Below are 111537 nucleotides of genomic sequence, written 5' to 3'. Positions count from 1 at the left end.
TTTCTTTACTCCAAGAATCCCATTTGTCACAATGGGTGATTTGGCTGTTTCTATACCAGAAAGAAAAGTTTTCTTATTTATGTGCAGTTTAAGCAAAAAGTTATTATCAGTTGTTTATTGGTACAGAACATTAATACTGATGAAAAGACAAGTTGCCAAAGCTTTTTATATTGCACCTGTCAGGATAACCACAATAATGCTAAATTTCAAATGTCACAATTTTATCCTATGTAGAGAGAAAATTGCTGATGGCAAGTTCATTCTGATTGGCTGAGGCATTCCGATTGAAAAGGCAATTGATTTATCACATTTGGGGTAATTCAAGAAAAAGGTGAATGGCTTTTGGAAGAATGCATATGATTCTTCTAGCAAGCAGTGTTCTATTCATGCAAAAACAGTTTGTGTCATTATTGCATAGTTGCAGCATAAAAGGCTTCAGTAATATTTAAATTATGCTACATTTAAATATTAATATTAAATTAGAGCTATTTTGAATAGTATTATTATTAAAATTATGTGCATTTCCCCCCTTAGTTTGTTAAGCGGATGCTCTCCAAGCTTGCTGAAGAAGGGCTTATGCCCGAAACGTCGATTCTCCTGTTCCTTGGATGCTGCCTGACCTGCTGTGCTTTTCCAGCAACACATTTTCAGCTCTCCAACCTTTACCAATCAATTCAATGAAGGATATGAATTGTATAGAGAGCTTCATACTGTTTACTCAACAGAAAGAAAGCAAGTTGCACAGAAAACTTCAAACTTAGTGATTTTCAACAATTTTTATTATGAGTAGCATGTTTGAGAATTCTGTTTTGAGGAAAACAAACATGGACAAGGTAAAGGCTCACTTCAAACAAGCCAAGGTACCTGGATATAGAAATAAGATTCAATACTCCAGCTTGAGTAATGACATCTGAAATCTATTCATTGTTGAGCAAGTGAATGTTGAGTCAGCACTACAGAAATTTTGTTTGAAAATCCTTTTCATGATCCAAGGTTTGGACTCAAGAATTTTCAAAGCATTCCAAATTGCTTAGTGTGGAAATATACATTATCTCAACATGCTTTAATTGTGCTATGCCTGATGATTTTGAAGACAAGCTATGCAGTTAACAATATAAGACTGGAAAAAGCAACACCATTATAGATCTAAAACTAATTTGCACGTCCTTCACATTTGACATTTTGCCACTTTAGTTTGAATTGTCAATCAGAAGAATTGTTTGACCATCTTGCTCATGAACATATGAGGAATGACAAAAGATGCAATTGTTCGCTTAGTATTTGAAGATAATAGACAAAGAACATGATATTGCCTCAACTTTGATCTTGAAAAGGCTTGAGTGAACATTTTAACAAGGCTTGTGAGTAATGTGTAGTGTAAAAGCTGTAGGCAAATATAATGTAGGCCTTTATTCTGAGGGGACTGTATTGGACTTGGGTAACACTGCAGTTAGGATATAGTGCAGTTTTGGTCTCCTGACATGAGTGATATTGTTGCTTTGGAAGTAGTTCATGAGGGTTCTGAGGGCAAATTCTTAAAAAAAAAAAGGGTTGCCATTATGAAAAAGGATGGAGCATGTTGGACCTAAAAAGTGATCTTAGCAAAATGTAAGACACTGAGAAGCTTGACAGGTAGATGCTGAGAGAGTGCCTCCCTTTGAGGGGGAAATCTATAACCAGGGACAGATTTTAAAAATAGGGCAGGAATAAATCATTTGCCCTCAAGCCTGCTGCACCATTTATAGTGGTTAGGCTGGTAATCAACTTTGTGATTTATTTTCTACGCTCGTCCCATATGCCTTTAGTCATTGGTATTTAGCAATCCATCAAACTCTAGTTAAAATGAATCTCATGACAGCCTCTACAGATCTCTTGATTACAGAATTCCAAAGATTTACAGCCCTCGTAAATTATAACTTTCTCTGTTTCTGTTCTCAGTGGCTTCGTCCTTGCTTCCAGACTCCTCAATCAGGAGAAGAATCTTGCCTGCATCTACCCTTTCTATCCTTTTAATTATTTTTGTTGGATTTTAATGAGATCACCTCTTATTCTTCAAAACTAAGAGAATACAGGCCCAATTTACAAAGCTATGTTCATATTTGACAAAGTATGGCATCAAAGACCCCTAGAAAAACTCGAGTCAGTGGGAATCAGCAGACATCTCTCCATTGATTAGAGTCCAACTTGGCACAAAGGATGATGGTTGTAATTGTTGAAGGTCAGTCAGATCTCAGCTCCAGCACATTTCTGTAGGACTTCTGCAAGGTAGTCCTTGTGGAAAAATGATAAGACACAGTCAAGCCATGCTAGTTCCAGGCAATAACTATCTGCACTAGGAGACAATCTAATCAGTGTCCCTTGGCATTCGATAGGGTTAACAATCACTGAATCCCTCATTATCAACAGCCAGGGGGTGACCAAGCTCAAGAAACTGATTAGACTACATAAAAATACAAGGGTAGATCAAATGGGTACGAGTCTTGCAGTGAGTAACTCAACTCCTGATTCCCCAAAGGCTGTCCACCATTTACGAGATACAGTTCTGGAATATGAATTTTCCAGGATAAGTGAAGCTCCAACAACACTGAAGAAGCTTGATACCATCCAGGACAAAGCCTGCTTGCTTAGCATCACATCAATGTGACGTCCACTCCCTCCACCACTATCGCTTCCATCTCAAAGGACTACAGCTGATAAATGCTTGTTACTTGTATTTGTTACTTGTATTTATTACCTGTAAATTCTCCTTCAAGCCTTTCAACGTCCTGACTTGGAAATATATCACCATTCCTTCAGTGCTGCGTCAAAATCCTGAAATTCTCATCATTATGGTATTGTGACTACTTATGACACATGGACTGTGGTGATTCAAGAAGGTAGCTCACCATCGCCTTGAGTGCAACTAGGGAAAGGCAATAAATAGTGACTATCAATAAAAAGAAAAGACAATCCTGCCATCCTGTGAACTTATGTTCCATTCAGTGAAGCAAACATATCCTTTCTAATTTAAAGAAACCAAAAAGGCTAATCAGCATGTCTACAATGACTCTTACCAAGTTTTATTGATGCATCTTAGAAAGCATCCTAACCAGATCCATGACAACTTAGTATGGCAACTGCACTACCCAGACCCCAAGAAATTAGAGAATTGTGAATACGTCACAATCCATCACACAAACCAGCCTTCCATCCATTGACCCTATCTATATTTCCTGCTGCCTCAGAAAAACAGCCAACATAATCAAAATTTGGAGATGCCGGTGTTGGACTGGGGTGTACAAAGTTAAAAATCACACAACACCAGGTTATAGTCCAACAGGTTTAATCGGAAGCACACTAGCTTTCGGAGCGTCGCTCCTTCAGGTGGTAGTGGAGGGCTCAATCCTAACACACTGAATTTATAGCAAATGTTTACAGTGTGATGTAACTGAAATTATACATTGAAAAATTGATTGTAAAGCCTTTCATCTGTTAGAATACCATGACAGTTTCACTTCTTTCACCCCCAACCCAGACAAACAAACACACAGACAGACAAAGACCCACATGCACACATATATTTTGTGGGGTGAATTTGAGCTTGCAGGGTTACATTGTACTTTGCTCAAAAGCTGCATGAATTCATGTAAAACTCTGTTATCTGACTTTTTAGATTAGAATCAATCTAAACATCATGGCATAGACAGAGAACACGGGGCTAACACCTTCAAAATATTGTCTAGCTATCACAATTGTTAACAGCTAACCTGAGAATGCAACTTTAAAAAAAAAGGTTTTGTGATTGACACATGAAAGAAGTGAAACTGTCATGGTATTCTAACAGATGAAAGGCTTAACAGACAAATAAGTTTTTCGATGTATAATTTCAGTTACATCACACTGTAAATTTTTGCTATAAATTCTGTGTGTTAAGATTAAGCCCTCCACTGCCACCTGATGAAGGAGCATAGCTCTGAAAGCTAGAGTGCTTCCAATTAAACCTGCTGGACTATAACCTGGTGTTGTGTGATTTTTAACATAACCCGGGTGGGAGAGGTCTTTGATTATGCCCTCTTTCATCAGGCAGATGATACAAAAGTTTGAAAACATGTACTTACAAATTCAAGAACCCGGACCAACCAACCCAACCACCCTGTAGCTCAACATTTCAATTCCCCCTCCCACTCCACCAAGGATATGCAGGTCTTTGGACTCCTCCATCGTCAGACCACAACAAAATGACGGTTGGAGGAAGAACGCCTCATCTTCCGCCTAGGAACCCTCCAACCACAAGGGATGAACTCGGATTTCACCAGTTTCCTCATTTCCCCTCCCCCCACCCTGTCTCAGTCAAATCCATCGAATTCAGCACCGCCTTCCTAACCTGCAATCTTCTTCCCGACCTCTCCGCCCCCACCCAGTCTGACCTATCACCCTCACCTTGACCTCTTTCCACCTATCACATTTCCGACGCCCCCTCCCCCAAGTCCCTCCTCCCTACCTTTTATCTTAGCCTGCTGGACAAACTTTCCCCATTCCTGAAGAAGGGCTTATGCCCGAAACGTCGATTCTCCTGCCTCATCTGTAAGCCTTTAATGACTTATTGATGAGGACACTCATGTCCCTTACATCTACAATTTCTAGGTTCAAAACATTTAAGAAATTTTCTGCACATCTGTTCTCCTGACCAAAGTGTATAACCTTTAATTTTTCTGGCATTACCATCCATCTATAATGATATTGTTCACTCACTAAGTCTGTTGAAATCATCTTGAAGCCACTTTGCATCTTCCTCATAGCACATATTCTTCCCCAGTTTTATGTCATTGGCTAATGTGTAAATCTTACATTTTGCCTCTTCATCAAAATTATTGATATATATATAAGCCACTGCTGGACATGCACATGAATAGCAGTGAGTTGAGGGATGCGTAGGTTAAGTTACTATACATTAGGATTTAGTCTCGGCACAACATCGTGGGCCTAAGGGCGTGTTCTGTGCTGTGCTTTTCTATGTTCTAACTGGGGCCCAAGTATTGATCCTTGCAATACACCACTAGTCAGTTTGCCAATGTGAGAATGACCGATGTTCTCTTCCTATGTTTTATGCCTGTTAGCCAATATTTCATCCATGCTGGTATATACCTCGCATCCCATGTGTTTTAGTTTAATTTAACCTCTTAAGGAGGACTTTATCAAAACTCTTCTGAATATCCAAGTTTTATAACATCGTCTTAATTAATTTTGTTGATAACATACTCAAATTTCTAATCGGCTTGTCAAACACAACTTCCTGTTCACCTGACCCATGCTGATTAGGGTCACTCAGATGGTTACTATGTAAGTGTCGCTTCACATTATTTGTAAAATATTGTCACATTTCCCGACTACTAATGTAAGATTAACAGCTCTGCAGTTTCCTTTTTCTCTGTCTCCTGGACCTCAGAACATTAGGTTGGGATTCTAAATTACTATTCATGTGATATTATGACTACACCACTACTTCCCTATAATTTGATATTAATTTACACAAAGGAAACAGATGACATAGAAAATATTTTATCATTGAATGCTGTGCATCAGGGCTATTCAAGATATCCCTGATGCATAATAAAGACAGATCTTGTCTTTATTCTGAGGACATGATAGGCCAAGTGAAAATAATGTATATCAGCTGTAACTAACTATTTAAACAACCAACCGATGAAAAGTGATGTGAGTGGCTCAACTCTGGGATATAAGAATTTACACCATCAAGATTAGATTAGATTAGATTACTTTACAGTGTGGAAACAGGCCCTTCGGCCCAACAAGTCCACACCGACCCGCCGAAGCGCAAACCACCTATACCACTACATTTTACCCCTTACCTAACATTACGGACAATTTAACATGGCCAATTCACCTAACCTGCACATCTTTGTGACTGTGGGAGGAAACCGGAGCTCCCGGAGGAAACCCACGCAGACACAGGGAGAATGTGCAAACTCCACACAGTCAGTCGCCTGAGGCGGGAATTGAATCCGGGTCTCTGGCGCTGCGAGGCAGCAGTGCTAACCACTGTGCCACCGTGCCGCCCACAAGCAATCTTAAAAAAAACAGATCTTTTGCTCAACACTCAGTGGATTAAATAAACCATGCATCCTCATTGATCCATTTCTGATTCCAAGTGGTTTTAAGAACTGTTCACTCACAAATGTCCCATGGATGATTCAGAAGACGATGACATCTGGGATGATGATGCAACTGAATTTGATAAGATATCTGATGATACCATCCATGGAAATGATGAGTGAGATGATGATGCAACTGCAGTACTGTGTATACTATTTAAGGACAGCAAATACAGTACAGTATTTCAAGGTTTATATACATATAAGTGTAAAATAATCTCAAGACTTACCAGTAGTTTCATGATTGTTTTCAATTGTAAGGTTTATAAATAAATCGGATGCACAAAAATTGTTTTGTTGAATATGTAAAATGTGATCTAATGGGTAGGTACAATTTTAAGAAAACAATATTTGGAAAGTAGTTTTTAAGCAAATTTGGTTTAATGCAAAGTCAGCCAGTGTCTGAAGTGCATTAACCTTTGGTACTTGAAATGTACAGCATCCTACAGTGACATCTAGTGACAAAAATGCCTATATGACATACATTTGGAATACTGATACTGAATTTAAGTGATGTAAGAAAATTAAAGTCCTTTTACTCCCTCAACAGTTTCCCCTATGTTGTTTTTCACCAATAAACTTGCATTTAATGATGCTGTTAATGTAGTAAAATATCATGAAGTGTGTCACCAGAAAGGAACCAGACAAAAATTGACATTGAGCTCAATGTACATATTTTTAACTATGTGATTAAATACGATTACATTTTAGAAACATCTTTAAAAAGTAAAAGATGGAAAGTTTTAGGGAAGGAATTGCAGGGTTTAAGGCTTATGTGGCTAAAGTAAAAAGCCTCAAATGATGCAGAAAAGGAAATGGGAGTTGCACAAGAGCTTTGACTTGGAAGAATGTAGAGTTGCAGATCTTCTGGTTATACATAGACAGTCATAGAGTCACAGAAATGTACAGCATGGAAACAGACCCTTCGGTCCAACCCGTCCATGCCGACCAGATATCCCAACCCAATCTAGTCCCACCTGCCAGCACCCGTCCCATATCCCTCCAAACCCTTCCTATTCGTATACCCATCCAAATGCCTCTTAAATGTTGCAATTGTACCAGCCTCCACCACATCCTCTGGCAGCTCATTCCATACACGTACCACCCTCTGCGTGAAATAGTTGCCCCTGAGGTCTCTTTTATATCTTTCCCCTCTCACACTAAACCTATGCCCTCTAGTTCGGGACTCCCCGACCCCAGGGAAAAGACTTTGTCTATTTATCCTATTCATGCCCCTCATAATTTTGTAAACCTCTATAAGGTCACCCCTCAGCCTCCGACGCTTCAGGGAAAACAGCCCCAGCCTGTTCAGCCTCTCCCTGTAGCTCAGATCCTCCAACCCTGGCAATATCCTTGTAAATCTTTTCTGAACCCGTACAAGTTTCACAACATCTTTCCGATAGGAAGGAGACCAGAATTGCACGCAATATTCCAACAGTGGCCTAACCAATGTCCTGTACAGCCACAACATGACCTCTCAACTCCTGTACTCAATACACTGACGAATAAAGGAAAGCATACCAAACGCCTTCTTCACTATCCTATTTACCTGCGACTCCACTTTCAAGGAGCTATGAACCTGCACTCCAAGGTCTCTTTGTTCAGCAACACCCCCTAGGACCTTACCATTAAGTGTATAAGTCCTACTAAGATTTGCTTTCCCAAAATGCAGCACCTCGCATTTATCTGAATTAAACCTCCATCTGCCACTTCTCAGCCCATTGGCCCATCTGATCCAGATCCTGTTGTAATCTGAGGTAGCCCTCTTCGCTGTTCACTACACCTCCAATTTTGGTGTCATCTGCAAATGTACTAACTGGACCTCTTATGCTCGCATCCAAATCACTTATGTAAATGACAAAAAGTAGAGGGCCCAGCACCGATCCTTGTGGCACTCCACTGGTCACAGGCCTCCCATCTGAAAAACAACCCTCCACCACCACCCTCTGTCTTCTACCTTTGAGCCAGTTCTGTATCCAAATGGCTAGTTCTCCCTGTATTCCATGAGATCTAACCTTGCTAATCAGTCTCCCATGGGGAACCTTGTCGAACGCCTTACTGAAGTCCATATATATCACATCTACTGCTCTGCCCTAATCAATCTTGTTTGTTACTTCTTCAAAAAACTCAATCAAGTTTGTGAGACATGATTTCCCATACACACAAAGCCATGTTGACTATCCCGAATCAGTCCTTGCCTTTCCAAATACACGTACATCCTGTCCCTCAGGATTCCCTTCAACAACTTTGCCCACCACCAAGGTCAGGCTCACCGGTCTATAGTTCCCTGGCTTGTCTTTACCGCCCTTCCTAAACAGTGGCACCACGTTTGCCAACCTCCAGTCTTCCAGCACCTCACCTGTGACTATCGATGATACAAATATCTCAGCAAGAGGCCCAGCAGTCACTTCCCTAGCTTCCCACAGAGTTCTTGGGTACACCTGATCAGGTCCTGGGGATTTATCCACCTTTAACCGTTTCAAGACATCTAGCACTTCCTCCTCTGTAATCTGGACATTTTGCAAGATGTCACCATCTATTCTCCTACAGTCTATATCTTCCATATCCTTTTCCACAGTAAATACTGATGCAAAATATTCATTTAGTATCTCCTCCATTTTCTGAGGCTCCACACAAAGGCCGCCTTGCTGATCTTTGAGGTGCCCTATTCTCTCCCCAGTTTCCCCTTTGTCCTTAATATATTTGTAAAAACCCTTTGGATTCTAATTAATTCTATTTGCAAAGCTATCTCATGTCTCCGTTTTGCCCTCCTGATTTCCCTCTTAAGTATACTCCTACTTTCTTTATACTCTTCTAAGGATTCACTCGATCTCTCCTGTCTATATCTTACATATGCTTTCTTCTTTTTCTTAACCAAACCCTCAATTTCTTTAGTCATCCAGCATTCCCTATACCTACCAGCCTTACCTTTCACCCTGACAGGAATATACTTTCTCTGGATTCTTGTTATCTCTATACTGAAGGTTTCCCATTGTCCAGCCGTCCCTTTACCTGCGAACATCTGCCTCCAATCAGCTTTCAAAAGTTCTTGCCTAATACCATCAAAATTGGCCTTTCTCCAATTTAGAATTTCAACTTTTAGATCTGGTCTATCCTTTTCCATCACTATTTTAAAACGAATAGAATTCTGGTCGCTGGCCCCAAAGTGCTCCCCCATTGACACCTCAGTCACCTGCCCTGCCTTATTTCCCAAGAGTCGGTCAAGTTTTGCACCCTCTCTAGTAGTCGATATTGTGGGGAGTATTTTGAATACAATTCTAAGATTGAGGTTGGGTACACTGGAGTTGTATAAAGTTCACAAGATTGACATTACTTGATGGTCAGATTCATGATGCAGATAATATATTAACAAAAAGATCATAGTATGGTAGTCGGTGAAGAAGGTTATATAAGAATACAAAGAGATCTTGATCGATTGGGCTAATGGGATAAACTCTCTTGCTTAATTTAAAACCAGCAACACAGAAAAGATTTATCCCATGCAGTAATCTGTAAAGGGTTGAGTGGCCAAGAACAATTTAAAGTAAAAATTAACAACTTTATTTCTTAAAGTATAACAGAGAATAATTAACTGACAACTATGTACAAGTCCTTAGTCTAACCTATCTTTTACCTTCCCTTGTATAATACTAGCCTGATCAAACTCCAATTAAGATTTACAAAACAACAGTTCTTATCTCAAAACCAGGCAACTTTCAGTTCTTCTATTTGAATCTTCCTGTGTCTTCTTCTTAGGGATTCTGCTTCACAGGTTACTGATCGAAAAAGGTACTTTTAAGAGAGCTATTTTTCAAGCAGTCTTTTATCCACTGGGACTTGGCAATTTTCCCTGCTCTTATACGCCAAAGCATTGAATTGTGTCATTGGCTTTTAAGATTGTCAATATACTCAAATCAAACTTGATTGGAAATTGGTATTTTTGGGGGAAATAATTTAAACTGATTAGCCTAATTCAAATCTGGTTTTGACATTTCCAGGCGACCAGCTATTCCAGTAGCTGGAGCACATGTTACGTTGTGTCTTATTGAGAACACTTGGTGCTGTCACTGCTAGCTTTTAACTCTTAAAAGATATAGTTCACCAGCAAATGGAATTAATTTAGGTCAATGTGAGATTTTGCATTTTGGTATAATGAACAAGGGCTGGACTTACGCAGTTAATGGTAGGGCCGAAAGTGTGGTGCTGGAAAAGCACAGCAGGCCAGGGCAGCATCCGAGGAGCAGGAGAATCAATGTTTCGGGCAGAAGCCCTTCATCAGGAATTGGTATGGCCCTCGGCAGTGTTGTCAAACAGAGAGACCTAGGGGTTCAGGTTATTTATTCCTTGAAACTTGTGTAACAGATGGACAGTGGTTAAGAAGGTGGATGGCATGCTTGCCTTAATTGCTCAGACCAATGAGTATATGAGTTGGGATATCATGTTGCGCTTGTACAGGACAACATGACATTGGTCAGGTCACTTTTGAAGTAATGTGTACAGTTCCGGTCACTCTGTTATTGGAAGGATATTATTAAATTGGAAAGGGTGCAGAAAAGATTTACAAGGGTATTTCTAGGACTGGAGAATTTGAGTTATAAGGAGAGGCTGGATATGCTGGGATCTTTTTACTGGAGTGTAGGAAGTTGAGGAGTGACCTTATAGAGATTTATAAAATCGTGAGGGGCATAGTTAAGGTGAATAGCAAAGGCCTTTTCCCCACAGGAGAGAAGTTCAAAACTAGAATGACTCCTCCTCCCCTCTCGCCTGAGGCATAGTGACCCTCAGCTTAAACTACCCCCAGTCATCATTCTTTAATGTGATAGCACCCCAATGGTCTGGTAAAATCATGGTTACTCTATCATTATATTTTTCCAAAAATGGTACATATTCAGTGAAGTATTTTGTGAAGTGTGGCTACTACAATAAGCTGCTAAATTATAAACAGCAAGGTCTGATAGAGTTTTCATTTAAAAGGTAAACTATTTACAGATGTAGTTTACAATGCCCCTCAAATCAAGTTACTGAAACCATAATCAATTGTGGTTAAGTTACTGCAACATTATTAATGGTAATTGAATCTAATTTTAATTGAGGTAACTGACACTTTGTGAGGTCATATATAATTTAATGCTAACATAAATAATTGACCAAGTCTGTCCAATTGGGTAGTGCAAACTTAAAAATAGAAAATTATTTTGGTGCTTCTTTTGAATTAAAAAAAGTACTTTGATAGGCTTAAGAGATTTTTATGAGAACCATGTAGATTTGTTGATCTTATAATGTTTAGTAGGCAGTGACAAAGAAAAGCATACTGATTCATTTGACTGTCAAATCGTTTCAAAGGTGTTATGAAACTAGACATGTTCGGATCACTTTTTAAAGAACGAACTTACTGCTTCTTGCCAGCTTGACGCTGTGCCACTGTTACTCAGAACTAGGTCCTAATGGAAAACACCTGGGAGGACAGCAGAAGCCCTGTAGGAATGTTCTCAAAGCATCTCTGCAGAAGTCAATCATCTCCACCCACTCATGGGAGTCCCTAGTCTGTGACCAACCAAAATGAATAAGATTAATTTGGAAAGGCACTGGATACAGCAAGCAACTTCGATGGAAACTCACAAAGGCAAAGTGGAGACATTAGAAAGTGTATATAAATCTCAAAATAACTCATAAGCTGTCTACCAACTGTTCAAGGATCGCATGTACTACATGTGGCAAACTTTGCAGACTGCACACTGGACTTATTAGCCATCTCAGAACCAATTGAACTGGAGTTAAAACAAATCATTGATCCTAAGGGACTGACTAAGAGAGGAAAGACTGCCACCATGTAATTGTGATTTGGAGATGCCAGTGTTGGACTGGGGTGTACAAAGTTAAAAATCACACAACACCAGGTTATAGTCCAACAGGTTTAATTGGAAGCACTAGCTTTCGGAGCGCCGCTCCTTCATCAGGTGATTGTGGAGGACACAATTGTAAGGCACAGAATTTATAGCAAATATTTACAGTGTGATGAAACTGAAATTATACATTGAAAAATACCTTGATCATCTGTTGAGTCTTTCATCTGTTTGAATACCATGATAGTTTCACTTCTTTCATGTGTAAATCACAAAACCTTTTTTTAAAAGTTGCATTCTCATGTTTACTGTAACAATTGATGTTAGCTAGACAATATGTTGAAGGTGTTAGCCCCATGTTCTCTGTCTATGCCTTGATGTTTAGATTGATTCTAATATAAAAAGTGAGAATACAGAGTTTTACATGAATTCATGCAGTTTTTGAGCAAAGTACAATGTAACTCTGCAAGTACAAATTCACCCCACAAAATATATGTGCGCATGTGGGTCTTTGTGTCTGTCTGTGTGTTTGTCTGTCTGGGTTGGGGGTTGTGAGTGTGAGAGAGAGTGTATATGTGTGTGTAGTGAGTGTAGAGTGTCTTAAGTCTGCGAGGGGGTGCTATAGTCTTTTTAAAAGACTATAGCAGAGAGGTATCAGGAAGTATTTTAACTCAAACCTGTACAAAGTAATAAAGTAATTAACTAAGCAGAGATGGCTGGTCAGGTGGTGTGCTTTAATATGTATGATGTGGGAGCTGGCTGATCCCATTGTGAACGGCAGTGACCACATCTGCAGCAAGTGTTGGTTGCTGGAAGAACTCCAGATCAGAGTTGATGATCTGGAATCTGAGCTTCAAACACTGCGGCGCATCCGGGAGGGGGAGAGTTACCTGGATACTTTGTTTCAGGAGGCAGTCCCACCTGGGAGATTAAGTAATTCACATCCAGTTAGTGATCAGGGACATCAGAGTGTGACTGTAAGTGAGCAGGTAGGGGGAACCTGAGTTCAGGAGTGTAGGAGCCTCAGCCCTTGACCTTGTCCAACAGGTATGAGATTCTTGCTCCCTGTACGGATGAGGAAAAGGGTTCTGGACAGGATGAGCCAGCTGACCACGGCACCATGGTGCAGAAGGCCATTCAAGAGGGGGGAGCAAAAAGACAAGTAGTTGTTATAGGGGAATCTATAATTAGGGGGACAGATAGTATCCTTTGCAAGACGGATCAGGAGTCTCGCATGGTGTGTTGCCTACCCGGTGCCAGGGTTCGGGACATCTCTGACCGGCTTGAAAGGATATTGGAGCGGGAGGGGGAGGATCCAGTTGTTGTGGTCCACGTTGGGACTAACAACATAGGCAAAGCTAGGGTAGAGGACCTGTTTGGGGATTATCGAGCACTAGGAAGGAAATTGAAGTACTGGTCCTCAAGGGTCATAATCTCCGGATTACTGCCCGAGCCACGTGCCAATTGGAATAGGGATAAGAAAATTAGGGAATTAAACATGTGGCTAAGGGATTGGTGTGGGAAAGAGGGATTCCACTTCATGGGGCATTGGCATCAGTTTTGGAACCGGGGGGATCTGTACCATTGGGACGGTCTCCACCTGAACCGATCAGGTACCAATGTTCTAGCGAAGAGGATAAATAGGGTGGTCAGTAGGACTTTAAACTTCTGAGTTGGGGGGAAGGGAAAGTGAAAGCGACAGGGAGTATGGAGTTAAATGGAAAGATAAGCGGCAGGATAGCATATGTGCAGGCAGATTTAAACTTGAGACAGACTGGGAATGCAGTTATCCTGGGAAGGATAACTTAGGACATCTTATGACTTCCAATATTTCTAATGATAAGAAAGTTAACATTAAGGCACTTTACCTGAATGCTCGTAGCATTCATAACAAAGCAGACGAACTAATGGCACAGATCATCGTGAATGATTATGACGTGGTAGGCATCACAGAGACGTGGTTACAGGGGGGTCAGGACTGGCAGTTAAACATCCAAGGGTTTTCAACTTATCGAAAAGACAGGGAGGTGGGCAGAGGGGGCGGGGTTGCCTTGTTAGTTAAGAACAAAATTAAATCTATGGTGCTGAATGACATAGCGTCGGATGAAGTGGAGTCTGTGTGGGTGGAATTGAGGAACCACAAAGGCAAAAAAACCATAGTGGGAGTTATGTACAGACCTCCTAACAGTGGTCAGGACCAGGGGGGCAACATGTACCGGTAAATAGAGAAGGCATGTCAGAAAGGCAAGGTCACAGTGATCATGGGAGACTTCAATATGCAGGTGGACTGGGTAAATAATGTTGCCAGTGGATCCAAAGAAAGGGAATTCATGGAATGCTTACAGGATGGCTTTTGGAACAGCTTGTCATGGAGCCCACAAGGGAGCAGGCTATTCTGGACCTAGTGCTATGTAATGAACCAGACTTTATAAAAACTCTTAAAGTAAGGGAACACTTAGGAAGCAGCGATCATAATATGGTAGAGTTCAGTCTGCAGTTTGAAAGAGAGAAGGCAAAATCGGATGTAATGGTGTTACAGTTAAATAAAGATAATTATGAGGGCATGAGAGAGGAACTGACGAAAATAGACTGGAAACAGAGCCTAGCAGGGAAGACAGTAGAGCAAAAATGGCAGGAGTTTGTGGGTAAAATTGAGGACACTGTACAGAGGTTCATCCCCAAGAAGAGAAAGATTATCCGGGGAGGGATTAGACAGCCATGGCTGACAAAGGAAGTCAGGAAATCTATCAAAGAAAAAGAGAGATCCTATAAAGTGGCCAAGAGCACTGGGAAATCAGAAGATTGGGAAGGCTACAAAAATAAACAGAGGATAACAAAGAGAGAAATAAGGAAGGAGAGGATCAAATATGAAGATAGGCTAGCCAGTAATATTAGAAATGATAGTAAAAGTTTCTTTCAATACATAAGAAACAAACGACAGGCAAGTGTAGACATTGGGCCACTTCAAACTGATGCTGGAAGCCTAGAGGTGGGAGATAAGGAAATAGCAGGAGAACTTAATAAGTACTTTGCGTCAGTCTTCACAGTGGAAGACATGAGTATTATCCCAACAATTAAAGGGAGTCAGGGGGCTGAGTTGAGTATGGTTGCCATTACAAAAAAGAAAGTGCTAGAAAAGCTAAAAGGTCTTAAAATTGATAAATCTTCTGGCCCTGATGGGTTACATCCTAGAGTTCTGAGGGAGGTGGCTGAGGAAATAGCGGAGGCGTTGGTTGAGATCTTTCAAAAGTCACTGGAGTCAGGGAAAGTCCCGGAAGATCGCTGTTGTAACCCCCTTGTTCAAGAAAGGATCAAGGCAAAAGATGGAAAATTATAGGCCAATTAGCCTAACCTCGGTTGTTGGTAAAATTCTAGAATCCATCATTAAGGATGAGGTTTCTAAATTCTTGGAAGAGCAGGGTCGGATTAGAACAAGTCAACATGGATTTAGTAAGGGGAGTTCGTGCCTGACAAACCTGTTGGAGTTCTTTGAAGAGGTGACAAGTACGTTAGACCGGGGAAACCCAGTGGATGTGGTCTACCTAGACTTCCAAAAGGCCTTTGATAAGGTGCCACACGGGAGGCTGCTGAGCAAGGTGAGGGCCCATGGTGTTCAAGGTGAGCTACTGGTATGGATTGAGGATTGGCTGTCTGACAGAAGGCAGAGAGTTGGGATAAAAGGTTCTTTTTCGGAATGGCAGCCGGTGACAACCCCGCAGGGTTCAGTGTTGGGGCCGCAGCTGTTCACATTATATATTAATGATCTGGATGAAGGGACTGGGGGCATTCTAGCGAAGTTTGCCGATGATACAAAGTTAGGTGGACAGGCAGGTAGTACTGAGGAAGTGGGGAGGCTGCAGAAGGATCTAGACAGTTTGGAGGAGTCGTCCAGGAAATGGTTGATGGAATTCAATGTGAGCAAATGCGAGGTCTTGCACTTTGGGAAAAAGAATAGAAGCATGGATTACTTTCTAAACGGTGAGAAAATTCGTAAAGCCAAAGTACAGAGGGATCTGGGAGTGCTAGTTGAGGATTCTCTAAAGGTAAACGTGCAGGTTGAGTCCGTGATTAAGAAAGCGAATGCAATGTTGTCAATTATCTCAAGGGGGTTGGAATATAAAAGCACTGTGTGCTACTGAGACTTTATGAAGCTCTGGTTAGGCCCCATTTGGAGTACTGTGTCCAGTTTTGGTCCCCACACCTCAGGAAGGACATACTGGCACTGGAGCGTGTCCAGTGGAGATTCACACGGATGATCCCTGGAATGGTAGGTCTAACATATGAGGAATGGCTGAGGATCCTGGGATTGTATTCATTGGAGTTTAGAAGATTAAGGGGAGATCTAATAGAAACTTACAAGATAATACATGGCTTGGAAAGGGTGAACGCTAGGAAATTGTTTCCGTTAGGCGAGGAGACTAGGACCCATGGACACAGAATTAGAGGGGGTAAATTCAGAACAGAAATGCGGAGACATTTCTTCAGTCAGAGAGTGGTGGGCCTGTGGAATTCATTGCCACAGAGTGCAGTGGAGGCTGGGACGCTAATTGTCTTCAAGGCAGAAATTGATAAATTCTTGATGTCACAAGGAATTAAGGGCTACGGGGAGAATGCGGGTAAGTGGAGTTGAAATGCCCATCAGCCATGATTGAATGGTGGAGTGGACTCGATGGACCAAATGGCCTTACTTCCACTACTATGTCTTATGGTCTTATGTGGGAGTGTGTGTGTGTGTGTCTGTCTGTCTGTCTGGGGTGGGGGGTTGTGAGTGTCTGTGAGAGAGAGTGTATATGTGTGTGCATGAGTGTAGAGTGTAGAGCGGTCCAGGACATTCGACACATGTACACAGACACACACACACCCTTACAGACACACACTCCCATACTCACACATGCATTTTCTCAGAAACTTAGACCACTCTAAGAATGCCAGGAAGGGAGGGTGGGTTGTTGGGGGGGGGGGCGTGGACCTGACCAGGTAGTCACAGAGGGAACGGTCTTTGCGGAAAGCGGAAATGGGTGGGGAGGGAAATATATCCCTGGTGGTGGGGTCTGTTTGGAGGTGGCAGAAATGTCGTCGGATGATGTGGTTTATACGAAGGTTGGTAGGGTGGAAGGTGAGCACCAGGGGTGTTCTGTCCTTGTTAAGGTTGGAGGGTGGGGTCTGAGGGCGGAGGTGCGGGATGTGGATGAGATGCGTTGGAAGGCATCTTTAACCATGTGGGAAGGGAAATTGTGGTCTCGAAAGGAGAAGGTCATCTAGTGTGTTCTGTGGTGGAACTGGTCCTCCTGGTCCTCTACCACCACAGGAATTGCAAATCTTGCGCCCACACCTCCTCCCTCACCTCCATCCAAGACCCCAAAGGAGCCTTCCACATCCATCAAAGTTTTACCTGCACATCCACCAATATAATTTATTGTATCCGTTGCTCCCAATGTGGTCTCCTCTACATTGGAGAGACTGGACGCCTCCTAGCAGAGCACTTTTGAGAACATCTCCGGGACACCCGCACCAATCAACCCCACTGCCCTGTGGCCCAACATTTCAACTCCCCCTCCCACTCTGCCAAGGAAATGCAGGTCCTGGGCCTCCTCCACCACCGCTCCCTCACCACCTGACACCTGGAGAAAGAACGCTTCATCTTCTGCCTCAGAACACTTCAACCCCAGGGCATTAATGTGGATTTTACCAGTTTCCTCATTTCCCCTTCCCCCCATCTCACCCCAGCTCCCATCTTCCAGCTCAGCACCCCCCTCATGACCTGTCCTACCTGCCTATCTTCCTTTCCACCTATCCACTCCACCCTCCTGTCTGACCTATCACCTTCATCCCCACCCCTATTCACCTATTGTACTCTATGCTATTTTCTCCCCACCCCCACCCCCCTCTCATTTATCTCTCCACTCTGCAAGCACCCTGCCTCTATTCCTGATGAAGGGCTTTTGCCCGAAACGTCGATTTTCGGGCAAATTTGCTCCTCGGATGCTGCCTGACCTGCTGCGCTTTTCCAGCACCACTCTGATCTAGACAAAGACCCACATGCGCACATACATTTTGTGGGGTGAATTTGTACTTGCAGAGTTACATTGTACTTTGCTCAAAAACTGCATGAATTCATGTAAAACTCTGTTATCTCAATTTTTAGATTAGAATCAATCTAAACATCAAAGCATAGACAGAGAACACAGGGGGCTAACACCTTCAACATATTGTCTAGCTAACATCAATTGTTACAGTTAACCTGAGAATGCAACTTTAAAAAAAAAGGTTTTGTGATTTACATATGAAAGAAGTGAAACTATCATGGTATTCGAACAGATGAAGACTCAACAGACAATCAAGGTATTTATTCAATGTATAATTTCAGTTATATCACACTGTAAATTTTTGCTGTAAATTCTGTGCCTTACAATTGTGTGCTGCACAACCACCTGATGAAGGAGCGGTGCTCTGAAAGCTAGTGTGCTTCCAATTAAACCAGTTGGACTATAACTGGTGTTGTGTGATTTTTAACCATGTAATTGTTATCATGTCTGTCAGTAGCTTTCTACCTGCTTCATGTACAATGATAGAGTAGGGTAGGGAAACATGTTAGCAAAGTCCTGCAATTAGCAAATTGTACAATTGACCACCAGTTTTTTTTTGCAGAAATAAAACTGGAAATACTCAACAGGTTTGACAGCATCTGTGAAGGAGGAAACAGGGTTAACAGTTCTGATGATGACCTTTCGTTGAAACTGATATGACAATGCTGCTCCTTTAACAACGTTATGTTGTCCTTGGTTTTTTCAGAGGGTTAGTAAAGGCAGAGGTTCCGATATGCCTGGGTTTATCTACTTGAAGAAGCTTTTAAGTGTTTTTTAAAACACTTGTACAAGGAAGGGGGTGTGGCCAGTTATCCCAGGGTTTGATTTGGTTTGTTTTGAGGCTGCAGGTCAAGGAAACAGTGCCATGCTGATCCTGGAGAAGGGCTTGTGCCCGAAACGTCGATTCTCCTGTTCCCTGGATGCTGCCTGACCTGCTGCACTTTTCCAGCAACACATTTTCAGCTCTGATCTCCAGCATCTGCAGTCCTCACTTTCTCTCTCTGACATCTCTACTGTAAGAACCTGTGTTTGAATTTACCTTTTTAACAAGGGGGTGTTTATAGGGATGTTGCAAGTATTTGGCATAGCATCATTAAGTTGCGATAGAATCGATTGGGTTTTCAGATAGGTTATGTTATTCCATTTTGTTCATATATGAATAAATTGTTTTATTTAAAGCCGAGTGGTTGGGCCAGCTGCATCACTCCTGGAGTATCCACTATTCACCTTCTTAAAACAACTAGAAAAGTTAGGGTCTATGCTACATTCATTAAATATTTTGAGGGCGTTTGGCCTGGTCCATAACACTGGAGAACAGAGATAGTGAAAAAAACGTCTTGCAATTCTGAAGAGATTTCTTTCTCTATTAATGCTGTTAGACGTGCTGAGTATTTCCAGCAGTTTTCTTTTTTTACATTTCAGTGTTATATCTTGTATTAATTCTAGTTGTGTTGTTTGAAGAGTATTGGTCCTGATCAAAGAAAGAGGCCATTCAGCCCATCAAGACTGCAACGACCCTGCAAAGGTCATCCGACCCAGACCCATCTCATCCCCATAGCCCCACATTTACCATGCTAATCCACCCAGTCTGCACACCACTGATCACTAAAGGGCAAATTAGCAGGGCCAATCCACCTAATCTGCACAATTTTGGACTTTGGGAGGAAACCAAAGCACCCAGCAGAAATCCATATAGACGCAGGGAGAATGTGTAAACTTCAGACAGTCACCAAGGCTGGAAATGAACCCAGGTCTCTGGCACTGTGAGTCAGCGGTGCTAACCACTGAGCCATCCACAATATCAGCAAAGTTAGGCCTTATTTAAATTTAATTTAAAAATACATGTTTGACATAGTATTACTTTCTCGACATTATATTTCTACAATACATTTGTGACTACACTTCAAAACTACTTAATTTAAAGCAGAATCCTTTGGACATCATGAGGTCTTGAAAGATGTTTCTGAAATGCAAATTCTTCAAGACCTACTTGACAGGTCACTGACATTCTGCAATCAAAATCCCATTTCAGTTAAGTAATGTTTAGGGTTTATCTTATCTATATTGTTTCCTATCTCCATCAAAAAAACCCATGCTTCATCTATAACCCTCTCAGCTGGAACCCCAACTCCAATCTCCCCTTTCTTCTCAGGTCCTTAAAAGTGTTCTTGCTTTCCAAACCTTGCTTATTGATCCCACAATATTCCAAATGTTTGAACATTCTTAATCATGCCTCTATCCAAATAAAATTGAAAGGGTCCCAACCAAAGTCACAGATAAGAAATAAGGGCACGAGTAGACCATTCAGCCCCTTTAGCATGCTCTGTCATTCCATATGATCACGGATGATCTGATTGTGGACTTTACTCCACTCTTCTGCAAACTTTTCATATCCTTCAAATTTCTGAAATCAAATTTACTCTTGATAACATCTCTGAAATGACTGCCAGACTACTCAGACCTCTTGGCATCATGGTGGCCACCAACACACTAAAACAGCAGCTAATGAACTTGAAAGACCCTATACAGATAACAAGCAAAACTTATGTCATTTACCAAATACCGTACAAGGACTGCACGAAACACTACGTTGGACAAACAGGCAGAAAACTAGCCACCAGGATACATGAACATAAAATAGCCACAAGACGACATGACCATTCCTCACTAGTATCCTTACATAATTAAGGAAGGACACCACTTCGACTGGGACAACACATCCATATTAGGACAAGCTAAACAGAGACATGTACGGGAATTCCTGGAAGCATGGCATTCCATTCGAAACTCTATCAACAAACACATCGAGGTAGACCCCATCTACCAACCGCTGAGAAAAGAAGAAATGACATAACCAACCCAAAGAAACCCAAACATAGAAATAGAAAGCAGGAATCAGCAGCGGTGCTTCGTCTGGAGGCCCACTGAAGATGTTACCTCAAAGGGTGATGAAAAATCTTCAAATGAACTTCCAGCTCAGCGAGCAAACCTACATCCACTTCAAGCATCCGCAGTTCTTTGCCTTTTTAAAAAATCAGAACACATTTATTCTGATCGCCTTCTGTTACTCATCTTACACCTATTGGCAACTTTATTTCCCTGTCCTTCTCCCTCTCTCTGCGAAAGCAGACAAACCCAACATCTTGCACTCTAATCACATGGCACCCTTTGAAATATGACACCTCCAAGATGTTTCAGATAGAGGTTCAAACGTATTGTTCAACTGATTTTATTTATTCACAACAATGGCCTTAGTTTTCCCAGAGACAAAAAAACTGTAGTTGCTGGAATCCAAAAAAGACAAGCATGAGGCTGGAAGAACACAGCAGGCCAAGCAGCATCACGTGGAGAAACTGACGTTTCGGGTGTAATCCTTCTTCAGGACTTGAAGAAATGTCAACTTCTCCACCTCCTGATGCTGCCTGGCCTGCTGTGTTCTTCCAGCTTCCTGCCCGTCTATCTTAGTTTACCCAAACTGGCATTATTGCTGCATTGGTGTTTAAATTATTGTTCTTCAAGATATTAAAATAAACTCCAGTTGATTTTGACAGGATGTAGTTGTATGCTTGACCTTCTTTACTCACTGCGCTTCAAACTTCTTGGTACAATATGTGATGCGGTTAGGAAGTCTTTGGGAGACATGGTACTATGTGTGAGTTATTCTTTTAATGATTGGACAAAGAGGAATACAACGTGAAAGGCAAAGTTAGTATACAAGAAGATCCTCTACTACATAGTTGAAGCTTTTTTCTCTCTTCCAGGCTACCATATTTGTTGAGCAAAATCTGAATTTCAATCCTCCATTGTTACAATTTCTACAAAGTTCAAAATTGCACATTTTTTCACAGAAATGTTCATGTCTTTTAGTTACCAATATTAATTTATGTATATGATATATTTCAAACACGTCAATGTCAATTTTATGTTCGGTTTTACACTGCCTAATTGGACGTTTCGATTATTATAGTCAGATTGAAGGGCCTTTTTATAAAATATCCCTCTTCTCATCTGTCATAAGATTACCCTACATTTCTTGAATATTAAAACTTTCAAACAGAATGCACTATCTTTAATGACCATATAGCTTAGCTTGCAAAATTCTGTGGATAAATGAATTCATGACTAATAGGAATCCCTGAAAACTGCCACTGGAAAACGTCGGGATGTGTTCAGTTTCAAAGGTGTTCAATTCCAAAGGCCTGTTGACGGTGCAACCACCGTTCTAAAACTAATCAAACATTAAAATAAAGTTTGTTTGTTATATAGAGATAGCCTGTGATATCGTAGCAGGTTTCGCCCCATGACATAATTACAAATTTAACTATACCCATGACTTCACAATTTAGAATTATTCCTTTAGTTCCGCTACTGCAGAGGGAGACAAACACCACTTTCAAGATGGTCTTGCATTTCAGAAACTCACACATAATGATGCCATATATTAACAATCAGTAACCGTATAACAACCATGACTAACTTGGGGAGCGTCATGTAATCTGTACTGTACAAACAGGCATGCTTCAAATGGTCGCGAGCCGGCCGGCTCAAGATTCCAATTGTAACGGGTTGACTTCCGGTTCCCTGGGCACCTACAATCGTCTAACCCACAGGTGGGGGAATAACATAAAGAAATATTAAAGCACGAAAGCATAAATAAGACAGCAGCACAATAATGCAATAATTAAATAAATAATATTTAGTAATTAATCTTTGCTGTGTCTGCCAGTATGATAAGTAGTTAAATTGCCTCGACTTTATTTGGGTAATGGCCTGAGAAACCCCCTCCCCTGAGTTGTTGGATGGTAGGTGCGGCGCAGCGCGGCGCGGGCCGGTCAGGCTGTTGGTCACAGTCAGTGAGAGCCGAGCGGCGGAGGCGGCAGCAGCAGAGTCGGAGACTGTTGGAGCTGAGTCGGAGAAGGACCGGCTGAACAGAGAGCAGTCGAGCCGGTGAAAAGAGGGACCGAGCGGGCGGCTGTTTGTGTGCGCGTGTCCCGGGCCGGATGGGAGCGGCGGCTCCATGGCGCAGCCGGGCTGTGTGAGGTCGAGAGGCCGAGTGTCGGCGGAGAAGCTGCGCTCCTGGTGGGAAGTGCCGGCCATCGCTCACTTCTGCTCCCTGTTCCGGGCTGCCTTCTCGTTGCCCGACTTCGAGATCGAGGTAAATCTTTGAACCGAGGCCGAGGTGTGGGGGGTGGGGGTGAGAGGGATGATGGGCCGTCGTCCTGGCCTCCCTTCCGCCCGCACTGAGACACTGCCTTCACTCGGAGAGCGGCCGGTAACGAGAAGGATTTGACGCCGCGTTCTGTTTCGGAATCGGGCGGACCGGCTCTACCCCGGCAATACTGCCGCCTGAATTTCCAAGGCCTAGCCTCTCCCCTTGACCCCTACCCCGACCTCGGCTTCAGATCTACCATTGGGATTGGGAACCGGGGAATTCCACCCTTTTCCTGCGGCCTTCGTTTTAGGGCTTGTGTTTAATCGATGCTTCTTCCACCTCGGCTTCAACTAGTATTCCTTGTTTGTTGCCAACCTTTTGTGTTTAGTTATTGTTTTGCCTGTTCCAGCTTTAGGGTTGGGTTTTAATTGGCTGCTTTCACACGGGGTTCGGTTTAATTGTTTTCTGCTTTGAGGTTTACTTATCATCCTGCTCGATCTTTAGGTTTGTTTGTCCCAAACACATTCCATTGCTAGATTTACTATTTCTTTTAGTGTCATCTTGAGTATGTTACTATAAAATCCAGTTAGTTTGAATAATCCGTGATTTAAGAGGATTAAAATCCTTAAACTATTCCTGTTCATACATTTGTTTATAATACAGTATTGATTCAGGAAAAAAAAACTTCTTTTTATATATATATATATATATATACATGTCGTTTTTACGACCACCGGATGTCTCAACGTTCTTCATTTCTGCCAAAGCACTTTTTGAAGTGTAGTCATTGTTGTAATATAGGAAACGCAACAGCCAATTTGCACACGACAGTGTGATAATGATCAGATTATTTGTTTTTGTGATGTTAGCTGGGTGATAAATATTGGGCCAGGATACCACTGATACTTTCCCTGCTCCTCTTCAAAATTAATAGCGTGGAATCTTGTAGATTCGTTAGGTGCGGGATGGTGACGGGTGCAGACAGCGCCTCAGATTAACGTCTCATCTGAAATACACCCATTCTGACACTGCACTCCCTTGTTATTGCAGTGTTGTGTAGTGCTTGAGTTTTGTGCACAAGCCCTACAGTGGGACAGAAGTGAGTTACTACCAGCTGAGTTACGGTTGGTACTGATTCTATTTAGTGTCACGTCTGTACAATGAATTATGATGATCATGCTGCGTGTCTGTGTAAAAAAACTCACTATTTAATTGTGGCAATGTTGCAAATGTTCCTTTTCATTATTTTTGTTTGACTATTGAGGCTTAGTGACTCATCTGTAATTTAAAGCATGACGTTATTCTTTTTGTAATGCATCTGTGTAGGCGAGCTGTGGGAAATGGTGAAAACTACCTTGAGTCAGCAGAGGCAGTGACGTTGTAATGTTTCCTTTTAAGCAAGGTGTTGATGAAGAGTCTCACAGGCTTATGTGGCTGTAAAACTTATTATTTCATGAGCCGTGACCGAGAACAGCTTATTTTATTGCTAATGTGTTGCATTCGGTAAAACAGTAATTTCCAAAATTAAAGCAAGCGAAAGCGGAGTACTTAAACCAACCAGGAGAAGAGAACTTAACCCTCACATGCTATTTAATTTTTTTTAGTTAAGTTTCTAGACAACTTAGTGTCTACTCTTGGATTATAAGTTGTTTTCATTCAATATGAAATTAACCCTTGTTGTATCCACGAAGGGAGGTATCACAGCACAGAATATAAATTATTTCCTTCTGCTGCTGTCAGATTTAATCTGCTATCTATCTGATTGTGGTCTCCTACACACTTTGTGTGCATGAGCAATCATGTTAGTTATACTGCTGTTGTTGCTTTTTTTTAATAGAAATAAATATTTTGAATACATGTAGCAACTTTCAATACCTTGGGTTGACTCGAAGCACTTTACAAAGCTAATTAAGTACTTATTAAAGTCATAGAGATGTACAGCACGGAAACAGACCCTTCAGTCCAACTTGTCCATGCTGACCAGATATCCCAACCCAATCTAGTCTCATCTGGCCCATATCCCTTCAAGTCCTTCCTATTCATGTACCCATCCAGATGCCTTTTAAATGTTGCAATTGTACGAGCCTCCAACACCTCCTCAGGCAGCTTATTCCATACATGTACTACTCTCTGCATGAAAATGTTGCCTCTTAGGTGTCTTTTATATCTTTCCCCTCTCACCCTAAACCTCTGCCCTCTATTCTGGACTCCCCCATCCCAGGGAAAAGACTTTGTATATTTATCCTATCTGTGCCCCTCATGATTTTATAAATCTCTAGAAGGTCACCTCTCAGCCTCTGACACTCCAGGGCAAACAGCTCTAGCCTATTCAACCTCTCCCGATAACTCAATAAAGGAATCCATACCAAACATCGCCTTCACAAGTCTATCTACCTGCGACTCCAATTCTAAGGAACTGTGAACCTGCACTCCAAGGTCTCTTTGTTCAGCTACGCTCCCTAGGACCTTACCATTAAGTGTATAAGACCTGCCACGATTTGCATTCCCAAACTGCAGCACCTCATACTTATCTGAATTAAACTCCATCTACCACTTCTCAGCCCATTGGCCCAGCTGATCAAGATCCTGTTGGTAATCTGAGGTAACCTCGGCTGTCCACTACACCTCCAATTTTGGTGTCATCTGCAAACTTACTAACTATACCTCTTATGCTCCCATCCAAATCGTTGAGATAGATGACGAAAATTAGTGGACCCAGCACCAATCCTGGTGGCACTCCACTGGTCACAGGCCTCCAGTCTGAAAAACAACCTTCCATCATCACCCTCTGTCTTCTACCTTTTAAATCAGTTCTGTATCCAAATGGCTAGTTCTCCCTGTATTCCATGAGATCTAACCTCGCTCACTAGTCTCCCATGGGGAACCTTATCAAATGCCTTACTGAAGTCCAAATAGATCACATCTACCGCCCTACCCTCATCAATCCTCTTTGTTACTTCTTCAAAGAACTCAATCAATGTGAGCCATGATTTCCCACGCACAAAGCCAAGTTGACTATCCCTAATCAGTCCTGGCCTTTCCAAATACACGTACATCCTGTCCCTCAGGATTCCCTCCAACATCTTGCCCACCACTGACATCAGGCTCACTGGTCTATAGTTACCTGACTTGTCTTTACCACCTTTCTTAAACAGTGGCACCACGTTAGCCAACCTCCAGTCTTCCGGCACCTCACCTCTGACTATCAATGATACAAATATCTCAGTAAGAGGCCCTGCAATCACTTACCTAGCTTCCCACAGAGTTCTAAGGTACACCTGATCAGATCTTGCGGATTTATCCACTTTTGTGCATTTCAAGACATCCAGCATTTCCTCCTCTGTAATATGGACATTTTTTCAAATGTCGCCATCTATTTCCCTACATTGTATATCTTCCATGTCCTTTTCCAATGTAAATACTGATGCAAAATACTCATTTTCTATCTGCCTCGTCTCCTGCAGCTCCACACAAAGGCCGCCTTGTTGATCTTTGAGGGGCCCTATTCTCTTCATAGGTACCCTTTTGTCCTTAATGTATTTGTAAAAACCCTTTGGATTCTCCTTAACTCTATTTGACAAAGCTATCTCATGTCCCCTTTTTGCCCTCCTGATACTCCTACTGCCTTTATACTATTCTAAGGATTCACTCAATCCATTCTGTCTATACCTGACATATGCTTCCTTCTTTTTCTTAACTAAACCCTCAATTTCTTTAGTCATCCAGCATTCCCTGTACCTACCAGCCTTTCACCGTAACAGGAATATACTTTCTCTGGATTCTGGTTATTTCATTTCTGAAGGCATCCCATTTCCAGCCGTCCCTTTACCTGCAGATATCTGTGCCCAAACAGCTTTTGAAAGTTGTTACCTAATACTGTCAAAATTGGCCTTCCTCCAATTTAGAACTACAACTTTAGGTCTGGCCTATCCTTTTCCATTACTATTTTAAAACTAATAGAATTATGGTTGCTTGCCTTAAAGTGCTTCCACACTGACACCTCAGTCATCTTCCCTGCCTGATTTCCCAAGAGTAGGTCAAGTTTTGTAACTTCTCTAGTGGGTATATCCACATACTGAATCAGAAGCTGATGGCCATACGTGGCTACAAACAGCAATTTGTTAATGACTGGTAATCTGTATTTTAGTTGCATTTTATTGAATGGGACATCAGCATTTGGGAAGAAACCCTCTTGTTTAAAAAAAACCTATTTCATATCCATCTAAGAGGGCATCTGGGACCTCAGTTTAAAAACTCATCTGAAAGATGCTGCCTCAAATGGTCCTGCACAATTTTCTGTCTCGGTCTGTGGAGTGAGGCTTGAATCTATGGTTTTCTGATTTGGAGTTAATCAAGATTTGGTTCTTCCAGCTCATTGCTACCTTGTAGTCCAATACAGCCAAACTTCTCCATGACTCTCATTGCTGATTCACTCTCTTGCTGACTCATTTCTATACAGCAATTGAATTTCTCAGCAAATTGAGAAATTTTCATGATTATCTTTAAAAAGGACATTGCGTAATGCAAGCAGTTCCCTTTAGCATTAATACTTTAAGGAAGCACTTTTGAATATTGACTGAACATTCAATGTTTGCAGTAATATACTTTCATTAAGGTATTTTAATCAAAAAAAGACAAATAATAGCAATGTGGATTAAAGAACTTTAACGTCTGGAACTTTAACCTCTGGAATTAGAAGACACCTCTTTGTTGGCAGGAAATTTGTTACAGTCATCCAGTAGTGAATGATCTACATGAATTCAGTTTGTCATGCATAATTCCATACTTTTAGTGGAACTGCAATGTTAAGTCTGTATGATGCCAATTTTTACCTCAAAGGACCATTGATATGAAAAAGTAATAGTGATCCAGTAGGGACTTCTCCTTTCATGATGAGATTTAAGGTGAATTATAATGTAGATCCAGATAATCCATGCTGTACTCAAGGGACTTGATGCATTGTATGAAAATAAAAGCATATAGAGAAGCAGTGTTTAACTGGTTCATCAAGATTGCCTCTGACAGTCACAATACATTAAGTGTGATTTAAAACACCCACATCCACCAGCATCATGTAATCTCCTGAAAGAAGCACAAATCATTGCGTTCCATGGTGTGGGTGTTGGTGTCTGGAAAATTCCTCTGCATGATCAAAATTAGCTCAAGAAATCATTGACCATAAGTTACATTGATTAAATAAGGCACAATGTCTTAAAGCACCAAGCACGTTAGAGGAACACATTCAAACTCAATTGGACATTGCTACACAAAAACTTTAGGGCAAATAAGCAAAAGATTGGGTGAAAAATAAAATTGGTTAAGAAACACTGATTTTGGGAGAGAATCCCAGATTTTGGGACCTTGGTATTCAGATGTCAATCAGTAGTGAACTAATTAAAATCTAGGCTGCTCAAGAGGACAGAATTGGACGAGTACAGATAGCGTAAAAGATTGTAAGTCGGAGAAGATTATGTATAGGATGGATTAAAGTTACAAAATGAATTGGAAACAAAAATGAGAGCAATCAAGTCAAGATATCTCTTAACTTGGTCATTTTGGGTCAATGGATCCAGGTTTGATGGTGGGCAGGGACTTGATATGAGTTAGGACTGTGTGGCAGCTTGGATGATCTCAGGTTTAAGGTGACTTTGTGAGATGCCTTTCAAACCTTTGTTGAAATAGTCAAGCCTACATCAAAGGTGGGAGGTACCTGGAACATGGTGCCAGCTGAGGTGGTGGAAGCAGATACGATAATGTTTAAGAGGCATTTAGACAGACACATGAGCAGGCAGAAAATAAAGACAAAATTTTATTTAAATGGTGATGCATTGGGAAATGTAAATGTTCAAAGGGATCTGGGTGTCCTTGAACACCAGCCAATGAAAATAAACTGGAAGTGCAGCAAGTAATTAGGAAGACAAATGTTTTGGCCTTCATTGCAAGAGCATTTAATTCAGAAGTAAGGCACATCTTACTGCAGCTGTGCTGTCATCCCGTTTCTCCCCTCAGTCAAAGCAAAACGCTCAGTGACAGTATATACCTCCTTCATCTTTATTCCAAGCCCTGGAGGGAGAGAGAACAATACCCATGTACACAGGGACATGAGTTCACAGTCTTCTCTGGAATAGCAATTTCTTAATGAACTATATAGTCATTTTACAGGGAGGAACATCTAGATAAGGCAACATACATATTGATTAGGTGACCATTACAATCAGCAAGTGTCACTAGCAAAGATTAAGCCATCTGGTGTTACACAATGAATGTTCTTACCTTAACTGGCTTCACATAATGAATACTTTTCACCTTGTTAAACTCCACCCTTCAGGCACTCTGATGAAGGGCTTTTGCCCGAAACGTCGATTTTCCTGCTCCTTGGATGCTGCCTGAACTGCTGTGCTTTTCCAGCACTACTCTAATCCAGAACCTTATTAAACTAACCTTACATACTGAATGCTTCTAACTTTGTTAAATGGCTATACATAGTGAATGCTTTTCCACCTTCTTAACACATTACCCTTGCTTCCAACACTCCATTGTTAACTGCAAGTTCTTATCTGATCTGAGTCATGTTCAGCTGTGCCTCGTGTTTCACAAAACTTACAACTTAACTCTTTTCCTACCTGCTTATACCCTACACAGAGGGACCTCAATTATCCAAAGCCGATGGGCAGTCAGGTTTTTGATCGGATAATTGATTTGACCTTAAAGGAAGCTGCACTGCACATAATTGCATTAAAAGCATGTTTACAGAGTTTTGATTTCATTCAATCGCTAAAATTTGTATAAACACTGGATATCGCTTTAAAAATCATGACATTTTTTAAAATCAAATCACTTTTTGTGTGCCTGTACAGTAAATAAAATTCATTGGAGTGGAGGTCAGTTATTATTTTCAAAGAAAATATCCAGCCGCTGTTGCTTGAGGTACTCCTGTCTTTTTTTGCGAAGATTCATCAACTTAACAATATCGACTTCATCTTGTGCTTCGTACCACTCCATGAAAAGTCGCAAACTGTCAATAGCTTCATTAAAGAGGACTAGAGGAGGTGTTGGTATCAGATTTTCCTTACCATCTATGCCATCTGTACTTTCCTGCTGTTCTTCTGTGACTATGTTGAATATCTGATCATTGCTGAGTGTCTCTGTTCCAATGTCGTTGTCACAGTTCACCCAAGCATCGATCTCAGTCTCTCCAAAGTCTCCTAAACCCAGCTGTCTGCAAATTTTGGTGATGTCAGTGGTTAGCCTTTATTCTGGATGGGTGACCTCTTCACTGGCAAGGCTCCCAACACTCCATGATTGACGATGGCTTAATGCAGTCCCAAGATTCAGCAATCACGTCTTTGACTGTGAATGCCTTCATAATTTCCTGAAGTCCTTTCTCTGCATTGTCTTCACCCAGGACAGCACGCAGCATGTTACGGTGATAATATTTTCCATTATTGCGATGATTCCCTAATCAAGCGGCTGTAACCTTGAAGTGGTGTTGGGTGGGAAAACACTTGATAGCTCCGTCTGTTGATTCTAACTGGCTGCCTTTCACAGTGTGTGCCCCCGCATTGTCAACATGCAAGTTGCTCGAGTCCAGCACTTGCCAAATGTGATCTGACAGTAGGTACAAAATCTTCATGGAACCAGGATGAAAAAAGTGGATATATCATCCATGCCTTATTTTGTGCTTTGTACTTCATGGGAAACGTGCTCTTGTCACAGCTCTTGAAACAATGTGGATTAGCATATTGCCTGGTGCAGACGAGCAGTAATTTGAGTTCTGTGGTGTTGACACAAGGGAAAATCGTGATGCGATCCTTCTCCACTTTGTCCTGACGCCTGCTTTTTGGCGGTGGATGCAAGTGTTTTATCCAGCAGTGCACGCCAAAATAATCCACTTTCATTGTACATTTGCTCAGGTTCATACTTTACTTCATGAATGATGGATTGCAGTTCCTGCCTTCCACGATGATTGTCATCCACAGATATCTGCTCTCCAAGAACTGAGTTGCCTAATGCCATGATAATGTTTGAAGTGCTGTAACCAGCCCAATGATACGCTGTGATCAGACTCACTGGTGTGGAGTTGTTCATGGAAACTGGCAGCTTTTTCCAGTATCATCGGGCCAGATACAGGAATTCCCTTTTCTCGCTGCTGTGAAAACCACAAAAATACAGCTTGGTTGAGTTGTTCATCCTTTGCCGACGTCATGGATTTTCTTTTTAGAGCATTTGCAGTGTCACTTTGGCTAATGAATTTCTCAATCGGCAGTCTTGCTTTCCTGATGTCAGACACTGTCGCTATTCCAATGTTGTATTCCTGTGCAACCTTTTTTGCCTTTTCCCCGTGATCCAGATGCTGTAAAATCTCGCTTTTCTGTTCAATTGTCACGGTGGTCTGCTTTCTCTTCACAGACAAGGTACGTAACTACAACAAACTCCCATCAATTGGACTAGATACGAACTCGGAAAAAAGTCGTAGAGGGAGTGAAGACACCACTGATTTTTGTCATGCATTTTAAATCCTTCAGCATGTCAGTCATTTTTGTGTGAAAATTCTTTCAACACTGTGACAATTGACTAAGATTGTTGCACCAGTGTCATTAACATCTCTTTGATGCAACATTTGCACACCTTTAGTGCAGGTGACCCTCATTTACGTACTGTTAATAAAAGACGCGATTACTGCACCATTGTTGGTAACACCACTGTTGTAAGGGTTTCACGGGACCTTCAGATCCTGTTCGGATAATCTGATTTTCAGATAATTGGTGTTCGGGTAATCGAGGCTCCTCTGTGCACATTCTCAGTACAGGACCTTGGTAGGACCACACCTGGAGTATTGTGTTTGGCGTTGGTCTCTTTCAAGAGAATATGGTTACAATATGAGTGCAACGAAGGTTCATTGGGCTAAAACTAGGGATGACAGGACTGTTGTATGGGTAAAGATTGGTTATACTAGGCCAGAATTCACTAAAGTTTAGAAGGATAAGGAGGGATCAGGTCAAAATGTGTAAATGTCTAACTGGACGAGATAGATTAAATGTAGGGCAGATGTATTCCTTGATCGAAGAATCTAGAACCAGGATCACAATGTCAGTATATGAGGGTAGACCATTTCAGACTGAGATGAGGAAATATTTCTTTACCCAGACCACGGTCACTCTGGAATTTGCTACTTCAGAAGGCTGGTGGTTGGGTTTTAGCCCAGTGAACCTCCGCCACTAGCTGTCCTTAGTATAACTGGAAATAATTGTTAGCTTAAACACAATTTAATGCTTTCGTCATTTTCAAAGTCTAAAATGTAACACAGGGACTTTTAATATCTGTGCAGCAAAGGATGTCATTCTGGTTGCCCTTCTCTGTCTGAACCGTTTCCAAAGTATCAATATCACCAGCATGGTAATGTTTTAGTCTCTAGCAGGGTTAAAAATAAAAAGGCCAATTACAGTGCCACTGAAGCTTCATAAACTGCTTCAGGTACAATAAATTGAAAGAGGAACAGTTGTTATAAACATTTAACAATGTTTATGAGGAGAAACCTCTTCAGTCAGAATGTATGGAATTCATTACCACAGACGACTGTGGAGGCAAAGTCATTGAGAATATTTAAGATTTGGAGGTGCTGGTTTTGAACTGGGGTGTACAAAGTTTAAAAACCTCACAACACCAGGTTATCGTCCAACAGGTTTATTTGAAAACTAGTGAGAATATTTTAGACCGGTTCTTGACTGTTATGGGATCAAAGGTTACAGGGAGCAGGTGGGAGAATGGGGTTGAGAAACTTATCAGTCATGATTGAATGGCCTAATTTCTACTCCTATGGTTTACTTCTGCACAACGTCAGCATCCCACCGGAGTCCAGTGCAGGGCTGTGAAAATAGATGCAGTTTTCAGTTTTTAAATTGACTGCATTAATTTAAGTCAGTATTATAATGTTGTATGGTTATTCTACAAAGAGAGCGTATTGGCATCAGGCTCTTCATTTGCAGAAAACATTTCAGGTCTTCCTACTGTCTTTCACTGTCACATGTCTGGTCAGAATTCAGTAATGCACTGTGGAAGAATCAGATCTGGCACAGTCCAGAATCAAAAAACACTGCAGTCCAGTAAAGATACTATAGAACTTCTGAATGATGACTAGCTTCAGAAATATGCTCAGCCCCATCAACAAGAGTTTTTGTTTTAGTAGATTTTAGTGGAGAATAAGGAGAAATTTATTTTAAAAGTATAATATTAATTTTGCAGGTCAATTGCATTCTTTAAATAAGCAAGCATCCGATGACCTGAGTGACTTTAAGTTGGCTAATAAATTAATCAAGTATATTAAGAAAGAGGAAAAAAAATCTACAGTTGTTGTGCAATTAAGGTTGCGAATGTTGCACACATATATTGAGAAGGCGGTCACAGATACAAAAAAGGACTTAAAACTAGTTGCAACTGTATTAGCAATTACTTTGAAACAATGTTTTGAACTCGTGGGAAAGATTTGCACCCCTAAGATGTATGTTGAGTTGAAACCCTGAATAAGCATGAAATAATTAACATGTATTAAATAATTGTGATGTAAGTATTGCAGCAATGAGAGCCATTAGGTCTCATAAAATTGCAAAGACTTAAGTGATAATAATGGCATTATTTTAAGTACAATTAATCAGGCAATAGTGTGTGCCTTGGTGACAGATTTGTGTGGCATTAATGTTTACTCTGAGGATGTAGGTCTGCTGTCAAGTATGAGTGTACCTACCTGTCTGCCCTGAAGCCTGGGTTCAAGTCCAACCTCATCCAGAGGTTTGTCATAACACATCTGCACTCGATTAAAAAAAGTCTACTGAGAGCATGTAATTACTCAATGCCTGACTGGTTTGGAAATTAGCTTTAATATGGTGCTCATTTTCCAAAAAATGTGGCACGTAATCAATTGTGCTTTCTGTTTTGAAGTTGTGGTAATTACTAACTAATCATTCATATTTGTTTAGATGTTGCCTGACTAACTTTTTGTCTTTTTTTTGAGGAAGTGGCATCTGGGTGTACTTTGAAAAGCCCTGTAATATGCCTAGACAGACAAAATGCATTTGACTGTCTGCTACACATTGACCTTAAATCAAGAGACTATTCAAGTTCAAAATTGAACAATTTTTTTTGAAGAATTGGTCAAAGCATTAGAAACAGATTGTGTTTTGTTGAAGGTAGGTCAGAGTAGGAAAAATTGCAATGGGTGTCCCACAGATCAATGTTGAAACATCTTTTGTTTCTGTATTGCATTAATGATGTGGAAATTAGAGTAGCTTGTAAATTATGCAAAACTACAAGTTAGGGCTAATTCCAATGAGGCTGCTATGGAACTATAAAGTGAGTTGGACCAAACACACAAGTGGGCAGAGTAATCGCAGATTGCCTTGATGACAAATCTGAAGTATGTCATATAGGAAACAAAAATAAATGTCATAAATACAGAATTACAGCCTAAATGGTGTCAAAATAGCTGAGGATGCAACTTTTGAAAGAAAGACCAGGTGTTCCTAATCTGTGTGCCCAAGTATTGTACATCTATTTACTACAATCAAAATTAATAAGATTTGGAACTGTGTAGGCAAAGCACTGAGCTGCAAATCAGAGGAGCTTGTGTTCATGATACATAGTGCTCTGACCTAACTACACTTCAAGTACAGCAGCTATCACTTACATTGTTATTGCAGAGGATAAAGAGAAGCAGCTATTTTTAATCAGTGTTTGGATGTATAATAACAGTTCCAGGGCAGGTGAGACTGCTGGAACCATTTGCAGCAATGCAACCATGTGTGTTGCAAGACCCTATGAGGAGCAGTCTATATTGGGCAACTGGTGCTGGTTTCGACTGTGCCAACAAAAATGTTTGCACCAGTTTGGCTATTTCAGGCAGTTCAAGTGGCTATATTCACCCCAAGATTGCCATTCATTAAGTTACTGCTTACAAGTTGGGGTTTCCCATTGAGCATTGTTCAATTATTTTCCCCCTCATAAAAAGATTTGTTGAGGTTCAACAAGGAGATTGCCACTCCCCAGTGTGCATTTTATCAGTCATAGAGTCATACAGCACAGAAACGGACCCTTCGGTCCAACATGTCCATCAGTAACATAATGTAAGTGATAGCTGCTGAACTTGAAGTGTAGTTAGGTCAGAGTACTATGTATCATGAACACAAGCTCCTCTGATTTGCAGCCCAGTGCTTTACCTACATAGTTCCAAATCTTATTAATTTTGATATCTTAAATTAATGTAGTCCCATTTGCCAGCATTTGGCCCATATCCCTCTAAACCCTTCCTCTTCATATACCCATCCAGCTGCTTTTAAATATTGAAATTGTACCAGCCTCCATAATTTCCTCTGGCAGCTCATTCCATACACACACCACTCTGCATGAAAAGGTTGTCCCTGAGGTCCGTTTTAAATCTTTACCCTCTCCCCTTAGACCGATGACACATACTTTTGGACTCCCCCGCCCTAACTGAGGTTGCCACTTTCTAGCTCCATTTAAAATTAAATACAAAATTTATAAATAGTCAATGAATATTAAGTATTAAAACTGAATGTTTGCACAATTGTCCAAATATGTGACTTGCCACTGTGTATTTTCAGCTGTTTAATTTACATTTGATCGTATGCAGATAGTTGAAGGAAAGCTGGACTATTAGTCATAGAGTCGTAGAGATATACAGCATGGAAACAGACCTTTCGGTCCGACCCATCCATGCCGACCAGATATCCCAACCCAATCTAGTCCCACCTGCCAGCACCCGGCCCATATCCCTCCAAACCCTTCCTGTTCATATACCCATCCAAATGCCTCTTAAATGTTGCAATTGTACCAGCCTCCACCACATCCTCTTGCAGCTCATTCCACACACTTACCACCCTCTGCGTGAAAACGTTGCCCCTGTGGTCTCTTTTATATCTTTCCCCTCTCACCCTAAACCTATGCCCTCTAGTTCTGGACTCCCCGACCCCAGGGAAAAGACTTTGTCTATTTATCCTATACATGCCCCTCATAATTTTGTAAACCTCTATAAGGTCACCCCTCAGCCTCCGTCGCTCCAGGGAAAACAGCCCCAGCCTGTTCAGCCTCTCCCTGTAGCTCAGATCCTCCAACCCTGGCAACATCCTTGTAAATCTTTTCTGAATCCTTTCAAGTTTCACAACATCTTTCCGATAGGAAGGAGACCAGAATTGCATGCAATATTCCAACAGTGGCCTAACCAATGTCCTGTACAGCTGCAACATGACCTCCCAACTCCTGTACTCAATACTCTGACTTTCTTCACTATCCTAGCACTTTGCATTTATTTGAATTAAACTCCATCTGCCACTTCTCAGCCTACTGGCCCATCTGATCAAGATCCTGTTGTAATCTGAGGTCCATTACACCTCCAATTTTGGTGTCATCTGCAAACTTACTAACTGTACCTCTTATGCTCCTATCCAAATCATTTACGTAAATGATGAAAAGTAGTGGACCCAGCACTGATCCTTGTGGCACTCCACTGGTCACAGGCCTCCAGTCTGAAAAACAACCCTCCTCCACAACCCTCTGTCTTCTACCTTTGAGCCAATTCTGTATCCAAATGCTAGGTCTCCCTGTATTCCGTGAGATCTAACCTTGCTATCCAGTCTCCCATGGGAATCTTATCGAGCGCCTTACTGAAGTCCATATAGATCACACATTGCATTCCGATAAACGCACTAGTTTTAAGCAGTGGGAACTGTACTGTTGTCAGTCTCATTACTGAGATACAAGGTGGATGCTCAGGAATAAAAACAAAGTGCTGTAGCAAGGCAGCACGTCCAGCAGCATCTGTGGGGAGAGAAACAAAATTAGCAGTTTGTCCAGAATAACTCCTCTCCTGGTTCTGGAGAGGGAGTTCCAAAAGAGCCAAAAAACAAATTCATCATCATGCCAGGGGATGAAGATCATAAAGTTCAGCCCTTTAATGAAGGGTTCATTTTGTAGATAAGACAAAAGAAAGATAGATTCTTTAAAAAAACTTGAAACTAAATCAGGAATGTTTGGGCAAGAAACCACAGAGTAAAGCTAATGTGAATCAAATTTAGGTGATTGTGATGAAATAGAGCAATAGAATCATTAAAACTTGAAATGAACTCCTGATGGATTAGTGGAAGTAAATCACTAGAGAAATACAGAAAGCAAACAAAGAACTGAAGATCTGAAACAAAAACAAATTGTGGTAGAAACTGGGCTGGTCTAGCAGCAACTGTGGAGAGAAATCAGAGTTAACATTTTAGGTCCACATGATGCCAAACCTGCTGAGTTTCTCCAGCAATTGCTGTGCTGGAGAAACAACTGGCTGGCATAATGGGAGAATGTGAGGCTTTCCAAAAGCTTAAAAAATAAGTTGGGCCTAATGACTTCCCTTCATGCATTTACTTTGCTAGGCATAGGGAGAGCTTTGTGTTCAGACTAGTGGTTGAAACAAAAATTGCTATTTATAGGGTTGTTAAAGTGACAGTCATTTTTAGACAAATTTAATTACAAAACAATTAAGTACAGCACAGGAACGGGCCCATCAGCCCACCAAGCATATGCATATTCTTAATCCTTATTTAGACCTACTACGTACTGTCCATGTGCAATTTCTATCCCTCTGTTCACCTCCCATTCATGTCTGTCAAGATACACCATAAACATTGCTAATGTGCCTGTTTCCACAACCTCCACTGGTAGTGCATTCCAGGCATCCACTAGCCTGCATTTCTCTTCTAAACGTTCCCTGTCTCAACTTGAAGCTGAGCCCTCTTGTAGTTGAACCTTCTACCCTAGGGAAAAAGCCTCTGACTGTCCACCCTGGCAGTGCCTCTCATAATTTTGTAGATCTCTATCAGGTCACTTCTCAGCCTCTGTCTTTCCAGGGAAATCAAGCAGAGTTTATCCAACCTCTCCTCATAACTGAAACCCTCCAGACCAGGCAACATCCCGGTAAACCTTCTCTGCACCCTCTCCAAAGCATCGATGTCCTTTTGGCAGCATGGTGACCAGATGTACATGCAATATTCCAAATATGAGCTAACTAAAGTTTTGTACACCTATAACATAACTTCCCAACTTGTATATTTTGATGCCCTGGCTGATTGAAGGCAAGTATGCTGTATGCCTTCTTGAAGAGAAACAATTCAGAAGAAAAGTGGAAATCTTTGAATATTCTTGTGCCATGAATGGGAAGAAAAAGGTATTATCAATAAGATGAAGCTCCCAGTAAACCTTCAAGATTGATGCAAAACTTAAGCAAAGCTATAAAACATCAGTGATTTATTGGCCATGTTAGCAACTGAAGATTTCATGTCATGATTTATGATGTCATGTGGATCCCTTGTTTATGTCACAGCCTTAAGCATACAATCAGGAACTTTCTTTTTCTATTTCAGTTCCTTGATTTGTGGACCATTCTGGAGCTTTTAAGTACATAGAGCCATTGCTTGTGCAACATCATATTTGTTTTGCTGTAGCACTGCAGTTTGAAACCCAAATATCTGCCATTCTGGTCAACTTTTCAATAGATTTTTAACTAAGTCAGATGATGCATGTAAGGGGTAAGCAAGAAATGTTGGACTTGCTCTCTCAGAACTTAACAGCCAGGAGCAAGAGGAAGCAATTCAGCCTCTTGAGCCTGCTCCACCTTAGAATATGATCATGGCTGATTTTATCTCTTCCTCAACTCTACTTTTCCTGGACAATACCCATAATCCTTTAAACTGTTACTATTTTAAAATCTGTCCATTTCCTCTTTACATTTACTCAATGTCTCACACTCTCGGGTGGGAAGTTCCACTGTGCTGGACAACTGGAGCATTGATTAAAATGTACTGTGAACAAAAATAAATCTTAGGCCAGACTACTTAGGGTGGACGGACTCCATTATTTACTTGGGTTTATAATGATAATCACCTAACTTTCACTTCATAAAAAGTTGATGGGCAAGAAATGATCACAATGATGCAACTAAACGTGACCTCTATCACTCGCGACTCCCCTTATCTCTTGGAAGAGTCCAATTTTCCTGAAGTATTTTGCCCTGTTTTCACACTTTTTTTTTTAGATTAGATTAGATTACATTAGATTACATTACAGTGTGGAAACAGGCCCTTCAGCCCAACAAGTCCACACCGACCCGCCAAAGCGCAACCCACCCATACCCCTACATTTACCCCTTACCTAACACTACGGGCAATTTAGCATGGCCAATTCACCTGACCTGCACATCTTTGGACTGTGGGAGGAAACCGGAGCACCTGGAGGAAACCCACGCAGACACTGGGAGAATGTGCAAACTCCACACAGTCGGTCGCCTGAGGCGGGAATTGAACCCGGGTCTCAGGCGCTGTGAGGCAACAGTGCTAACCGTGCCGCCCACTGTAGGGATTCTATGATTCTTTTGGTAAGTTCATGAAAAATTCTTCTCCCAACTTGTGAAAATAATTAAAGTGTGATGAACTCCTTTTATCACATGAAATACAGCTGCACAGCTATCTACCTTTTGTATATTATGTAACATTTGCAACCAGGAAACTTAACAGCTTTGTTTGGCAGGCTGTGTTGTGAATCCACATTTACTGCATTAGATTGCAGTTTTGTACAAAATTGATTTATCTCTGCGAAAAAACAAAACTTGTTTCCTTGTTGCTTATTCACGTCTTGTAGGAGCAGTGCACAGTATACCTATTAGATTAGATCACTGACAGTGTGGAAACAGGCCCTTCGGCCCAACAAGTCCACACCCTCCCTCCGAAGCACGACCCACCCAGACCCAACACTATGGGCAATTTCGCATGGCCAATTCACCTCACCTGCACATTTTTGGACTGTGGGAGGAAACCGGAGCACCCGGAGGAAACCAACGCAGACATGGAGAATGTGCAAACTCCATACAGACGGTTGCCTGAGGCGGGAATTGAACTCGGGTCTCTGGCCCTGTGAGGCAGCAGTGCGAAACACTGTTCCACCGTGCCACCCTAGTTAGTCATTCACGTGTATTTATAATCTATTTGTATAACATCTGGCAAATGTTGGCACCCAGTTCTGTCACATTTGAATTGGATGAAAGTCTTATCCTATCATCTAAAGTCCTAGTAGTTGCATAAATCCTTGTCTCTTTTGTGAACTGACTCATGCCCTTTATCATGAAGAAACTGTATCTTGAAATATTTTACTGTGTTAAAAGGGCTATAGGGATTCCTGAAGAAGGGCTCATGCCCGAGGCGTCGATTCTCCTGCTCCTTGGATGCTGACTGACCTGCTGCACTTTTCCAGCAACATATTTTCTGCTCTGATCTCCAGCATCTGCAGTCCTCACTTTCTCCTAAAGGGGCTATACAAATGTAGGCAGTTGTTGAAATGTTGGAGACTCTGGTCAAATAGCATTTAGAATGAGAAAGATCATGTTTTTAGTTTTTGCCTTTTTCTGACTCTTCAGTACCACTTGGGCCACCAGTAAGTCTATTGAAAATATCTCACATCAAAGTGAGATGAACCCTGCTCCCATTTCTTTAAATACCCATTAGTGAATGCAGCCAAAATCAAGCAAATAGTTTTGGTCCCTTTTATCTAAGGAAAGATATAGTGGCATTAGAAACAGTACAGCAAAGATTCATCCCAGGTACTTTAGATTAGATTCTCTACAGTATGGAAACAGGCCCTTTGGCCCAACAAGTTCACATCAACTCTCCACCCAGACGCATTCCCCTACCCTACATTTACCCCTGATTAATGCACCTGGGCAATTTTGCATGGCCACTTCACCTGATCTGCATATCTTTGGATTGTGAAAGGAAACCAGAGCACCTGTACGAACCCACGCAGACATGGAGAATATGGAAACTCCACACAGACCGTCACCGAGGTGGGAATCAAACCCGGGTCCCTGGTGCTGTGAGGCAGCAGTGCTAACCACTGAGCCAAACTTAGGAGAAGAGATTGAATAGTTTAGGCTTATAATCTGTGGAGTTTAGAAAAATGAGAGGAGACAGAGGATTCTTCAGAGGCTTAATAGAGTAGATGTGGATAGGTTGATTCCACTCTGGGAGAGTCTATGTCTAGAGGGCATAATTTCAATAAGGGATCAGTCATTTAGGTGAGGATTTCTTTTTTGAGGGTAGTGCATCTGTTCACTGATTATTGAGGCTAGGTGATTACATGTATTCAAGGGTGAGACTTTTAATCAGGGGAATCAAGGGTTGTAGAGATTGGCAAGTAAGTGGAGGATTATCAGATCAGCCATTATTTTATTGAATGGCGGAGCAAATGGTACTATGGACAAACGGCCTGTTTCTGCCCCTGTATTGCTTAGTCTTTTGAGTCTGATCTGTTTGCAAAAACCTAACTGTTTCCACTTAAATCTTCAAATAGCATTGCCTTAATAATATTTGACCAATGTCAACAGAACTGACGATTGATGCCAAGCAATCATTTAGAACCTTCTGCTATATCTTGAAAGTACCAGAATCTATCCTGAGGATTCTAAGAAAGACACTATGCAATCTTTAATGGTCCTGATTCCTAATGTAGCTAAAATATATTTTGTATATGGTGACCACATTCATCAACATCTTGCATATACAACTTCTTTCAAATTTAGAAAAATGATCCAAATGATGAATGCTGTAAGACAAAAGTTGACTGATTCAAAACAGACAGTATTAGAATGGGAAGTGTGAGCAGTATGGTGCAATTTAAATGAGATTTCAAGAGCAGAGGGACCTGCTGGTGAAAATGCATGTATGTCTTTGGTGATATGACAGGTTGAGAAGCAGTTGAAGTATAAGGAATCATTGGTTTTACTAATGTAGCTGTATAGTTAAGGAATGGTGTACTGCATATTTATAATTCATTTTAGGCCACGGCTGGAGTAGTTGTTCAGTTCTGGGCACCAAACTGTAAGAAAGATGCCAAGGTTGCAGACAGTGTTCAAAGAGATTTGCTAGAGTCATATAAGAGATAAAGGACTTCCGTTGTCTTTGGGCAAGCTAAAGTTGTTTAGCTTGGAGCAAGCAAAGTTACAAGGACATTTGAGTTTCACAATTTATGAATGGGTTTTGCTAGAGTAAGTAAGGAGATTGTTTTCAATGAAAGAAGAAGAGTATTTGGCCTAAAAGCCAGAAGCAATATGAAAACCATTTGGGAGCGTTAGGCTGTTGTGATCAGAGTACACTGTCTCAAATGGTGAGGAAGATCTTATGGCTCTGAACGGAGTGTGACAAAGGTTTAGGCTGGCAGGGCTTGTGTTTGAAGAGGAACTGGATCAGTTAGGACTCTATTCATTGGAGTTTATAAGAATGAGCAAGGAATCTCTAAAAGCTGTGACAATCCTAAAAGGACTAGACAGGGTAGATGCAGGAAAGATGTTCCCAATTAGTGGTCACAATTTAAGGGTAGACTTTTTGGAACAGACATGAAAAATTTCTTCACCCTGTGGATAGTTCTGTTATGTTTGTGTTCTCCCACTTGAATGACTCGTTTGAGTTCTCTGCCATCTTTGCAAATGTAACTTTCAAGATCTGGAATTGGCATAGCATTTTCACAAACTTTAGTTTGGCTGTTGAGCATGTACCCATCATTGATGACATGGATTTTGTATAAATTGCAACGAGGCTATAATTGGAAATCTAAGTCCAATTTCAGTCATACTTAAATGTGGAAATCAGAATCTCCTGTCCAATTTGCCTTTCTCCACCAACTTTTCTATCCTGGTATCTTGCTGAAATATTCATCATTCAAATGTATGAAGGCTATTAAGTGCTAGAGCTTGTTCATGCAAGTGTAAGCCAGTTTTTAATGGCATGATAATTCTTCATTATGACCAAACAATATGTCAGGCATACTCTTCTTATTGTACTTAGAAGTGATTTAGATGGGTAACCTTGTGATTTCTGGTTTTCTGTGACAGTGGTTTGCAGGTCAGTTGTCCTTGGGTTTAACAGGCGTGTACTTTTTTCCAGATTAAAAAAATACTGTAAAATTGAAGTTTGTTCAACAAAGTTCAGTTGGTAGTGGCTATGAAATCTGCTGTAAGATCACTCTGATTTACATTTTTTTTAACAATGTCACTCTTTAACTTATCCAGCACACTTTGTTAGGTGACTGAATTAGCATAATCTCCACAATTTCAATTACAGAATGAAAAATATGGTATATGCACATAGATAAAACAGTTGCACGTGGTCCATATCTTTTTATTCCCTGCATGTACACAATGACTTTATAAGAGTTTTGAAGATTTTGCTGAATTTTAAATAATAACTAGAAGTCAGAGGCTAGATGGTTGTTGAAGAGAGAAGTCAGAATGGGTGTTAGTCTAAAGCTTTCTTTCCTAGATGTGTGATAACACCACCGTCCACTGGAATATTCAGAGGGCGATGTTTGAATTATGCTGCAGATTCAGGTACAGATAGCATTGTTCTTTGACCATTTGTCCTTGGAGAGTGTGCGAAAAGGATCTACCGGAATGACATGCAAGATGTGGAATTTCAGTCCTCTGAAAATACTAGAGGACATGGACTACTTTTCTTGGAGCAGAAAAGGCTTAGGGAAGATATAACAGCAGGGTCAAAACTTGCATTGACTGAGTGAGATGGAGTTTGGGCCAAGAAAGCAGTTGTGAATTTATTTAATATCTTCATAACCTCAGTATGTCCTAAGGTACTTTTGAGCCAATTAAATACTTGAAGTGTAGTCACTGGAGCAATTGTGCCTATTGGAAAGTGTAAATAAAGAGAAACCGGTTTCTCTGGCAGGTGGATTGAGAAATTTAAGATCATTGACATTATCTGCAAGAGTGTAGGATTCAATAAAACTTGTCAAAAGAGATATAAAAAGAGATATGGATAGAAATTTGGAAAAGCATTCTAAGCCTGTTTCCACACTATAAGTAATCTAATCTAAGTAATCTAATCTAATCTAAAAAATAAGTCTATTGGGAACGAACAGCAGAGTTGGACAAATTAGATTGGTCTTTTATAGACCTGACGGAAAGAATGCCTCCTTGATATATGTTGGACAAAACAGTCTCCTGTAGGATTTTGAGAATTTAAAAATCGTCATTAGTAATGGGATTAATAAAAACTCTTTAAATGTTGTTCAAGCTGCATAATTTAAACATGCTTTACACACTACACAATAACTAGGTTTCAAGTTGTTATGATAACATTTTCCACAGAAGAGCTAGCCCTGGGATCTGTTAAATGTAAGCAGTCTATAATTAGTAATATTCAGAAATAGCTTGAAATTGGGTTAGTGTATAATGCTACTTGGAACCTCCTTGCTATTCAGAGGTCTGGGTATTGCAGTGCACCAGTGTTTCATTTGCATCTGCAGGTTAAGATTGCATTCAATATTTGGCGAAGATGGCAGTCAGGATTGTACATGCTTTGGTTTTATGTTAGCACGATGCAGGTATTGCTTACAGAACATCCAAATCACTGTTTTAAGGAATGTATGTATGAACCTCGTTCACACAAGTACTTGGCAACAGAGGATGACAATACTTGAATTTTGAGTTAAGAGGACATGAGGATAATATGAAATAATAATGTTGCTTTGATCTCAAGAAAAATGGCCATCTTATGTTTTTAAGTGTGGAAATACAGTCAACTAAACAAATGTATTAAATTTTGTCATATGGATCTGAAATTTCATAGAAGGGAATTTATGTCCCATAACACTGAGATAAAGATTTTTTTAGTTCTGTCTTTAGTGATTCCAAATTTATGGCATGCATTGTCAGACTTCTTAAAAAAAAATTCAATTCAACATGGTATTGTCTGAATGAAGACTAAATATTGCAGGAGTCTGACAGAAGAAGAAAATTCAGATTTAAAACATCAGTTTGATTTAAAATTAATCATAGTAGTTGAAGTTTTATTTTGAAAAAAACTTATCACATTGAGAAATATGCTAGTAAGAATAGATCTTTTAGAGTCAGAGTTGTACAGTACAGAAACCGACCCTTTGATCTAACTTGTCCATGCTGACCAAGTATCCTAAATTAATCTAATCTTGTCCCATTTGCCAGCATTTGGTTCATATCCCTCTAAACCCTTCCTATTCATGCACCAATCCAGATGCCTTTTAGATGTTGTAATTTATACCAGTCTCCACCACTTCCTCTGGCAGTCCTATTGCTATTGATGTCTGCAGACTAAATTAATATTTTTTAGCACTGTTTGCTGATGTCAAGTTGCCTTTAAAAAGCAAAATGGATGTGACTCCTGCCAATAACTTAAACTGAAAGCCAGGGCCGTTGACACAATGATTATCTGTTCACATAGCACTCGAACTGGAAGTAATGCGCCTGTTTTTGCCGTTAACTTGCTGTGCTGCTAACTGCATCTTTTGTTGGCTAGCTGACCACTTTACTTGGAGAATGAGGTGCAAGGTGAGGTACCATTGGTTCTTTGAATGCTCTGTTTGGTTCAACAATTATTAATTCAACTTAGGGATACTTTGGCTGTCCAGTGACACAAACTTTTAAGTATGAAGCCATTACGCAGCACAGGGCCTGTTCACTGCATGAGGTGTGAGGGTGTCTTCTGCGATTGTGGTCACAAAAAAAAACACAACCTTACAATCCCAATTTTACCCAGTGTTGTTAACCACTTTTCTCCATCCATTGATGCTACCAGACTTGAGTATTTCCAATATCTGCAGAACTTTTTGTCTGCCTCTGTGGACAGTCTGATGGACTTTTCATCAGAACTGGGCAAATTAGAAATGTAATAGGTTTTGAGTAATTGAAAGATTCAGTAGGAAAAAGAACAATTCTTTAAAATTGATGTAATTACTATAGCTGAAAGTAATTCTTTAAAAAGGTGAGAGGGAGGAGACTTTAAGTTCCAAAATGTGGTCATGGTCCAAGACTGAAAGGAGTGGCCTTGAAGGAAGAAACAAAGAATGTATGGAGGAGATATGAATGGCAAGATACTGAAGGTTGCCATCTGATAGCAAAGGAAAAGAATAGAGAACGAGCTCTGTAAGGTTGAGCTTCTGATATTGAACAGGAAGAGTGTGCAGGAGAAAGTGAGGACTGCAGATGCTGGAGATCAGAGTTGTGTGTTGCTGGGAAAACACAGCCGGTCAGGCAGCATCCGAGGAGCAGGAAAATCGATGTTTCGGGTATAAGCTCTTCATTCCTGGTGAAGGGCTTGTGCCTGAAACGTTGATTTTCCTGCTCCTCAGATGCTGCCTGACCTCCTGTGCTTTCCCAACTACACACTGGAACAATGAGTCCCATTATTAACAAGGACTCCATTTAAACAATAGTTCAGTAAAATATGCTTATTTGGCCTTGGAGTACGCTGGCAAGTACTTTTTAATTGGAAAACTGTTGATAAAACTCTGAGCTTCTCTGTTAATTTTTCAGTTGTCATGGCTTTTTTATAGTACTGACACCTTGAGAGCAAATGGAGGACAGTGGAAGTTTTCATTTTTCACCACTGTTCCTACTATTACTTTTGACTGTGGCAAAACTTAGCACAGATGGAGATTATATCCTGGTGTCAAATGGGGCCTTTATGCCAGCCTGGAACACTATAACAAAGCTTGTACTTGATGTTTTTCAGTTACCTGGCAACATAAATGCTAACAGATGGTGCCACTGACATTTTATCTGGTGTCTTTCACATCTCACTTGGCATGGAGAGTAATTGTGATCTTTTTAATTTCACATTTTATTTAAAATACTGTGGCTATGATCAAAGAAAAACCTTGTCCCCTACTTGAATTTGTATATTAAATATCTATAAATAGGTAAGCACACAGGCTGATCACTGGAATAATTTATTTTCCACAAACCCAAAAGTGAACGTGTGAAAAGTGGGGGGAAGAAGACAAAATTGTGGTTAGAGACAATAAAAAATAAATTCAGACCAGTAGCTCCTGTCACATTTGTACTCATGCGTGAACTACTATAAACTTTAAAATAGAGGAAGAGAAGCAATATTTGAATCATTAGTGTAGCTGAAAGCTATTTTTATTTTTCTATTTGGTCATCTTGGTGAATAATGCTTTGCACAATGTGTAAGCCTCAAGTATTTTAATGTAGACACCACTCACTGACCTGTAGAGATGTCACTGTTTGCACTTGTCTTTTGCGTTCATGTTCAGTGTATTGTACTACCTTTATAAATGTCAATGTTTTGAAAAAAATACATTTATTTTCTGTGGTGATGTTCAGCCTGCAGTTGCTATTGAATCCAAGTACACTTATTAGCATCAGGCCACAACCTTTATTTCCCCACCTATGCACACACTTTCAAAATTTGGTCATCTTCAGTGCAGTTAACAGACTTATATTTCCTGAATAGTCCTATAACACAACGGTATTTGGATTTTTCTGCTATTCATTCGTGCAACGTTACTGCCTGGGCCAGAATTTATTGTCCATCCCCAATTGCCCTTGAGAAGGTGATGGTAAATTGCCACCTTGAATCTCTGCAGTCTGTTTGCCCAAGGTAGGCCCGCATTGCTGTTGGGGAGGAATTTCCAGAATTTTGACCCAATAACACTTTAAAGGAGTGGCAATTGTGTTTCCAACTGTGAATTGAGTGGCTTGAGGGCGAACCTGCAGGTGATGGTGTTCCCATGTATCTGTTGCCCTTATCCTTCTATACGGTATTGATAGTGGGTTTGGAGAGTGCTGTCTAAAGACCGTTGGGGAATTTCTGTAGTACATCTTATAGATGGTACATACTGTGGCTTCTGAGCTTGGTGTTAGAGGGAGTGAATGCTGGTAGATGTGTCAATCAGAAAGGCTGCTTTGTCCTGAGTGGTATCAAGCGTTAAGTGTTGGGTACTCTCCTCTAGACAAGTAGGGAGTATTCGATCATTTTCCTGACTTGTACTTTGTCGATGACACACAAGTCTTTTTTGGAATCAGGATGAGAGTTACTTGCTGCAAGATTTCTAACCTCTGACCTGCTCTTGTGGCTACAGTACTTGTATGGTTTAGTCCAGTGCAATTTCTCATTAATATTATTCCCCAGAATGTTAGTGGGCGAATCAGTGATCTTGATGCCTTTGGATGTCAAGCAATGGGTTAGATTCTCTCTTACTGAGATGGGTTATGGCTGGCATTTGTGTAGCATGAATGTTACTTGTGGGCCCAAATCTGGATATTGTCCAGGCCTTTCTGCATTTGGGCATGGACTGCTTCAGTATCTGACAAATCAAAAATGCTGCGGAACATTGTGCAGTCATCAGTGAACATCCCCACTTCTAAAGTTATGGGAGGTGAATGAATTTGCTGGGGTACCATTTTCAGATCCAAATACACCTCTTTGGGGGTATTAATTCCCATCATTATTAGATTCTATGGCCAATACATATGAAATAATGAGTAGAATTAGATTGTGTAACCTTTGGAGAATAAATTAGTCCAGACTGGACTGGAGTGGTCTGTTTTTATGCTGCAGCATTGAGAGATGAGGGCAGCTGAGGTGGCACCTATTCTCTTTGCATAATATGGAGCTGCTCTGTATTTAGTTTACAAAACACCACCTAATTCATATGTAATTTACAATATATTTTCACAAATATTCATTGTTTTATTTTCAATAAAACATGATGTTATTTTGTCCTGTTAGCTGAAGCAATGTAAAATGTTGTCATAGTTAAAACAGCCTCTGATGAAAATAGAGATTTGGTGATTGTATGTTTTTTTTTCAATTATGACTTTTTCCGCCAGGAATTTGAAGATGCATTGCTGGTCAGTAACTGGGATTTCTTGGAGGACCTAGTTTCCAAGCTGCTTCGAGGATGTTACCAACGCAAAGATATTAGGTCAGTGGTGTGGCAAGTGTTGCGTACTTCATTAATTGTTATTAGATATTTTAAACTGTTCAGTTGTACTTCATGTCAGGATAATCAAGTTTATTACTACTAGTGCAGTAAAAGAGAGATGTTAGAATTGCAGGCAATCTGTGCTGATGCTACAATGTTGGACTGCCTCTGGTGTTTGAATTTTAGCAACTGGCTACTTAAGATATGGACTCTTATTGTCATCCCTTTTCCCTCCCCTCAGTTGAAGCAAAACACTCCCGACACAGTATAGTTTTACCTCCTTCATCTTTATTCTGGGCCCTGGAGGGAGAGAGAACGATCACCCATGTGCACAGAGACATGAGTTCATAGTCTTCTCTGGAATAGCTGTTTCTTAATGAACTATATAGTCATTTTACAGGGAGGAGCATCCAGACAAGGCAACATACATATTGATTGGGTGACCATTACAATCAGCGAGTGTCAATAGCAAAGACGAAGCCATCTGATGTTAAACAATGAATGACCTTAGCCTTAACTGGTTTGACATAATGAATACTTTTCACCTTGTAAAACTGACCTTACATACTGAATGCTTCCAATATTGTTAAATGGCACTACATAATGAATGCTTTTCCACCTTTGTTAACTGCAAGTTCTTATTTGATCTGTGTCGTGTTCAGCTGAACCTGTTCAGTTTCACAAAACTCAGAACTTAATTCTTTCCCTATCTGCTCATACCCGATACATTCTCATTCCCTCCTTTTATCAGTTCGTGATATCCACTGAGATGGAACTGCCATAAGACTCTCATAGTCCGTATTTTAGCAAGTTATTGATACACAACATACAGCGATTATAACAACAAACACTACTAGTCCGTTGTAGTAAATAGAATTTGAAGAATCCTCTCCTATGGAAAATGGGAGGTGAATTGGCCGTGTTAGGGTGGCACAGTGACTCAGTGGTTAGCACTGCTGCCTCACAGCGCCAGGGTTCGATTCCAGCCTTGGGTGATTGTCTGTGTGGTGTTTGCACATTCTCCATAGTGCTCCGGTTTCCTCCCACATTCCAAAGATGTGCAGGTCAGGTGAATCGGCCATGCTAAATTGCCCATAGTGTTAGGTGCATTAGTCAGTGGGAAATGGGTCTGGGTGGGTTACTGGAGGATCGGTGTGGACTTGTTAGGCAGAGGGGTCTGTTTCCACACTGTAAGGAATCTAATCTAATATCACCAGTAAAGTTCTTAAATCCGCAGTCCTTAGTGATCACTCCATCCCCTCCAGGTTGAGTGATAATGAGCTAATTTTTCAAAATCTCCTTTAGTAAAGTCCAACCTGGTAACAAAATTCAGTCTGTCCTTGTGCGTCACTCCTTGGAGAAATCTGAATTCTTGGATAAAGACAGTTAAATGCTTCACAAAGCTGATGAGACTTCCATCCTTCCGGAAATGCTTCAGGTGGAGGATACCAGTGCATTTGAGTGTGCAGCAGCAGCAGGCTAGGTGAATGCAACATTCTTAGCTGCTTCTGCTCCCCCTCTGCTGTTAAACGTAACAAAGCCAACTGGCTGTTGTGATGGCTTAATCAGTGAACATTCATATCACTTAAATGATCGAAAGACAAAGCAAAGCTCATGTGGTTTAATATCCATAGGAAGGCCACTGACAAAAAGCGTACCAACCTCCTCTTTGTTGTTAGCTTCTTCACTTTTCATGCTCATTCATGACTGGGGAGCTGATTGAATACGTTGGATCGAGTTGTGGAGAGGTGGGTGATGGTCTGAAGGCATGTTTTATCTGTGACTGGAGAAACTCCAGAGAAGATGTTAGCTGCTGAAAGCATCTTTGCATTTCCCCTCTCATTCCTTCCTTGCCAAGGTGGTTATCAATATGAAAACAGTTACACGTTTAACTACACTAAATTTTGTCTGCTTATTTCAACATTCTTTGAATTCTTGAAGTCTATTACTCCGTTCACTGTTTATGACCTTATCAAGTTTTATGCAATCCATAAGCTTCTAAATTGTGCTGCCTAAACAATTCAGTCAATTATAAACAGCAATCAGTGGTCCTAAAATCAAACCCTCGGGGAACCCCATTCAGGTTATTCAGAAATTATTTTCCTTTAAGAATTAAATACTTGGCTAATGTGAAAGCTGTCAGGAAAGGTATTTCAAAAGTCTGGAATAGCAAGAAAATAACAATGTTTGCTGTGCTTTAGCAATTGAAGAGGCAGTTTCAGTTCAGATTTAAATCTCAAATATTCGTGGGAAACAAATACAGAATATATAAAAATGTTCTCCAAATAAAACTTTCTAAATAAAACAGTCGGAATTACAATGGCAAGTTTGGTAGAGATCAACATGCTTTGACTTTGCAATATGAAGGGGGCCAATGAAGTCTTAACGCTAATTAACAGAACTGAAACAGCTCAGCCTCTTCTTCTAATATTCTCTAATATCTTAATAAAACATCAAACTACTGCACTCTTTTTGTGAACACTGTACATTAAAAACATAGCAGCAGCAAAGATATTATAATACAATATTTTCATCTAGCTAAAGCATGATCAATGACCCAACTTTTTTTTAAACAGGCATTGTAGAATTTGAAACAAATCAGGAGCTCAGTCAATTTGCTTTAAGGTTACAAGTTTTATAATTTTAAAAAGGACATAATGTTGTACAATTTCAATGTAAAAACAAAATCTGCCCCATTACGTAGCCCACAAAACCCATTGAATTGAGATCCTGATTCAAACAAGGCAAAACAATTACTTAAAAGGATTTTCCGAACCAGTATTTTAACAAACCAAAATTTTTAAACCTCAAACATTCTCAGCATGGCTCAATTTACATTGAAACTTTCCTTTTTCAACCCAAATATTAGTACAACCTTAATTTCAGCACGTTTTTTTGCATTCTCTCACTGAAATTGCACTTGTAACAAGAGAAAGCCCTCGCAACAGATTACTCGGTGCCACAATCCAAGCCACTCTCTTCCCCCAGAACAAAGACTCTCCGAGCCTCATGTATCGCCACTAGGGGACTTTAACTCCTTTCTCACTTTACTCCTTATGGGAGCTCGAACCTTGCTTAAACACAGAGCTCAAACCCCAGCACAGCACGGAGGACTCGAAACTCACTTAAACCCACCCAGTAGTCTCGAACTCCAATACCACGCAGAGGACTCTAACCTCAATCAAACCTACCCCAGGGGGACGCGAACCCCAGTACTGCACAGAGGACTCGAACCTGAATTAAACCCGCCTCACGGGACTTGAACCACAGTACCCACTCAGAGGACTCAAACCTCAATCAAACCCTTGAAGAATACACTCCAATAATCTAAAAGTAAAGTCTATAAATTAATAAAGGTGACGTAATTGGAATAACGTGAAAAAAATTGTTTTCACTGCATCATTGTTCTGCAGTCTCCACATTTACATTTTTTGTTACCTGACTTTGTATACTTTTGATATTGTTTTGAATTGTATTGAAAGAATTGGGTGAAAAAATTAAAGTAATGAAATGAATTGTGTGTAATCATAAACACTAAGACAATTATAACCTTAGGTCTTTATGGTCAGATTGTATAAAATATAGTAGAAGTACTTACTATGTTCCAGACCCATCCTGCGTTAAGCATTTGATTGCTTTGGCAGATAAGACTGTTTTGGGAGAGAACATTTTCAGCCATGTCACTAAGCACGCCTCCATAATTTTTAATTAAAGTAGTTTTATTTTTGAGCTGTAATTTAGAATGCTATATGAAGATTTATGTAAAGTTGTAAGTCTGCTGCCAGCAACTTAATTGAAACTTTTTTTAACATTATAACGGGTGATCAACCATGTTCATTTTTTGGTCATCTTTTATGGTGCTAGTTGAGCAAATTTACCTGAATAGAAATAAAACATGTTCAGATTTTTGCAGATCTAATTGAGTGAAGCAATGTATTGGAACTCTAAAGTTACCAGTGAAAGGAAGTTGAAGAACATGCATTATCAACTTCAATACAGCATAAAATAGTGGTGTACGAACAACACAGCTGAACTCCTCCGTTTCATAATTCCAATGCTAGGCCCATTGCTGTGAATATCAAAGTTGTGAGGTTATCGGCCTCAACCGCCCTACCAGGCACTGTATTGCAGAACCCCCACAGCCCTTTGGGTGAGAAACTTTTTTTCTCAAATTCCCTTGAATCCTCCTACCTTTCACCTTGTTTGACCTTTCAACTCAGGAGAACAGCTGCTTTCTGTCCAACCTGTCCCTTATAATCTAGGTGTCATCTCTGCATCCCCCCCCCCATCCTTCAGTAGTCCAAAGGCAACAGCCTGAGTTTATCTAGTCTTTCTTCAAAGCTAAAGTGCTCCATCCCTGGCGACATCCTGTGAATCTACTCTGCAACCTTTCCAGTGCAATCATATCCTCCCTGTCATGTAATCAGAATTGACACCGTACTCCAGTTGTGGCCTAACCAAAGTTCCATATAGCTCCATCATAACCTCCCTGTTTTCACAACCTCTGTTTCATATGCCTTCTTAATTATCACATCAATCTGACCTGCCACTTTCAGTAATTCCAAGATCTCTGTTTCTCTGAGCTTCCATGTGTCCCATCGTTCAATGAGTACTCTCGTCTTGTTACTTCTTCCAAAGTGCGTAATACTTTTAAAGTGAAGGCGTGAAATTTTCACATATCCATAAACTCTAAACATCTTAACCCAGAGATTATGTTGTGCGATAATTAGTGTCATAGAGTCAATGATGTACAGCATGGAAACAGATCCTTTGGTCCAATTTGTCCATTTGACCAGATATCCTAAATAAATCTAATCCCATTTGCCAGCATTTGGCTCATATCCCTCTAAACCCTTCCTATTTGTATACACATTCACATGCCTTTTAAATGTTGTGATTATACCAGTTTCCACTATTATTTCTGGCAGTTCATTCCATACACTGACCATCCTCTGTGTGGAAAAAGTTGCCCCTTATGTCCCTTTTAAATCTTTCCCCTCTCACCTTAAACCTATAACCTCTAGTTTTGGACTGCTCCACCCTAAAGAAAAGACCTTGTCTATTTACCCTATCTATGATTTTATAAACCTCTATAAGGTCATCCCTCTACCTCTGACGCTCCAGGGAAAACAGCCCCAGCCTATTCAACCTCTCCCTATAGCTCAAATCTTCCAACCTTGGCAGCATCCTTGTAAATCTTTTCTGAACCTTTTCAAGTTTCACAACATCCTATTGATTTAGCATCTCTCCCATTTCAGTGTTCCCTACTATTGACTCTTCAGTTTCATCTTCCAAGGGACCAACACTCACCTTAGCAACTTGCTTCTCTTTTATACCTATAGAAGCTTTTGCTATCCTTTTTTGAGATTTTGTACTAGTTTCTTTTGTAATTTACCTTAGCTCTGTTAATTAATTTTTTAGTACCCATTTGTTTATGTTTGAAAGTTTCCCATTCTTCCAGCCAGCCATTGGCCTTTGCATTTTGGTATACCTTGGGTTTTTTGACTTTATATTGTCCTTGACCACCACGTTTAGCCATAGATGTTTTTAAACCCCCTTATTATCTTTCTTCTTCGTGGGACATATTTTAGTTGAGTAGCTCCTTAAACATCTGTCACTGCTCATCCACTGACTTACCTTTTTAGCCTTCCTGCCCAACCTCCTTGGGCCAAATCTGTCCTCATGCCTATGTAATTTCCTTTGTTTAATTCCAGAGCACTACTTTCCCACCTCCAAACTGAAGTTTGACTCCCTACAGGATTCTTAATTATGATGTCATCAATTAATCTCTCCTCATTACACAATACCAAATCTAGAGTAGCCTGCTCCCTGGTTGGTTCCACAACTTACTGCTCCAAGAAACAATCTCTCATACATTCAATAAACATGCCTCGAGTCTACCCTTGCTAATTTGATTCTTCCAATAGATGTGCATGTTAAAATCACCCATGATTATTGCCGTACCTTTCTTACAAGTCTGCAATATTTCCTGGTTTATACTGTGCCACACTGCAGAACGTCTGTTTGGGGACCTATAGATTACTCCTATCAAGTACTACTTCCTTTTGATTTTGATTCACCCATTGAGAAACTTCCAATCAAAACTAACTGCTGAGTTTGTACAGCACTAGATTAGGGTGTTAAGTAAATTGTGCAACTTCTGGGGGAGTGACGAGATATTCCATCTGTCAATTCAAATAGACCTCTTATTAAAGTAGTGCAGGTACTGGTTTCCTATATATAATCATACTCTTATGGGAAACTGGGCTTAGAAGAATTAAAGCACACCTTAAATACTTTGCAGAGTAATGCAGTCACTATTTCTAAAGCTCCATTGCATTATATTAAGAATGAAAAATGAAAATGTAGCTGAAAACATGAAATTATTGAGAGATATTGATAAAATTAGTGAATGGGCAAAGCTGTTGTATGAATTTAAATGTAGGCAAATGTACAACAGAGTACTTTCTGAATGGTAACAAACATGAAACGGTGAAGTTCCCAAAATATTTGGAGTTTCAGGTGTATAGGTAATTGAATTGCTATATATTGGTATATAAAGTAAATTGGCTAACAAGTATTGGCATTTATATTTATGGGCTAGCATTTAGAAGGTGTACAAAGCCCTGGTTAGACCAAGCTAGAATTATTGAGAGTTATGCTGGGCGTCACATTTTGGGACAGATATATTGGCTGGAGGGAACATACTAAGGTCACCATAGTCCCAGAGGATAATAAAGTTGCTCTCCCGTCAAAGAGAGGCAATTAGTGGTGGTAAACCTGAGGGTCGTCATGCCTCAGGTGAAGGGAAGAGGTTGACAAGGAGAGTCCTTCACGGCAGCCTCAGTTGCTGTGGGAATTGAAGCGACACTGCATTACAAACTAATCGCCCAGCCAACTAAGCTAACCAGCCTCTGGAATACAGTATACACTAACAAACTAGTATTGTTTTTTACAATAGTAAAGTAGTGATTTAATCCAAAATTACACAATATTAAGGGGTACAAATACAGATGATGGAGAGAAACCTACTTTTACTCGTTGGGCAGTCTGGAGCAATGCTTCCCAACTTCATACTGTGGCTCCCAAGTTTACTACTTTACACATAGTTTGCTCACTGGAGTGAAAGTTCAGTGATAGGGAAAAGAGAGTAAAGGCCAGTGGGGGAATAGTAAAATTAAATCCACTAGAGTACAGGTACGAAAAAGTAGCACTTTGCAGGCTCCACTGGTGGCAGAGATTGGGCCTGGAAGCTCACAGTTAATCCCAGGGCTGTCAATTTGCCTCTGCTCCACTATCAATAATCGTATGACGCCATAAGGTGGAGGCAGAAGTAGGCCATTTAGCCCACTGAATCTGCTCTGCCATTGAGAGACCTTGGCTGATCTTACAATCCTCAACTCCACTTTCCTGTGTAATCCTTGATTCCCTTGCTGATTTAAAAATCTGTCTATCTCCGCTGTGAACGTACTTAACAGCCTAGCCTTGCCAGTCCTCTGTGGCAAAGAATTCCACTGATTCACTAAGAGAAGTAGTGTCTTCTCACCTCCACCTTAAATGTGCAGCCCATTTTTTTAGATGTACAAAAATTGGGAGCATGGTGACTCAGTGATTAGCACTGCCGCCTCATAGTAACAGAGATCTAAGTTTGATGCCACCTTCCAGTGAGTGTCTGCGGAGTTTGCACATTTGCCCTGTGTCTGTGAGGGTTTCCTCCAGGTGCTTCGCTGCCACCCCCCCCACAACGCCCTGGTTTTCTCCCACAGACCAGCGGTGTGCAGGTTAGATGGATTGGCCATGCTACATTGCCCATAGTGTCCAGGGATATGCAGGCTAGATGGATTAGTCATGGGTAATGCAGGGTTGCAAGGATGGAGGCGGGGGGAATGCTGTTTGGAAGGTAGGTTTGGACTTGATGGGCCAAATTCCACTCCTGTTGGGATTCTCTGATTCTATGCCTTCTGGTCAAAGATTCTCCCAAAGGGGAAACACCCTTTCCACATTGACCTTTTAAGGTCCCTGAAGAATTCTGTATGTTTCAGTAAGGTTATCTGTCATTTTTCTAAATTCAGATGAATAACTCAGAACCCAGTTTACTCATGTTCTCCTCATAGGTTAGTACCCCGACACCTGATATTGCTTAGTGAACCTTATCTGGATTGCCACCAATGCCAGGATATCTTTCCTTAGATAAGATGCCCAAAATGTTCACAGTATTCCAGCTTGGTCTTGCTCGTACCCTGTATTGTTTTATACTCCATTCCCTTTGAAGTAAAGGCCAACATTCTATCTGCCTTTCCTATCACCTGCTGAACGTAAATGTTAGGATTTGTGGTTCACAAGGACTCATAAATTTGGCTCTTCTGTAGCTTTCTGAAATCTTTATTTAAGTAATATTCAGTTCCTCTAGTCATCCTGCCAAAGTGCATAATGTCACATTTTCCCATATTATAATCCATCTGCCCCATTTTGCCCACTGGTTTAACCTGTCTATATACTTCTGCAGATGTTGTGTCATCCTCCTCATTCACCTGCCCTAAATTTGTATCATCACAATAATGCGCTCACTTCTGTCATCCTTGTCTTATTATAAATAATTGTGTTCCAGCACTGATTCTTTTGGCACTCTACTAGCTACAGGTTGGCACCCTGCAACTGCAACTCCCTTCCAATATTCTCAATTTTCTCTTCTCTATTAATTAGCCAATCCTCTAATTATGCTAAATATATGACCGCCAACAGGAGCCGTTATCTTCCAGAGAAGGCTAGTGTTTGGTGACTTATCAAATGCCTTTTGAAAATCCAAATAGATTAAATGCGATGCTTTCCCTTTATTCTGCTTGTAATCTCTTCAAAGAATTCTAATAAATTTGTCAAGCGTAATTTCCCCTTCACGAAGCCATGCTGATGCTGCTTGATTCTAATATGTAACTGTAAATGCTGTGCTATTGCATCATTTATTGTAGACTTTACCATTTTCCGAATAACAGATATAAACTACCCTATAGTAACCTGTTCTTTATGTCTTTCCCTTTTTTAAATAAAGGGGTTACATTGGCAGTTTTCTAACCCAGAATCTAAGGATACCTGGAAGATTGCCACCAGCGAATCTGCTATTTCTGTTGCTTCTTTCTTTAATATCCTAGGATGCAGCCCATTATGTTCTGGAAACTTATCAATGTTTAGCCACCTTTGTTTCCCTCGTACCTTTTCCATAGTCATGCTTATTGTATTTATTTCCTCTCCTCCTCTTGCCCCTTGATTATTTAGGAATTTTGAAATGCTATTATGTCTTTACTTTGATTGCAGCAAATACTTATTCAATGTCTCTGCCATGTCCTGGCTCCCCTCTATTTTCCGATCTGTGGGCATTTTGGCTTCTCCCATTATTATAAAATAAAAAGTTTTTGCTGTCTGTCTTAATATTAGTTGCAACATTATCTTCAAAGTTTATCTTCCTAATTTTTGTCAGTTGTCTTTTATAGTCATACAGCATGGGAACCGACCTTTTGGTACAACCAGTCCATGCTGACCATGTTCCTAATCCTACTTACCTTCATTTGGCCCATATCCTTCCAAACGTTTCCTATTCATGTACTTATCGAAATGTCTTTTAAATATTGTAACTGACCTGCATTCTCCACTTCCTCTGACAGTTCATTCTACACATGAATCCCTCTGTGTAAAAGAGTTACCCCATACTTTTAAACTTTCTCCTCTTAGCTTAAAAATATGCCACCAGGTTTGAACTGACCCATCGTCTTGAACAAACTCTTGCCGATCACCTTATGTACACCCCTTGTGAAATTATATACTTCTATTAGGTCACCCCTTTGCCTCCTATGCTCCAGTGAAAAATGTCCCAGCTGATCCAGCCTATTTTTATAACTGAAATTCTCCATTCTGGCAATATGCTGGTAAATCTTTTCTGAACCCACTCCAAGTTAATAACAGCCTTCCTATAGCAGGGCGACCAGAATGTTCCAGAAGAAGCCTCATCAACACTCTGTTCAAGCTCAACATGACATCCCACCACCTATACTCAAAAGTTCAAGCAATGAAGGAAACCGTTCTAAAAGCCTTCTTAACTGTCTTGTCTACATGTGACACATATTTAAAAGATTTATGAACCTAAACCCCAAGTATCTCTGTTCAACAATATTAGCCAAAGCCTTACCATTAAGTGTATAAGTCCTGGCCATGTTTGTTTTACCAAAGTGCAAAACCTTGTATTTATTTAAATTAAACTCCATCTGCCATTCTTCAGCCCATTGATCCAATTGATCAAGATCACTTTGTAATCTTAGATAACATTCACTAAACCACCAATCTTAGTGCCTTCCACAAAATTACTAACCATGCCTCCTATATTCTCATCTAATTTGTTTATATAAATGACTAGCATAGGTGGATCCAGTACCAATTCCTGTGGAACACTGCTGGTCTCAAGCCTCCAGTGCAAAAAAAAGCCCCTCCATCACCACTACCTGTCTCCTACCATCAAGCCAATTTTGTATCCAGTTGGCAATCTCATCCTGAATCTCATGTGAACTAACTTTACTAATTAATCTACAATGCGGAATCTTGTCAAATTCATTACTGAAATCCATGTAAATAACATCTTCTGCTCTGCACTCATCAGTCTTTTGGGTTGGCTTTTAAAACTTACCAAATACTCTGTAATACTTCCCAATACTTGGGTTTACTACTAATCTTTGCCAGTCATGGAACTTTACAGTACAGGAACAGGCCATTCGACCCATTGTGACTGTACAGGCTCCCAAACCACTATCCAGCCCTTTTTCTGTAGCCCTCTAAATTCATCTCTTTCAAATCTATACTAGCTCTCTGTTGAGACCTTGTATGGAATCTCCACCACTCTCCCAAATCCTAACAACTGAGTAAAGAAGTTTATCGTCCTCTCACTCCTAGCTCTCTCGCTGACAGTTTTGAACTTATGACCTTTAGTTACTGACGTACCAACTACTTCTTTACCCTGACAAAAATGTTCATAATTTTGAATGGCGAGGTCACCTCTTAGTTTTCTCTGCTCCAAGGAGAATAAGCCCAATTTCTCTAATCTTTGCTTGTACCTAAAATCCCTCAATCCTGGTATCATTCTAGGAAATCTACTTTGCAGTCTCTCTAGAACTTTAACATCCTTCCTTAAATAAGATGCTTAGAACTGAACCTTATCCCGTATTATGGCCTCCATCAGTTTGCCCACTATTGACATCAAGTTGGCAGGTCTGTCGTTTCCTGGATTATCCTTTGCCTTTTTCTTAAACAGCAATATTACATTTGCAGTCCTTGCAGTTCAAACGGGCAATTTGCTTGCTCAGCAATCTGGAATGCACCCTATTGGACCTGCTGACTTTTCTACCTGGAGTGCTGTCAGTCTTTTTAGCACTACTACTTTATTTATCACTATACTGCTCAGTTGCTCAACATCCACATTTTAAACTGGGCAATTGTCACTATTTTCCAGTTTGGTAAATACAGAAGCAGAGTGTTCATTTAGTACCCCTGCTATACCCTGTGCTTCAATGAGCAATTTACCCTGCTTGTTGCTTATGGGAGGCACTCTATATTAATCTTTTACTATTAATATGTTTGAAGACCATTTCACTATTTGTTTTAGTGCAGCGTGCTATCCTTTCTTCATGCTTTCTTCTAGCCTCCTTTATTCCAGCCTGAGCGCCTGTCCTGCATTTGAGATAGACTTATTTTCTATTGCTGTGTATGTTTTTTTTCAGTTTGATGCTATTCGTAACGTCCCTGGTTGACCATTGTTAGCTTATTCCTTTCCTAGAATTAAAAAACAAATGGTGCAACGACTGTTAAGATCAACCAAGATCTCATTGCGTTCCACAAACAGACATGATGGGCCAAATTACCTGTGCCTTTTTGAATAACCTTAGTTGAGGTGTTCCGACTTGAGATCTTCAGCTGAAAAGATTTTCTATGAATGTCAAACTCAATCATTTTGAATCTGACAAAACTTGTATTTCTAGAGCTCTTTTAACATCATAATGTCCCAAGGCATTTACTAGAAGCATTCTCTGAGCCATATGAGATATTTGGGCAGATAGCCAGAAATTGGGTGAAAGAGGGTTAGTTTTATGGAGTGCTTTAAAGGAGGAGAGCAAATTATAGAAGCTGGAGGAGGGAAGGCCAGAGCTGCTTGTCTGCACAACTGAAGGCAAGATAACCAGTGGTGGAACTCTAAAAATGGAGGATGCACAAGATGTCAAAATAGGAGGGGCACAAAGGTTTTTGAGTTTCCAGGGCTAGAGGAGTTGGGAAGAACAATGTTGTGAAGTGAATCAAAAATTGGAATGAAGATTTAAAAAAATATGTTGACTTTCATCTAGCAAAGCTTGCCGGCCATTAAGCTCAGTGTAACACCGTCTATTTTTGTTTTATCAATCTTCAAGTTGTAGCCATGTAATACAAAGATGTTTGAAGCTACTTCTATATTTCATGCAGTTGGATTTCAGCTTTTTGTGACAATTTTTGAAATTGATCACTTTGGGAAAGATCACAATGTGACAAATAAAACTGAGTCTCTCATTAATAAAGAAGAATTGCATATTAATTTTTTTTAAGATTCTCAGAATTACAATGCACCTTAACGCACTCACTCATTGATGGTCAAAAAGTTAAAACAATAGGGTGAGAGAAGTTGTGCTCAGTCATTTGATGTAGGAACTGATTCCTCTAAGCTCTTCCTGTGTGGATGTCAATGTTGAGTTTTTGCATCTATAAATTTTCATCTCTTCATAAATCTTAATTATTTATGAAAAGAGATACTCTTGACACTTTTTGTCTTGGACTAATCAGGACAAGTGGAAGAATATCATATTTCAAAGTTGGCAACAATTTATATTATACTATAATTTATATAATTATCATGATTGATTGATCAGTGAATATGACTGATCAAGGAATTGTCAGAGAATGCACCAGGGAACTATTGCCTCCAATGCTTTTATTTAACCCACTGCGTTCTGCCACAGTGCTGTTGCAAGAAAGTTAGTTAGTTAATGCCATTTATGTGCATTTGGAACAGGAAGTTGGCACCCACTCTGACAAATTGTGTATGCACAGCAGTGTTAACATCACCATTGCATTCGAATATCACTGAGCACCCCGCTGTGAGCCCAGCTCACCACTTTGCTCCAGCACTTGGCTCACTCTTGTCTCCTGCATTGGTGTTTGGCAATCATTCCACTGGATGCTTGGCTCGCCATCTGACTCTTAACATTTGGTTATCTCTGCCCCACTGTGAACTGGGCTCATTACTATGCTGCCCTGCTCTGATGCTTGGTTCACTGCTCCACTGACTCCCATGAGCTCAGCTTGACAAGTCACTTCACTGCCTTGCTCTGGCACTTGACTTATTGCTTCACTGAGAGCTTAGCTCATCATTTTGCTATCCTATTTCAAAACTCAGCTCACTACTCTACCACCCTGTTTGAGTCTGGAAAAACTGCAGAAACATTAAGATAAAGAAACATTTGAAAAAGAGCACATCTTGTTTATGTAGTTGTTGAAATTATTTTGAATTGATCTTAATTGTTGTAGAAAGCAGCATCCCCTCTAGTGACTGCCTGAGTTATGAGTCTGTTCCCTGTCCATTTTGCTTAATTCAAAAGATGCTCAATACTTGAAGAGATTCCATTTTCCCCACATGTCCCTGCATATGAATGTATCTAGTTTCTAGGAAGGGTAAATAAGTAACATTGCAAATCAAATTATTCTTAAATTGCTTGTATACTTGTAGCACATTGTTCAGCAAATGCTGTTCACCTGTAGAATCAAATCAAATTGTAAACATTATGTTGAGTTTTGCAATCATGGGCTACTTGAGTAGAATCAGTACTTAGTGACAACTGAGGGGACGTGCTGTTTGATACACTTGTCCATACATTGGACATATGGCTGACATAACCAGACATCACACTGGCACTGAAATTCCTAGAACAGCATTACCCATTTGCGCGGTGGAAAGAATGTCTTTTTGGCGCTAATTTCATCTTGTTGGCAGAGAACACCACATGTGTCACCACAGCAAATAGCAGTGTCAGTGGCTAGTTTCACATGGTGTTCAGTGTTTTTTTATTTTTTTTTTGTTTTCAGGATAATTTCAGGTCGGTAAATTTTTCAGATTTGAAGGTAGCAGCCTTAAACGCATTCATGTGTGCATGAATGTACAGCAATAATGATCTTACCATGGTAGCCATTGTCTTCCGGGATAGTTTTGCACTCCATTCCAGAGTAAAGCTTGCATGATGCGCAAATGGTCCAGGTCCTATTTTTGGGATTGTCGGTTTAGCAGATCTTAATATGTGTGGAATTGTTTGAATCCCAATTTATAAATTGGCTAGTGAAGGTAGCAAATTGTACTAGAAGGCAATAAAGAACCCATTAACAGATTTCTTAACCAGCCCATTGACAAAAGGGAGCACATTAGGCTGCTCCCTTTCAAGATGAATTTGAATGTGAGATGGAGCACATTGAGGTGTTTCAAGGCATTCTTAGCTACAGCTGCAGTTTTAAATATAGTATGCACGCCAGAAATGTGCAGGGGCAGGTGGTTACAGCTCATTCTATCAAATACACTTCTCATGATAACTGACAAAAAAATGTTATTGAGAACGCTAAAGAAGATTTCGTGGTGATGTAAGCTGAATTCGAGTTCAGTGAATACCAATAGAGAAATGGCAGCACATCTCAATTGCCATGATTGCTTTAAGGTATTGAAATTAAACTTGAACATTTGTACAATTTGCACATAAGTTTTCTCCCATGCAACAATGTGTTTTCAAATTCCGTTTATCCTAATGCCACTGGTACATATTCCATTCACTATCCGTACCCAATATGTGACCTACATGACTCCACAATAACATTAAGCACTCAATAGAAATGCAACGTCATTACAATTGCACAGTTATTTGACTGAAATTGATACATATATTCTCAGCTCAATATTTCTTGGAGCAATATGTTAGGAAAGAAGTTTGAGAATGGCAACTGACACTGATAAAATTTTTTTTGTCTTGTCAGCATAGAGAATTTCCACGTGTACCTTGAAGACATCATACGGCATAGATGGGAAATTGAAGAGGGGAAGGAAAACCCATTGCAGGGAATCCATTTTAGGGCACTTTCTTCCCGAGTAATTATAGAAATTTTGCACAAACTTTGTGATTATCGTCTGGATGCAACAGATGTGTTTGACCTACTAAAGGTGAGGAGTTTTTACCTTCTACAGTTAGAGTCATAGAGTTATACAGCTTGGAAACAACAGACCCCTCGGTCCAACTTGTCCATGCCGACCAGATTACCTAAATAAATCTAGCCCCATTTGCCAGTATTTGGCCCATATCCTTCTAATTCCTTCCTATTTATATACCCATCCAGATGGCTTTTAAATGTTGCAATTGTAACAGCCTTCTCCACCCTCTGGCAGCATATTCCATGCACGCACCACCCTCTACGTGAAAAAGTGCCCTTTTTAAATCTTTCATCCTCACCTTAAAGCTATGCCCTCTAGTTTTCGATTCCCATACCCTGGGGAAAAGGCCTTCTCTATTCACCCTATCCATGCCTCTCATGATTTTATAAATCTCTATAAGATCACCGCTTAGCCTCTGACACTCCAAGAAAAACAGCCCTTGCCTATTCAACCCTTCCCTGTAGCTCAAACCCTCCAACCCCAGCAACATCCTTGTAAATCTTTTCTGAACCCTTTCACATTTCACAGCATCTTTCCTATAGCAGGGAGACCAGAATGGCAAGTAATATTCCAAAAGTAACCTAACCAACGTCCTGTACACCTGCAACATGACCTCCCAATTCCTATACTCAATGCCCTGTCCAGTAAAGACAAGCAAATCAAAGGCTGCCTTCACTATCCTGTCCATCTGTGACTCCACTTTCAAGGAACAATGAACCTGCATTCCAAGGTCTCCTTGTTGACCAACACTCCCCTGGACCTTACCATTGTTGTGAAGGCAGTAGCCTAGTGGTATCATCATTGGGTCTGTCAAACTAGAGACTAATGTTCTGGAGACCCCGGTTTGAATCCCACCACAGCAGATTGTGGAATTTGAATTCAATTTTAACAAATCTGGAATTTGGATTCCAGTGATTGCCATGAATCCATTACCAATTGTCAGAAAAACCCATCTGGTTCACTGTTCTTTATGGAAGGAAACTGCCATCCTTACTTGGTCTGGCCTACATGTGAATCCACACAGCTAATGTGGTTGACTCTTAGCTGCCGTCTGGGCAATCAGGAATGGGCTATAAATGCTGCCTAGCCAGCGATGCTCACATTCTGTGAACAAATAAAAAAGAAAAAACATTAAGTGCATAAATCCTGCCCTGATTTGCCTTTTCAACATGCAGTACCTCGCATTTATTTAAATTAAACTCCATCTGCCACTCCTCAGCCTATTAGCCCATCTGATTAAGATCATATTTCATCTTGAGATAACCACCTTCACTATTCACTGCCCTGCCAATTTTGGTGTCATCTAAAAACCTCCTAACTATATCTACTATGTTCACATCCAAATCATTTATATAAATGACAAAAAGCAATGGCACACCGATGGTCACAAACCTCCAGTCTGAAAAGCAATCCTCCACCGCCATCTTCTGTTATCCAAATGGCTAGTTCTCCCTGTATTCCATGTGATCTAACTTTACCAGCCTACCATGAGGAACCTTGCTGAACACCTTACTGAAGTCTGTATAGATCATGTCCACTGCTCTATCCTCATCAATCATCTTCATTACTTCCTCCAAAAAACTCAAATCAAGTTAGTGAGACATGATTTCCCACACACACAACTGTGTTGACTTTCCCTAATCAGTCCTTGCCTTTCCAAATACATGTAAATCTGGTCCCTCCGGACACCCCCACCACTTGCCCACCATTAATGTCAGGTTAACCAGTCAATCATTCCCTGGCTTTTCCTTACCACTTTTCTTAATTGATTTGCTATTTAAATCTCCTTGCAAACACGAATTACATGGATTAGAATGGAATGATATTACTAGATATTTTTAAAAAGCTTTGCTTTGGATAATTGCACTCATTCAGCCCATTGATCCTGTGTCAGCTTTCCAAATAAGAACTGTTCACTTTATCCTATACTCTTTTAATTGTTTCTCTAACAATTATTACATCCAGTTAACTTGTAAGTTTGGATTTCCATGACATTTTCTGGTAGGTAATTCAGTTCTAATAGTCCTGCCATTATGATTGTAACAGTTAATATTACATTTTGATTATTAAAGTCTTTTATGAAGACTTTTCCAAAGTCCTAATATTCTTGTCACTGACCAGGAAAAATAATTTTTCCTTGTTCACTTTATTAACTACCATCACCCCATAATTCTGAGCAATTCTTAGCTAGTTTTTGTTCTAATGAAAAGCTTCAGATCTTTAGTTTTCTGTTTTCGGAAGATAATGATAAATTGGGTTGTTGGTCAAATTTGCTTTGATCTGAATTAGGCCAGTTTTGTATCTATTGTGTGCTCTCAACTTAAAACTGCGTTTTCTACACATTTTTCACTTTTCACCCATTTTGTTGATGACTTGCACCCAGTGATATCAGGTTTTCAATAAAATTTCTATCCAGTAATTATGTAAGCTGATGCATGCCTATTGATTTGTCAGTAGGCTTGAGGTGTTACAAAGCAGAGTTTTGTATCTAATTCTGATATCATATACTGATTTATTTTAGGGTCTTGAGGCAGACAGCTTAAGAGTAGAGCCCCTCGGCGAGGACAGTGTTGGAGCACGATACTGGTATTTTTATGGCACCAGACTGTACAAAGAACTCCCTCCACCAAAACTACCCAAGGAAACATCAAAATCTAAAGCACCAAAGAATGATAATAAGTAATGTAAATTCTGTATTACAAATTAAGGTTGGAACTCTTTCAAGCACAAAGTATTTTTAATCTGCTTGTAAATAGATAATATAGTATTAAGACTTCTAAATAGTTCTGTGTGTAAGTTTGTTTCACAGATGCATGATTCAGAAGTATAAATGGATGCACCCAAAATCCCATGGAAGTTGTGATGAGCGCAGCCCAGACATTACTAGTTTGTCATTGCTCTGTTTTAAATTAGTGGCATTCTAAATGTTCAATAAGTTTAATCATTATTGGGCTGTGACTTTATCACAGTCAAAAACATTAAGATCACTCAATGCCATATTCAGGCTTCAGTCACCTTTTTTGTTTCATTTGTCTTTCTTTTTCTCTTATCAACCTCTTGTGTTTTCAGGAAACTTAGGTCATGCAGGGAGGAGTTATAATTGGACCAGTGTTTGCAGATATCGTTTGACATTCATTCAGAATCACACTTCACAATTTGCACTTGTAGAAGTTCCATGTCTATATTTTTATTCTGAACCCCTCAATGTAAACTTTCTATTGCACCCTCTTGATGTTACTTTTCTCTTTTAAACTTGCTGAGTAAGAGTTCATTTTGGAAATTAATGACAAGTGTACTTACCTGCAATATTTTAATATGTTGTTAATATACAGTCATAGAGATGTATAGCACGGAAACAGACCCTTCGGACTAACTTGTCCATGCCAACCAGATAGTGACATTTGCCAGCACTTGGCCTGTATCCTTCTAAACCCTTCTTATTCATATACCCCTCTACCAATTTTCTGGCAGCTCATTCCATACATGCACCACTCTCTGTATGAAAACATTGCCCCTTAGGCCCCTTTTAAATCTTTCCCGTCTTACCCCTAAACCTATGCACTCTAGTTCTGGACTCCCCATACCCAGGGAAAAGATCTTGTCTATTTACCCTATCCATACCCTCATGATTTTTATAAACCTCTACAAGGTCACCCCTCACCCTTCAATGCTGCAGGGAAAACAGCCCCAGCCTATTCAGCCTCTCCCTATAGTTCAAACCCTCCAACACTGGCAACATCATTGTAAATCCTTTCTGAGCCCTTTCAAGTTTCACAACATCCTTCATATAGTAGGGAGTCCAGAATTGCACACTGTGTTTCAAAAGTGGCCGAACCAATGTCCTATACAGCCGCAACACGACCTCCCAAGTCCTAAATTCAATGCTCTTTCCAATAAAGGAAAGCATATCTAACACCGCCTTCACTATCCTACCTAAGACTCCACTTTCAAGGAACTATGAACTTGCACTCCCAAGTCTCTTTGTTTAGCAACACTGCCCAGGACCTTACCATTAAGTGTGTAAGTCTTGCCCTGATTTGCCTTTTCAAATTAAACTTCATTTGCCACTCCTCGGCCCTTTGGTCCATCTGATGAAGAATCCATTGCACTATTTCACTGTCGACTAACCTCCAATTCTTCTGTTTTCTGTGACGTTTGAACACAAGTACTCAGGATATATTTGAATTTTTCAGAACAAGCAAGCTTAGAAGTTGTGGATAGCAGAACCATTGTATAGCAGTGGTTGGTAAGTGGGACTGGTGAGGAAGCAAAGAAAGGGGAAAGAAAAGGTGCGGGGAAAGGAAGAGGAGGAAATACAGAACACAATTGTAATTGATGGAGGTAGGTAAAGAATAAGACAGCTATTGGGCAAGCTGTGAATTAAGAGAAAATGGACTCTTCCCAAATCTCTCTCAAACGTTCATTCTCCTATTGTCGTCATTCTTTCAGAAACCTACGTTTAGCATTGCACAAACTTTTATTTATCTCTTTACTTGAGCAGTCATTTTGGTCATCTTAGGCCTTTGTATTTCGGACAAAGGCCATTTCCCTACTTTTTGCCAAGCTGTTCGTTTTTCATTACACTGTTATAAAGCCAGCAAATCAGATGCGCCTTGTGACAACTTATTAAATATATATTAATTGTAGCAGTTCAAGGAATTGTGAGATATAGGAAATGGAAGACTGTTTGCAAGTGGTGTTCAATTTTATTTGTCTTTATAAATTTTATTTCAACAATTGAGATTATTTATTAAGTGATAACTGGTCATAATGAAGGTGTTGGTGCTCACCACAACTCTGCGTCATTCTCTTCAATACTCAAAATGAAATTGATATTTTGTGCACCACCAATGACTTATGTTTATGTATGCGTGTAACAACTTGAAACATCAATGCAGCATACTATCATCACTGCGGAATAGAAGTATTGTGAAATGCAAAGTATTTCAAATTTTTCAACGTTGGCTTTCTAGGAGAGGAAAAAATTCTCGAGTCGTGCATAAAAATATTACAACAAAGAGCAAAGATGAAAAGCAGAAAAAGTGGAAACTTCGTTATAATTTATGTAAAACAAGGTAGGGTAGACTATCTAAACAAGCATTTCTTTGAAGTAAAGCATATGTAATGTGCTACAGGTGGGGTTTAAAGGTAGTAAAATGTGCTTCTGTTTTTAAAGTAGAAATGTACTTTGAACAGGCTAGTGATAATTCAAAAGGAAATCATATAGGCAGCTTCTTAAAATTTACTTGAAATTTGTCTTCTCCCACTTCAATTATTTTGGCACAAAGTTACTAAAATGATATTCAATGGTGGAAAACCCAGCTTGTAGTCTTAACTCAGAAGAGAAATGCTGTAAAATCTCAGCAGGTCTGGCAGCATCTGTAAGGAGAGAAAAGAGCTGACGTTTCGAGTCTAACTGACCCTTTGTCAAAGCTTTGACAACGGGTAAGTTAGACTCAAAACGTCAGCTCTTTTCTCTCCTTACAGATGCTGCCAGACCTGCTGAGATTTTCCAGCTTTTCTCTTTTGGTTTCAGATTCCAGCATCCGCAGTAGTTTGCTTTTATTGCAGTCTTAACTATTTTAAATATTAAATTACCGTGTTACAGAGTATGTCAATACAATGTTACGAAGCACTGTATAGCATTAGTTTCAAGCTAATGACTTCTCAGGTAATCGATGATTTTGTCAGCGGCTGGCCCCATGTGGGAAGGAATTCCTTCCCTCTTCCAGTCTTTCCAAACGAGAATGGGAGCTAAGGAATTTTGAGGGCTCTGCAAATTTGTCATCTTGTCTTTCTTCCCAAGTGATTGGCGCATGATGCAGGCAGTGCACTTAGACAATTGAAGGAAAATGGATGGGCATTTCACTCAGAAGTTTAATTATCATTGTTAAAATGCTCCAAAATTTGTTTTTGATGAATGAGTGCAAATTTTAAATGTTTAGTTATTCTACATTAACAGTGATAAGTTTGGGAGAGTTGAAAAGGAAAGTGGGATCATGGATGGAACATCTGATGAAGAAAGTAATATGCAGAAGGAAAACGATGCTGGTAAGCGCACAAAAATGTAGCCAGTATTAGTATAACATTAGTTGTATAATCAGTAAATTGAGGATTAAATTTGGGTTAAAATTGGAGATGAAACTGCTCAGTGTTGTTTTGTGTCATATTACAACTTCATCAAGTACCTCATGCTATTTGCAATTTTCAAAACACAATGCAACATCTACTGACTTCAAAGAACGAATCTACATAAGTAGAAGGTGCATTTAAAAGTCGTCATGTCATAATGGTTCTTCATTTGTAATTCCACTTCATGAGGAGACAAAATTATTGCAGTATTATCCATTGTGACAGCAGTAACCTCCTTCACCTGAATTTCGGCAATATTTGCATTAACCACCTTCTGAATTTAGGTGGTGACCATTTCTGGATCTCATTCACAGTGACCATACTTTGATTTATTTGTCTCATTTGCAGTTCACTTCTTTGTGGAAAGGGACCTGACAGCAAGAATAATTTGTCCAAACTTTGACATAAATTTGTACAGTAATATGTTGCTTCTGCAATTTAACTTCAAAAGATAAGTGGCTAACTTTTATCAAACCTCAGGTACTACTTTGAACATGAGACTTTTAAAATCTGTGCGCCCAATTACAAGGTGGTGCAATCAGTACTGTTGTCAACAATCCATATCACTCTAAAGTTTTTATATCTCTTTTGTCTGTCACATCTACTTTCAGAAGTTTACTCTCACTAGCCTATATCTAGTTTTATAATAACAGCAGTCAGGATGTTAACAACAAAAACATTTCTGGTCAGGGCTGACTTTTCATGACTCAGATCTGTAAGTCCTCAGTCATTTCAAAGGTGGGTACAGTTGATTTTAATTGAGATTTCATTTGGATCATTAGGGGCTTTACTTCAGAATGTGAAAGCATACAAGCAGATAAGATCAGATTCACTTAGTTTAACTCATAACATATGTCTGCATGCAATTATATAAAAACAATAAAAATAATTGATCCTACTTTAATAAGGCATCTTAAACTAAATAACCTGAGTAATGAATGAATGATGTTTATTGTCACATGTACTTGGGAAAATAGTGAAAATTGTTTTTGTCGCCATAATCTGGCACCATTTTGGAGACCCTGCTCACATTGCCGTTCTCTCCCTCCTGCTCCGAGCCGCTCTCATTCCCCCGCTGGTTATCAGATATTCAGGTTCCTGAGCACCTCTTTTCTGCCAAGGCATGACCTTTATTTTTTGTCCTTCTTCTGGAGGTCAGTAATCGCCGTCCTTCTCTTCCTTTCCTCGGATTTCCAGCAATCTGATAAAAAGGTATTAGTTGTGTAGCGGGATGTTAACCCTTTTTTATTTTTGTACAGTGTGGGCACTCTCCTGTATTTTACCTTGTACTGATTAGCAGGCTTTAAAAAAATGCTGTTCTGAAAATAATCAAACATTCTAATGCAGTGAATGTGAGCATGCATTAAAACAAGAAGCAGGAATAGGTAATTCAATGTCACAAGCCTGATCTGCCATTATAGAAGGTTGTGCTGATCTGATTGCAACCTTAAATCTGTATTCTTGTATCCCATTGATCACCTTTCACCCTCTTGATGTACAAGAGTATGTCGACTTCTGTCTTAACGGTATTCAAGGACCCTGCTTCCACCCCCTTTTTGGGAAGAGATTTCCAAAGACTTGAAACCCTTTGATAGTAAACAAATTCCTCTAACCTGTTTTAAATTGCGAACTCTGATTTTTAAACAGTCACCCCTAGTTTGTGATTCTCCATTAAAAGGAAAAATCAACTCCACTGTTGCCAGCAGCAGTTGTGGAAGCAAGGTCATTGGGGACATTTAAGAGACTACTGGACATGCATATGGTCACAAATTTCAGGGTGCATACATGAGGATCAGTAGTTGGCACAACATCGTGGGCTGAAGGGCTTGTTCTGTGCTGTACTGTTTTATGTTCTATCTACCCTGTCAAGTCCTCTGGAGACACTATGTTTCAGTTAAGTGACCCCTTTCTCTTATAAACTCCAGTGAATGTGTGCCTTTCCTCCTAAGATAGTTTTCTCCAAACTTTCCTCCTAAGACAACCCAGTCGTGTATTGTAGTCTAGTAAATCTTTCATGATCTACATCCAATGCACTTACACTCTTCCTTCAACAAGATGACCAATACTGTGCACAGTACTCCATATGTGGTGTCACTGGTAACTATCACTTCAAGATGCACAGTCTTTGGGAAGTTTTATGTACAGTGATCAGTGTGCTGATCCATGGAAGCCAATGCAAAGCACTGCCTGGGGAGTCTGACAGCAGAGCAAACAGGAGGGGATGCATTAGAGGCAACACTACTCATCATTGCCCCGTTTACTGAAGCATGACCTTCCTACTTTTGTATTCATGCACTCTCACCATTACTGATAACATTCAAATAGGTTCCCGAAATGCATGCTGTGCCTTTTTTTGAGAAGCTTACACATTAGGAGAAAGGCTTGAAGCACAAATTTTATACATTTGTGCTTCCAGAGTGAGTTAAAGACGACATCACTCTGGTTTTGGTCTGCAGCCCATATATTTACATACCCTCATTGTTACCTGATAAGTGAAATGTTACTCAAAACATTTCTTGCAACAGTCTGAGTATTTTCATCTACATTTAAAAAAAAGTTAAGTAAGTTTCCAAACCATGACCTGTAAAAGGATACATTTTATCTTTGTTCGTCCTTCAGAATTCATGTGAAGTCCTGGTGCTATGAAAGATAACTTGTTTTATGTTTAATTTCTTATTGTAGATTCTTCAATGACAATGCACCTAGAAGAGTGGAATACTTGGTCTCTTGTGTGTCACACTTTGGAAGAGTGGCAGCATCTAGCTGATGGTTTTAAAGAAAGCCAGTGTTCAAAAGAACGGAAGCTATACAAAATTTTAGCTGAGAATTTTATTCCTGAAATCAGCAATCTGATTATACAGAAGGTCAGTTAAGAAGTGAGAACAAGCAGTATATTATTGTTCGGAAGTTCATTTCACACTATATGATCTAGGTGGCAGTGTGATGTGATGGCTTACTGGTTCAGTGGCAAGACTGATTTTTTTTTTCAGAAAGCCTTCTGAGCACGTACCTTTCTTTTGACATAGCTGCTACCTACATCAAGTGATTTGCAGGTGCCCATCCCCTTCATCCAACTGCCAAAGGCCAGTATAGAAGCAGTTTTATACAGCTTTATACCCTTTATCCAGAATAAGAAATCAGATTAGAATCCAGTCTGTGTAAATGTATTAACTCCGAGGCTTATATTTCCAGCTCTCAAAAGTTAATTTTGCTAGCCTGCAAATTTTTGGCTTAATAAAAATTTCATGGCTTAATTAATTTTAATAAAAAGAAAACAGTTCATTTAAATTTGGATTCATTCAAAAAATAAATGCAAGACAAAGTTATATTTTTATTCATGGATTAATCATGCACAGCAATAGGAGTCATGACCAAAGGTGTTTTGTTTTACACTAAATGGGGTTTTCAGCCAAAGTGAAACTAGAAGATGGGGAATAACTAGCCCATGGTGCAAAGATGTAAAATCCATATTTTTTGTTCATCTGTTTCGTATGTTGATTTTACGTTTACAATAGTGTAGCAAGAGTTGGTAAGGAGAAGAGTCAAAACAACAGAGTTGGAACTGAGGAATTTGTGTAGTACCGCCTGGTGCAGAATTACAATAAGACCAGTTCAAACAAGAAGTCTTTATTCTAAAGCATATTGGGTAAAGTTAACTGTATGTCAATGTACAATTTTTTAAAATCTGAAAATACTTACACATTTAAACACAATCAGCTAATGTTCCACTCTCTCTCCCTCTCCTCCCTGTTAAGTGATTGCTAATTTGTAGCACTATGGGATTATCTTGAAATTATCGAACATTGTGACACAATTCAGTTTTCTTTTGTTCACAGGAGAAGCAGTTACAGAAGAAATACGCAGAAATTGTTCCTCGCAGAGCTTCTGATCGTCTCCTTGTGAAACGCACTCAGCAGGAAGAACTTGTAAGTGATCTTTGTTTTATTCATTGTAAAATATATAGTCAAGAAAGTGAACAAAGCAACTAACCCATGGCTATGTCAAAGCTGTTATTATCAGCTAGATTCTGCTAGTGTGTGTGTGTGAGGGCAGACATGGAATGACTAGCTCTCCAATTTTCTTTTGTCTCAGCCACCACCAGAGTTTGTGGTTGTATCCTTTCCCAAACAGCTTGATTGAATTCAGGAGTTTTCATTCAGCACCCTTTTCCTGCTCTCTCTCTCCTTAAGCCTTCAGAGTTTTATGATATGTGCCTCTCTCCAATATTTTGTAGATAGCACAGTCAAGCATGTACTGGTGCAAGTATCAAGTTTACAGTGTCAAAATATTCCAAATGTTGTATATCGTAACCAAAAGCACATGAATTACGCTATCTCCCCTCAGAAAATCAAATAGCGAATTAAAATCAAGAGCTGCAAGTTAGTTGTATTGCTTATAACCTAGTAATGTAATTTTAATAGATGGTTTTCTTCCTGAGGCTCTTATTGTTAATTTTTGACCAAAGTCACTTTGAACTACTAGTTGTCGTCTTTTTTGAAGCAGAGACAAACCCTACTTGGTCGGCTGGGTGAAAAGGGTGTGAAAGATGGGTTCTACCTTGCAGCACAAAGGCTGTATACACCCCAAGAAATTAAGCGTATTGAGGAAGAAGGAAAAATTCTTGCCCAACAAGGTAAGCACAGAGATCCAAATGATTTCCATCTGGTCATTTTGTTTTGATTAAGTATGATAAGTAAATCATTTGGAATGCTCCTTTATACATCAAAGTGGGTACCTTATGCAATTTATTGAATCACTTGAAAATGCATTCTTAACGTTATTTTCTCGCCATATTTTTTGATTAGATAGTAGGTAAATGTATAATTTCACACTAGTAAACACGTTCCTAATGACATTCAGCCAGTTTACACTATAGTCATAGAGATGTACAGGACAGAAACAGACTGTTCGATCCAACTCATCCATGCCAGCTATCCAAAGTAAATCTAGTCCCATTTGCTAGCATTTGGCCCATATCCCTCGAAACCCTTCCTATTCATATTCCCATCCAGATACCTTCTAAACATTGTAATTGTACAAGCCTCCACCACTTCCTCTGGCAGCTCATGCCATACACGCACCACCCTCTGTGTCCCTTAGGTCTCTTAAATCGTGCCCCTCTCACCTTCAGCCTACGTTCTCCAGGTTTGGACTCCCCCACCCCTGGGAAAAGACCATATCTATTCACCCTATCCATCCCCCTTATGATTTTATAAACCTCTTTCAGGACACCCCTCAACCTCCAACACTCCAGAGAAAATAGCCTCAGCCTATTCAGCCTCTCCTTTGAGGTCAACCCCTCCAACACCTTTGTAATTATGTTCATGATTGTTCTGTGACATTTTTTTCAATCTCCTAACTTGCAGTGAAAAAGTCCAAGCCTATCCAGCCTCTCCTCATAATACAAGCCCTCCATTCCTGGCAAATTCTGGTAAATTTCTTAACCTTCTCCAGATGCTTAATATCCTTCCAATAGCAGGGCAGCCAGAACTCCAGAAGAGGCCTCGCCAATGTCATGTTCAACCTCCAACATGACATCCCAACTCCTTTACTCAAAGATCTGAGAAATGAAGGCAAGATTGCTAAATGTCGTCTTAACTATTTATATGTAATGCAAACTTCAAAGAATAATGTAGTAGAACCCCTAGGTATCTCTGTTCTATCCAAGGCCATTGTTTGTTTTACCAAAATGAATGTAATACCTCGCATTTATCCAAATTAAGCTTCATCTGCTGCTCTTCAGCTCATTGATCAAGATCTCTTTATAATCTGAGATAACCACTTTCACTGTCCACTACACCACCAATATTGATGTCAGCCCAAGCTTCCTCACCAGGCCTTTTTTTCTCATCTAAATCATTTTTATAAATGACAGACAAAACTGGTCCCAGCACTGATCGCTGTAGAACACCACTGGTCTCAAACCTCCAACCTGAAAAACAACCATCCACCAGCATTCTATCCCTGCTGTTAAGCCAATTTTGTATCTAATTGGCAAGCTCACCCTGAATCCCATGTGATCTAATTTTGCTAATTAGTCTACCACGCAGAACCTTATCAAATGTTTTACTAAAGTCCAAGTAAACAATGTCTCCCGCTCCGTCGTCCTCAATCTTCTTGGTTGCTTCCTCAAAAAAATTCAATCAGTTTTGTGAGACACCATTTCCCTTGCACAAAATCATTCTGACTATCCCTTATAATTCCTTGCTTCTCCAAATGCTTATAAATCTTATCTCAGAATCACTTCCAATAACTTACCCACCACTGAAGTTGGACTCTCAGGTCTGTAGTTCCCAGGTGCCTGCCGCTCTCCCTCCCGACCCTTTGACCTGAATGGGCCCTGTTATTTCCCCGGCCAATCTCTTTCCCTTGATAAACTTGTAGAATGTATTTGGATTCTCTCTAGACTTGTTTAGTAATTTTTAATGCCCCTCTTTGATCTCCTAGTTGCTTTCTTAAATCCCACCACCCTCGCACTTTCTATACTCCCCTAGGGCCTCCATTGATTTGCTCCCTGTTACACCTCTTTGTTTTTATTTTCCTTTTTATCCAGTTCTGAATATTTCTAGATCTCCAAGTTCTCTAGGCTTCTTGTTCCTATATTTTGCCATAAAGGGAATGCGTTCGGCCTTATTTTAATCTTGCCTTATTTTAATAAAATCTGCCTTCACCCAATCCAAGACTCTTTGCACATTGTCTTTTTCCTTTTCCATTACAATTTTTTGTCGCAAACACTAAAATGCTCCTCCATTGCCTCCTCGAACAATTGTCTGGCCATAGATGAATTCTTGCTCTCTACAATCAATCCTTTTCTGTCTAATCACGAGGTAATTTGTAAATTGCCTGGAGGGCGCTTGGCAAAAACTCTGGCTGTATTTCAACCACCAATTATACTGCATATCCCAGATTTGGCTTTTCTGAATTTCGAAGTTACTGGCTAGAAGAATGCATGAAGGATTTCCTGGTAATGACAGAGGACACCAGGCTTTGACAGTGAATGAAAGAAAGACTGGCGACAGAAGTAACTGAATTGTTGTTATACCCTGTTTGCTCCAGATCACTGGGAGATTTTTCTAGTAATGACTGGCAGAGAGTGGTTACCCGTAATGGTGTCTGCTGGCAGAACATTGGCTATGAGATGACAGTACAGACCAGTGAAAACCATGGCAATGACATAATGCATCTTGTGATGTTAAAAGGATTCCCATTGCTTATTTTGTCAGTGACACCAGAATGAAATAACACTAACAGAGTCTGTGTTAAATGAGGATGCACGTCCGCAACTTAATTTAATGTAAAGTTGTTATAGTCTAATTAATTGACATGACTGAGTCAAAATTATCTCAAAAGGTTTTCAATTTCAGAATGTTCACTTATCTCCTCATAAGCCATGTTGGCTCCCTCCAAGTATTTGCATCTGAAAACTGAGGCAAAATAAATCCTCTGAGAAACATTTTCTGGGAAGAAAGAACAGCCTTTTGTAAAATAGTAGATGGATTCCGTAACATTTAGTATGTAAAGCCCTCTTTCAGTGTTCGTAAGGTGAATAATATTTTAACCTCTTAATCAACAACTCTGGTCAAGATAAAGAACCTTGCGATGTCAACATTAAAGGTGCTTGACAAATGAAGGTTGTTGAAGCATGGATTAAAGATGCTAATTTACTTGTAAGTATGTAGATGGCATTGTGTGAGAGGCAGTTAATATAGACCTTTTATTTGTATCTCTATTGGGAAGCTTTATGTTTCTCTCGCAGATGAATCACGTCAAACCTTTTTTATTATTTCATGTGATGTGGGCACCACTAGCCAATCCAGCATCAATTGTTCATGACATCATAGCAGTGAATTGCATCCTTGAGCTGTAACAGTCAATGTTACCTCTAATTTTCTTTCCTCTGAGGTCTGTATATGGCTGTGACTGCTGGAATGAGAAGTCATAGCTGCAGTTGTGTGCTGGCATCAATTGCTATGCAGCTTGAAGCAGCTGTGTACTTAGAGGAGACATCGGTCACAATTCTTGGGTGGGGTATATGTACACCATAGTGCTGATACAGGATTATGATCCATAGACAGTGAAGAAGTTGTTGAAATATAAATCAGGATGGTGTGCAACATGGGTGGAATCTTGCGGGTGGTAGCGTTCACTGCTGAGTTTCCGGTCTCTGACCTGCTCTTGCTGATAAAGTACTTATATGGCAGGTGCAGTTTACAGTCTGGTTAATGGTTAGCCCTCAGTGTGTTAACCATGAAGGATTCAGTAATAGCCATGCCATAGAGTGTTAAAGTCAGAGGTGGTTAGATTCTCTCTTGTAGCTGTTGTTCGTTGCCTGGCATTGTGTAGAGTGAATGATAATTGTCATTTGTCAGCCCAGGACTGCACACTGCCTGGGTTTTGCTGCATATTGATGTGGTGTGGACTGCTTCAGAATCTGAGGAATGCCAGAACCTTCACTTGCATTATAGTAAGGGAGAATTAAGCATTTGGAAGCATTTAGCCATCTATATATGATACTGTAATTGCCTCTTTTTCCCTTAATTTTGTTAGTGAAAGTGCTGCAAGTGAAGGACAATTCCTCTCCCCAATGGATGGAGAACATTCAGGTGCTCAGTTTCTTGGCATTGAATCTTGATTTGCACCTTTTGATATTTCAGTTAATTGTCTGTTTCCAACTGGCTTTATGACAGAGGTGCAATGGTAGTTTTCTTACCTCCTGAGCCAGAAAGCTACAGTTCAAATCCCATCTTGCGATGTGGGAGGTGTGTAATAACATCCCTGAACTGGTTGATTAGTAAATATTCAATATTTGGAATAGTTTTCATGAAAACTTTCAATTTATGGTAAAAACCCATCTGTCCTTGGATTTGTCTTTTAGAGAAGAAACCTGGTCTGGCCTATATGTGACTCCAGACCTACAGCAATGTGGTTGAATCCTAACTGCAATCTGAATTAGCTTAGCAAGTCAGTCTATTTGGCGAACAATGAGAGGTGGGCAACAAATGGCTTACCTGCAATACCTATTGAAGAAAAAGTTCAAAACATTTGTTGCATAACTCTCAAATAAAAGCTTTTTTTTTTAGTAGTTTTACTTGGTTTCTCTCCTTCCCCAAATAGAACGGGCAAGACGTCGTCAATTACGAGAAGAGAGACAAATGTCCTATGTGAAAAGTACCCTGAAGAGAAAATGTAATTCTAAAGCACCTTCTCCGGCTAAACATGAGGAACCTGTTAAGAAAAGGCCTGAATTGTAAGATGTTTCAGCTGTGTTGTGTAGCTGATATATATCTGATATGTTTGCATTTTAATTTAGTATCACTCTCATTGTTGATCTTTTACTGAAGTCTCATTCTAATTATTGTGACTTTACTTTAGTATCATAATTATCTGCTTTCCTTTGCGAGTTTATTTTCACCAAAAACTCCATGGTGGCTTGGTGGATAGAATCAATCTTTTTGTGATACTGACAGATGTTGACCAGGAAGAGGCTTGGTTCCATCCCTGCACTGTGCCTGATCTCAGCCAGCACCCATCTGTCATGGAAAGGAAAAATCAGCTGGGGTTCCTGTTCTTGGTTGTTCTCCCACCAGTGGTTAAGGAGCGGATTTCATTCTACTGTTTGTTGTGCTTGGTTTGAGTAGATTACCAACATAAATTTACCGACTGATATATGGAAATAGCTACCTTTTATTGGAACAACATGGCAGGCTGGTAATAACTGCAGGTAGATACCCTAATGGCAATTGCCAGCTTAAGGATAGTAGTGAAGTGAATTGAGAGAAACATGAAAATGAGTAGGATGTAAACAATTCATGATTTTCCCACATGGTGAGCCCCTGAATTAAGTTACTTGTGTGAGATGTTCCCTGACAAACATGAGGAACTTGCATAGAGTCCTAGTTGCAAAGCAATTACCTATTGTACAATCGCCTGCCTTCCATCTGTTAACCTTTCCAAGGGGAGGAGAAATCTGTAAATTTGTTCTTTAAGTAAATGCAGGAATTTTGGTAACACCAGAACTTTGCTCTTTTTACATTAATACAGTTTTATTTAATTTCAGGCATTATACAGACGATGAAGAATATGTTTCAATGTACAAAGGTTTGTATGTTTTTCAACACTGATGTCGCTATGGTACCTGTGGGTATTATAACATTGTCCAAGTTTCTACTGTGACAGCATTTTACGATATCTACTTAAACAACTCCTATCTCTATATTGTGAAAAATAACATACTAATAGTAGAACCTTCCATTTTAATTAGGACCTTAATTGAATCTTAATTGTATTAGGGCTTTCTTCAGAAACAGATGCATTTGAGGGGAAATGAGACAAACTCTTGAGAGGGATAGGAATGGAAGGAGGACAAACATGGAAGTCACTATAATCCCAGAGGAGCACAGGCTGCTCTCATACTGGAGACAGATATCTAGTGGTTACTGTACCTCAGGCAATGATTGAGGTTGAGATGGTGGTCTCAACCCAAACAGGAATTGAACCTGTACAGTTGGCATCACTCTGCATTGTTCCGTCAACTGAGTGAACCAACCTCAGTGGGAGGATATGTCAATGAATTGGATAAAGTCTAATGGGAGGAGACTTGCATTGAGCATGAACACAAATATAGATCAGTTGGAGTGATTGTCCTCTTTCTTTGATATATATTCCATAGAATAGTCATGCTTGAATACTACTTTTTAATGGATATGCAGCGGATTTCTGTGGTCTTGGTACTGTGCTGTTAGTTGTACTTTCATCCAATTTGCAATGCATGAATTTGGTTTAACCAGTGGACATTTTATTGTTGCTGGCAGTGCTGGATAATGTAAAAGGTCACAAAGATTCCTGGCCTTTTAATGAACCAGTGGATGAATCCTATGCACCTGGTTACCACAAAATTATTGAGGTATGTCAGAGTAAAAGATTGTTTAAAAATTATCATTTGTTATCTTAGTTGTTTACTGTTTCATAAATGTAATATTGTTTAATATAAACTTATTGTCGCATCTGGCCTAAAGCATCAAGGCAGCAATGTGAATTTTATGAAGGTTATGACTCCGAGAAATTCAATGTTGAAAACTGACATATTATTTAAAGTGGTTCTGATTACCTCAAATATACTCTCCTTTTGGGATAAAAGGAATAAAAAGCGTAATTGGATGCTAAAGGTTATTAATTTTTGAAGTTGTTTTGATTCTGTCAATTTCAGCAACTAAAGTCTGCTGAGTTTATTTTGAAGTCCAGTTTCAAATTAATTATTCTTAATATAAATCTTGCTTGGTTACAAAATTTAAAAGACTAGATGTAATGTTTAGCTAGATTCACAAAATTTATTTCAGCAGGGAGGTGAAATTCAATGTGGTGCATGACTTTATATCTAAAAAGTGACAGAACGTAGATTGGAATAATGGGATAATTAACAACAGACTGATAAAATGAGAGCTTTCTCTTGATGTGTTTGTAGAGATAAAATCATAAGCTGCTGAAAACTACCTAAGCAAAATGTTGTAAATGTGTACCGGAAATTCACGGTAATGTTTTAGAGACTGGTTACCCATTATGCTTACTTAAATATGCTTTGCTTCAAGTATTGGGCCTATATTTTTCTAGGCAATAATAAATGCTCTTAAATCTGTTTGAAAAGTTAATGATACAGCTTTAGTAAATTAATAGTTTGCAAAAACCGGAATATTATATTCAATTAGAATGTGGTACAATTCCCAAGTTCAGCAATTTTTCATGGAGAAGCTGTCATATCTTCTGTTTCCCTTCAATGACTAGTAGCTGGAGATATGCTGAATAATTTTATTAGTCATTGCTTAACCAATGCAAATTAATGAACATTTCACTCTCTTTAATGGAAATATGGTAGTAAGTAATAGTTGACTAAATTTTGCCTGTCTCTGGCAGACCTGTAGTGCCACGATTCTCATTGTCCTACAACAATAATGCTTATTTCTATTTATTCATTCTCCTACTTATAGGAACCGATGGATCTCTCAACTATTGAAAATAAGCTAAGCAAAAAGAAGTACAGCAGTAAATGGGCCTTTGAATCAGATTTTAGGCTTATGTTTGACAACTGTGAACAATACAATGGGAAAGGAAATGGTTAGTTTGATACCTGATCATATAAAATGATTGCTTTAAATTCCTAATTAACCTGAGAGAGTATCTCTTCCTACTTCCTTGATACTAAGTAGTTGGTGTAATGCTTTGCAACAGTGCATGTTTAATCTTGACGCTCAGTCTGATTTAGCCACATGTGGAGGAAAGGGTCAGTGGCACACTTCTTTTTGTCCCTGAATAGACATGGCTTGGGGATGTAGAGGGAGTTATCTGGAGACCACATGTACATCACTAGAACACGCACAGACTCTTAGACATTAAAAAAAACACACTCCGTGATTTCAACCTTAAATTTCCTTTCATGAAGGTTTTACTTGTTGCATAGGCCGAATAATTATGTTACAATTCCTGAAGAGACTGATAACGTTTGAAAATACAAAATTGACCTTCAAGTTAATAGCTGAAATAAGATTTCTGAAACAAATTAAAGATTGGTGAAACACTCTTTTTGTGGACAGTGTATACTGGAAACTATAGAATGGAAACTTGTGAACTTTCAAATATCTTTAACAGAATGGGACATGAGAATTGTATTGGTTAGCGAACTTGAGAAGATTTGTCGCTCAGGTTGAGGTTCTGGTTGTAGGTTTGCTTGCTGAGCTGGAAGGTTCGGTTTCAGATGTTTCATCACCATACTAGGTGACATCAGTGAGCCTAGGATGAAGCACTGGTGGTATGGCCCACTTTTTATTTATTAATAAATAAAATGTGGGCCATACCACCAGTGCTTCATCCAGGCACCCACTGGTGATGTTACCTCGTACAGTGATGAAACATCTGAAACCGAACCTACCAGCTCAGCAAGCAAGCCTCCATCCAATTGTATTGGTTTTGAATTTGTTTGCACAATATATTGCAAATATTGAAAGACACTCTAAACCCATAATCAATTTTTTTTTAACATGGTATAATGAACAAACTGTTCCAGATTATTACATGTGGAATACAGGAAGAACTGGCCATCTGAATACAGGAAGAACTGGCCATCTGAATACAGAATTGGCTCAAAGATAGAAGACAGAGGGTGGTGATGGAGGGTTGTTTTTCAGATTGGAGGCCTGTGACCAGTGGGGTGCCACAAGGATTGTTGCTAGGTCCACTACTTTTCATCATTTATATAAATGATTTGGATGGGAGCATAAGAGGTGTAGATAGTAAGTTTGCTGAAATTGGAGGTTTAGTGGACAGCCAAGAAGGTTACCTCAGATTACAACAGGATCTTGATCAGATGGGCCAATGGGCTGAGAAGAGGCAGATGGAGTTTAACGTGAGGTGCTGCATTTTGAGAAAGCAAATCTTAGCAGGACTTATACACTTAATGGTAAGGTCCTTGGGAGTGTTGCTGAACAAAGAGACCTTGGAGTGCAGGTTCATAGCTCCTTGAAAGTGGAGTCGCAGGTAGGTAGGATAGTGAAAAAAGCATTTGGTATGCTTTCCTTTATTGGTCAGAGTATTGAGTACAGGAGTTGGGAGGTCATATTGTGTCTGTACAGAACATTGGTGAGGCCACTTTTGGAATATTGCATGCAGTTCTGGTCTCCTTGCTATCAGAAGGATACTGTGAAACTTGAAAGGGTTCAGAAAAGATTTACAAGGATGTTGCCAGGGTTGCAGGATTGGAGCTGTAGGGAGAGGTTCAGTAGGCTAGGGCTGTTTTCCCTGGAGTGTCGGAGGCTGAGGGTTGGCCTTACAGAGGTTTATAAAATCATGAGAGGTATGTTTAGGATAAATAGACAAAGTCTTTTCCCTAGGGTCGGTGAGTCCAGAACTAGAGGGCATGGGTTTAGGGTGAGAGGGGAAAGATATAAAAGAGACCTATGGGGCAACTTTTTCACGTAGAGGTTGGTACGTGTATGGAATGAGCTGCCAGAGGAAGTGGTGGAGGCTATTGCAGTTGCAACATTTAAAAGGCATTTGGATGGGTATATGAATAGGCAGGGTTTGGAGGGATATGGGCCCGGTGCTGGCAAGTGGGACTAGATTGGGTTGGGATATCTGGTCGTCATGGATAAGTTGCGCCAAAGGGTCTGTTTCCGTGCTGTACATCCCTATGACTCTATAAACAGACTACTACTTTAGGCATAAACATACAAGTTCTTTCTATGCTCTTAAGTTTTTATTTTATATATGACATTGGGTTCTGTTAGATAAACTTTACTGTTTCAGTTTTATTTTCAAGATCTTGATATTAGATAACTCATTTCTAACTTTTACTTACATGATCTCTTTCTTCACAAAATTAACATATTTAGAATACACCCAAATGGCGCGAGCTGTAGAACGGTGCTTCAACAAAGCAATGGCCAAGTACTTTCCAAAGGATGAAGTGGATAGTGATGATGACTTCCAAGCTAAAACGATGTGGGAGAAGAAAGACAAGCACAAAAGCAAGCTCAATCACCTGGCGAATGATGAAACTGAGATACTTACCGAAACAACTGATGTCTCTGGAACGCCAAAAGTCAATGGTGTTGTAAACAGCCATCCAGCCACTGATGTCGCACACATTATTGCTGATTACAGCAAGAAGGAAGATGCTGAACAACAGCTTTGCAACAAGCTACCTTTGCCAAGTCAAATGCAAATTATAGAAGAGAAGGCAAGAAAAATTTCTATTTTTTTTCGTGTTGTTGAATTTAACTTCCTTCCTTAACTTCCTGTTTGTCCCTGGGTTGCATCATTCAGTGAGGCTGGACACAATCTATTGTTGACATCAGATGCTTTTCTGAAATTTGCTTCACAAGCCAGAAGGAGACGGAGGGCAGAGCATGGGTAGAAATGACAAAATGCCTGATTAATCCCACCTCATGCAGCTAAGATGATATGGTGGCCTTGTCAGCTTTTCCCCACACGCCAGTAACAAAATATTTACTGTAAAAAGAAGCAGAATGTTTTTCCCCATCCTCCATTTGGATTTTTGCTCCACCCAACTTAAGATGTGTTAAAATTAAAACTAGAAACTGACCAGGCCCACCACTATGGTAATTGTTAGAAGTTATAGAAAATGCAAGGTTTCATAAAATCTTAGAAGGAAACCATCTGTTCTGGCTTGCTTGTATCTACTTTTTGAAAGTGTTACCAGTTTAGTTCTGCTCCTCAGTACCTTTCCCTCATACTGAGTTCTCTTTCAGTACAGGTTTAATTGTTCTTCGAAAGTTGTTAAATTCCACAACTCTTTCAGGCATTGTCTTTCAGATTTTGAGCACCTGTAGTTTGTTTGAACTGAAACTTGTACACTATTTGATTTGTACACTTTCTTGACACCAGGCAAATCTTAATGATTTTTGACATTCTGGTCACAAATTTACGATAATAATGATGGCAGCATTGTCAACATTTGCTGTAACTTTCTTTGTTGAAACTGACAACTTTGGGACCTTTTTATGAGAACAGAGAAGTTGCTGACAGTAATTTTATGCTTCTCCATCAGAGCATGTGCTTTTGCAGATCGCCCATATTGCAATAATGATCACAACATGGATGTTACCATTGGCTGACAGTACTAGTTTGTTTTTTGTTTTATGTATTACAGTATTTGTCATAGTGCAGTATCAAATAAAAACTTTTTTCAATTGCTTCATAAGGTATTGTGAACTGCCATAAGCTAGAACGAACAAATGATTGTGCCAACCAAGATTTATGTAGAAATTATTTTAAAATTTAAAAAGTTAGCATGGTTTAAGATGGGAAGTGGGTGATGCCACTGATCAGATTAGCATTCAATGTGACAATTAACCCCCACAGGCCCAAGGCAGTATAAAGTAGAGGCACGTTTCAGGACATTGCCAAATGACTGAATAAAGCCTGCTAAGAGATGAAACTACAAAATTGCATTTCTTTTCAACATGTAGCAAACTTCAGCCAGCAGCCCACTCCCAGGTTCTGATGTCATTCATCAGTCTCCGATTCCTAGGGTACCAGAACGAATTGTTATGGAACCAATACGGAAGCGATTTCAGCAGCAATATCGGATGCAGGTAATTTGAGCCGTATCAATATCAACAGCATTACGTTTTATCCATCATGTTTATTTCATAAGTTTTAAGTCCATGTGCCACCAAGCTGTTGTGGCATATTGTAAGCAATCCTGCTTAAATTATTGTAATGAAATAGCAATAGTATAATGCAAAACATGTTTTCTCATTTACGAATGAAAACTTAGTAAAATCACTGCTAAGTAGTATACTGCTATAGAGTACATGAATATATGGTTGGGTAACTAACTGTGTTTTAGAACCTAGAACAATACAGCGCAGAACAGGCCCTTCGGCCCTCAATGTTGCACCGACCTGTGAACTATTCTCAGCTATTTTCCAATGTTTCACCTTGGGGATTCGCTTTTAATTTATTCCTGTCTGAATTAGATGAAATCCTCTTTCTGTTCTTGGAATTTGGAAAATATCAGGTTTCCCTTTGCCAAAATTCAGCTCTATTTGACAATCTTTCTTGAAAGATTGTATTGCAAGCTGCTATGATAAGTAGAACAATTTGTACCATCATAGAGGAGCTTTTCTAAGTTTGTATGAAAGCACATTTTTGAATCATCTGTTTCCTGTTGTAACTGACCTAGAAGATGTAAAATGTTTAATTCCTGGTAGCTGATGACCTTTTGCTTTCATGATAAGAATTTTCCAGTCAGCGAGCTGGTGCAGGAGGGAGGATTTCAGGTTTATGGATAATCGGGGCTTATTCATGGGAAGGTGGAACTTCTACAAACAGGACGGTCTTCACTTGAACCAGAGGGTTACTAATATCCTGGGTGGGAAATTTGCTAGTGCTATTCGGGTGGATTTAAACTAGTTCAGCAGGGAAGTGGGAACCTATGTTGTAGTTCCAGTACACAGGTGGACGAGAATAGGGAGGACATGGACAGGATTTCACGGTCACAGGGGTGTGCTGGCAGATGGCAAGCTGGTTTGAAGTGTGTCTATTACAATGCCAGGTGTATTAGGAATAACGTAGGGTGAGCTTACAGCATGAATAGGTACCTGGAACTTCGATATTGTGATCATTACTGAGAGATGGATAAAGCAAGGTCAGGAATGGGTGTTACAGGTTCCAGGATTTAATCTTGCATTAAGATCAGGGAAGATGGTAAAAGAGGGGGAGGTGTGGCTTTTAGTTAAGGACAGTATAATGGTGGCTGAAAGAGCATTTGACGAGGAATTGTCTGCTGAGGTTAGAAACAGAAGAGGAGAGGTCACACTACTGGGAGTTTTTTTTATGGGCTTCCACAAAGTTCAAAGGATGTGGAGGAGAGGATTGGCAAATCGATTCTGGGTAGGAGTTAAAGGAACAAGGTGGTCATTGTGGGGGACTTTAACTTAGTCATAGGGTACAGCATCCAAAACAGACCCTTTGGTCCAACCCATCCATGCCGACCAGATAATATCCCAACCCAATCTAGTCCCACCTGCCAGCACCTGGTCCATATCCCTCCAAACCCTTCCTATTCACATACCCATCCAAATGCCTCTTAAATTTTGCAATTGTACCAGCCTCCACCACTTCCTCTGGCAGCTCATTCCATACCAATGCCACCCTCTGTGTGAAAAAGTTGCCCCTTAAATCTCTTTTATATCTTCCCCTCTCACCCTAAACCTATGCCCTCTAGTTCTGGACTCCCAACACGAGGGAAAAGACTTTGCCTATTTACCCGATCCATGCCCCTCATAATTTTATAAACCTCTGTAAGGTCACCCCTCAGCCTCCAACGCTCCAGGGAAAACAGCCCCAGCCTGTTCAGCCTCTTCCCTATAGCTCAAATCCTCCAACCCTGGCAACATCCTTGTAATTAGTTTCTAAACCCTTTCAAGATTCACAACAACTTTCTGATAGGCGACCAGAATTGCACGCAATATTCCAACAGTGGCCTAACCAATGTCCTGTACAGCCGCAACGTGACCTCCCAACTCATATACTCCATACTATGACCAATAAAGGAAAGCATACCAAATGCTTTCTTCACTATCCTATCTACCTGCGACTCCACTTGCAAGGAACTATGAACCTGCACTCCAAGGTCTCTTTGTTCAGCAACACTCCCTAGGACCTTACCATTAAATGTATAAGTCCTGCTAAGATTTGCTTTCCCAAAATGCAGCGCCTCGCATTTATCTGAATTAAACTCCATCTGCCACTTCTCAGCCCATTGGCCCATCTGGTTAAGATCCTGTTATAATCTGAGGTAACCCTCTTCACTGTCCACTGCACTTCCAATTTTGGTGTCATCTGCAAACTTACTAAGTTGTACCTCTTATGCTCGCGTCCAAATCATTTATGTAAATGACAAAAAGTAGAGGGCCCACCACCAATCCTTGTGGTGCTCCACTGGTCACAGGCCTCCAGTCTAATCAACAACCCTCCACCACCGCTCTGTCTTCTACCTTTGAGCCAGTTCTGTATCCAAATGGCTAGCTCTCCCTGTATTCCGTGAGATCTAACCTTGCTAGTCAGTCTCCCATGGGGAACCTTGTCGAACATCTTAGTGAAATCCATATAGATCACATCTACTGCTCTGCCCTCATCAATCCTCTTGGTTACTTCTTCAAAAGACTCAATCAAGTTTGTGAGACATGATTTCCCATGCACAAAGCCATGTTGACTATCCCTAATCAGTCCATGCCTTTTCAAATACATGTACATCCTGTTCCTCAGGATTCCCTCCAACAAATTGCCCACTACCGACGTCAGGCTCACTGGTCTATAGTTCCCTCGCTTGTCCTTATCACCCTTCTTAAACGGTGGCATATCGTTTGCCAACCTCCAGTCTTCTGGCACCTCACCTGTGAATTTCGATGATACAAATATCTCAGCAAGAGGCCCAGTAATCACTTCTCTCGCTTCCCACAGAGTTCTCGGGTACACCTGATCAGGTCCTGGGGATTTATCCACCTCTACCCGTTTCAAGACATCCAGTATTTTTTCCTCTGTAATCTGGACATTTTGCAAGATGTCAGCATTTATTTCCCTATAGTCTATATCTTCCTTATCCTTTTCCACAGTAAATACTGATGCAAAATACTCATTTAATATCTTCCCCCATTTTCTGCGTCTCCACACAAAGGCCACCTTGCTGATCTTTGAGGGGCCCTATTCTCTCCCGAGCTACCCTTTTGTCCTTAATATATTTGTAAAAACTCTTTGTATTCTCCTTAATTCTATTCGCCAAAGCTATCTCATTTTGTCCTCCTGATTTCCCTATTAAGTATACTCCTACTTCCTTTATACTCTTCTAAGGATTCACTCGATCTCTCCTGTCTATACCTTACATATACTTCCTTCTTTTTCTTAACCAAACCCTCAATTTCTTTAGTCATCCAGCATTCCCTGTACCTACCAGCCTTTCCTTTCACTCTGACAGGAATATACTTTCTCTGGATTCTCGTTATCTCATTTCTGAAGGCTTCCCATTTCCAGCCGTCCCTTTACCTGCAAACATCTGTCCCAATCAGTTTTCGAAAGTTCTTGCCTAATAACCGTCAAAATTGGCCTTTCTCCAGTTTAGAACTTCAACTTTTAGATCTGCTCTATCCTTTTCCATCACTATTTTAAATTTCCCAACATTGACCGGAATTGCGACATCTCTTGAACATTGGATGGATCACTTTTTGTCCAATGTGTGCAGGAGGGTTTCCTGATACAATATATCGAAGGGTTGACAAGAAGGGAGGCCACACTGGATTTGGTGCTTGGTAATGAACCAGACCGGGTGTTTGATTTCGTGATAGGTGAGCACTTTGGAGAGAGTGACCATAATTCAGTTTCGTTTAGATTAACGGGATAGATACATGCCTCAGCAAGAGTTATAGATGGGGGAAGGGCAACTATAATACGATTTGGCAAGAGTTAGGCGGCATAGAACGAGGCAGCAAAATGCAGGGGATGGGGACAATCGAAATGTGGAGCTGGTTTAAGGAACAGATAATGTGTGTCTTTGATAGGTATGTCCCTGTCAGGTAAGGAGGAAGTGATAAGGTCGGGGAACCATGGTTAACTAAAGAAATTTTATCTCTGTTAAGCAGAAGAGGGAGGCTTATGTGACGTTGAAGCGAGATGGTTCAGATGAGGCAATGGAGAGTTAGAGTAGCTAGAAAGGATTTAAAGATAGAATTAAGAGCTAGAAGGGGACATGAGCAGTCTTTCTGCGTGTAGGTTTTCTCACTGAGTCTTTAACGGGTAGAATAAAGGAGAACCCTAAAACTTTCTATAGGCATGAGAGGAATAGGGATCAGGCCTGTCAAAGACAGAAGTGGGAAGTTGTGTATGGACCTAGGGAGTGAATATTTCTCCTCTATTTTCACTCAGGAAAAGGAGAGTATTGTAGAGGAGAAGACTGAGATATGGGCTATTACACTTGAAAGGATTGAGGTTAGTAAGGAGGAGGTGTTATCAATTCTAGAAGGTGTGAAAGTAGTTAAGTCCCCTGGGCCGGATGAGATGTTTGAGAATTCTCTGGGAAGCTAGGGAGGAGATGGCTGAGCCTTTGGCCTTGATCTTTGAGTCATCGTTGTCGGCAGGTTTAGTACCAGAGACCTGGAGGCTTGTAAATGTGCCCTTGTTCAAGAAGGGCAGTAGCGATAACCCAGGTAATTATACACCAGTGAGCCTTATGTCTGTTATAAGAGGATTTATAATCATCTAGCAAGCCAACAATTTGATTGGAAATAGTCAACATGGATTCGTCAAGGGCAGGTTGTGACTCGTACTCCTCATTGAGTTTTTTGAGAGGGTGACCAAGCATGTGGATGAGGGTAGGGCAGTTGACATGGTGTACATGGACTTCAGTAAAGCCTTGAATTATGTTCCACGTGGTAAGCTGACTGGAGAAAATGTGGAGGCATGGGATTGAAGGTGATTTAGCAGTTTGGATGAGAAACTGGCTTTCTGTAAGAAGGCATCAAGTGGCGGTTGATGGAAAATATTCAGCCTGAAGTCCGGTTACTAGTGATATGCCAATAGGATCTGTTTTGGGACCATTGCTGTTTGTCATTTTTATAAACTACTTGGATGCAGGCATAAGTGGATGGGTTAGTAAGTTTGCAGATAACACAAAAGTCGGTGGAGTGATGGACAGTGTGGAACAATGTTGCAGGGAGACTTAGATAAACTGCAGAATTGGAATGAGAGTTGGCAAATGGAGTTCAATGCAGCTAAATGTGAGGTGATTCACTTTGGGAAGAATAACAGGAAGGCAGAATACTGGGTCATTGGAAAGATTCTTGGTAGTATGAATGAGCAGAGGGATCTTGATGTCCATGTACATAGATCCCTGAAAGTTGCCACCCAGGTTGATAGTTAAGACGACATACCGTGTGATAGGTTTTTTTTTGCTAGAGGGGTTGAGTTCTGGAGCTGTGATGTCGTGCTGCAACTGTACAAAACACAAGTGCGGCCTCACTTGGCGTATTGTTCCTCATCTCTGGAACTACTTGGATGAATATTCCTGCATTCTCTCATGTTTTCATATCTTGTCTGATGTGTGGTGCCCAGTACTGCACAAATACTCAGACCGAACCAGTATTCTATAACCTCCTTGCTTTAGTATTTCATTCCACTATTAAACCCTAGGGTACTGTATATTTTATTGACCATGCTCTCAGACTGTCCTGCCACTTTCAATGACTGACAATGCACAATAAATCCATGAAACAGCCTTTGACCTCGTGTTTATTCTTTTTCTTCTTAGCAACAAATGTTGGTGAATGGACCAGTGACACCTGCTTCAGCTGGATCTGGTTCTACAAAATTACAAACAGTTAGTCTTTCATCTGATGGTCATGGGGATGCAACTCCTCATACTGGTATGCCAACTGACCCTGTTGGTGTCCAAGCACCAAAACATTCCCCTGTCTGTAAACCAAATAGATCTACAAATCTGGGCCTTCCACAGACTGAAACAAAAACACTCAGTTCCCACTCAGCCACTGTTGTTCCAATGACACATGGAAGCAGAGAAGCAATTGCACAGCCAAATAAATCAAGTGGTGATTGTCATGTGGCAGATTTGAATCATACTAAAGGAGCAGAATGGCCTGGATACTTGAACCATTCCAGTCTTCATCCTCAAGATAGATTGCCAGAAGGACAGCCTAATCCTGTGTCAGTGGAGAACGTAAGTCCTGTTATGCAGACTCCTCTGACGGCAACAAACAATTCAGTGATTGAAACTAGAAGTCCTGTTAAAAATGAAACTTTACCCAACACATGTGGAATTTCTGTGCAAAACAGTGAACTACATCCAAGTCAGCCTAATGTGCAAATGTCAGATTTTAACCTGGATAAATATCTAAAAAATCCTCTTGGTCAAACTTCTCAAAGAGCACTTGTTAAAGGTAATTCATTTGAATGCCATAAACTGTTATATTAATTATATTTTATAACTAAACACTTTTCTGATATGTAGTTTTTAATTCTTGCGTTAAAATGTACAGTTCTTTTGATCACTTGATATTTTCAGATGTGTGCTGCATCTTGTAAACCACAGCACAATGATACACTGAAATGTTAAAATGTTTAAGTCAGAGACAGGAATGACTGGCTTCAGTTGCATTCTGCTTAACCTCCCCATCTGAACTTTAAGTCAGAAAGATACAAGGATGCAGTAATTCCAGAAAAGGAATAAACTGTGAGATAGTCACTCTTATGCCTTTTTGCTATTGCTTACTGCTGGAATCAGCTACATGATTCTCATAGTTGAATTTTTTTTGTGGAAGAACACACCAGATCACATTCTGAATAGAAGGAAGTGACTTCTAACTTTCTTGTTCAGACTTTGGAAATGAAAGGGTTAAATCTAGCAGCCACTGTAAACTTAGTATTACTTTAGCTTTAACTGTATGTTTGACAGTTGCAGTACCTCATGGAGACTTTGATGTTTTCTTGTTTTGAAGGCTACATGCTTTCCTAAAAAAAAGAACTTTGAAATGAAAAAGGTTGTTGACTATCTCATCCAGAAGTGGTTCTATCACACTTAATAAGCCAATTGCCAACATTCGTCAAGAAAATTCTTTCGTTGTTTACTGTTGAAGTTGAGGATGGAGTTAGATTTACTAAAATTTAGGTATACAATGCTGCAAAGAATAGTCATAAGCATCAGGATTGGGGCATTTTAGAAACCTGCAAAAGGCTACCAAAAATTGACAAGGGAAAATATAGAACATGACAGTAAACTAATCAAAGATATAATCAACAAAACTCTTATTGCATGTAAAAAGGAAAGTAGCTAAAGTAAGCATTGTTCCCTCCGAGGCACAGACAGAAGAAATCATCATGGAGTGGGCATTATTAAATGCTAGGAGCATGAACAATTAAATTCAGGGTAGAAATCTGAAATGCACTGCCTGAAAAGTTGCTAGAAGCAGACTGAGTAATAACTTGGCATTGGATAAATGCATGAGGGGGAGATAATTTTACAGGATTATAGAAAAGAGCAAGGGAATGGAACTTAGTGTGGCTGAAAGTGCTAACAGTGGCATGATTAGCCTCCTCTATAAGGTTCTATTTAAGTAGGTACATTGGATGGCATTTCAAACAGTGGATATGTTTTTTAACCTTATCAATGATATTGAGTCATAGACTCTAACAGCATGGAAACAGATCCTTTGGTCTACACTGACCAGATATCCCAAACTGATGAAGTCCCATTTGCCAGCATTTGGCCCATATCCTTCTAAACCCTTCCTATTCATGTACCCATCCAGATGTCTTTTAAATGCTGTAATTGTACCACCCGTGTTGGTGTGTTTAATGGTGGGGAATGTCATAAAGTCTTATTGTATGGCCAACTTGCTGCCCACCTGTCCCTGACTTTTATGAAATGTTGTGGGATGGGAGATGGTGCTGCACAGCCCATACCACCCTGCTCTTAGCCTCATTCCATTCCTATTTTACTGAAGACAAGGATAGGCCTGAGAGAGCCCACAGCATTTTTTGCTCGAGCTGGGGACAAGTGGGAAGATGTTCTTTTGTAGGTGTTCTATATTCATTTGCTACACATCCCCATACTAAGATCATATTTTCTCCCTTTATATCCCTCAACCCACAACCAGCTTACCTGTTGTTCAGCTCCAGCAATGAACTCCATTTGGAGATTGTTCATTGTCCTGGTGTTGCCACTACTTCTGCTGTGATTGTACAGCTGCTAGCCATCTGATGAGCTGACAGCTCTGTTGTAGTTCCTGAGAGATAAAAATACGACCTCCAGCCTATGACAGTGGCACAGCTGTTCTTATTAGTGGGCTCTGGGCAGACAGGTGCCACAGTGTTCGGAAAAATTCACCCTCATTGTTTAAAAGTCAGATTTGGAGATTTTGAACATTCTTATGCAATTAATTCTCCCGTAAACTGTGAGCATTTTTCAAAGGGTATGATTTTTAGGATTAGAAAACTTTGTCTAGGATATAGTAAATTTCAGTTGTTTTGCTAACTCCTTACCCACATTACTTCAGATCTTAAAAGGTTTAAAACTACAGAGGAGAGAGTCTATTTTTACTAGATGTAGGGCAAATTACAGGTGCACACAAATGTTATGAATTATACGGCACAGCTTTTGTTTTAGTTCAGTTGGCTGAAAGATTTAAATTTTGCATTCACAGCAACATCTTTTCTTCCTTTGCTGGAATTGGGTGGAGTAAATTTGACATCTGGATTAAGCAAAATTAACCTTGTTTCTAATTCTTTTGCATTTTAAATCCCTACAGGTGCACATCTAGACCAAACTGCCAACAGTGATTTGTTTTCTACAGATCAGCATCATTTGGTGAACAGAGAGCCTATTTCTAATAAAGTAACCCCTCTAAATGCCTCAGCAGCTAATCTACTTCAGCAAGACACTACAGGAAAGAGCACAGAATCAGAGAGACTTGGTGGAATTTTAGCACTTAAGAAACAGAAATTATTTCAAAGCAATGAAATTGGAGAAAAAGACTCTGAAGGATGCAAATTAAGGGAGGGGCAAAATTTGTCAAATAGTTTAACCACTAGTGAAAAGCAGAGCATGAGAAATCCCAAATCGACAGAAAATCTGAGACTAAAATTAACAAACTCAGAAACACATTCAAATCTGACTAATTGTAGTGGAGGAACTATTGGCAATGTTCAACATAGAAACCCTGCAGTGCTTGTTGCTCATCCTGACACAAGGCATCAATTTGGACCAGTGCCAGCTTACATGCACTATGTGGGATGTAATTCCGAGAACCTGGCCTCAGCTCATTCCTTTGTCCAGCATGCTCCTCATCTTATGGTGGTTCATCCACTGCAAGGCCAGAGCTCTCATTTGTACCAGCATCCGATGGAGCAGCAACTCTCCTCTCACTTGAACAACATTGGCTATCATGCGCAGCAACCGATTCAGACCGCTGTAATGCCTGATCGGAGTTACCTTGCAGGGCAACCTGGTTTATACAACCAGTCACCACTCTTATTCTTAAGAGAGGGCAGTGGGCAGTCACAAGCAATTCTGAGGGAAAGAACTGACATATATTCTGAGCACCGAATACCAGAAAGAGATGAATGCGACCCTGTGCATGAAGCTTCAATACAAAAGCAGAAAAATGAAGCATCAGAGAGAAATGTTGTGGCTTCCAAGATTGAAAGCAATGGGGAAGTTAGTACACATGGTAGACTGCAAGACTATTTAGATTTTGAAGGCCAAACTGTAACTAAAAGGCAAAAGGTTATTCATTCAGTTTCTGCAGCTTATAATACTAGTCAAATATCCAGTGGAATTTATTCAAATGAAATTCCACACCCTGCACTTTATGCTCATGCACCATCTCATAATGTACAGAGACTGCCTTATGGCCAGACATATAATCCACAATTACTGCGTGTACGTTCAGTAATAACATCAACATCCAACCATGTGATACCCCATCAAGTGATGAATCAAGGTCCTTTTGGAATGCAATTACTTAGTCATTCAGACATGAAACCAAGCCCTTACCCTGGAACTGTAATTGTACAAAGACCACCATTCAATACGAGTGGAGATCTCTACATGATAAGAAAGTGAGTATAATTTATGATTTCTTTGACCCATAAAAGTAAGCATATTACAATGTAACTTTACAAACTAATGGTTAGATCACATGTGGAATAATGAGTTCTGAGCATCAAATCTGAGGGAGAATACTAAGAGCTAGGAAGATGCCTTGGAGGGCATTTGCCAAGTGTGATTAGATTCAAGGGTTAAATTATGAGAGATTATGCAAACTAGGATTGTACTTCTTAGAACTGAGATCACTTTGAATGATTTCATCAACATATTCAGGATATTAATAGGACAAGGTAGATAATCTGTTTCTGCTGGTTAGAGAGCCTAGAACTGGTGTGCAGATTGACAGTTAGGGCAATGAATGAAATTAGGCATCGCTTCAGTGTGCCAGTGGTAGTAATGCTAGATCAGTTACTGAATTAAAAAATGAAGTTAGTAGATGTTTTTGTTCACCAGTGTAACTAAGAGTTTTGGAAAGTAGGAGGAGGAGGATTAGGCCATTTGGCACTTCGAGGCCATTCCATTATTCAGTAAAGCCGTAGCCAATTTGGTAGTCGGCTCAGCTTCACTTTACAGTCTGCACTTCCAGCCTTTGACTCCTTATCAAAAATCCATCTAACTCGCCCTCAAATAAATGTAAAGACCCAGCCTACCTTAAAAATTGCCTTCTGGAAAAGGTAGTGCCACACTCAAAAAAACACTTGGTGATTTTTAAAAAAAATCCTCGTCTCTATTTTAAAAAAGATCTCTTATACTTAAACTCTGTTCCTAGATTTAGTTTCTTCACTTAAGGAATATTGTTCTGGAATTCCCCAATCTCGTCTCCTCAAATCTTGTATTTTTCAATAACATTGCCTGTCATTCATGTAAGGCCTAACCTGTTCAGCCTCTCTTCGTAAGATAAGCCATTCACCCCAGGAGTGAATCCAGTGAACCTTCTCTGAACAATTTCTAAAACAAATATATACTTTTCAAATAAGACCAAAACTACACATTATTCCAGATGTGGTCTCAACAATATTTTGTGCAGCTGCAATAAAGCCTTTCCTACTTTAATTTTCCATTATCCTTGCAATAAACAAGAACCTTCCAATTACTATTCTAATCACTTGCTGTATCAGCCAACTAACTCGTACTAAAATGTCTAGAATCTACTGTACTATTGAGTTTTATAATCTCTCTATTTAAATAATTGTCTCCAACTCAAAGTTAGATCACAGATCAGGCATTATTTCATTGAATAGCAGAGCAAGGTCAAGGAACAAAATGGCTTACTTCATTCTTAAGTCCAAGAAATAATTTCTTGAAGGTCAATTTTTTTTGTTGGTAGTTCTGAAGGTCTGCCAAGATCAGTAGATTTAGTCTTGCTGGCATGACATCACAGTTTCAAAAAGATTGAAAGAATCTCATTTTCTATCATTGTCTAACATTCCATTTCTTGTTGCTGTGACCCAACATTGAACTAGTTTGTATGGGGAAGGGAATCTTAACAGGGAATTCTGATAAAAACAAAAGCTGGTTATGACAGCAGGTAGAGAAACTGCAATTTAAGTTGGGAAACAGCAGGAACAAAACCTATAATAAACAAGGGTCAAATGACAGAATAATATTTAAGACAGAATTCTATCTGAATGTACACAACATTTGTAGTGCGATAGATAATTTGGTGTTAATAAAAGGGTGTGATTTAAATGCCTTTATGGAGATGTGACTGCAAGGCTGACCAAGACTGGGGACTGAATATTAAAGAACATTTGACATTTATCATGGATAAGCATAAAGAAGTGGGTTAGTGCATCACAAGGGATAGAGTCAGTATATTAATGAGAGAGGATCTCCAATTGAAAGGAAAGAATGTAAAAACTGTTTGAATAGAGCCAAGAAAAAGCAAATGGCAGGAATCATTGGAAAGAGCAATTTATAGGCTACCAAACAGTACTGATAATGTAGGGTACCATAAAATCAGGAATTAAGATGCACATGTAGCAAGGGGGATGCAGTAATCATGGGTAACTTCAACCTACATATAGACTGGGTAAATCTGTGACCATCAATGTTGTGAAGGAAGATCATTTTCTGCAGCAATATGTTGAACCAACTGGGGAGCAGCCTCTTTTTACCCTTGTTCATAAGTTGCTAAAAGCTAGCGTACAAGTATAGTAGGCAGTTTGGGAGGAAATGGCCTAGTGATATTATCACTCAGTTATTAATCCAGAAACCCAGCATAATGTTCTGGGGACCTGGGTTCGAATCCCACCACAGCAGATGGTGGAATTTGAATTCAATTTTAAAAATTGGAATTTAAGGGCTGACTGATGACCGTGAAACCATTGTCAATTGTCAGAAAAACCTATATGGTTCACTAATGTCTTTTAGGGAAGTAAATCTGCTATCCTTACCTGGTCTGGCCTATGTGTGAATCCAGAGCATTAACTGCCCTCTGAAATGGCCGGGCAAGCCTCGCAGTTGTATCAATCACTAGAAAGTCACAATAAAGAAATGAAACCGACGGACCACTGGGCATCGGCCTTGGAACTGAAAAGACAATGGCAAAATCGCAAAGCCCTATTGATCATGCAAAGTCCTCTTTAGCATCATCTGTGGGCTAGTGCCAAAATTGGGAGAGCTGTCTTTCAGACTAGTCAAGCAACAGCCTGACGTAGTCATTCTTACAGAATCACCTCACAGATAACACCCTGGTCACCATCATTACCATCCCTGCATATGTGCTGTTCCCCCGCAGGACAGGCACAACAGAGTGGTGGCACAGTGGTATACAGTCAGGAGGGAGTTGCCCTGGGAGTCCTTGACATAGACTCCAGTTTCCATGAAGTCTTATTGCTTCAGGTTAAACATGGGCAAGGAAACGTCTTCTTGGTTACCATGTACTGTCATCCTCCTGTGGATGAATCGGTACTCCTCCATATTGAAGAACACTTGGAGGAAGCACTGAGGGTGGCAAGGGCACAAAATGTACTCTGGGTGGACAATTTTAATGTCCATCACCAAGAGTGGCTCAGCAGCAGCATTACTGATCGAAGTGGTCAGGTACTAAAAGATATAATTGCTAGACTAGGTCTTCAGCAGGTGGTGAAGGAACCAAAAGAGAAGAAACATACTTGACTTAATATTTACTAATCTGCCAGCTGCAAAATGTCCATGACAGTATCAGTAAAAGTAACCACTGCCCTGTCCTTGTGGAGACGAGATGCCAGCCTTCACATTGAGAATAACCTCCATCATGTTGTATGGCATTATCACCGTGATAAATGTGATAGACTTCGAACCGATCTAGCAGCTCAGGACTGGGCATCCATGAAGCGCAGTGGGCCATCAACAGCAGCAGAACTGTACTCCAGCACAATCTGCAACCTCATGGTTTAGCACATCCCGCACTCAGGAGAAAGTGAGGACTGCAGATGCTGGGGATCAGAGCTGAGTGTGTGGTGCTGGAAAAACAGCAGGTCAAGCAGCATCCACGGAGCAAGCGAATCGACATTTCGGGCATAAGCCTTTCATCAGGAATGAAGGATTCCTGATGAAGGGCTTATGCCCAAAACATCAATTTTCCTGCTCCTTGGATGCTGCCTGACCTGCTATGCTTTTCCAGCACCACACTCTTGACTCATTCCGCACTCAACCATCACCATCAAGCCAGGGGATCAACCCTGGTTCATTGGAGAGTGCAGGAGGGCATGCCAGGAGCAGCATCAGGCTTACCTAAAAATCGGGTGTTAATCTGGTGAAGCTGCCAAACAGGACTATTTATGTGCCAAATGGCATAAAACAGCAAGTGATAGACAGAGCTAAGCAATTCCACAGATATGGATCAGATCTAAGCTCTGCAGTCCTTCCACATCCAGTCATGAATGGTGGTAGACAATTAAACAACTCGCTGGAGGAGAATATCCTCATCCTCGGTAATGGAGGTGCCCAGCACATCAGTGCAAAAAATAAGGCTGATGCATTCACAACAGTCTTCAGTCAGAAGTGCCGAGTGGATGATCCATCTCTGGCTCTTCCAGTGGTCTCCAGCATCACAGATACCAGTCTCCAACTAATTCGATTCACTCTATACGATATCATGAAACAGCTGGAGGCACTGGATACTGCAATGGCTCTGATAACATTCCGGCAATATTACTGAAGATGTGTGCTCCAGAACTTGCCACTCCCCTAGCCAAGTTCTTCCAGTACAGTTACAACACTGGCATCTACCCAACAATGTGGATATTGCCCAGGTATGTTCTATATACAAAAAAGCAGGACAAATCGAACCTGACCAATTACCGCCCAATCGGTCTACTCTCCATCATCAATAAAGTGATGGATGGGGTCATCAACAGTGCTATCAAGCAGAGCCTACTCGGCAGCAACCTGCTCAGTGGCGCCCAGTTTGAGTTTTGCCAGGGTCATTCAGCTCCTGATCTCCTTACAGCCTTGGTTCAAACATGGACAAAAGAGCTGAATTCCAGAGGTTAGGTGAGAGTGTCAGTCCTTGATATCAAGGCAGTATTTGACCAAGTTATGCATCAAGGAGCTCTGGCAAAACTGGAATCAATGGGTATCTGGGACAAACACTCCGCTGGTTAGAGTCATACATGGCACAAAGGAAGATGGTTGTGGTTGTAGAAGGTCAGTCATCTCAGTTCCAGAACACCTCTGCAGGAGTTCCTCACTAGTGTCCTAAGCCCAACAATCTTCAGCTGCTTCATCAATGACCATCCCTCTGTCATAAGGCTAGAAGTGCAGCCCTCCACTCCCTCAATCCCAACCTCACCATCAAACCAGCGAATAAAGGGGGTGCAGTGGTAGTTTGGCGCATTGACCTCTACACCACTGAAGCCAGACACCAACTCAAAAACACGCCCTCCTACACCCCCCTCCCCCATCACCAAACCATCATCTCCCAGACTATAAAACCTCATCACCTCAGGAGATTTCCCATCCACAGCTTCCAACCTCATAGTCCGGGAACCCCGCACCACCTAATTCTACCTCCTTCCCGAGATCCACAAGCCTGACCACCCCAGTCGACCCATTGTCCCACCATACTTCTGCCCCCACTGAACTCATCTCCACCTACCTTGATACTGTCCTTTCCCCCGGTCCAGGAACTCCCCACATACGTTCGAGACATCACACCTCCATCTCCATCTCCTCCAAGACTTCCGTTTCCCCGGCCCCCAATGCCTCATCTTCACCATGGACATCCAGTTCCCTCTACACCTCCATTCATTATGACCAGGGCCTCCAAGCCCTCCATTTCTTCCTCACCCGACATCCCCAACAGTACCCTTCCACTGACACACTCATTCATTTGGCTGAACTGGTCCTTACCCTCAACAAATTTTCCTTCGAATCCTCCAGACCAAAGGGGTACCATGTGCACCCGTATGGGCCCCAGCTATGCCTGTCTCTTTGTCGACTACGTAGAACAAACCATCTTCCGTAGTTACACTGGCACCATTCCCCACCTCTTCCTCCGCTACACTGATGACTGCAAGGAGCTTGAGCAGTTCATCAACTTCATCAACACATTCCACCCTGACCTTAAATTCACCTGGACCATCTCTGACACCTTCACGGACCTCGCCATCTCCATTAATGATGACTGACTTGATACTGATATTTTTTACAAATGAACCAACTCCCACAGCTACCTGGATTACACCTCATCCCACCCTACCTCCTGCAAAAATGCCATCCCGTATTCCCAATTCCTCCACCATATCTGCTCCCAGGAGGACCAGTTCCACCACAACACACTCCTTTAGAGACCGCAGATTCCCTTCCCGCGTGGTTGAAGATGCCCTCCAACGCATCTCATCCACATCCCGCACCCTCCCCTGCCACCGCAGGAATTGCAAAGCCTGTGCCCATACCTCCTCCCTCACCTCCATCCAAGGCCCCAAAGGAGCCGTCCACATCCATCAAAGTTTCACCTGCACATCCACCAATGACATTTACTGTATCCGTTGCTCCCGATGCGGTCTCCTCTACATTGGGGAGACTGGATGCTGCCTCGTGAGTGCTTCAGGGAACATCTCCGGGACACCCGCACCAGTCAACTCCCCCTCCCCCTCCTCTGATGCTGCCTGACCTACTGTGCTTTTCCTCCACCACTCCAATCTAGACTCTGGTTTCCAGCATCTGCAGTCCTCACTTTTGCCTAGAAGTGGGGAGTCCGCTGATGATTGCACAGTGTTCAGCACCTCTTGTGACTCCTGAGACATTGAAGTAGTCCGTGCTCAAATACAACAAAATCTGAACAATATCCAGGCTTGGGCCGACAAGTGGCAAGTAACATTCGCGCCATACAAATGTCAGACAATGATCATCGCCAATAAGAGACACTCTAACCTACCACCCCTTGACATTCAATGGTATTAATCCTTCACTGTTAAATTCTTGGGGTTAACATTGACCAAATACTGAACCGGACTCACTACATAAACACAGTGGTTACAAGAGCAGGTCAGAGACTAGGGATATTGCAGCGAGTAACTCACCACCTGACACCCCAGAGTCTATCCATCATCTACAAGGCGCAAGTCAGGATTGTGATGGAATACTCCCCACTTAGCTGGATTGATGCAGCTCCAATACAAACCAACCCAGTTGATTGGCAGCATGTCTACAAACATTCAATCCCTCTACCACTGGCGCTCAGTACACACTTCTGCTACTATCTACAAGTTGCACTGCAGAAATTCTCCAAACATCCTGAAATAGCACCATCCAAACCCATGACCACTTCTATCTGGAAGGACAAGAGCAACAGGTATTTGGGGATACCACCACCCACAAGTTCCCCTCCAAGCCACTCACCACCCTGACTTGGAAATACATCACCGTTCCTTCACAGTAATTGGGTCAAAAATCCTGAAATTCCCTCCCTACCGGCATTGTGGGTTAACCCACAGCAGTAGACTGCAGCGATTCAAGAAGGTAGCTCACCACCTCAAAGGCACATAGGGATGGGTTATCAATGTTGGCCAGCCAGCGACATCCAAGTCCCACAAATGAATTTTTTAAAACATTGTATATAGCATTGGTGAACAATTATGCAGTTCTGGTCCCCTGCCTGAGGAAGGATATAGAGAATGTTGCGAAAGTTGACCAGAACCATGCCTGGGGTAGTGGGACTATTCTGTGAGAGATTGCAGAAACTGGGTCTTTATTCTTTAGTGTTCAGACAAATACAAGAAATAATCATTGATAGATGCAGAAAGCATGTTTTCCCTTGTTATGAGGTCTAAACCAGGGGGGACAGTCTCTGAATAAAAGGCAAGCCTTTTCAGGCATGCAATGAGGATAAGTGTCTTCACTCTGAGGATGGTGAATCTTTGGAATCCTTATGACCACAAGACAGAGGAGCAGAATTAGGCCATTTGGCTCATTAACTCTGCTCTACTATTCAATCATGGCTGATTTGTTTCTCAACTCCATTTTCTTGCCTTCTCCCTGATCAGACCAAAGAGGGCAATGGAAGATCTGTCACTAAGTATGTTCAAGGCAGAGAATGATAGATTTCTTATCACTACTAATAACAGTAAGGTGTGGGGGGGAATGGTGGTGGTGGTGCCCTTAAGGGGATCAGAGGAGAGTCACTTGGCCTCTATTTGCACTGTTGGGATTTTATGATTCTGAGTTCCTAACATTCCCTAAGAGACTTTCAGTTTGTTTACAGTTGAAGTTTAAAGAAAATTGTGATTTTAAACTCACCCAAATTTGCCTAATATGCAATATAAAGGTTCTTCTGGATTGGCATTATCACATACCACATTTATTAGATAAATACAGAAGGTTTTAATTTAATTGAAGAAAATGACTGGACAATCTATTTTTAAATCATTCGGAAGCTTTTGGTGATGACATGTTAAAGATCATTCAGAGCCTGAGTTGCAATAGCACCATGCACTTTTACATGTATGTTGTTGTCTGGAACTATGAATAGTGATAGTAGAGTCTCCAACCTGATTTCCATTTTGCAGACTATAAAATACTTATGATTTTACTGTCTGTCATTGGGCAATGTGTTTGAAAGACTTTCACATGTTGATTCCCAACTGTTTTGACTGTGTTATGAATAAGGTAAATACACCTTTTTTGGTCATTGAACCCTGGGGAGGAACTCAGATGTGGAGCTTTTGATTAAGTAGGGGCACTACTCAATGTGCCACGTTACCTCAATATCTATTTTTCAGTATTCAGTACATTTCTCTCAAGTTTTTTTTGTGAGACGTGGGTGTTACTGGCTGGCTAGCATTTATTGCCCATCCCTAGTTGCCCTTGACAAGATAGTGAGGTGCCTTCTTAAACCGCTGCAGTCCATCTCCTATGTGTTGACCCACAATGCCATTAGGGAGGGAATTCCAGGATTTTTACCCAATGACAACGAAGAAACCGATGTATTTCCAAGTCAGAATGATGCATGGCTTGGAGGGGAACTTTCAGATAGTGGTGTCTTCATTTATCTGTTGCCCTTGTCCTTCTAGATGGAAATGGGTTTGGAAGGTGCTACCTGAGTGAGTTAGTCTTGAGATTTTTTTAATGTCATTCAGTCATTCACAGAGACACTAAGCACTGAGGATGTACCTTGCCCCTCAGCTGTCCTAACTCTCCATAGAAACAACACCTGATTGCAACTTAAGCACATCTGGAGATGGCACTGTCAGTAGTTATATTAAGGTCCTATGTCCTACATTGTACCAGGCTAACATTTGAAAAGTAGCATTGACATTTTCACTATTTGTGATGTAAGGTGTATGATTTATCTATTTTTGAACTAGTGGCATGTAGATTTGTTCTGTGTTCTGAAGGCATTCAGTGATCAACTTGTAAGTATGTCTGTCGCCATGGTGATTTCATTTCAAAGAATATGAGAAAGACTTCCTGGCGAATCACAGGGTTTAGTTTATATTGGGAGAGTTTTAGAGTGCAAAGCATAAATAGTATAAATGTGGGCGGCACGGTGGCCCAGTGGTTAGCACTGCTGCCTCACAGCGCTAGAGTCCGGGGTTCAATTCCCGCCTCAGGCGACTGTGTGGAGTTTTCACGTTCTCCCCGTGTCTGCGTGGGTTTCCTCCGGGTGCTCCGGTTTCCTCCCACAGTCCAAAGATGTGCAGGTCAGGTGAATTGGCCATACTAAATTGCCCGTGGTGTTAGGTTAGGGGTATGTGTGGGTTGCGCTTCGGCGGGTCGGTGTGGACTTGTTGGGCCGAAGGGCCTGTTTCCACACTGTAATGTAATCTAAAAAAATCTAAAATCTAATCTAATCTAAAATCTAAAAGTATAGTGCATTAGATGCTCATAAGATTCTGGAATGTTTGATTGTAACATCTAATGTGTTTGGGGATGGTGGGAGAGGGAGAAATAAAAGTTTTGGAGTTTTAGTAAGACAGCTGGAGAGGGTTTAGAAAAGATTTACCAGGATGTTGCCAAGACTGGAGGGTTTCAGTTATAAGGAGAGGCTGAATTGGCTGGGACTTTTTTTCACTGAAGCGTAGGAGGTTAATGGGTGAGCTTTGTAGAGGTTTATAAAATCATGAAGGACATAGGTAAGGTGAATAGCCAACTCTTTTCCCTAGGGTGGGGAAGTTCAAAACAAGTGGGCAGATTTTGAAGGTGAGAGGCGAAAGATTTAAAATGGTCTTGAGGGGCAACCTTTTTCCACACACAGGGTGGTTCATATGTGGAATGAACTGCCAGAGGAAACAGATGTAAGTACAGTTACAACATGTAAAAAAAATTTGGATAGGTACATGAATAAGAGTTTTAGAGAGATGTAGGTCAAGTGTAGGCAAATAGGATTAGTTTAGGTAAAAAAACAAAAGAAATGTGGGTGCTGTAAATCAAAGACAGAAATAGAAATTGCTGAAAAAGTTAAGCAAGTCTGGTAATATCTGTGGAGAGAAATCAGAATTAACTTTCAGGTCGAGTAACCCTTCATTGGAACAGTTCTGAGGAAGGGATACTCGACCCAAGATGTTAACTCTGATTTCTCTCCACCGATGCTGCCCAGACCTGGTGAGCTTTTCCAGCTATTTCTGTTTCTGCTTCGGACCAGTTTAGTTTGGGGAAACCTGGTTGACAGGATGAGTTGGACTGAAATGTGTTTCCATGCTGTATGACTAAGCCTTCGCTGAAGCTGTGTGAAGAATTGTTCCTGAGAAAGGAGTTTAGTGTAAGGATTCCAGACTAGATGTGTGTGGTTAAAATTTGAAGGGTTATTTTGAAAATTAGAAAGTCTGAGCTCAGTTGTATGAAGGCTCTAGAAAAAGGCCATCATATTCTCAAGGTAGGGCATTGAAGTCGCAGTTAAAATTCAGTCCTGTAGATATGAATTAGAAGCAAATCCTCTCTGGTGTGGGTACTGTAAAGGAGGGTCTTAGGATTGTGTTCTACAATGTATCTTGAAATCTTTAAATTTGTGTTCTATGTAAGTATTTTGGTTCACTGTCTTTATTTCTTTTCATAATAAACTGCTGTTTCATTATTAAAACGAAACCTGCAGCATTTTGTGTGCTTATGTTTCAGTGAGATACCACGTTTCTAAAAAAAAATCTATCAAGCCGCATTTCAGTCTGGGACCTGACTTGTCCATTAATAACATCAGTTGGGATTATAACACATTTAAACTCCAGTTCATTGTGTTGAGTAAATAATCATGTCCAGGTATAGTTTAATATGATATGCTGAATTGGCGACTTTCCCTTGTAATATAGTGTAAATGAAGGAAAAAAGTTGATTGAGCCCTTCAGCTGTAACTTGGCTTCTCAACCTGTGCTGTACAAAGTTTACATCTCTGGGAGCAGTGAAATTTTATATGTTAACTTTGTCGTAGTCTTTTATTAATTCTGCTCAGAAGAACATTTAATTACCAATTAATTCAAATGGAATGATTTTCATAAAGCAGCAAAGACAGGGGATTTTTTTGCACCATTTATAATTTGAATTAACAAATTCTTCAAAATGAAAGGAATTAATTTGTATTGGCTTATACAAACACTTAAATATTTAAAAAGTAAACACTTGTCACGAGCCTGTAACTTATCCGGTATCTTGTTTTATATATAGTGACATCTGATTGTCATACAAAGTGGATGTTTGTACAGGTATTCCAATTCAAGGAGTTTGTAATAAAACAGTTACAGTTGCTTGGAAGCTTATAGGTAGAAATAATTAGCTTTTCCTTTCATTTTAATTCTAATTGTTTCTATGCGACACAACAATTTGACAGTTGCAGATTCAGCTAAGGTACAATATATATTACACTAATGTTATTTAAATTTAATTTGGAGTTTTGGAGGAGAAATATTTTACTAGACTTCTCAAAAGTGGAATGGTTATGATGTAAATTCATTAATGTTTAAAAATTAAATATTAATATTCGCCAGTTTAATTAGTTGTAGATATGAATATTTATATTCACTCATGAGCAAATACACCTCTGAATACTGAAATTACAAGGCAAGAGGAGTATAGCAGTGCCTGTGTGGTGCTAGTTTTTCAATTAGCTTTATTGTAATACTGTGTGCCTGCTTTTTTTCCTCATATCCATTTTAAATATAACTGGAGTATTGCTCAAGGTGTAAGCTTAAAGTTGTGTTATATATATATATAAATTTCCAGTCGAGAGTGTGGTGCTGGAAAAGCACAGCAGGTCTGGCAGCATCCGAGGAGCAGCAAAATCGACATTTCGGGCAAAAGCTCTTCATCAGGAAGGGCTTTTGCCCAAAACATTGATTCTCCTGCTGCTCAGATGCTGCCTGACCTGCTGTGCTTTTCCAGCCCCACACACTCGACTCTAATCTCCAGTATCTGCAGTCCTCCTCACTTTTGCCTATATAAGTTTTCATTCTAGTGCAGTTTGTAAAGATGTTGAAAAACAATAGAAACAAAGGTATTCTCCTATTTGTTTAGCCTGCTGCCTGATTATCCAGTTCTCAAACATATGGGGAGAAGGGATCCTGATACAATGCCACAACCTCAAGATAAGACAACACCCACCCCTTGTATGAACCAGGTATGTTTCTAATCTTTCATGCAGAGAAACACTTCTGAATATTTTTGACATTGCAATGCAGCAACAGATCGTTCACCCATCAAATCTGTGCCAGTGTGTTTCTCCATAAAAGACACTTAATTTTAATTCCAGATCAGTAAACTTTAATCTTAGATCAGCTTGACACAGTGGGATAACTCACTTTTCAGTCAAAAGGTCGTGAATTTAAGTCCCACTACCAAAGTTGACGACAATCAAAACTGAAGTCTGGTTGAAGACTAAGTTCTGCCTTCCAGAGGTGATGTATTTGAGTGAGACTTTAAACTTGATCTTGTCTGCTGTTCAGCTGGAAGAAAGGGATCGCATGACAATTTTATTTTAAAAATGGGAAATTCTGCTGTTTGGGACAACATTTATCTCTCAATTCGCATATTCAAGGTGGATTGACCTTTTTTGCAAAGGTAGTTGCTTCTCTTGCCTGCATAAGTGATGACATTTTTTTCAGTAGTTCATTAACTATGAAACCCATTGACCATCCCACTGATTTGAAAAATGAAAGGCAATCTTCCTTAATTAAAAAAAGAATAATCAATATATCAATGTATCTTGCAGTGATGTCATGAAGTCCTGTTATTTCACAGTTGTGAGATCTTTTTCTTAATTTCTGCATATAGTAGCATAACATGTCTGAATAGGTTAAACAGTGAGCCTGTAGCTGAGCTTTAGTCACGCATTGCAGCAGTAAGCTCTTAGGAGAGAAAGAAGAAACTCCTAACTCTTAATTGCATTGGTCAGTTAGCTGCAGCAACTGTTAATGGAGCAAATGGTCTTCATGTAATATATAGATCAATGGATGGGGTGAATAACTTGCAAGAAAACGAGTTTTCAAATCACTTTTAAAATATTTGAGTTGTCAGAATAACCTATGAATTTTAATACCATTAATAAGTTAAAAGAATAGAGAAAACCATGAAACCCATGAAATACTTATTTTCGTTAGGTTGCAACAAATATTTTACAATAACCAGAGTTGGAATGGTTTATCAGCCCCTTGCATTTCTTCAACGTCACTTGCAGCTAGTCTGATTTCAAGTTTCCATTTTTTAACTGTGAATTTGGAGGAATGTATGAGCAGATTGGAATGATGGCTATTGAGTTCACTTATTTGTCCAGAATGTCTAGCCTCCAGTCAGTCAGCAACCCAATCCCCGATCCATCCAAAACTCACTGTACTGTTGTTTACATAAATATAATTCGAGTGAAGAGGTTTGGCAGAGACAATACTTAGTATCAGTAAGTTGGGATGACACTGCTCTATTTAAAAAGAATTGATTTATACTAACATTGTGGGGTGGGGGGTATGGGGTGCAGGTAAGGTTGTTCAGATTGAAAATGTAAACTCAGTAGCAACTACGCTACACAAATAGATTTGCAGATCCTCAAACATCCCAGTGTCCCAGAACCTGCTACTGGTTACTCTCTAGCTACAGCGTGAGTCTTGTATAATAAATTACACAACATTAGTGATATCTGAAGCTATAATAAATTTAGGTTGTAGCACCACCTGCTGATGCATTGTTTTCAGAACCTGAGCTTGCTCACTGACTTGATATACAATATATATTTTAACTAAACTTTCTACCCAGGTCACTTGATAAAAGTAGATATATAATACAAAAATGTCTCTGGGTAAATAGATTTTGACACTGGAATGTTCTGAGCATTCTGTTACTGTTAAGTGGCATTAATTTTTTCGATCATTTTTGCTTGTATTTAAAAATAAGTATGATATCCATAAAGTACATCTAATGCATTTTTTTAAAAACCCTATCCCCATCCTCTTTCCGCAGCCCTGAACAAACACTTTGACGCAGCAAGTGAATGTGGCTCAGGAAACTCATTTTAAGCACTGAAAATACTGTTGTAGTATTACAGCTGACTTAACTGTGAATTGTAGCCAAGGACCATTTCTGTAGTTGAAGCTTAAACTCAGGTTTATATAATGTGAATAGAGAATTTTCCATAATAAGAATTTGAAATAAAGTTGTTTGTTACACATTTATTTTGACCTGAAAATGTTTTGTAAACTGCCTTAAAAAGTATGTAAATTGTATATAAAGTTTGCATCACCTTGCTTTCAAATTTGAGAAAATCATAACAGAAAAGAAAATAAGTTTTAATTTATTAATTGTATATGCTGTTCATTCCAACGATTATAGGTATCATTGCCACTAGAAAGCAAAATGAGGATAAAGGTGTGTTTGAACACTTCGTGACATTGGCAAACAGCTGCTAAACTGTGACATTAGGTTTTTTTCTTGCGTTTACTTTTTAAGTATATGGATTCAAAAATGGTTTACAATTAGTGTTGTACTCAATGTACTTTATTACCTTGTAAGCTGTGAAGCTGCATTTGGAATGCTTTTTGCAGAACAGACCTTTTGAAAAGGTGGCCTTTCATTCTCAATTTGCCTAGCTAGGAATATTAATTAATTGTAGGGGTATATGAATTCTATTTTGTTATTTATATATTAAATGTTTTAAAAAATCTGAGGAATACACACGGCTAATGTAAAAAAAGAATGTTTTTGCAAATTTTAGAGTACTGCTGTCTGTCTGTCTACCAGCTGCATTGTTTATATAGCTCTTCTCAGGAATAAATAAAACTATTTGTGTATTCCACCTGTCATATGATATGGATTTTAAATACCACCTTATCATTTATTATAAATAACTGAGGTATGAGTTATTGGAGGAAAATATTTTACACTATTTCAAAAGATTTGCAGTTTGAGACAACAACCAGACATTTACTGTAGATCATGAGGCTATGGAAACAGCAAGGTACATTTGAGAAAGCTATGTGTCCTATCATAATTTTCTGTCCTATGCGTGGATATTAGTAAGCACCATACACTTCATTTTCGCTAAGTATCCTCACTTCATGTGGAATTGTTGTCCATTCCACCCAAAATTGA

At 40.2% G+C, this 111537-nt stretch overlaps 1 protein-coding gene and 1 long non-coding RNA gene across 6 annotated transcripts; one reads left to right on the top strand and one right to left on the bottom strand.

Moving 5' to 3' along the window:
- Nucleotides 1-2135: 2135 nt before the first annotated feature.
- LOC122557690 (uncharacterized) lies at nucleotides 2136-22843 on the bottom strand. The gene is made up of 3 exons (XR_006313911.2): nucleotides 22559-22843; nucleotides 2735-2902; nucleotides 2136-2271 (listed from the first exon to the last, which is right to left on the bottom strand). It is a non-coding gene; the product is annotated as an uncharacterized LOC122557690 (long non-coding RNA).
- Nucleotides 22844-22954: 111 nt separating this feature from the next.
- Nucleotides 22955-111241, top strand: LOC122557689 (chromatin remodeling regulator CECR2-like). 5 transcript variants are annotated; one of them, XM_043705536.2, is made up of 19 exons: nucleotides 22955-23236; nucleotides 48954-49048; nucleotides 64121-64304; nucleotides 66814-66971; nucleotides 69266-69367; nucleotides 70255-70343; nucleotides 73107-73288; nucleotides 74261-74350; nucleotides 74928-75057; nucleotides 79539-79671; nucleotides 80482-80522; nucleotides 81236-81327; nucleotides 82406-82532; nucleotides 84803-85149; nucleotides 86402-86527; nucleotides 92239-92884; nucleotides 95252-96563; nucleotides 108478-108580; nucleotides 110410-111241. In XM_043705536.2, exons 1-19 carry the CDS (start codon nucleotides 23099-23101, stop codon nucleotides 110413-110415), a joined length of 4101 nt encoding a protein of 1366 aa, XP_043561471.1. In that variant the 5' UTR covers nucleotides 22955-23098; the 3' UTR covers nucleotides 110416-111241. The 5 variants fall into 5 exon arrangements, with proteins under 5 accessions (XP_043561471.1, XP_043561470.1, XP_087852469.1 ...); XM_043705535.2 differs by having other exon boundaries at nucleotides 74925-75057; XM_087996343.1 differs by lacking the exon at nucleotides 69266-69367 and having other exon boundaries at nucleotides 74925-75057.
- The last annotated feature ends 296 nt before the right edge of the window (nucleotides 111242-111537 follow it).

This window comes from Chiloscyllium plagiosum, unplaced genomic scaffold (genome assembly GCF_037043375.1).
Source record: "Chiloscyllium plagiosum isolate Xiang-an unplaced genomic scaffold, Cpla_swu_hap1 HiC_scaffold_18, whole genome shotgun sequence".
Taxonomy (NCBI): domain Eukaryota; kingdom Metazoa; phylum Chordata; class Chondrichthyes; order Orectolobiformes; family Hemiscylliidae; genus Chiloscyllium; species Chiloscyllium plagiosum.
This window is presented reverse-complemented; position numbering and strand designations above follow the sequence as displayed.

Coding starts and splice junctions, on each gene's coding strand:
- LOC122557689 (XM_043705535.2), top strand. CDS start 23,099: ATGGCGCAGCCGGGCTGTGTGAGGTCGAGAGGCCGAGTGTCGGCGGAG. Junction 64,305..66,813: donor ATGTGTTTGACCTACTAAAG/GTGAGGAGTTTT, acceptor GATTTATTTTAG/GGTCTTGAGGCAGACAGCTT. Junction 74,351..74,924: donor GCACTCAGCAGGAAGAACTT/GTAAGTGATCTT, acceptor TCTTTTTTGAAG/CAGAGACAAACCCTACTTGG.